This window comes from Argiope bruennichi, chromosome 10 (assembly GCF_947563725.1).
Source record: "Argiope bruennichi chromosome 10, qqArgBrue1.1, whole genome shotgun sequence".
Classification (NCBI taxonomy): Eukaryota; Metazoa; Arthropoda; class Arachnida; order Araneae; family Araneidae; genus Argiope; species Argiope bruennichi.
In genome coordinates this window covers 84,542,414-84,686,592 of record NC_079160.1, presented here as the reverse complement: position 1 = coordinate 84,686,592, position 144,179 = coordinate 84,542,414, and the positions used below count along the sequence as shown (strand labels likewise).

Sequence of the window (144,179 nt, the reverse complement as noted above, 5' to 3'; positions counted from 1 at the left end):
TTGCAATCGTTATTAAACAAAAACAATCGCAATATGTCAAAAATCATTAATAAAAATATTGAAGGATATGTAGTAGTCACTGTTCAAAAACGATTTTTTTTTTTTTTTTTTGCATTAATGTCAAAGAGGTTTAGATTCATAGTGTAATTTGAGTTGTATGCAAGTAATATTTGAATTTAAATATTACTTTTTTGTATATAAAATGTAAAAATATTTGCTATTTTTGCTATTTTTTAAATTAATTTTTAGTATTTTAACATATAATTTAGGTTAAGAAATATATATATAATACTTTTGGCATTGATATTTGTATATATTGCAACACAGTGTTTCAGTTAATTGATCAAACTCTAAAGAACATTGCATGTTAATTATGTAAAGGCCGCCATGTTTGTTTGAATAGAAAAGAGAAAGGAGAGTTGACCTCAGGTGAAGGTAAAAATGATTCATGCGATTTAATTGAAAGAACTATCGTTGAAGCATCCGCAGGTGAAGATCATTTCCACAAAAGCGAAAGAGAAGAGCGGATTTCGGAAAGGGAAATGACAAATTTTATCTTTTTTCCGCTTTACTCTGCTTTCCCCGGTATTTCCTTCCAAAAAGAAGAATTTCGCAATTGACGAATTCTCTATTGGCACAGTTAAAAATCAAGTGCTTTTAATTCGGATCTGAAAGTTTTTCATCGCTTAGAGGAACATGCTATTCTAATCTTTTGCCAGCTGTCTTTGTTGTTTCTGTGAACATCCCTCCCCCCTTATTCTCTGCGGTAAAGGACGATAATATCGTTTGCGCAATATGTATCAAAATTAAATACGTATATAACTTTTCTTTTCCTAAAAATGTAATATTTGTTTTTATTAATTTATGTAATTGGTTTCAAATCAAATAATATATGAAGTTTCCGTGATAAGAAAACAAACAAAAAAACATATATAAACGTAAAAAAACAGAATACGAAAGAATTGTTGGAATTTTGACTATTAAGAAATTCAAACGCAGAAATTGTCGTTTGCTATTCCTTTTTGAATTATTATTTTTGAACGTCTGTAATGTATATAAATGGGTTGCATAGAATTTCCGCTGCTTTAGAGTAAGAAAATATAGTAAAATTTTTGCGAACAACAAACAGAAACCCATGAGTAAAAAAAAAAAAAAAAAAAAAAAAGAATGAAAGACCTATTTTCTAACGATTTATGAAAATATTTTTAAAATTGTTTCAGAAATTCAGATTACTATAATAAAAAAATTTGACACTTTTTAAAATACAAAATTTAAAAACTAAGCAAAATCTTAATTTTATCTCTTATAAATATGATAGAACATTTAAATGCATTAAATAAAAAATATTTTTATCCAATTTTTGGAAATTTTAAATTTTTCTTCAAGGCTGATTAAAAAATAATACTTAAAACAATTTGCGAATAATATTGGCAGGTTAAAATACCAATTAAAACGAAGTTTTACGCTTTAATTGTAAATTTCTATGCATATTATTAAAGTAAATTTTATGTATTTTTTTTACTAGATATTTCTAGAAAATGAAGTGAAAATGAAGAAAGAATTTGAAAACGAATATTAAATGCTGTTTTTGTAATAAAATTATATCATAAAATTCGGAAGAAGAGATAAAAAAACAAAAACAAATTGCTTTCGGGCAGAAATGTCACAGTAAATGTGTGCTATAAGCCCGCACACACAAGAAAAAAAAAAAAAAAAAACTAAAGAAAGTAGCTTGATGTAGTAACTTGATGTAACTTTTCACTCGAATTGAAGCACAAAATGTTATTTATTTTGCTTTTCTTTTTTATACTTATAAAATATTTCTGTTATTTTTTTAAAAAATAAATAGGTGCTGAAAATATATTGTATTCTTGATTGTACAGGGTGAGCTATGTGTTATGCAATTTTGAAATTCATTATATAAGGAAATATTATAATATAAATAATATTAATATAGGCTTATTTATAATTTTTTTTTGTTCAATGTGTAATTCAAGAAAAAAAAATGAGAAAACTTTAAAAAAAATCTAAAAGATTTTTTGCTTCAGATTTTTTGTTTCATTTCAAACATCTGAGAAAATATATGCACAGAGCTTATAATCACAAAGAATTGTGAAATTTATTACATTCAGTTGAAAAAATCTTTTTTTTTCGGAAAAAAGAGGTAAAACTAATCAGAATAAAAAAAAAATGGAACATTATTCAGTCCACATTGGCTTCTTCAAATGGAACATCCTGTTTACAAAATTATAAGAATAAACAAAAATAATCGAATGAAGGAAGCCGATAAAGTTAGTTTACTTAATAAAAAAAGAAAATCGTTTACTTTAAGGACTATCAACAGGAAATTCTATTAACTATTTTCGTCACTATATTTAGAAAACTTTTAGAATGTTTCAGTTCTCTAGTTAATGAGAAATGTATAGTTATAATGATATTGAATATATATAATTATTTCTTTTAGTAATTTTTGTTATTGATAACTACGACTGTGTCATTTTATGTCATTTACGATTTATAAATACGATTCATAATATGTGGATAGCCAAAACTTAAATGAATTAATTATATGAACAAATTCATATTTAAATTAATATTTTGTTATTTTTGTAAGTTTAATTTTAATGTTATGAGATGCAATATAAAATAATCTCCAACGAAAGTCTATTTTTATATGCAAAAAGAATATTCTTGGACAACTGACATATTACGAGTAAATAAACGGTAAAGCAGAATTATTATTTTAGTATTTTGTTTTTGTCTTTTTCATAATAATTCTTTTGCCATAGAACTCGCTTTATAAAGGGAAAAGCTAGTGGAAAATAGCGCACAAACTAGTTTTAGAATAATTATTGTGCAATGTGGTAAATTTATTATAAATTTACTATCTCGTGTTATTCGTTAAATGCGCAGTGATATTAAATTTTGTAATCCGTTGCTCATATCGCACAATGAAAAGAATATGACGTCATAAGTAGCTTAAGACGACGTGCAATGAATGTTAAAGAAAGTTTATTTCCATTTGTCATATGACTGTGACTTTTTTCGAATTGCTTCGAAATATATTATTCTGATAATATATTATTCAGGAAAGTCATATTGGCAATACTTGTGATATTTGTGTTCTTAGATAATCTGTCCCTAAACTATTTTAATTTGATTATTAAAAAAATTGGTGGAAATAGATTATTCTAACTTAAATAAAGCTTTTACTGTATCTTTAACCAGCATAATTTATTATTTGAAAAGAAAAAATCTTTTATAAATAATGAAAATTTGAAAAAAATAAAAAAAGAATTTCTTTATTATAATATTTATTATAGAGATGTCACTAGTCATAACACTTATTGCGAATCTTATGCAAGAAACATATATAAGAAAATTGTTTTAAAGATCAAATACAAATACTCTTTTATCTTAGAAGAAATAATTGATTTAAATTTCAATAACACAGAAAATATAACTATACATTTTTTTCATTCATCTTTTCTTTTGTTTTGTTATTGAAAAATTGCATTCTTTTATTGTGTGCAATGGATTCCACAATGAAATCGGCAAGGAGTATATGAAATATACTAGGTGAGTATGAATAAGTGACATAGTAATTATAAAGTGTTATATAGTAGTGTTATACAAATATAAGTAATGAAAAACAAAATTCAATTGAAAAATATTGAAAATACTGTTTTATTTTATTTTTTTCCAAAAAAAAATCTTCCTGGGTATAAATTTGTTTACTTCGAACTTTTTAGATAATCGAGAAATCAAATTTGGTCTCGATTCAAAAGTATCTGCTCTTCGGTCACCCCACTGCTAAAACATGTTATAGCGCGCGTGTATATATATATATATATATATATATATATATATATATATATATATATATATATATATATATATATATATATATATATATATCCCAGGTCCCAGAGCTTGGCGACAAACTTGGCGATCATTTGGCGACTTTGGAGCCAAAATAGATTATACCCGAAACATCGAGAATTTTCCCGATCCGTCCAGTAGGAACAGAGATACGCCTCGAACGTTCCTGATTGGTTGAGAGGCTTTTAGCCCCGCCTCCTGAGACCTATAAAAGGAAGCACCCGCAGCTGCCGGGCAGTGGTGAATTGAGTAGTCGGAAGCGACAGAGAAGAGTGGTTGTGGACCAGTGGAGTCGTCGTTGTTGTGAACCGACGGTGAATTGAGTCGTGGACCAGTGGAGTCGAAGAGTAGTCGGAAGCGACGGTGAAGAACTCGTCTTCCAGGGACTAGCGGAGCAGCGAAGGAGTAGAGCTGCTGTGTATACTGTTGTATGCTGCACGTCTCGGCTGAAGATAATCGTCTTCTGTGCTATATATAGTTGTCGTCTTTGTGCTGTCCTGTGTTTCTTCGTGTAAATAAACGTCGTTGTTTCATTTTCTACTGCCGCTAGCTGATTGAGTGTTCTCCACACCATATAACTCCCACTATCCAAACGAACCCCCGGAAATTTCGTAACAATATATATCTTTGTATTTCAAACTGTATTCTCTCAACACGCTTGATAAATTTTCTCTTTAACAACCAAATTGCTATTTTCTGATATTGAATACTAATGACAGGAAGCGAGAAAAAACTCGGTATGTTAAACTACAGAATACTTACGTAACAAACTGTCAGTTTACTATTGTAAAATATCATTAACGCTTGACGAAAAGGCGGAAGACATTTCTACCTGTTGACCAGTGTCCTCTCTGTGCTAATGAGAGAAGGAAGATTAAATATCCGAAAGCGGGAAGTGTTGCGTCCCAGTTTTCATAAAAGCAAATAACAACTAGTTTATTTTGAGGGAATTAGAATAACAGTTGAAAGTGATTGCGACATCTTCGAACGTCTTAGTAACCCCTGTGACGTTTGTTAAATAAAACTGGATGTCAATGATAGGGTCAGTGGGAAGGGGTAAGGACGATGAAACTACAGAACATTTCACGTCGGATGATTTTCAACTTAATTTTTTTAAAAATCTGAATATACATAGATTTGACAATTTAAAGCAGAATTGTTTGCTTCTCGTCTAATTAAGCTTGTTGATCATTTGAGCCTATTTCATGGGTATTGTCATAAAGGAGAGCGAAATTATTTCATATAAGAAACGATTCGAATCTCATCACGAATATGAAATCTCTGTTTTGTTTTCAAATTTTATTTTATACGAAGAATATAAAGAGAAAGTACTGTAATTTTTAAAAATTTGAATTCGAAATTTTGACGAATCTTGAAGGTCGGAAGGTCACAAAGGCATTTTGATGACTCTGGAAGGTCAGAAAGCTTCACATTTCAGATCTTCTAGAGTACCCAAACACACATTTTTGAAATTATATCTATCTATTTGTGAACTCAATAATTCCAAAATTCTTTGAGTTACAAGAACGAACTTTGGTAGAGAGTCTTTATACTAAATCTGTCGATTTCTATCAAATTTTAAGCGAAATCCATTCAATGGAAATCTGTCTATCCGGCTGCCCATATATAAATAAACGTGAGAATTAAATTTTTAAAATTTGGAACACAAATTTATCACCATCTAAAATGTAGATATGTATCGCATTTGGAATGAAATCCATTAAGGGATTGACCGTATGTCGGTCTGTACTTTCACAAGCATGTAAGCGCAATAACTCAAAAATTCAAGGACTTAAATTGAATATGTGAAATTTATTACAGGATTTCGGGACTATAATTACTGAGAAATTTTAAACTTCATTGACGCTGGATCAAAGCGTTTTTAAGCTATCGCTGTTCATGTATATGAGAATACACAGACCAACAAATAGTTCCTCTTTTGACAGATTATATAAAAGAATGAATGCATATTTACATTTCTGATGATAAATCTCTACAACAAATTTCATCCATAGAGCTGTGGGTAATCATATTACGTATGGAAATGCGGAGACAGACTTCTCTTCCACGGAATTCGTCGAAAAGCTGGCAGAAATCTACAAAAATAGTGTTAAGAAGACATATCAAATTTCATTGTCCTAATTCTATGGATATTTCTTTATCGTATTCACAGATAGACAGACAGTCATAATTCTAGAAATTCAATCATGGCCAGGAATTTCTATTATCTATCTGATTTCTGATAAATTCTTAAAAGAGATAATTTTTTTTTCTTTTTCTTTTTTCTGTGCTTTTAAGAGATTGAACCTAGAAAGCAGAACATATCCTCACCAAAATTTTTTGAAAGGGATTCAAAAAATTTGTTAGAAACAATATTGGAATTTAAGATCGAATCTTGAAAGCAGGTGATATCTTCGCAAAATTGCGTTGAAATTAATTCACAAAATTTGCTAGAAACAATATTTGAATTTAAGATCGAATCTTGAAAGCAGATGATATCTCCGCAAAATTGCGTTGAAATTAATTCACAAAATTTGTTAGAAAAAATATTTGAATTTAAGATCGAATCTAGAAAGCAGAACGTATCTTCGCAGAATTTCGTTGTTGGAAACAATATTTGGATTTGAGATCTAACCTAGAAAAAAGAGCTTATCTTCTTAAAACTGCGTTGAAATTAATTCGCACAATTAGCTGGAAACAATATACAAATTAAGAAGTACCATGCTGAAAATTGCAACCGACCTTGGCAATAATGATTAAATATTACTCCTTTTCACCTTTATGAGTTTAAATTACACAATTACTTTTGACAAGTGCTGTTCTACATTTTAATAAGTTGAAAATCCCAAAGTAGACTCACCTCAACAGTCTGTGAAAGTCGTCTTTTGTTTTGCTTCCTCTCGAATTCCTCTCGGTTAGTGTGACATCCCCAGGGCGAATTGAGAAAGACAGAGCCGTAGGACGAGTTTTGAACGTTCAAGGTTGGGAAAAACCGCAATTGCTTTGACAATCGTAAAAAAAAAAAATAAGTGTCCCGTTCGAACACGGGTCAAGATCTTCCCTCCTAATTTACAGAAAAGGAACTTTTTAGTTTCTACTTGAGTCTCGTGAAATATGATTTTTCAAAATTAAACTTAAGAATTACTTAAGTATTTTTTCAAATAGAAGGCAAATGTTATTTACTATATCTATAACATTAATTGCAATTGTTAAGTAGCTGATTCCCAGTGACGTAGCGAGGATCAGGCTATATATATATATATATATATATATATATATATATATATATATACAAAGGAATTTAATTTATAAGGGCTGTGCATCAGAATTTATTAAAATGAAATCAAGTATTGATTAAATTTTGGAATATTTTTCTAACAGCATTCCTAATTAATTATCGTATGTAAGCTTTATATTCTGTTATTTGATAATTCTAGCAAGATATGTTATTACATAATTTAAAAGCTGTCCGATCGATGATTAAATAAGATTATATTAAAACTTTATCATTTTTTTTAAAAAAATTACTTTAAAAATTTAATTTAAGTTTTATAGTTAAGTACCGAAACTAACTTTCTTGAAAATAATCCGATATTAAATATTTTGTTTTTCCGTTTGTCAAAATCCAGTATTCAAAATTTTTTGTACAGAGAATGAAACCAATCGTAATAATAATAAAATAAATAAAAATCTGGTTTCAGAAGTAGGGGAGGGAAGTGCCGAACAGTTCTTAAGACTTAATCCAACCGTGGCGAAAATAAATGACTTAGACGCATGATATCATTTTTTGACCCCCTGTCTTTGTATTTCCTTCTAAATTGTTACATTAAAGTTTTTTGTTTTGTCTCTTTGATGCCTCTCTGAGGAAAGGGAAAAGGGGGTTCGGAGTATACCTTAAGTTTTTTATTTCCGCCCTTAGTCGCTAAGCCACTATTATAGCAAAATATTAATATATATTAAACAGAAATCGGACCAGTTTTGGAAATGGAAAAATTCGGAGAACTGGATAAAACTCAGAACTAATTGAAAAGACATCAGGCTTGATACAATAATAAAATACAGCCGTAAGAACTGTTTTTATCACTTCGATTTCTCACTAAATAATGACTGATTAGTACATTGCAGAACGCTTTATACAATCTCTATATTAATAAACTGACCAATTTAAGTTCACCTTTCAAGATGCTTTTAACTTAATCATGATAATCTTTTGTTTAGTTATTTTTTTTATTTTTATTTTTATTTTAGTAGTTTTTTCAATGAAGATGCTTGTATTTTAATTAATTTATTATGACTGCTTAACATTCACATTTGGACATAATTATCTTTATACAGACTTTTCGTATATATTTAATATGGTAAAAAAAATCAGTCTTGTTTTAATGACTTTCGTCGTTATACAAAGGAAATACAAAAAAGTATGTGTAATACAAATTAAAAAAATAATAATGAAATAAGAAAAAAAGAAAAAAAAATTGCATCGGTATAAAATTTTTATCTGGGAAACTAATTCTTTTCGATATTTTGGCTTCAAGTCCAAAATATTAAATAATATCTATTTATTTGTCTGTCATTATTTTATTTTTAAATTTTACTCTGAAATTATATATTTAGCGAATACATGTTTGTTAAATATAAATATTATATTTAATATTGTCATTAGGCACCTGTGTGTAAATGCAATAACTAAAGCATTGAAAAATAGTGTTGATATATGTGTCTAAAATTATTTTTAAAAATACATTAAAATTAAAGAAAATCGTAGGGAAATAAATTGATTTTATTGAAAAATTTGTTCTTCGAATTTTAAAGTGGTACAAGAATTGTTTTTTGAGCAATAATTTGTTCCGAAGTTATTGAAGAAAAATATTAAAATTTTAAAACCATCATAACTAAAAATCTCATTAAAATTTTGAAAAAAATCTTTAGTGGATATTTTTAACCCACCTTGCAAGTTTGGTAGCTGTGGCTTCAGCTATTAGCTCTGGAATACTTTGAATGATTTTTAGATAATTTATATCTCTCGTAATTTACAGGAAATATATTAATTTATAAACATCATCATGTTAAAAAAAAACTTAAATTTTATTCAAAAAATTTATTTTAGCAAACATAAAGTATAGAAAATTGTAAATATTATAACCTTTATTTCAAAAAAGGAACCACAGATTCAATTATCTGTAAAAATTCATTAGATACAGGATTACATGTTTTGCAGTTTCTCTTTCCAAAATTGATATTATCACTGTAGTTCTATTGTACTTCAAAAAGTATACCAAGCTAAGATAATTGCTCCACTGTATTTCAGGTAGTACACCAGGATAAGATAATTAATTTCTATAATTATTCAAATAGAAAATGGTTTTTGCACTATCTTAAAATAAAAAAAATAAATAAAAAACCCTTTCTAATTTTCCTAATTTTTTTCAGGGCATTTTTTTATAAATTTTTAATAATTTTTTAAAATTTTATTTCATACTATACTCCATCTGCACTCTTAATGTTATGATGGAATTTAAACTCATCAACACATTCGCTCACATGCTTTTGCCAGTGTTAAAGTTATGATTAAAACTTTGCTTTCTCTGGTCATTAACTCCAAATACGATTTTCACTTTCGCTTTTATTTCACTGTAAATCGCATTTTTTTTAAAATTTTTTTACCCATAGTAATTTGTAGCAGATTAATAAAATTCACGTTTTTCAGTCTTATCATGTAATAGGTCGAAATTTTTTTTAAAAAAATTGCATTCCATATGTATCGTTTGACTACCTAAAAAGTCAATAATCTAGGTGAAAAAGCTAGTTGCCAAAGGCAAATAGTTATAGATTGTGCGCACAAACATTCACAAAGTAATGCATTTTGTGCTTATTTATACGCATGTTTTTACAGTTTTCAAACTCCCAACAATCATTATTATGTGCATTAACACTTCCTTCCTTTGTCAATTGATATTCTTTATCTACAATATTTTATTTACGGAAGGTGTTAGCTAAAGTCAAAACGCCATCCTTTTTCTCTTGGTAAGAGCTCTTGTTCCAATATTATGCTATATGGATATTGCTTAGTCGTGTAATGGATTTAAATATCATAATAATATACTTTATCATTTGTTATATTCATGAATTCTCTTTAGTATTATTTACTTTTTAAATAACTACAAATGAAGTGATATAATGGACTTAGATCTGATGAAAACTTTCATTAGAAAAATGTTACGCATAGCAATTCGGTGTCTCTCATTTATTTTGATTCCACTGTTCTTAACTCAATACAATTTCTCTGTATTGATTGATTTTTAAATATTTTATAACTGTCAGCTGGCAATCGAATGCATTTCAGACAATTTATTTCTAAATTAATTTTTGGTCAGGTATACAGCCATTCATGAAAAGCGAAAATGACAATAACAAAAGTGTAAATAAGCAGATGATTTTTAAATTCATAAACGATCACTCAAATGAAAAATAAGATCTCTGTTTAATGAAAATATAAGAAAATTGAGAATAAAGTATTGTTACAAGCAGCTGAAATGTTGCTAATAGAAGAAGGATTAGACATCTATAAGCCATAATTATCGTTTGCATTTAGCAGTATAAATATTTTCTTTTCCCCCTTTTACGGATCATTAATTTCAGTTGTTGAATTTCTCTAATTTCCTTATTTATATTAAATGTTTTACAATTTCAATTTTTATCATTTGAGAACATGATGAGAACATAGGCAATGAATAAAGCATAAATGGCAATTTTCATCATCATCTTTTAATCGCATATATTTTTTTTACCTGCTTTTACTAGTATTGCATTATTATTAAGTATGCTTCTTTGACAGTAGATGCATTTTTAAAAGGTTGACGTAGAACTATGACATCATAGCTGCTATTTCATCTCAACTCTGAAACTTTGTTTGCCAGCGAGAAAAATTGAAAAGGAAAGTTTAATTGATCGTAGATTTCATTTTAATTTTTCTCCAGGTTTTTTTTTAAATTATTAAATTGAGCTCAGACAGCATTCACAATCCTATGAAATGGAAATTTGCCAAATTAGAAGCTGTTCTTTAAATAAAGTGACATAAAATATATAGAAATAAGAAAATAAAATAGAAGAAAAGATTAATTAAGAGAAAAAAATTATGTATTTTAAATTTTTTTTAAGCAGTAATATTACCACCTCATACAAAATAAGAATAAAAATATAAATTTAATCACACATCAATGCATATTTGTAATCCACAAACAATAATTTAAGATACTATCTCTCGAAGATGCAAATTTAGCTGCAAAGTTAATTTTGATTCAATTTCTTTCAGGTTTGTTTTAATCAAATTTTAGTCGAATTTTCATTTGCTTCTCGATATATTAGGATTACATTCTTCTTGATTACAGTTTTGAAGCAAATTGGCAAAATCAATCCAGTTGTTCAGGCTGGCGGCTTAGGCAAACTTTTATTTTGAGATCTCTTAAAAATGGAAAAGTTTTTCTAAATTGACATTTGAAAAAATAAATATCAGCAGATTTTGGTTGAAGAATTCTGTCGAAGTTTCCCCATTTAAATAATAATGTATAGGGAAGAAGAACTGAGATTTTTTTTCCCAAAATCGACGGTTATTGAAAGCTGGTGGCCATTAATCATATACTTAAAGGTATGAATAAAAATTAGCGAAATTGTATCAGGAGTTTTGATTGGAGGGCAGTTTCTTTGGTTTTAATGATTATTTTAAATGCATAAATAATAATCTTGAAACAGTCCATTTTGTGTTCATTAATCGTTTAATATTGAGATGGGAAAGTAATCTTTGTATTTGTTTATCTAAATATGTCATAAAAGTTATTAAACAAATTGGAAAATTTACTACATTATTTAATTGTTTTTTTGAAACTAAAATTGTGTTTACTATCTCAAATATGAAATTCGGTTTTTTCATCTCACCGATTATTTTAAATACATAAATAATAACCTTGGAATAACCTTTGTTGAGATCATTATTCATTTAATATTAAAGTGGAAGCATAATGCTTGTATTTGTTTATCTAAATATATAATAAAATGTATTAAACTAATTGAACATTTACGAAAATTTAACGAATATTTAAGTCACTTTTTTTAGACGAAAGTTATATTAACTGCGTCGTATGTGAAATTTCAATGTAATTAGAGGTTTTGAATGAATTATCAGTTCTTTGGATTTGCCAATTAGTTTAAATAAATAGATAATAATCTTGAAAAAGCTGTTATTGTGTTCGGTAGTCATTTAATATTGAGATGGAACTTTTGTTAGAGATTTTGTTGTTTCTGGTTATCTAAATGTATCATCAATACATAAATGTATCATTAATAATTTTTCATATCATATAATTTTTCATTCATATCATATTTTCATATCAGTTTCATGTCAAACAAATTGGAAAATTTATTGCAATATTTAAAAGCTTTTTTTTTTTTTTTTTTACCTAGATTATATTAAAAGTGTCGTATATGAAACTATCTAGATTGTTTGTTGGTTTTATATGTTGGTGTTTATATGGTGTGTATAATATGGTGTGTTTTATGTGTAGTTTCGACGTAAACTGAAGTGTGCATTTAGACATTTATTTATTGATCAACTGCATTTCAAGGCTAATAATTTTGATTTCAAAGCCACATAATTATTTCATTTATTTAACTTGTTGCTTTTTTTCAATGATAATATTTGTATGCATGATTATAGGTCAACCGATAGATTTTCTACCGACAGATTTCGTCCTAAACTGGATAATGAACTAATATTTCAACATAAAAACGATATACTGAATTTATTTTGTCTTGCTCGTTCCACTTTTCATTTATAATATTCACAGACAGACAGCCTTCTAAAAACAATTTTTCTGGCTCAGGAATGTCTGCAACGTGAAAATGCACCGAAATCATATGCGTCCATATTTTCTACTGCTGTGTCTGCATAACATTAGTTTTTCTGATACGTAAACTGCCCACTATCCATATTAATTTTGATTACAAATCTTCCAACAGTTTTTTAATTTTTCATTTTATGGAAATTCAAGGTTATCCAACAAAAAATCTATGCAATTCATGTGAAAAACAAGTTATGTCATAACATCATGCAATGAGGCAATTTAGTGAAATGTAGCACATTTCTTTTATCCCTAATGAAAATTTGTTTATTAGTTCTGCAGATGTAATTTAAATAGTCGATTTAAGGCTCCTTGATAACCAACTGGATATTTACAATTTTATTTAGAAATAGGGTAGAATCGCTGCTATTGTTTACTTTATAAAATAGCAATAATATATTCAACATGATAATGTTTATATTATGAAGTGCGATTTTCTTTATCCAATAATTGTTTAGTAAGTTCTATACAAAAAGTTTGTTTCTAGTTACCAAATTTTATTGGTATTTGATTCATGGTATACACATTCAAAAAAAAATTCCAAAATTCTATTATATTTTTAGTTGGAAAATCAACTGAAATTGTAGTATTTTTCTTAATAACTTGCAGGCGAAAAATTGCAAAAAAAAATTTGTTTACATCATTTTACAAGTTAAAAATAATTTTCAAGTAATATAAATTTTATTTTACTTGAAATAAAATTCATTTCTTTTAAGTTAATATTAAATTTTTTGCTTTAATTTTAATACATTTAAAAATACCATTAAATGAGTTTTCAACAATATTTTAGATAATGGCTACATTTACACAGCCGGGCTATATCACACAACCAATATTATATATATACAGTGTCTCACAAAAGTGATGGGACACTTGTGCTTTACAAAAGGAAATTGTAATAAAATAAATAAATAAACATGTACAAAAATTTTTTGGGTGTGTTTCATATTTAAAGTTAGTAACAACTATTACATAACGTACATTTTGTCAAAATATTAAAATATTAATTTAATAAAAATACAATTGTTTAGAACGGAGCAAAAAATGGCTCACATAAGTGATGGGACACTTACTTTTCCATCAAATATTTATCCAAAAATTTTACTTTTTAAAAGGTTTTAATATTTTGTTGGATTTCCTTTTACTTTTAAAACATGATTTAATCTTCTTGGGATGGATTCGACTCATTTTTTTGTGATTTCTGGAGTGATTTTACCCCATTCTTCTTGAAGCACCGATTTTAATTGTTATTTTGAAGAAATAGTATGTTTGCGAATTCTTGATTCCAATTCTTGCCAAATATTCTCTATGGGATTTAAGTCTGGAGATTGTGGTGGTTTTTTTTATTATTTCAGGACAGTTATACAGTAGCCAGAGTCTAACGTTCAAAGCAGTGTGCTTGGGGTCATTGTCCTGGTAGAATTTAAAATCGTTATGAAGGTTCAATTTTCGTGCTGAAGATTTCAAATTTTGCTTTAAAATATCAATATACTTGTACTGATCCATTATAATGTCAATAAAAACAAGATTACCAACTCCAGCGGACGACATACACCCCCATACCATAACTCCTCCTCCACCATGTTTTACTGTTGGCACCAAGTTCTGTTTGCGAAATTCTTCCCCGGGTTTTCTCCACACCAAGATTCTACCGTCAGAACCAAATATATTAAATTTATTCTCATCAGCAAATATAACTTTATTCCAGTAATCAGAATTCTTATTTATGTTGGATTTTGCGAAAGCTAGTCTGAGTTTTCTATTCTTTTCACTTACGAAGAATTTTTTCCTGGCTACTCTACCGTGATATCCAGCAGATCGAATTAAACTTCTAATAGTCTCAGGATTAACAATTATTCCATATAATGCTTGTAAATCAGCAGCAACTTTAGGAACACTCTTTCTTGGATTTTTTTTAATATTTCGAACGACAATTCGCTTTATTCCATTGGATAGCTTTGATGGTCGGCCAGGTCTTCTTTTATCCTGAATAATATGATTCTTTTTATATTGTTTAATGATATTGAAAACTGTTGAATGACTCCAGTTAACTGTTTCAGCAGTTTTTCTAATAGATTTTCCACGTTCAATATGTAAATTAATAACTAATTTTCGAATTTCAGGCGAAGTTTCTTTTCGTTTAGCATTTATGGCTGCACAGAGCTAAAAAACACAAAAATTCCAAAACAAACTGTGGAGAAATACTGCAGACGATTTTATAAATTATTGCCAATTGCTTTTGAGTAAAAATAATACCGCCAAAAATATTTTTATTGCTTATTTCAGACGATTTTTGTTGCATATCTAATGGTGTCCCATCAGTTTTGTTAGACATTGTATATATATATATATATATATATATATATATATATATATATATATATATATATATATATATATATATATATATATATATATATATATATATATATATATATATATATATTGTGTGTGTGATGTTACCACTGATATATAATTAATAGTTCATTTTAAAAATAAAATTAAGACAAGTGATTTAATCATAAAACATCATGTTATGATACTTTAAGTGAGAACTTATAATTTTCTTTTTTTCCCCCAGAAAAGAGTTTAGTTGTCAAAATTTTAGCTTTATTTTTGCAATATAATTTTTGAAATATGCTTCTTCTTTTTCTTCTTTTTTTGGCTGTAAATGTTTTTGTAAAAGTTTTCTTAAATTTAATTTGTTATTTACAGTTTTTTTTTATCATTTATTTGCTTTCAATTTTTTGTTTTAAATATGCATTATTTTCATTCATTGATTTTGTAAATATCTTGCAGTTTGTGGCAATATTTTTCTTTTTGTAGGCAGAAGGAAAATTGTTTTGAATAAAATCATAAACGATTCCTGAAGCTGATGAGGGTTAACGCTTTGTTGGAAGAGCAATCCTAACTTGGAAAAATTTAGTAATTCTTCGATTAATTTCTGACAAAAGAAATAAATGGAAATATGTGCTTCATTCTCTAGCATAAAGCATTAATAATATTACAACTTTAAAAAAAGAACAGAAGAAAATATTGGAAGGATTTCAATTCTGGACCGAAGTACGAAATAGAGATGAAATAATTTTTAATCTTTAAAAGACAGATGATAAGTTATTGGGAAAATGTAAAATTTTGTAATACACAAATTACTTTTATCGTTAGTTCTTGACAATTTTTGATAGTCTTTTAGTAAAGTTACTTTCGAAGCAATACTTTTCAGATTGATTTGATGTGATAAAAATCGTTTGATATCATTTAAAAATGTGTTCTTAAAATCACTATAGAAGAGATATTTGGGAGTCCTTTCTGAAGTGAGTGAGTTTAGTTTAGTTATATTAACGTCCCGTTTTAAAGCAGCATTAGAGCTATTTTGGGACGGACCTCGTAATTTTGAACCACAGTCGGAAGACGAGGGCGGCACCAGAGCTGCCCCCCTCTTCACTATGCGTCACACCAGCGGGGGACATATGGCCAGGGCGTTTAACATGCACCAGACCCGCTTACACGACGGTTCTTCGGTGGAATTGGGTCTCGAGCCTGAGGCCCTCCAGTTCCGAAGCTGGGACCTTACAATCAGGCCACCGCGGCCTGAGTGAGAAAAGTGAAATATGAGTTCAAATAATTTAGAGTTGTCAAGTAATGGAAATTATTAATGGCGCAAATGGACGCTGTATGCAAATTGTTACAAACTGTTTTTACCAGAAAATTATCAGTTACTGTAAAATCTAAAATAATTATGAAATCCATTTTTTAAATATAAAATTTGCAATGATTTTTTTACTTTGTTTAATTAATTAATGATTTTGTCAAAAATCAGAAATGGAATAAAAATGTGGAAATAACGAAAAACAACAGAAAATTAAGAATTTTTGACACCAAGAAATTTGGTAAAATTATGCGATAATATATATATATATATATATAATATTTTAAAATAAAAAAAAATGCTGAGAATTGTACTTATTGAGTGTATTTTAACAGAAAGAGTGAACATACAAAAAAAGATTTTAAAAAAATAGCAAATTTCAATTTTGCTTTTGTTACTAAATGAATTTCAGTTCTAATATATTTTTCATTAAACAGCATTTTATTTCGTCAATCTAATTGCTGAAAGAATGGGATTCTTTTAAAGTTAAAACTTTAAGAAAAAAGTAATAATAAATCTTTTCTTAAAAATTCAGTTAATATTAATGACTATGTGTACAAGAAGAGAACAAATTAAACACATGATAGCACAAATCGTTTGGCGAAATTGTTTTATTTGACAATTCCCTAAACTTTTCTTAATTTGGAAAGCAATATTATATTCATTTATATTCAATTATTTCAAATATTATATTCATTTTCCATAAAGAGAGTTTATTTCATTTCCAGAACATTGTATCAAAAAGAAACAATTCTAATCCTTAACCTTTCAAGGTAAATTCGCCAAACGATAAAACCTGAATGAAAAAAAATCAATTAAAGTGAAGAAGACAAAAGAGCTAAAAACAAAGAGAAAAACTGTTTTCGTTCCTGCCAATGAGGAAATATAATGGAAATGACGTAATTTGGAATCGAGGGACTCTATTGGTCGAAAGGGAAAGTTTTCAGAAGAGACACCGACTGTTCGGAAGAAAGGTAAGGCGAACTCTTGTTGGAGATCAACGTTGCGTGACAGAAACATCTTTGGAGGCAGTTAAGTTGTCTCATATTATCTTGGGTCTCAGATGATCTGTGAACGGAAGTTTTAATTGCTTTTCTCTGACCTTTTCCACCACCAAGATCATGTTGCTCTATTTGAGGTAAGTCTTTTTTTATAACTGCATATATTAATTTCATTTTTTTGGTCGTTTTTTTTATGCGCCATTTGAGATTGGGTGAAATTTGAGTTCTAAAAAAAGATAATTAAATCGCAAATGAAGTGTTTTTGCTGTGAAGTGTTTGCTAGCATATTTTTTTTTTAAAGCTTTTGTTGAAAAATCTTTTGCTAAGAATTCTTACAATAATATTAAGTTACGGTTACGTTTTTTTTAAAGAAATAATCTGAAATGACTAAATTTACATGTAAATTAAATTAACTGTTAATCAAAAAATTAATTTTTGATTATTTAAATGAAGATTTTATTTACATTTAAATAATCTCAAATGCTATAAGATAATATTATAGGCTTGATTCCTTCTGCTTTGTTTTTATTTGGCATGAATGCATTATCTTTGCATTCTGTGCGATTTTTATATCAAATGATAGAAAAAATATTCCGCAAACGATATTGAAAGAAGAACTTCGGCAAAAAGAGACTGAATGAAAATAATAATGAAGGAATGAATAAATGAATGAAATATAATGAAATGAATAATAATTTACATCAATAATTTTACATGCGTTGTTATTCAAATTTATTTTTATTAATATCCACATAGAAAACATGATTCACTGAAATAGATATTCGAAACTTAAGATTTTTCTTTTCTTTTTTTACATTTATTGTAATATTTAATTTGTTTAACAATTGTAATTTAATAAATTTTGAGTATGTTTTCAAAAACAAGGTAACTATACTAATGCCTTGTTTTAAAGCGAAATGAAAATTATTCGAGGACAGTCATCGTAATTATAAACCATCGTCAGAAGATAACACTTGGCAACCCACTATCTCACCACACTTGCGCGTCACACTATAATAGCAGGATGCTTGTCTTCGGTATCAGATACGCAACATATCTTCAGTGTTTCAAGTATCGAACCTAAAGCTCGATACCTTACCGCAAGACTATTGAGACATCGTGATTTTGTAAAATGCATATAAGATTAGTTTAAACTAAGACAAATCACTTACGGGGTTTCATACGATACAATATCTCATTTAAAACTTGGTAAAAAAAACTACTGATCTTTAGCAATTTCCATGATAAAAGTTTTGGTAAAATTTCCACTGCGAAAGTTCAAAGAAACATTAGTGGTTGATTGACACATTCTTTGGTCCTAAGCAATCAAATTTTGAGGTTAAAATTATGATTAAAACTATGCCTCTTAAACTGGTCCATTTCATTTCACATTTTATCATATTTTTAACTTATCAACATGCTAAAGATTTATTTGAGGTTAATTTTTACTTTCTAGAATACGTAGTAGAGAGAAAATATAGTAATGGACAAAAAATTCGAACTCAAGATTTTGACAAATGTCCACATTTTAGACTTTCCTAAGTTCGAAAAACAAGTTTTGGAAAATGTCCGTTTGTCTGTCTGTTTGTGACAAGGATGACTCAAAAACCTTTAAGAGTTAGACAAATGAAATTTGGTATTACAGAAAAATTGCAGAAAAGGTAAAGGTATTTACAGAAAAATTGCAGATTTCTATCAAATTTTGAGTGAAATGTGTTCAAAGGAAGTCTGTCTGTCCGGCTGTTCGAATATAAGTTAACATTATAACTACAAAACGAAAAGCGCTAGATACATAAAATTTAGTACATAAATTTAATATCTATAATTTAAAGACACCAATTAAATTTTGAAAAGAATTTGAAAAATCTAAGAAGAATTTGATTGTCTGTTGGTCATTAGTTTCAGAAAATGTGAATACGACGCTCAAAGAAGCACAGCTTAAATAATATCAAATTCTGTATGTGATTTTGCGATTACAAAGTAGATTTATGCTAAATTTTTGTTTCGATCGGTTGAGGAAAACGTATCTAAAACTCAAATTCGATTTTTGGCCATTATTAACCCATGCCAGGGATTAATCGCCAAATTACTCGCCAATAATGAGACAACAGATCAAACAAAAATGAAAATGCTAAAGTTTATTAAAGAGTATGCGAGACATTATTTTGGGGGGGGGGACCACTTTTGCTGATGTATTTTGTCATATCTCTGAAAAATGCAAATGTTTTTATTCATTTTATTAATGGATGCCTCGCAATGATTTACTTATTACGACGCGTTCTTGCAATACAATATTATTTAAGCAGATGCTCAGTGTGTTATAAATATTGTGATAAAGTAACCGGATGTTAATATAAGAATTTGACCAATTTGACTTACAAAAATGCTAGTGTTATCTTCATATTTTATAAATAACAGAATTTGTGCTTTATTTATTGATTAACTAAGTTAATAATTTTATTAAAAAAATCTACCTGCCTGTAGTTTCATTTATCTCAGTAAGTTTGGGAGATTGTTTAGATCCTTTATTGCATTACATTTATACATTTACATTTATAATTTTAAAAATTAAACATGTTAATATTTAAAATAATAAATTTGAAAAAAAATTAGTTAAACGTGAATAGTGTTGGGACTCTCACCCGCAAGGTTGTGTTTTAAGAATTATTCTTATGAAAGCCATAATTTTGGGACCATATAAGAACAACACCCTCTAACCTTGATCAATTATATACACCTAATATTGTACAAATGATTCCAAATGATAAATTATGTGTTACAAATGCTGTGCTAACAAGATAACGAAATTGAAACATTTAAGAATTTGACGAATTTTACTTATGAAATTGTTAGTGTTGCCCTAATATTTTATAAATCACAGAATTTGCACTTTATTTATTGACTAGCCGCCTTTGGCGACCAGCCGGTTCGCCAATCTTAATGTTCATTTAAATTTTAATAATTAAATAGGTTGAACCGGAGTTTAACCCCCTTCTTCGCCCAGTTGCGATAACGCGCCAAAGCTGACAATCTTTATTATGCACAATAATTGAATATCTGCTCCTTTGCTTTTGAACATTTCGCTAGACCGTTGTTGGCGATTTTTAAAAACTGCGCCACGCAGGGGGTTAAACTCCGGTCGTACCATTAAATATTTTACGCAATTCCAACTTTAATAGATTCTTCTTCAAAATATTTTAAAACTACAAATTTTGATAGTCATATAATTCACTCATAATATTATAAAGGCCTTCAGTCATAACGTAATATGTATCTCTCTAATTTTCTGTTACCTCTCGTAGAATTTATGTTTTAAATTAAAGTGTAAATGATTAATCTGCAATTAATATAATAATATTTTTTACTGAAACAAAGCAGTTTTTTTAATAATATGATTACTGATAACAGAATCACTGAGCATTTAAACTTTATGGGCACTAAAGAATATCTTTCTTAATTTATGTAATATCTCAAGAATTTGTCAACAAAATTATCTCAGATTCATCATGAACAGATCGATTCATTAACAATGTTTCATTTTAAATGCATCAAACACTAAGAAAATAAAATGAATCGTTTAAAATAATCGATCGCAAACAGGTTTAAAAAAACTTCTTAAAAATGAAAGCAGAATATACAAAAGATGTTTGTCCGTAAGTCCGGTGTTGACCAATACGTAGTCTGGTTAATTTGACATCTGCCCCTCTAACCGAGACACCAGGCAACTAGTTAACAGTCGGTTTAATAAAATGCAATTTATTTTGCATTTCTCCATCCCAGGATTCTTGCCAAACACAAAGTATGTACTTGTCATATGTGGAAAACAGATCAGAATGAGTGCATGATCGTGACAAAGTGTTGGGAGACTCACTATATTCACGAGTATTCGGTGTCTCGCACTTCGAGACATTGTTTGTATAATATAATTTTGGAAATTAGACACGCTAACAATTAAAATAATGAACTTGAAAAAAATTAATTTACTTAAATAGTACTGGGACACTCACCTGCGATTTTAAATGTTAAGAATTACTTTTATAAAGGCCATAATTTTGTGACGCACAACACCCTCTAACCTTGACCAATTATACACCTAAATATTGTACAAATGCTTCCAATTGCCATTTACATTATTGCTCAATGAATTGCAATCGTCATACACTGTACATTAATACGCCTGCGGGTAAGGTCTCACAGCACGTCCGCTTGCATGTTATGGTAAACAGCCTTTGCAATGTTTGACATGACTGCTGATGAGCGGTGAATTCGTGACCACCTTTTTTCTACGCCCCGCATGGCTTTCCACTTTTGTTTTTCATTCTTTCCCCCGAAAGAGGGTCGTGATTGACACTAATTGTCTCGTAAAAAAATGCTCGGAAAGCTTCTTGACCTTGACTCTAGATAAGTGAAAGAGATGAGATAAAAACTTGCTTTGATTGATGGAAAATACTACGAATCCCGGTATGTAACATAGGGAGTCGACGTCTAGGTGAATTCGTTTGACCTGTTTATTTATTGGAAGGAACCTCCCTTCGGGCAGCCAGCAAGATAAGTTGGTTGAAATGTCTTTTATCTCAAAATTTTTTTTGGGGCCTTGTGTCTATGATATCATATATTCATTTATTCCTGGATTCTTTTGTGATGGATTGTTGAGGGAAAATAAAATTCCTTGAAATAAGATAAAGCCACATTAAAATCAGTATGTTAAAGCACTTCCCAAGAAAAACATTTTAAATCATAACAGTATAACGAATTGGCGTAGCGTAAGTATTCGCTGCCAAAAGTATAATAGGATTTTTTTTCCATTTCCACCTACAATAGTACTTTAACAAGTACTGGTTTCTGGAGAATGACATTTTTGGCCTTTTCATATAATTTAATAAAAATATAACAATAAGATGGATTAGTCTCCACAAAACTTTCTCGAACACTCTGTAAAAAACTTGTCATTAAAGGAAACTTCTTACTTGGTTTTGGGGTGCAGTTATTACGAAATACTACTCTTTGATGCAAATTTAGCATTTTTACTGAAACTGTCGAGGTCAACCTTGGCTAGTATTTTTGGCGATTTCTCCCTGGCATGAGGTTAATTTGTGTTTTAGATGAATGTTTCCCAAACCGATTGAAGCAAAAATTTGTTCTAACATTAGACTTGTAGTCACAAAATCCCAAACCAAATTTGATATATTTAAGTCATTGAGTTTTTGAATTACCGTGTATACTTATTTCTGAAAATACAGACCGTCATACAATCAATTCTTTTTTTGGATTTGGCTCAAAATTTGGCAGTTGCCTACATTATAGATTTTAAATATGTGTACCGAATCTTTTCTTTCTAGGTCCCTCTCTTATGAATAAAATTGAAATGTCTAAAAATTATATTTTGGTATTTTGCATGAATAAGCATTTCACAGTAGGCAACCAAGCTATTTTAATTATAAAATTATCTGTCGTAATATGCAGCGTTATAATCAACGTTTATAACACTGCATATATTTTAATAATTAATATAATTTTCCGAATAATCAGAAAACAAACTCACTGTTGAATGAAAGAATAGAATCCTTAGTTGCCGTATATTAAATAATGATAGTAGGTGTTGAATTAACGATTAACAGATAAGCAGTTGTTAGACATAGAGTTAGAACGTAAATTCTTTACCGAAACGCAATACAACCTGTTAATAAGGAAAATAATTTTCTTTGCGGTAAAATTTATGCTGTATTATCAAGTGTTTAATCAGTCCTTGAAAAAACTCGCTTTCTTTCTTCAACTGCCAACCTTGGTATAAAGTACAAATTTTTCAACTGAATCTAATGTCGCAACGGCCATCTTCTTCAGATGTTTAGTTAATAAAAAAAATATAAAATTCTTTATTTGCAATTCTTAATAAAGGGGCATAAGTAAGGCTATTTCAACATAGTAAAAATTACCGCAATTCAACAAAAAATCATAATAAAAGAATTTATATGTATCTAAAACTCTAGAAATTTCAAAATAATTTAATAATTAATTAATAATTCACTTTTCAAAATAAAGTAAAGGGGAATTGTATTAAATTTTTTTAATCACATTTAATAGAAGGAACCATGAGAAAATGATATCTAATGGCATATATGAAATAAAGGCAATTTAAGTAAGGTACCAATTGGTTTTTAGGGTTTGAGATTCTTCTAAATTTTTTATTGATTTTTAAAAACAGCCTTTCTTATTTGATTCATATTTTTTACCCTCTCAACATTTATCTTCTTGAAATGGACAACAATCAATAAATATCACTTACCATCATCATATGTCATAATAATTAATTAAAATTAGTCAATACATTTAACTTGCTATTGTTTTCGGAGTAAATGGTTCCAAAGCCACATATATATAAATAAATTGACAAAATCATTTTTATCCGGTCTTTCAAAGACTAATTACTATAATATTTTCAACTTCATCTTCTGTTCCAGCCGAGTTGCGTGAGCTTCTTTAAAATATCGAATGAGCTTTTTGTAACATGTGTAGACATCTCTAAGTTAGAAAAACACAATTTTTGAAACATGTGCGTCTGTCTGCTTGTGACAAAGACCTCATAAAAGCTTTGAGCTAGATGGTTGACACCAAATTTGCATATTTCTATGAAATTTTGGGTAAAATCCATTTTAGAGGAAGTCCGTCTGACCGGCTGTTCGATAACTACAAAATGAGGAGAACTAGATGGATACACAGATAGATTCAGCACACAGTTTTAACATCCATAATGTAAACACCTGTCAAAGCTTGAGATAAAACCAATCAACGGGTTGACTATCTGTCGGTCTAAATATGGGATTTTATGACTAAAAGTGCAGTTTTGTGTCAAATCTTTGTTTCAATCGATTGTATAAAACGTCTCTAAAACACAAATTTAATTTTCTGATACTATTAAACCCATGCCAGGCATTAATCGCCAAATAATTCGCCAAGGATGACACGATTGATTCAGTAGAAATGCTTAATTCAGGCCAAAAAATATTTCTAAACAATTGTACGCCAGTGTCATGCAAGGCGTTTTCTGGCACGACAAGTTTATTATATAGTATGCGAGAGATATTTGGGTAGATCACTTCCGCTGTTTGAATTATCGTTTTCACTGTCATACAAACAGGCATAATTAATTTTTTTTATATAAGGTGGTCTAGTAAATGGAGATTCGTCAGGCGTTGAATCTTTTGACTCTTACAAAACTTTCTTTTGTATATATTGTACACGAGAAAGTATAAAAGGTTTATGGTATCGAAAAAATAACCTTTTTCTTAGATGTTTTATAATTGCAAAAGTGCTTCTCGTAAGTATTTATTCATTCAAATATTCCAATAACTTAGCTTCACTGAGAACGAAAATATTCTTTCTTTTGATTTAAACTTCATCTATTCTTAACTCACTTTAATTAAATCAATTATAAATTCAAAATTAAATGCATGTGTACAGTAATATTTCTAAGTACAGTGTATTCTGGAACATAACTCTGTAATGGAGTCCTTTTTGTTGCAATAACTAGATGTCTCTTGAAAGAAACTGAACAGATATATGGATTAATTATTATTATTTGCTTATGCTCTTATTTTGAGTTTGTAATAAGTCACGAATTATTCCATCACCATATTTTCAAAGGAAATTATACCATTTTTTTCAAATGTATTTTTTTATATGCAAGAAATTCTTCTGAAATGACTCATTGTATTTACATTTCAACTGATATGAGACCAAATTTAACCAAAGTTTACTATTCCTCTTCGATTATTCGTTTGTGATGAATTTTTTAAAATACTATTATTTTATAAATTTAAATTTTTAAATACTTTTTTTAAATAATCCATTTTGCACAAGCAACGCATAACAAATATAGTTATTGTATGTCCTTATTGCAAAAATTTAGATCAATATAGCAATTTAAATGCACACAAATCTGAACAAAATATCGTTTTGAAAAAAATTGCTGTTTAAAATATATTTTTAAAGTTACTATTAAGTTCTTCCTTCCAAAATGTTCCTTCTATTCAAGAATACACGATGAATGGCATTTTTTTTACATGAATTATATATTTTGATGCGATTACCATCCAAACTATTATTAAAAATTATCAGATATTATTAAAATAGTTCTAATCAAAACGTTTATTGCAAATCTGTGTTTAATGTAATGATAAAAAAATGTAAAAATGTGGGTTATCCTCAAAGATTAACAAAAAGGTAAAAGAGTTGGGGGAGGGGGAAAGCTGCTTCAATGAAAATAATGAGGAAATAACAACAAGGTTTCCACATTTTTTTTACAAGTTCCTGTATTTTCCACCTTTTGCGTGCATTTTTTTTTAATTCGGATTCGTTCTTTTTTTTCTCTCTCTCTTTTCATTGACTGTCAGTTTCAATTTACTGGAAAATCCTCAATGGTAAATCCTTTTCAATTGACACGGGCTGAAATGATTGTTAACTTCAATCAATTTTACGCCTCAGTCATTGAATTGCTTTTATATTAAACATAAACTTGTGGTATCTCCAGATTTCAGTATTATTTGGCTATTGCTGCCCCTGTATTTCCCATCTCAAATCACAGCAGATCTCTAAATATTCCTCATATAAATAAAAGGTTTAAAAACTGTTTACACAAATTTCGCATGAAAAGACTGAAATAACTTTTCGTGATCTGAATTTTATTCCTCGCCTGTTTTCATAGTTAATGGACAAAAACTTACGCGGAGGATAGATTTTAGCATTTCATCTCAACCATCTAACTATTGGATTATGATGTAAGTTTTATCTGGTGCACTTTTATTTATGAATTTTGTAAAAATGTAAATTATATTTTCCTAGCATTTTATCATTTATTTTATTTTTATCATTTAAAAAAGTAAATTACATATATATATATATATATATATAAAGATTTTCATGTCTCCAAAAATAAGAGAGATTAAAAAATTAATTATTTGTTAATGAAAAAAGGTTGGATTAAACGAAATATACTAAATAAAGTATTGTAATTCTTAAAAAAAATCGATTGCGAAATTTTAATAATTTTGATACAATTTGGGTTCGCAATTTTTTTTTTTTTTTTTTTTGGATTTGTCTTTTTGTCTGCGATTTAAAACCGGATTTTTTTTAATTTGTTTTTGTCTGGTTTACTGACATAAGAGTCAACCGGGTCGAACTAGACGGACAAAATGTAATATGTGATCTTTAAATCAAAATTGTAGATAAATATCGCTTTTATGTCTCATCCATGCATAAAATGACTGTCTCTTCTTTTTTCTTTTCCCGTATGAGTGAAGGATTTGTTTAGTAAATGCAATAAACTGGATCGATGAAATCTGGCATATGCTTTTATCATCAGCGCCGTATTAGTTTTTGAATTCATTCAATTAAAGAAATAACTGCCTTTTGACTTTTTAACGACAACAAAAAATTGGCACAGAAACTCTACTTATAGTCCAAAAATCACATACCAAATTTGACATATTTAAGTCATCGCGTCTTTGAGTTATCACGTTTATATGCTTCTAAAAGTACAGACCGACAGATGATCAATCTCTCTTCCCCGTCAAATGTAATTCGTCGAGCTCAAAGCGTTTTGAGTTATCGTTGTCACAGACGGGCATTGTGACATAACATAACGTCATCCTGTGCCCCGGTGCTTATAACACTAAGTTATCTAACCAGTTGGATGAGCACAAGATGGAAGAAAGAAAGAAAAACGTTAAAAGAAAGAAAGAGACGACAAACCATCCAGGGATCTCCAGAGAGAAACCCATCGGTGTCAAATCCTACACGACTGTATTTAATTTTTGCTGAATTAATAACTAAATGGAGAGGACAAAAATACTTAAACAAATGGTGACCATGGGTTGAACTTACAGGGAAATGAGATTACTAACTGATAAGGAAAAAATTGATAAATTACATTGTAAACATCTGTATGACACGTATAAGCATAAACAAACATTGTAGAGTCAGAAATCTGTAGCATCCGTCTTTGTCCTGTGTTTTTATTTCCTCAACGATACATAAAAACATCGTGACATAAAAATGTGTTTTCCGAACTAATGGAGGTCTAAAACGTGGAGATCCGTCAAAATCTCAAGTTCGAATTTTTTGAAAATTGCTATATGTCCTCTACACTACATATACTAGAAAGTAAAAAGGTAACTGTCTCTGAACTTATTTTTTATTGTATGCTTGCAAGCACGAAATTCAAAAGCTCAATAGGCTATAAAAATGAACACTGCGTATTTATTATGCTTAAATTTAAATTATATACATGGGTCTAATTTGGAGTTAAATCCACTCTTTGTTCGTGTTTATATGAACACAGTAACTCAAAAATGGGAAATGCTAGATTAATGAAATTTCGTACATAGATTTGGCATAAAAATATTAGATTCGTTCTAAATTTTAGATTCAATCCTTCGACAGGAAAAAGATGAAATGGCCTATTCGTTTTAATTTCTATATTATATAACTAATACAAAAGTCACCATATTTTCAACTTTTATTCTTACATTTCAATAGAAATGTATATATTTTTATTCTTACATTTCAATAGAAATGTAAGAAAAACATTCCCAATGATTTAATAATAAACCCAACTTTAGATCCTGACTTCCTGTTTTAGAAACTCAAAGCATTTCTGCGCAATAGAAAATTTTAATTGTTCACTTTCGTCTTATTGAAAAAATTTGTTTTAGATTTTTAAATCCTATTAAATTTTTATCTGCAAGTTTCGACATTTACCTTTTTTTATATATATATTCGATAAAACTACTTTTGTTATCCCTCCTTTCTCTTTTCTCTCAACAGAATATATTTATTAGTGTAAATCTTCATCACTAAATTGTAAAGCATTGAATGAAGCAAAGTTTTGTTGTTTATTAGCGTAGAATTTTTTTTATCAATTCAGACAAGTTTTTCTTTGTTCTTCAGCATTTTTTTTTTTTTTGCAAGTATTACAATATTTTGTTTTGTATAGGTTTTACAATTTTGAGAATTCCCTGACAATCGCTAATGATCAGATGTCACGCAGTTTTTCACGCCTATTCCCCCATCCGGGTTGTGTTGACCTCTTTTCATTTTTTGACTGATGAGCAAAAAGTCATTGAAATATGCATATACTTTAAAATCAACAGACATTAATATGTAGTTTCTTATGTTACTGTTTAATAAATTTAGCTGACAAAGGTATAAATTTATTAGAATGTCATCGAAAAAGTTGTATTTTTTGGAAATTATTTAACAAAGTTTGATTAACCCTTATTTGCGTGACGATGGAAATTTCCATCATAACATTTAGTGAACAAAAAACTGAACTCAAAACAGGTGTACTGTAAATGGGTTGTTGCTGGAACTTTTTTCACGACTATTGCGTAATAAGGAACGGGGCTGTTGAAAAAAAAAAAAAAAAAAAAAAAAAAAATGAAATGTCACAATCATTATAGCGGGTTTGAACTTGTCATTCCGCTGTTTGTTGTGATTGGAAGAAACGGACGATTTCTTGAATATTTTTGAGATTTGTTTACTAATAAAAGCGATAATGACTGGAGAAATTTAGAAGAGATTTTGTATGATTTTGTACTGAAGATTTTGTATTGACAGCCTAACATGTAAATTTGCATGATGATGAATATTTCCCACATACCGTTTTTTAAAAATTATTTTATTATATATTTATACTAGGGTTTTTTTAAAAAAAATATTTTTTCTTTAATCTAGAGCATGAATTATACCATCCTGATTTATTTCACAAAAAATGCAAAAATCATGTAAAGAAGGGTTAAGTGCTGTTCATATTAAAGAGTACATATAAAGTTTAGGACCTGTTTAAAGATCCATCAGACTTATTTAGAAAAGACAAACAAAATGTAGAATTTATTAAGAAACTGGTTTAAAAAGTATAGATTTTTTTTAATTAATAAATAAAAAATATAAATAAAACTTTTGAATACTTAAAACTTTTGAAACTTTTTAACACTTTGAATAACAAATGAAAAAAGAGTAAAAGAATGAATAAAAAAAAATAGAAACTATAAAAAAATAAAGAAAGAATTTTAAAAGAATGAAGACAAAGAATTTTTTTAGTAATATATATTTTACTAGTGTTCTAAAAAAAGTTTTCCTTCTTTTTGTGGTGGTGAAAATAATGATGCTGGCTTGAGCTTAAACATTTTTAATAGAATAGAAGTAGAGACCTTTTGAATCAAGATTCTAATAGACAGAAATTAAACTTAATTCAGAAGGAGTTTCCCGAAGCATATTTATATGGAACTACTCACATTTGTGTAATTCATGCGAAAAACCTTTGAATATTTAATCTAAATACATTGGAAGAAATCTGCTGGAGCACAAACTCACTTTCGAACTCGTAACTTTGACAGCAACGGAGAGTAACTTTATTTTTAATACCAATGTTTCCCAATAAATGGATTCTTAAGCTTTCACCATTTGTTAACTCAACTTTTTTATTTTCCTTTTGACTGTTAAAAATAATCCCGACACTAATCTAGCCTTAAAAATTTTTATTTCCAATTTTCACTTTGACTCAAAAATTTATTTCTTGGCACAAAATTTATTTTTTGATTCCCACCTTGACATAATGTTTATTTTTAAACTCCTACTTAGACACAAAGTTTATTTTCGCCATCCCAATTATGCATAAAATAAGAAGAATTAACGAATTATACGTGTACAGAAATTTAGTTAAATATACTTATTTGGAAAATTGTGACGAAATTATTCAAATCAAGCATGGTTTTCTTAATCACTTTTGTTTCATAATTTTGAAGAAATTGATATATACAATTAGTTAATGCCTGGGTTTTCAAAATTGATATGCCTGGCTCCATTTTGGTTGCTAGCCAATGAGGACTGAGTCCACGATTTCAGAAATCGTCTAGTACAACTTTTACATGGGATTTTTTTTAATTGTTTTTCATTCTAAAAAAAACACTGTAGCTGATTTTATAACGTGTGATAAATCAACATTTGCATACTGTGTAATATCAATATATTAAAAATTACTAACTAAAGAAACTATTCATTTAACTGTAATTTTTCCTATAATTTACAACCGGTAAAGCGATATTTAGCGTATATATCGTATATTTAGCGTATATAGAACCTTGAAATGTCAAAATCACCAGAAGAAATATTGAAGGTCAATTTTTACTTTTTCAAGAGTAATTTTCTCATCACTGAATGATCAATGAACCGTGTGAACAGAAGATTTGCAAGTTTGAAACGCTTTTCTCAAGGCTGAATCATGCATGGTACTAATAGTTTATTCTATTTATAGGAAAGATGTGATTTGATTGTTATGTAACATTGGAATGACAGACGATAGCACAGTTATTTAAAGTATACTATAATTTAATTTACGGTATGTATTAATTCTTCAGGACGGATAATTTTAAAAAAATAAAAAAATGAGACTACATTTTTAATGCTTCTAAAGATGAATTTATGCACTATGGTAGAACAGATGCATATATTTTTATGTGCATAAAGTTTTGGACGGGGACAAAAGTCTTAATTGGTCTATGTATGCCCTATTAACGTATAATCAAGGAAGTGAGGAAAGAAGGACTAGCAAGAAGGACCTAAATGCTCAAGGCATCAATTTTAAGAATTGTTCCGTAGAATAAAAAAAAATTAATCCATGTTACATATAGAAGTCAAATTAACCGACTTCGTCAATCGGTTGTTTGCCTAAAACATTATTAACATTCATTTTGACTTGTCAATCAACTTTGAAATAATACATTGTGTCACATCAAAATAAAATTTTACTTTAAATAATATTTTGTACAATAAACTTAAAGCATTCCGCCTGGTTTGTTGCGTTTTCAAAGTGGCGAAATTAATTGACGGATAAAATTGTTGATTTTTATCCGTCTAATCGTTGTCTGACAGTGTTTTTTTTTCGATATGTCTCTATACTAAAGAGAAGAGGATAGGCGACTGTTGATGACATATTTAGGGTTCATGCGAAATAAAAATGGGCGAAATAGGCTCAGTGGCATTGACCGAGGTATTTTCTAGTAGTTTTTCTCCGTAGAGAATATATAAAGAGGTAATATTTAATAAATTGTAATAACAGGAACAATTGATGATTTATCTAGAGATCATAAGCCTTCCAATGAAATAAAAATTGACAAAATTGGACCTTGGAAGAAATAGGGGACAGGTATTCGGTTTTTCTGGTTATTTTAAGTATATATATATATATATGGAACAGAGAAAAATAATGCCATACTCTGATTGCTATATACACCTACTAAGTTGCTGGTGACAACTGAAGGGGAAAAAAAATCACATTGCATTCCAAACACGTTATTTCTCTACATGCCATTATTTTATCCTCATTACTCCCCTTCTTACAATTTCATCATCATCATCATCAATGAGTTCAGTTTCTGGGCTGTCTATGTCGGTATCGCTATAATTTATACTATGCAATAAATTTTCACCAATACCAACAGAGATAGTTCGCCTTCGAAAGATGAAATTATATCATTAATGCAATTTGAAACTTCTCTTACATTTTGCGAGATGTTCTAAAGAAAATGTGTTTAAAATAATACGGAAAAACCCAAACATCATTTGCCTTGCTGATATATTGCACCAATTTTGCCAGTTTTTATTTCATATGAAAGCTTATTCTAGATACATCAAAGGTGATCAATTGTCTCCCACCACTTCTCATTTATCAGAGCAAAAATACTATTTCTCTAAAGTAGGAAAACCTTGATAGAGTTGTCCAGACCAAACCAAGCACCGGTTTCCTTTATTTCTATTTCAGATGAAAGCTTATGACTCATAGATACATTAACAGAAGTTACATACTTTATTTATCTCTTTATTGTAAATATATATCGCAAAATGAAGCTTTAATAGAGCCTTTTATGTCATACACTAAATCATTTTCACCTATTTGATTTACTAAACAATTTCAAACCTTAGCGATAAATGATCCTTAAAAGGTATAGAACTATTACGATGTATTTGCAATTGGATCATATACAGTGGTGACCAAAAGTGTAGACAGTTTTGAAAGTTTCATGTTTTTCAACTTTGCTTGCTTGTAGAATATATTACTTTTCACTTAAATACAAATGTTTATATATCAAATTAAAGGTAATTTAATGTAGAATTTAATAACAAAAATAGTATTACAATATCTGCATTACAAAAAAAGTTACGCTCATTTTAGTAAGATCTATCTTAAATTTGCATTTTTTAAAGTGATACTTACACAATCAATACTTAGAAGGATAACCCTTATTTTTTAAGACAGCTTCACAGCGCCTTTTCATCGAGTGAACGAGTGTTTGGAGTTCATCTTTCGTAATCACATGGTGCCAAAAATCAATTATAGATTCAATAAGTTGTCTTTTATTGGATGGATGTTTTTTTCGTACAAGAATTTTCAAACATCGCCGCAAATTTTCAATTGGTTTGAGATCAAGGCTGTTTCCTGGCCATGGTAATACATCTATGCCTTTATTTTAAAACTATGCTTTGCATACTTTTTTGTGTGGCATGGAGCTGAATCCTGCTGAAAAATAAATAGTGCTTTGTTGGGGAAGAAATCCCTGATGGAAGGTATCAATTTTGGTTCCAGGACAGTTTCGATGTATTTTTTGGCACTCAGGATGCCATCAATCACTTGAATTCGGCCCACACCATCTGCAGACATACATGCCAAAATCATGGCATTTGTTGTTTTCATAGTTGCTTCAATGCAATCAGGATGAAGCGCTTCACCTACTCTAGGTCTCACGTATTTTCTACCATCACTACCAAAGAGCGATATTTTAGTCTCATCGCTCCAGATTACTTGCTTCCATTCATTTTCTTACCATTTAATGTGTTCTTTTGCCCACTTAACTCGTTTTTCGCGTTGCTTTTGATTTAAATATGGTTTTTTCCTTGGAATTCTAGCTTGTAGTCCAAATCCTGACAACTTTCTTCTTATTGTTCTTTAACTTACTGCAATACCCGCTGCATTCATTTCACATCTAATGGCATCTGATGAAATTTTTCTATCTTGAAGGCATAGCCGTTTAATTTTTCTATTGGCAGTAGCACTTGTGCATTTTCTTCGGCCTGATTTGGCCTTATTTTCCACTGGTTTCGTTTTTTCATAACGTAAACAGAATTTTCGTACACCAGAACAAATCACTGAACCACCAACTTGTTTTGCAATTTCAGCATAAGAGAGGCCATTTTCTCTCAATATGACAATTCGGCTTCTTTTTGTAGATGTCACCAACAAGAAGAACTGATTGGACATTGTTTAAAATTAGTTTAATTAAAAAAAGGACTTAAAATATTCAAAAACAGCAATACTCTTTTTAATTGTACTAGTATGCATCATTCCGCAAAATATTTCCACAACAATAACTCTTTTATCATTCAAATAACCTAAACTATAGTTACAGACATTTGATGGGTCCTCAGAACAGTGTTTGTGATTGGCTAGTACGCTTTTATTACAAAACACGTCATTATTCAAAACGATTTGTGTTTGTTTGTTCTACTAAAATGAGCGTAACTTTTTTTGTAATACAAATATTGTAATACTGTTTTTGTTATTAAATTCTACATTAAATTACCTTCAATTTGATATATAAACATTTGTATTTAAGTGAAAATTAATATATTCTACAAGCCAGCAAATTTGAAAAACATGAAACTTTCAAAAAATGTCTACACTTTTGGCCACCACTGTATGTCTGAACTCTTTTTATAAGCACGGGACTAAGTAGTTTGAATTGCTAAACAGAACTATTCAAAAGAAAACCAATGAAATATGAGCTCAACAACAAGCCTACTTATTTTGGCATAAGCCCTAGCAACTTAAAAAAAAAATTCTACAAATGAGTCATGTCATGTAAATATTTGACACTTTACCTACTTTGGACGGCAAAAAATTCAAGGACATGTTTAATTTAATTCAATTTATTTTGTTTACATAGTCAAATACAGAAATGAAAAAAATGAACTCAAAAAATGAAATTTTTTTCGTATGCAGACAATAAATATCTATGTATTTAAATTAATTGACAAAAACCAAAGAATCATTTTCCAGCCTTAACCACTGCTCGATTTCGACAACTTTTATTTTATATGAATGCTCATAACTTTATAACGGCTATGGAATTCTATCATCAGTGTTAATATTGCCATCAAACATTGCCTCCCCCTCTACCCTTCCAATCACTCATCTATTTTCAAGAAAATTTTAAAAACACTTCTTCATTTTATATTTTCTGTGAGCAAAAGCAGAGCTCAGCGACTATATCGATTTCACCAATTTTTATTTCAATTGAAATTTCATCATCTCAAGGAGCATCATAAATGATCGCCTGTCTCCTTTCCTTTTCGCAAGATATTGTAAAACAAAAATATGTAAAAGCCCTCTTCTCAATTTAACAATTGGGCCAATTTCGTCAATTTTCGTCACGAATTATCTTGCTATTTTGCAAATGTAACTAACTATCCGTATGTTCTATGATTATTTTGCTAGTATAATTTAAAATAGTACTTTCTTTTGTTTTAATAAGATATATTTATTAAAAACTGGTCAATCTGAATACTAATACAATAGTTGATTAAAATGGCTGATCTCAAAAAAAAAAATAACTTGCTAATGTTTACACATGATAGTGACATTATGTCCTATTAATCTCTCTGTAAAATAAAAAAAAATATATAATTAAATTGCTGCTTAAAATCATGTAATGCAATTTGTTTAGGTTAGAATTGATTTAAGCATTTAATCTATTCGAGTTAGAGTTAAATCTTCTTTTAATTGCAACTACTTTTAAGGATGTGCATGAGTTTTGCTGCCTTTTAAAAATTTTCATTGATGAAAAATTTATTCATTTAAATTTTGAAGATTCTTTTGAGTATAATTGATTTTTTGTGCTTTTTTCTTTCTGTAAAATATTTTAATAAAAATTAAAACATCTTTCTTTTTTTAAAATTCGGTTTTAATATTTTGGAATGAAATAAAAAAAAAATTAACCAAGCAGATGGCGCGGATATAATTATAAGGTAAATTTTCTAATGAATGCATTAATGCTTTATAATAATCGCATTTCAGAGTTTTTTTATTTTCAGTATTGCAAATTATCTTCCAAATAGTGGTTTATGAATTCAATCAAATAATTGAATGTGAGAGGGAATGATTTGATCATGCTGCCATCTGTTGGTATGATATGTAGTTTTTATCTCAAATTTTTACAGTGGTTTCAATTTCTATTGTTTCTTTGTAAAGGCGGAGGAAGAAAGATAAGGGAGGAGGGGGGGGATCAAGTGTGTTCATTTTTTTTTTCTTTGTGAAATGTAGACTATTTTTATCATGTTATTCAGTGTTAATATTCGTTATGTTATAATTCGTTTTATATTATCAAAATCCTTTAATTCCGTTCCAACATATTCAAATGTAAGCAGAAATATTCGTTTAGAGTAATCATGTCACTGATTGGAGGATCAGATTCGTTTAGAGTTTAATGCTACGAGTTTTGGTGTAAATAATTTCCCAATACTTCATTTCAATCAGCTTTAACGATACACGTTCAAAGAATTTCTCGCTCCGTTTGCAAAGAAAAATCTGGGAATCATTTTCCCACCGGGACAGGAGTTCATATGTCGATACTACTTCCCTCAATGGTGACAGGGTTGGTCGGCTGTACACAAGAAGAGACAGGGCTTCAAGTTCTTCCATCTGAACGAAAGCGTTGTGGATTATTTAGTTTAACAGGTCGAACGTGAAATCTTTTGAATAACCACTATTGTTTGTTATTGAATTATGAAAAAAAAATGGATAAAAAAATAATTGAGTTGAATATTAAAGACGTAACAAATTTTTAACAGACATAAAAGTTTGTCTAAAGTTAATGAACGCAACTCTGCTGCGCAGTTGAAAATTTCACTACCTCTTCTTTGAAACTTTGAAAAATTGTGAGCCTTTTGTTATCGAGATTAAACAATAAACACTCGGGATTTCGACGGAGATGAAAATGCTAAAGAAAGTATTCAATTAATACCCAAATGAGTCAAACTCTTGATATTTTGACGCCCGGCGCACAGCATCGTTTAACAACTTTTAAAAATCCATAATGGATTCAGTGATTGTATGGAATGTCGGGTGAGACAGAACCCATCTCGTTCTCTTAATACCTATAACTTCAAGAGTTATCCTAACATTTTATTCGACAGCATGTCAAGGAAAGTAACAGAATTTATGTCATAATTGCTAAACAAAGAGAGAGAGAGAGATTACAGTTTCTTCTGAAAATTCTGCAAAGGAATCAGCGTTTTGTTCTAATTCTTAATCTAAATTAATCTTTAACCAGTGTTTTTTTATTCAAATATTTCAAAGCATCAAATATTTGTGAATCATTATGTTATCAAATATAAATTTTTTTATAAATATGTCTGTTTACAGCTTTGTGGTGGTTCATATGTGCTATTTATTGGTGACAATTCATGGCCAATTCAATCCCCTTCCATTGAATCAGCGTGGGAGGGAACCACCTGCCGTGGTAATGCCCAGAAGCTTCACGCCAAGGTCAGTGCAGGAGGCCTTTACTAGAGCTGGGACCATCATCAGTGAGAGGCGGAGCACCATAACTGCTAGAAGTAAGCACTAAGCTCTTTATATTCTTACACAAAATAGAAAATAAATAGACTCCTATCGTAGTCTATTGTCAAGAATTCTTCTAATCTTCTATTGAGGATCAGGCATTCCAAATTCCTTCATAAACATTTACTTTCATGATTTATTCATAAACATTTACTTTCAGGATTCATTCATAAACATTTACTTTCAGGATTCATTCATAAACATTTACTTCCTATAATAAGATAGTTTGTCAGTTGCCTATATTGATGCAGTCCTGTTCATGTTGATCCTGTTCAGTCAGTCATCAAAGTGCTCAATATTTGAAGACTTCTTCCATTTTTCTTATTGGCCATCTTTCTCAAACTTATTCTCTTTATGTTTCACTTTTTTTTTTTAAATATATCAATTCTTACTGTTTAATTTCAATGTTTCTCCATTCATTATTACTGAAATTTAAACTACCGGCATAGCTTGCCTAATTCCAGAATTGTTAGTGGTTTTTTTTCTCCCCATAAGTTTAATACATCAAAGCCAAAGGTGGTTTTAGAGTTATTAAACAGCATTTACCATTCCCCAATTTACATATTTTTGTTTGACATAGTTTGGCAGACTGATTTACAGAAGTTTTTACTAAGCTATTATAACTTAATTTATCACATAACTGATCTATAATGGCGTAACCTTGTGAAATTTGATTTTTATTCCTCAATACCAGATAACTCATTCTTAATCCATAAACTGTTTATTTCTCAGTAATAAGTCGTGTTTTAATTGAACTAGCTGTAATCAAATGAATAAAGTGAGTGTACATTCTGATTTCGAAAATTTAGTAAATCTCGCTTGGTGGTTTATTTTATTTCAGAAAAAAATATTGAAAAAATAAGTAAGGGCTATGCAGAAAATTTTGAGTACCTATGCGCAGTGATACTTTTTAGGTGATGGTGACGTTACCGGAATTGACACTGCTGTTAACAAAAACTACGCATAATCCCTTTGCCTTTTATTAATATTTCCTGTACGTGTCTTTCACAGCAATAGCTGCATCATTATCGACTCTAGTTACGAATGATTTCACTTTTAACTTTCCGGTATTGAGATAATAATACACTGTTACATAAATTTTCCGAAATCCGTGCAAGGGTTGTATGATCTAATCGACTCAATAACAAATGACAAGCTTTATTCTACACAAAAACATGAATGTCAGTTGTAACGTACACAAAAACAACACTTGCAGTTAATAGAAGCTAATCAGTAACAAATAACCACAATAGCATAAAGAACTCAGAGAAAGAGTGTTTTATGCTGTTGTGGACTACTTTCACTGACTCAATATTTGACTGACGTCAGCTGTGTCAAGACAAGGGAGTTTCTGTAAAGATCATAGAATTTCATGTTCGATTAAATATATAGACGAGATTCTAGTAATTTCTGGAATTTTCAACTTCTTCGCCAAATTCTCCGAAAGGTCATTGACTTTTTTTGATGATAATGCCATGTCCACTTTATCACGGAAAGAGGGCGCAGTAGTTTCTGAGGGTAAAGACCTCGAAACACCCGAGAGCAGAAGTCTGACATCTAGCTCATACGTAGAAGACACTCACGTATTCGATTCCACATCCCCATTTTCAAAGGGGGCTTTAAACACGTCTCATAGATAGAGCACAGGCCGCAGAACAACCATGCCCGAACTAGGACTCGAACCCGGGGAAGATTCCTAGGCCAGGACGTTGTCATTCAACATCTATCTGTAAGACTATATTCCTTATTATGGAATTAACTTGGCTGCGAAGTAATATTACAAATTCATAACAATATCATTTATGTCGAAGGATAACCTATCTCTTCCTTTAAAAGGACGAGAATAATATTCTTAATTCTTTTCGCTTTTTAACTGATACACTAATAGTTTCAAAAGCTTTTCCCCCTCTGTAGAGCTAATTTTGTCAATTGTTCATCAGGAGCTGTTCCACGGGATAAATTTTCTCTGCAGATTATTTCCTTGTCCACCGCCATTCTATATGGTTAAATTATTGCATGACTAAGGAATATGAATGAGATGCTTGTTGATGAGAATGCTATAAAGTCCTATCTTTGATTTCGCTGTTAACCAGGATTATTTAAAATTTAGTTTATCTATGTGCATTTTAGCAACAAACTGCTTATTTCTACGGATACATGACTGGAAGTTTCTCTAGATTTGTTCTAAACAAAATGCAAATGTGAGTCAGTTTACTTTGGGAAACTTCCAGGAAGTAAGCTTTAATCACGCCCCTATTAATAATGAAAATGTGCTAGTTGTATGTTGGCACTTAACAGGTTAGGTTACTTGGCACAATCTATATGTCCCCCTTGGAATCATTTTTTAAAATTTTAATCAACATTTAATATTAAGTGTTGCGTTTATCTGAATAATTTCCGAAAATATTATTGCAAAAAAAAAAAAAATACTTCGTTTCAAATTTTTTTAAAAAGTGTCTTTTTAATGATACTGATATAATAATCATGTAAATTTTTTAAAAAGTTAGGTAATTTAAGAAAAAAAAACATTTTTTACATAATTTTCAACGATAGTTTACTTTGTTGCTTTAAATTCAAACCATTTTTATTGTTTCATCAAATATTGAATCGCGTGCTTTTTCTCACTGTTAGAAGCTAAACAAGGACTCTGTTTACTATCTGTGTAGCTTACAATACGAATAGAAAATGAAGTTACAATACCACAAAATTTAGAAGATAACTGAACAGCAAATTTACATTTCTAACCGTGCCATGATGTCATGACACTAGTCCCCATTAGAAAAGTTCACATATACAACAAACAGAGCAGATATAAGGCAATTAAAATCACTCGTTTTTAATATCTGACAATTTGAAGGACTCATGGGCATGAAGTTATATTTAAACAATTTAATTAAAATTAAATGTGACTAATATCCCTAGCGAATCAGTTGATCGCCAAAAACATCTAGTGTTGTAATAATTATGACTTTTTTCGTAGATTCTATCCATTTCCGAACGTGGCTTTGAAATATAATAAATGCTTCACTACCTCTTTATCCTTATGCTTAACTAACGGACTTTGCTAGATCTAATAGAGTTAGCATCTCAACCATCTCTTTCTTATTGCATCGCCATATCCGTCATTATGAGAAAAGCCAGTAATATATAACACAAAATAATTATAGGTATAATTAATGAATTTCAGTGAATTATAAAGTAGAAAAAAGATATTCCTGTTTTTTTCTAAAAAGGAGAAACCACATTACAGCTTCCTTTGTGTGTGTGTTTTAATTACACCCTAGTCAATAATAAATGAAAGATGCTTTTACAAGGTTTTTAGAATCTAAAAGGTTAATAAACCAAACAGTTGGGAAATTTGATGACGTAATATCTGATTCAAATATGTAGAGTAATCGAAATTGTTGCTTCCTTTTCGTCTTTAGGATTATGGTTTAAGTTTTTTTTTTTTTGTCGTGTGACTATTTTAAGCCAAATTTCCGCGCAGTATCTTCTGAGGATAAAGACCCCTGAGCACCCGAGGGCAGAAGTCTGACTTCTAGCTCAAATGAAGATAGCACACACGCATTCGCTTGCACAACCCCTTTCTACAGGGGGGGGGGGCTCATTCACGCACCTCACAGAGAGAACGCAAGGAAGAAAAGAACCATGCCCGAGCTCGGAACTCGAACCCGGAACGCCTAGAACATGGGCAAGAGGCGCTACCCCTAGGCCAGGACGCCGGCGTCGTTTAGGGCAATTATTCAGAATCTCATGAATTGCTTGTTAAAAGCATTATCTTGATTCCTGAATCTATGAATCAGAAATACTGATTGTAGAAATATTATAGGTACAAAAAGTTAAAAATAGAAATTATTTCCCAATGTTTGACCTATTGCCTTGATCTTTTTTTAAAGTTAAATTTATCATTCCTCTGCAGACATCCTCCAGATGACTGCTGATAGTTAAAAATTAAAATTTAAAAAATACATTTTGGGTTGATTTTCTTACATTTTCAGCACCCATTGTATCCTTATAAGAATCTAATAATCGGAATTATCTTCATTTTTAACTAGCCTCTTTCATTCGTAAACTATACCAATGCAAACAGAATCCATCTTCCTTAGCTTTTAACAATGGAATTAAATCACACGATTTTATATTTGATGAAACAGTGGAAACAGCTTGAGTCTTCAGTTTAAAATGAATTCTATTGTTGGAAATTAAGTAAAAAATTATTCTATAATTGCCAAAATTCAGAAAAAATCTGCATGATTATTAAATTGGTATAATTAAAAAGATTTTTTTTTTTAAATTTCAAAACAGTGTAAAATTTATTTTTGAAATAATATTTTCGGAAATTATAGTGGAAAATATCAAAAGTTCAGCTTAATTTTTAATTAATTAAAATTTCAAAAACTTACACCGAAATGTACATTTCTATTCTCCAAGACTGACGTATGCCAAATTTGGTGATGTAGATACACTGGTTTGATCTGTAGAGGCCAAACGCAAGTGCACACACACACCCACACGCAAGCGCGCGCACACACACACACACACGCACGCGCGCGCACGCACACACCCACACCCACACACCCACACCCCCCCCACACACACACCCACACACACACACATCTTTATTATTAATAGAGATTAGAAAACATATAGTCATTATGGCATGCATATTTTTTACAGTTCTTCCATTAATTCTTAAATTAATTTTTAAGAAGGTAATCTACTTTTATCTGCATGATGTATTTCTGTTTTCTTCAGGAAGGCCACAAGATCCAATGAGCAATATACCGTCGGCGCGACATCAGCGATTCTTAGCCAGTAGACCGAGATCCAGAAGAATGGAAACCGTACAAGAACGGTTTGAAGAAGCCACCAGAGTTCTCCTCAATGAGTAAAATTGCATTTCTTTAACCATATATTTTTAACACCAACTGTTTGAATGGTGCCACATAATCCAAATCTACTTGATAAGAAACAAATTACCAACAAAATTTTCTATTCTTGAAAGGAAATATAAATTCTGAATTCTGAAAATTGAATTCATTTTAGTTTCTTAGCAAGGCTTTTGGCGAAAAAATTGGTCACAGGTTTGGTAGTTAGTTTTTATTGCTCTTGTATTGGAAATGTCACTGTCTTTTGCCAAATTACTGGAAATGTTGCCGAAGATGACGCCAAAAATCTTTCCAAGAAGCTAAAATAAGTCAAATTAACTGAATTCTCAACAACATTTTCCATTCTTAGAATTTCAAACTGTTAAACTTGTAGTGAGAAGATAGTTACTACTGAAGTAGAAATTTTAATAAAAGATTCTTTTTTATTAACAAATGATGAAATCAAATTGTTGATTGTTTTCTCACTGATGCTGCAGATTCTTTCTAATATTAAGAAATATTAACTGATAATGTGTATGCTAAATTAAATCAAATTCTCTGAAAACCATTAGAAATTTTAATAAATGTTTATAAGAATTTACTATATGTTGATCAAAATTACATGGCATTTGTTATTACTTAACAGCTATTATTTCAAGATAATGAATACAAATATTACAATTCTTCAGAATAAACGAACTTCAGAAGACGATACAAATATTATTTCAAAAGATTAAATCAGTTTAAACATAAAAGTGATAACGATAACATTAAAGAAGTTAAAAACGCTAGTATAAATTTTCTTTCTATGAATAAATGGTTGACTTTGCTATGAAAAAAAAATCAATAATAATTTTTTATTAGAATTTTAAACCTACATTATAACGAAAATTCCTTTTTGGAAAATGTAAGATAAAAAATACCAAAGTGTTGAATAAGCAGGAGGGATTTTTTTCCAATATACTATGGTAAAATTGCAAATTAGTTAGATAAAAAAGAAGGAATTAATATAAAATGTCTGATGATATCGTTTAGATGCATAATCTTCCTACAAGTTGTAAAGATGGCCGAAAATAAAATATTCATAAAATATTGCAGATTGCTTCTGCCATCAGATTATTCTCTGTAACGTGAAATTGAACCTTTAAAAAGATTTCGATTAAGATCATTTCTTATATTTATTTTTTACAACAATTAATAAATTGCTGTGATTTTGTTGCAGATTTAACCTGACTCCTCAGCAAATCCTTTTCGGGCTTTCCCAAGCGAATCTGTCGACGATGCTGGAGGGAAATGAAGTCCAGACCTGTCAGAACCAGTTTAATTTCACGTGCAACCGTAACGATAGGTACCGTACATTCGATGGGACGTGTAACAATCTTCGCCATCCTTCTTGGGGAATGGCCGCTTCTTGCTTCGAAAGATTGGTTGAGCCAGCCTATGCTGATGGTAAGCCCTGTTTCTTCATCTTAACACTTTTCTCTTATTTAATACCATAAAAAATTACACAATCAAACTTTATTAATGAGAAAGCATTAAAAAAATACCTAATAGCACAAAATTTCTTCAAATCAATTGCAGAAAATGACAACCGAATATAAGCAATCTTTTCAAAGATGTTGCAATCTGATTGGCTACATGCGAAGCGTTAATAGAATGGTACTCGAGAGTTTCTTTCGCCAAAGATTTGTCTTACATATCGGATTGAACTTGAGAACTTGTGATTCGAATCTTGTCTCAAATGTGTGAGTCATATGATTCGTCAGTTGCATAAACAAATGTTTTCTGCTAACAGTTGGGGTGAATATTGGATCCAATTAAACCTGATCCAATGGTTGACGTTGTAAGTGGGTCAAATGATTGTAGAAGAAATTATAGTTGCTGTCGCCGCAGGGATGGTATAGTCTTGTTCCAATTTGATTATTAAAAAAATACCAGTAACGGGATTAATAGTGAGAAAAGGGCTCAATACCTGCATAAAAGAAGAGTTTGCTACTGATGTTCGGGATTTCCTTTGATTCGGTTATGAAACACTGTACCCACCGGAGTATCTTCCTAAGTGAATATTCGACGCTTGACATTGGAAGCTCATAGATCGAAATCCCGCCACGCAGTGCTATAAGATATCTAACATTCAATGTTGGGAGGTGTTCATACAATGTATAGCGCGGGCTGTAATTAAACCTTTTAATAAGATTATTGAATGCCAGGCATCTAAATTGTCATCAGACATCCACTAAAATCTAAATGTCTGATTGTAGATCATAGGTCCTATAACCGAATTGATAGACGGTTGTATATGCGAGATTCGTTTACTTCGTCAAATACTTAAAAGTTATAAAAGCCCTCACGTTGATATGATGTAGACGATGAAGTTCCGGGCCGCTTCTTTGTACACTAGGGATTCTCAACATTATAAGATCTCCAATAAACTATATTGCTTCGAAACAGTATATTATCATATCAAACAACTGATAAATTCTTAATATCAAGAAATCATATTTATACTAGTTAGAAAAGTTTTTTCTGAGCTTCTACTGTTTCATTTCAAAATATCAATATGTACTTGACCTGCAACGTAAAATAATCAGGCTCGCTTGTTAATTAAAAACCCAAGAAAAATATTTCTAGTTTTCTAACTTTTCTAAAATTGTTTACAGGTACATCTCAGAAGAGGGTGGCAGTGTCTGGAAACCCTCTCCCACCGCCTCGACGTGTTTCATTAGAAATACACTCTCACATGGACAATCCGACAGATTACGTCACCCATATGTTCATGGCTTTCGGTCAGTTCTTGGATCACGATATCTCAATGAGCCCTCTCAGTCGAGGTAAGTGGATACGAAATCATTGATAAGCTGATTTAACCTTATTTATATTAGTAATGGAAGCGTGATGTATATATGGTGATGGTAGTAGTAACTGCTGTTCAACATCATCTTCCACATACTATCTAATCACTAGAACTCCATTTAGAGGGTAATTTGTATGGTGACCGTTATGGGAATAAAAATACTGGTTTAGAACATAATATTTGATAAAAGAACAATTAGATTAAATAATAGAAATTATATTAAACATGGCATATAACTATGCGTACAAATATGATGCATAACGAAAGTGTGAACATACAGGTGAAACACCGCCTTTAAATATTGCAGTGCTTCTTCGCTATTGGCCCATAAATAATATCGCCTTTAAGTATTACAGTCCTTCGCCTTTGTCCAAAAGATAACATCGCTTTTAAATATTGCAGTGTTTCTTCGCCACTGGCCAATAGATGATATCGCCTTTAAGTACTGCAGTACTTCTTCGCCATTGTCCAATAAATAACATCGCCTTTAAATATTGCAGTGCTTCTTCAATACTACCAATAGATGATATCCCTATAAGTATTAACAATACTTCTTCGCCACTGTGCAATAGTTAACCTCGCCTTTAAGCATTACAGTGCTTTTTCGTCATTGTATAATAGAAGTAATAAAAAAAAAGAGCGGAATAAGTATGAAAGTGAATACAATAAACCAAACACAGTTATCGATGAGGCAACAGACAAACACGCTCTTTATTTTTATTATTATTACTCTTTAAGCAAAAGAAGAAAACACAAATCAAAAGAACTTCGAGATATTGGGAATTGTGTAATTAGTTTGAGGCACTCAGAATATCAGATAATTGAACATAGCTTTATAAGACATAGCTAGTACGGAATAGATATTTGCTTTTAAAATCAAGTATAAATTGTTTTTGTAAATAGTATGTAAATTATTTCTTTGTTACAACTTAAATATTCATAAAAATGTAGGATCAATGTGATGTTTCTTTTCTCGTCAACTTCATACTGTATTCTATTTTGGCAAACAGAAAACTTTACACGAAATGTACTATGTAGTAGTTGTAGAGTTTTCATTTGTAAATTTACATATAACATTATCGTTCTTCCTCACTTGCTTTCATAATCATTGATATTAAATAACTACAAATAATTTTTTATTCCATTTTTTTCCCTGATATACAGTAGATTTCCTGTAGATGCATCTATAATCTACCGTAAGGCCGGGGTAGCCTGGTTGGTAGAGCGTCGGATTCGCGTCCCTTAGGTTGCGAGTTCGAACCCCACAGGCCGAAGATTCCCCGCGTGCTTGGTGATTGACGCGCGTTCAATCTGTCGTGGTCACAAAGTACTCCATGTCAAGAGTAATACCACTGGGGGTACTGGATCAGGGGTGATCGTTCTCTGATTCAGGTCTAAATTACGATCTGTGGTTGAGTGAATGAAATGCGAGAATGAAGTCCGCCCCGTAAAAAGGGTTGTGACATGTGTGTAGCTAAGTCGTTCTCTTGGCTCTAGATGACGCTACTATAAAAACAAGAGACGCTCCCCCCTCAGGCTTTAATCGGCTGTCTTCGAACAGCCGGCTTGTTCATGGCAAGTGCCATAAGAAACAACAACATAATATACCGTAATTTACGGCGGCAGGTCCTTCTAACTAGAAGAAAAGTATACTAAGTGTTTTATTGCTTAAAAATCGATTTTTTAGTAATATTTTTTATTGTTACTAAACAGACTTCCAGAATTGCATTGCTCTAATTCTTCTCGCAAATCTGGGAAAAAACATTTTTTTTTATTTTTTTCATTTTTATATATTTTTGTTTTTCACCACTATTTATGTAACTTTCATATTCCGTGTAGTAGTCTGCTACATCTCTTTATAAGTGCGAATGTTAAAAATCTGCTGTAAAGAAGTATTTATAACTAGTACAATATGGAAACAATTTGATTTCTGTTTCTTGTATTTCATTCACTTCTTATATTTCTACCTAAATGCATCCCTTGCATTTCCATTTAAAAAATGCCTATTGGCACCTCTATTTTCTTTTAAAATTTGTTTCACTAGTTCTAAATCATGCGTTTCATGTAGTTAGGGGAATAGTCGCATATTTTCTTTCTTAGTCTACAATAAAGTGTTTTATGACTCAAACAAAAGATTTTTTTAAAAAACTTTTAATAATTCTCCATTCGCTAATCGCATACGAAATATTTTTAACCGGAAATACTTTTGAATTTTGTATTTATTTGTGAATGGAAGAGTATGCTACCATAATTCAACAATTCTAAAGAACTTTGCTACTAATTAACATTGAAACTTGTATTACGGAAGGATCTTAAACTTACTATTGTTTTTCTGTTTTCTAGTGAATAATGAACTGATAGAATGTTGCCCAACGAACCCCGACGATCCACCTCAGTGCGATCCTATCCTTCTGGAAAGGGACGATCCTTTCTTCAGTGCATTCGGAATCGATTGTCTCAGCAATGTTCGGACAACCATTTGCTCAACTTGTTCATTGGGTAAGTTCAAAATATTTATATATATATAAAGTTTAACCCCATACATAGAATTTTCATTTGTCGAAAATCTTTATGAATCATCTTTCTTTCAAAACTCAGAATTCTCTTTCTGTTATATACCCCAAATCGTAATCGTTTATAAACCCAAAGAAATTTTCATATATAGGATAAAAATCTTTGCATGTGAAATTATGTAAAATTATGACACTTAAAAAATCATTTAGGAATTTCGTCCATAAGAGGAAATATGAATTAAATAAAACTATCTCGTCCATTCTTTCTGCAGTAGAAATTCGTGGAAAAGTGAAAGTTTATTCAAGAAAAGGTCATTTATATTTGCAGGTGAATTATACATTTTTGAAATGTTATTTCATACCAAACACTTTCTTAATTTAGAACGAAACTTTTACTTTAAATTAGATTTAGTTTTACATTTCTTATAATAGGCATGGTACCTAACTAAAATCTTGAAATGTTAGTGAAAAATTCAATTTTTTATCTGTTTATGAACTCGAAGAAATTTTAAAACATGGGAAGTTAGAAACATAAAATTATGTGAATGGACTTTCTATCAAAATTATAGGTTTCTCTCAAATTTTGGAGGAAATCCGGCATAAAATCCGTCCGTCATATCCATACAAAAATTATAACTCAAAAATAAATGCGTAAAATTAATTAGAGCTGTATGGATGAATTTCAATGTATCTCTACTAATAATAAAGATGAATGTGTATGTTGTATGTATCTTTGTATGTTGGCGCATTACAGATGAGACCGTTTGACCTAGAGTTGCCAAACTTAGAACAAGGGAACAATGTGCACTTTGTTGCTATTTTTCAGATTTTGCTTTTTTTCTTACTTTCAATTACTTTTTTTAATTTTAAATGTATTTTAAAACATTATATTTCATTGTTAAAGTGAAATTTTAGCAATGAAATTCTTTTCTTTGGAGTATCAGGAACATTCAGCTATCCATAAGATATTTAATTGAAAGTAAACCCGATATTCCTGGTAAAGAGGGCTAGTTTTAAATAAAAAAAAGTCGAATGATAGTTTTTAGAATGAGAATGAGACTCCTTAATATAAATAGAGTTTGAAGTCTTCTGGGCTTAAAATATCAAGTTTCGAAAATTTATCCCGTGCTCCTCCGAGTATTATAATTGCACTAACTTTGAAAATTTTAAACAAGCATTTTCTCTATCGCCTCCCCCTTTATAAGAAGAAATCATTCCAACATCTTATCTTTCATAAGAGTTAATCATATTAAATATAAAAGTATTGTTGTCTCTCAATCTGCTGTCAGTCTCATAGAAGACATCAGCATTCTCGTTGGAAATCTAAGCTCTAAAACAAACGGTGTGGTCTGTAGAATGAAAGCGCATATATATATATATAACTTGACGCATCATAACTTTTATGCAAAATATATTGAGTCATTTTCTTGCATTTCAGGTCCCAGACAGCAAACTAATCAATTGAGTTCTTATATTGATGCCTCCCACATCTATGGGTTGAGCAGGAATGATTCTAATGACCTCAGAAACAATGACGGAACTGGTATGTAATCCCTTAGTTTCTCTTATTCATTTTAAAATATGAAGAAGTATCCTTAAAAATTGTATTAAATAAAAATATTGCTCAATGTTTAATTTTTAAGAACATTAAAAAAATTTAGATCTCTTACATGACTGAGTGTCAACCTCAGATCATTCAAAAATCTATCTATGATGGTTAGATTGATCAAGATTCTCTTTCAGACTGAGATCGATAGTTGGTTTATAATTTAAATGGTATTCCAAATCTTTGCAGTAGGAAAATAATTTAAAATTAAAGACAGACAGTAATATGAAACAACCAGAAACAGTATAAAGGACAAACAATTATTTTTAAAACTTCATTAAGATATGCTCATATATTAACGTGAAACTAAATATTGATTTACTTATTTCGTACAACTACAGAATTTTGTTGCTTTTAGAAGAAGCTTCTATAACTGATTATACAGTTCAGAGACGTATTTTATATATGGTAGACGACAACTGCCTAAGGCCGCTTGGCTGATCAGGAGCCACAGGCAGATCGATTAAAAAAGAATGTTATGAGTCAAATTGCTAATTATATTTGTAAAAAAATATTTATTCTGTGAATTACGAAATATAAAGATACTACTATATAAAGATACTAAATTTTTTCAGATTTAATATCTCTGGTTCCTATCTAATTTATTATAGTATTTATAAAGACCAATTTAATGGTTATGCAACATAATCTGTCTAAATAAAGGACAGTGGTAGTTTAACGATTAAGTCTCGACTTCGGGTCCAAATGATTATAAATTTGAAGTGATTCGTTGAAGATCCATCATATCGTTAAGGGTCTGTCCTATGTTAAATTTGATAATGTCTACCAAATATCTCGTGTCATGTTTGCCAAATAAATATTTTGGGGAAGAGTGTTGCCGATTCCGGTGTCGTCTTCGTCATCTGACTACGGTTCAAAATTACCAAATCTATCTCAAAATATCTCTCGTGTTGTTTTAATATAACTAAATTGTTTAAATAAATTCTACATCTGGTTAAATAATATTGAGTAATACCGTGGGAATCACTTAGTCCTGTGTCACTTTAATTTGAATAAGAACATTTGTATTTTTACGAAGTTACTGAAATAAAAACAATTTTCTACAATGAACGATAAACATGTTGATTAAACTAAAATTTTGAAACTAAATTGATAAAAAAAGAGGGACTTTATATTATGCATTGCTTAGGCCTACAAATGATAAATCCACCGTTGTGTACACTGTTTAAAGAAATTGATCTGCAATCTCCTCACCTTTTAACGTATTAACTGCTGTATACTCGATTCTCGTTGTTTTCGAAAGCAAAACCTCGACAATAGTATATGGATCTAACAATTTTTTTATTACTTTTTTGAAGACAAAATATGGTGTCCCCATGAAAATAGTTCTTTCTTTATGGTAATGAATGGGTTGAAATAATAATGGATAACACGCATATTTATTTTCATCTTGTTTTCAGGTACATTACGCTTCGTTAACCGCCCAGAAGCTGGTGGAGAGCTTCCTCCAGGTAGCGCACGACCCGCCGAAGATCAGTGCAGTTTTCAAGATCCCAACTTTGATTGCTTTGAAACAGGTAAAATGAACACGAAGTACAGCAACTGATGCTGTGCATTTTTCAATTCCTACTATAAGTTCACACTCTCCCTATATATGTATCATGTTCAAATTTTCAATCGTTAATAAAATGCTTTTTATTCATCCACTCAAGTTCAAATATATTTTTTTAAACTTGTAGTGGATGACACTTGATGTTAATACAGTTTTTTCAAATATTAATTAATTAATTAAATTTGTCCAGTAATTTCTATTTGGTCTCCAAAGTCGCCAAGTCCATCGCCATGTCACCAAGCTCTGAGATTACTGACGCGACACCCAATCATAAATAATAAGTAGTAATTCAATTAAAAAAATTTTGCCACTTAATATTGTAATTCTGTCATACGTATATACATATTTATATTAATTGTAATTATTTAATAAAAAGTATCTAAAATAAAAAAAAATTGTTGATCTAAGTAGGAATTGACTTAATTTTATATATATATATATATATATATATTACTAGTTTATTAAACTCTTAACATTCCAAAAGCAATTATTTTTTATTTTGATTTTTAGGATATGAATGCCCTTAAATAGTTGTATAATTCGATTCTATTCAACAATTTTATCTAAAATAAAATATTTCTTTATAATAGCTAAGAAATTTTTGATTTCACATACTTTACTCGCCTGCATTGCAGGTTGAATGTAATTAATTAATTAATCGGGTAAAAATTTTAAGAACTGTTATTTTACTCTTGACAATTTATAAGCCGGAAATTTCGGTTAAAATATCGTTATATGACTGTGGTTACCACAGTGAATGTCATGGAGTTTGAAATATCTACTACCTCACAGAAGTGCTGCAAAATATTATATAATTTTTAAAAATTTAATTACGGTTTAAATTTAATTTTATATGTAGCGATATTTTTAAACCACAATTATTATTAATGCTTATGTTTAATTCGTTTCTTAATTTAAATCTGTTGGTGTCCACAGCAGTATACCACCCAAGATATGCCATGGGAAAGTGCTTTACCTAGAATTTTGTTGTAATATTATAGAACAGAAAAAGAGTATTAAAAACTTTTCCGTATTCTAAATTAAATTCCCGCCAGACATCAAAATTAATGTTTTAAAATTAAATATAAAAGATTTACAAAAAAGCATACAGCGTATTTTCATGAGATTAAATCTCTTTTGCATTCTTGAATAAAGATTCGACACACCAAAACTAATTTAACCAAATTAAATTCGTAAATAATAAAATTTCTGTTGTGTTCAAATCCAAAGCCATTAATAAGCAGATCTGTTTATAGTTATATGTGTAGTATTGCTTCACACACTTTAACGTATTTTTCTGAGGCGGGGATGAACTCTTTGGATGAACAGCGATGGAAAAGAAAAATCTTGACCTTGATTCCAGCTCTAAAATTATTTTTCCATTTTAGCTCTTTCATACTATTAAGGTTTTATTGTTTGAATGTTAAGTCGAATAAGACTTACTTTAAATATTTGTATTTTAATAATAATTTTTATAGTCAAGATATATGCTATTGTCATGAATGAATTAGTTATCATCATTCAAGACTGAAAAGCTGCAATATTCAAGTATAAAAGTTTGTGTTTTCCATTCTTTGATGAATTTTAATTGCAGACAGAGCCAATTCATATCAACAAATGAACGAAATTCCAATTATAATTCTGTGAGAAACAGCTAGATGTTTAAAATTTTCAGATTAGATACTCTCTTTATAAACTTTTGTTATTAAATATTAATTATCTAACTTATAGGCAACAAACGAAAAATAATTGCTATTCATCCATGCAAATAACGAAATAATAATATCAAAGCCTACCTGCAAAAAAATACTTTCATTAAAAAAAAACAAGGGAATTAGGAAATATTTTAAAGATTTTCTTGCCCAAGATTTATTATTTATATTTACTATTGTTGTCTGGAAAATAGGAAGTTCCCTTTGCCATCTCAGGAATAAAATATGATACATGCGTAACTGAAGAACATTATCCATTAAAATTATAAACATTTTCTGCCTCGAAATTAACCAACTGGCAAGAAACTAGTTTACTCAAGAATTTTAACTTAATGCTCATCTTTTATAGTATGAATTTCATTTATATATTTCTACACTGACAAACATTTTTAACGAGAAACTAAATCCCTTTTTAGGAGATCAAAGAGCCAATCAGCACCCAGCCTTGACATCTTTGCATGTCTTATTTTTGCGGGAGCACAACAGGATAGCCCGAAGACTCAGAGAGGTCAACAGGAACTGGGATGATGAAAGACTGTATCAGGAATCCAGGTGACTATAATTTTGATTGTTAATGGATTATTCGACCTTTCATATACACAAATCTTTCTTATTCAAACCTCTATATAATATCCATATTTTCACAGTAATTTCTGACAAATTGTTGCCAGTTAATTTGTTTATGCTATAAGAGAATAACAAAAAGTTTCTATTAGTACTGCTGTAATAAACTATTTTATTTACATGGGCGCACTGTCTCTTTTAATGTAGTCTTCCTGCACCAACCACAATATAACATTTCCAGCTTTCATATCTCTTCTGGAATGTGTCCTAGAAGATCATTACTCAAAGCCTGTAAAGAATTGACGGATTTCTCGTGGTCATCCAATATTTTTGAGTAGTCATAACATGTTTTCATATTCATTGCATCCTCTTTCTTAAAGAGTGCATGCTATTTAAACTTCTTTCACGATTCATAACAATATCGCTATTAAATTAATCATTCTCAAATTTGCCGAGTTTTATACAAAACTTCACATTTACTCTTTTTAACGTCTTGAAAGCGTAACCAGAAAACGTAATCAGTAACATAATCAGAAAAATTCGAATTTGCACACATTGCTAGATTCACACTGTCCAATTTCACTAAACACACTGACAAATGAATGCTGATGATGCCGGTCTGGTGATGTCACCCCCCTCCCCACACACACACTGACTGTGATTGCGGTTATTCTTGGTATCTGCTAACATATTAGAAAAGAATTATTTTGATATTAACTCAATATACCTTTTGATAGTATTTATGTTCAAAGAAACTCTATTCCTTTATTAATACAAAGTAACTATCTTACTTTTGTGCTGTTTATTTTCTTATCTAATAGTTTTATTAAAAGAACAATATTGAATAAAGTATTTACCAAAGAAATTAAAATAATTTTGAATTTTTTCAGGCGAATTGTCGGGGCGTTGATGCAAATGATCACCTACAACGAATTCCTACCCCTGGTCATCGGTCCAGAGAGAATGGAATGGTTCGATCTGTCCCTCCGTCGCAATGGATTCACGCAATATGACGAGACGGTGCCTGGCACGCTGGTAAACGAGTTCTCGACGGCCGCCTTCCGCTTCGGTCACTCCCTCATCAACAGTTTCTTCCCAGAGATCAGCAGAGGATCCAATTCAGGCGGAAGACTCAGGGACATGTTTCAGTACCCCTTTGGTATATACAGAGGTCAGGTAGATGGATTGGTAACTGGACTTACTCAGTCACCGGCGCAGAAGTATGACAGGTAACAACGAATATTATTTATATATGATTCTTATGCATAGAATTTGTGTATATTTCTGATTAATATGATTTTTTGTATTTATTTCAGGTACATGGTGAGAGATGTCACCAACCATTTGTATCAACCTCGTGGAAATGAGAGCGGTCTCGATTTAGCATCGCTAAACATCAATCGCGGCAGAGACCACGGCATTCCAGGTTACACCACTTTGGTGGAATTCTGTGGAGGACCGCAGATCAACACCTGGGGTCAAGTGGACAGACTTTTCCAGAGGGGACTCAGACAAGTCTTCCAAAGAGTCTATGAGTATGTTAATAAATTTCATGCTGTTAATAATTTTTTTTTTTTGGATAGCAACTTATTATTATTATTTCTTGCACTTTTGCTGTCATACACAATAGTAATGGTGTGCATACTTTCGTTTCTTAAATTAAACAAGTAATGTATAAAAAAAATATTTAAGTCAATTCCTAGATAGGTCAACAAATTTTTTTAGTTACTTTTTATTAAATAATTACAATTAATATAAATATGTATATATATATGACAGCATTACAATATTAAGTGGCAAAATAGAGGTTGGCGACAAAATTGGTGACCATTTGGCAACATGGCGAAGGATTTGGCGACTTTGGCGACCAAATAGAAATTGCTGGACAACTTTAATTAATTAATTAATATTTGAAAAAAAACTGTATTAATATCAAGTGTCATCCACTACAAGTTTTAAAAAATGTATTTGAACTTGAGTGGATGAATAAAAAGTATTTTATTAACGATTGAAAATTTGAACAAGATATATAAATATATATAGGGAGAGTGTGAACTAATAGCAGAAATTGAAAAAAGAGTCTTTTAATCATTTTTAGTATTTCTATAGAAGCCAAACAAAGCCAGATACAGACTTTTTAGACATCTAATATCTAATATTCTTACTTTTTCTAACAATACAATTTTACTGCAAATTATATATATTAATAGTCTTTCCAGCGAGGCTTTGCTTACTAACATTCCATTAAATTCATTCTTTATTTAAAAACAGAATACTTCTAGGCACCATTATGAGAAAATCTTTAATTTCTTCTAATTAAGAATATGTATATATTGAAACAATTGTTTAAGTAATGTATTTCTTAAATATGATTGAATCGCAATTTTTATGATGAATATTTTGTTACACTTCTTTGAGGCTTTCATCCATTTATTTTGTTTTTCTAAAATAGGGATGTCCGAGACATCGATTTATTCTCCGGCGGTTTAGCCGAGAGGCCCAACCAGGGTGCTGTGGTCGGCCCCACCTTCACATGCATCATCGGCATTCAGTTCTACCATCTTAAGTATGGAGATAGATTCTTTTTCGAGCACGGAGGACAAACTGGATCGTTCACAGCCGGTGAGTATGCAATATGAGCGGTACAAGAATTTGCGACTCGGATTTTTTCTTCTACTATCTCTAACTGATACTGACAAAAGAAAAAGTATTCAATTTTTATGCATTTTTATTTAAGTATACTTGTTTCAAGTTCTAAAAAAATGAAATTTTGAAATGGTTTTTCACTCTTTCTATGATGTGTTAGAATTCTGAAATTCTCTATATTTACGTTTTCTCCATTTTCATGTGCTTTCTGTTCATTATGTTGTATTAATATTTTTCAGAAATTATCTCTCTGTTAATCGATCATAAATTTAATTAAAATTTTGATTTGATTCATGTTTAAAATTTTCCGAAATTTTGATTCTGTGCCAGTAGCACAATCTAATAGTAAATTTAGACAGAAAAAAAAAATCTATTTCTAGTTTTTATAACATTTTTATAGTAGATTATCAATTAAAGATTTTAAAACTTAATCTAATTAAAATAAAAAATACTCCGCATATTAATATTCTTATAAAAGTGTTTTTAAAAAATAGTTTTCATTAAATTTTTCTTGAACTGAGTGTATTAATAACAAGCAATATATATTTATAAGGCATATTTGGGTATGAATATATCTAAATACACACAAATATAGATACTCAAACAAGAAAGAGAAGGATTAAGTGATTGTTTTAATTTTAAACGTACATTTGCGATAATAATTTTAATTATAAAATGTAAAAGCAATTTTTGTAATTTCATAATGATGACTTCCATTATCCATCCATGTTGAAAATTTATAACTTCACGAAATAACTTTAGTCTCACACAAATTTTATCTTATTTTAAAGACTTTTTTTTTAGCTATAAATAAGTTTTATGTTTTTAATATGATAATTTTAATTTTAGATCTTTGTAGAGAAATTTACAGATCTAAAAATAAAAGATAAAATGTGTGTTTAAAAAAAAAAATACTTTTTTTACTGCTTTTGAAAATAGGATGTAATATTTATCTATAAAAATATACGAAGGAAAGAGAAGTCAAAACAAAAGTATGATACCATGGACCGAAAATATAGAAAAACTTTTAAGTAAATTGGAATTTTAATCACATTCATCAACAATTTAATTTTTTTAATGAAAATTTAAAAAATTTCTCTCTTATATATCCATTGTGGTTTAATTTCTCTAATCTACTATTTTCACTTGTTTATGCTTTTGTTCTGATTCTCAGATTTTTGATAACATTTTGATTAACGAAAACAATCTAAAATTTTTTTATCTTTGGCTATCTTCTATTTTTTTATTTGTTAATATATTACGTAATACATTTGTCGGAATTTATAAATATTTTTTTTTTCTCTATCAGTAATGGCTCCTTTTTGAGCACAATCAAAATTTAATTAAAATTAATCGATTATTTGAAAATTAAGTTCCAGAAAACTAAAATATTATATAGTTATTAGGACCGGAAACGTATATTTTTTCAGAATTAGAAATCACCAAGAATGAAGGAAAAATTGATTGCAACATTCCATTTTTACAAACAGGAATAAATTAAATAGCATACAGCAAACAAATATATAGCAAGATTTATGGATAATTTTTTATGATTTTAATTTAATGATATTCATTTTCGAACTTTCAAAGAAAATGTTAACTTTCGAAAAACAGTTTAACTTATAAAATGCCTTGACAAATTTCATTATTTTAATATGATGATTTTCGTTCTTTTTCTTTGAAACGAAAGTAGGTGCCTTTTTGGCAATTAATTTTAAATATCTTTTTAATTAATAACATCTCACGAAAATAACAAAGAACATTGCACAAATCTTTAAAATTGTAGTTATTGTTAATTTGATACAAGTGTACTTTTAATATTAGATATTTGTACTTATCAATATTTTTTTTCTCTTGTCATTCCTAACAGCTCAATTGCGTGAAATCAAGAAAATGACTCTTGGAAAGTTGATTTGTCGGAATTCAGGTATAAATGAAATACAACCCAATGTAATGCTATATCCGAGTAGCAGGTAAGAATTCTATTTGGCAAACCTTTTATTTATTTATTTATTTTTACTTTTAAATACGACATTCAATAATGTTTCTAACTTAAATTATGTATTATATTCTTATATTTTGAAACTAATTGAAAATTAAATGCACAGAATCTTTTTCATTTATTTTCTATTATCTTCAAAATAATGTACTGTATTTTAAAGAAACACATTTTAAAGTAGTAAAAAAAAAGACATAAAGAAATTTTGTGATTGGTTCAACTAAAGAAATAACTTTCTAAAATTGAACTATTAATTTTTTAAAAAAGGTAATTAAATCAAAAATATGTTTTTAAGTTTGAAATTTACAACTCTAAACGCTGCACTGTGACATTTTATGCATTCTATAGTTTCTTCCTTCTTGTTTCCTCTTATAGGATTAAAAAAAAGATGCCTTAGTTTTCGTTCTTTTTTTAATCAACTTTTGATATCTTTTATATTCCTTTATTACAATTATTATTATTTTGGTTGTACTGGATCAAATTTTAATTCACGAGAACTTCTAATTATTATGAATATTTTGTAGACCTAATTCGACCAATCCAATTTAGGTAAAGGTTTTTAGTTCAATCTGAGCAACTTCTGTAACTGTACAAAATCAATCTTTGCCTTTACCATAAAACCCTTTTAATAAAACTATTTTAGTAAATTATTTTCAAACAAGCTTTGAGCTATAATAAAATATTGTGTCACGTACTTAAAAACGATATAATGAATGTTTATCTTTTATTCAAGTAAGAATATTTAAGTCTAAACATCTGTTCACTATCTACAATCAAGTAAAACTTTCTATAAAAAAATGATTTCACAAACAATATTTACATAGTGGAACATAGACTGTCTATTTTACAGCCTAAAATATTTAATCGAATTGATATTACAATAAAGATCCAATCTAGCTGATGATCCAAATACAGACAACTCTATGCTACATTAAATTATTACCAAAATGAGAAATTAGTCAGGAACACGATTTTATTTTAATAATTCAATTCAACAATTTCTGTAAAAATGCAAACGATAATTTTAAAAAAGAGGTAGGAATTCTTCTTGTAAATATTAGTTTAATTAAAAATTCAAATAATGATTTCTGTAAAAACGCAAACGATAATTAAAAAAACATATACGAATTCTTCTTGTTTAGTTTAATTAAAAATTCTTTTCTAGCATTATTAAACAAATTTTGAACATTATTTTGTCATAAAATCAAATTTCTCTTGTTCCATATCAAATTTTTATGATTTAAAACAATCTGATGTTACAGAATTTTGGTAATTTTAAATGATTTATTTATTTATTAAATGCCAAAACAAAACAAAATAAATAAATATTTAACTCTTTTGTTCTTACATCTTGATTTCTGTTCTTATAATGAAATAAAATATGTAAACATTTTGTGTACGTTTGAACATAAGCATACGACTTTGCAATGATTGTGCGCATGTATTTCCCACAATTATTTTCCTTATGGTTAACAAGTCTCTTTTCACTGGTAAATAATATTTCTGAGATAAATATCAATGGCGCCAAAATATGCTCATGTGATATACGTACTATGCAAAACTCGCCAGTTTAATTTTGAAATAAACCTACAGAGAAAAAAATTAGTATCACAATAAACACAAATATTTATATTTTATATGTTCAGGGGCATGCACAAATCCATCTGTCATTTAATTTTGCTGTTAGATGAATGAATTCTATCGAATTACATAAAAAGTCTTTTTCACATCAGGAAATTATATAAAAAAAATTATTTACTTTTTTCCTCAAGAGAATTTGTTAGAAAGGGAAAATGCATTTATTATCCTTTATACAAATCCATTATTTTAAATTAAAATTTTTATGATGCATTATAGTAAATGGTTAAGAAAGAGATTTTTTAAAGCATGCTGACTCATTAATGTGGGATTATTTTTTTATAGAAATCCAATGACAAGGTGTGATGAATTACCTGAAATGGATTTCAATGCATGGAGGCAATCATGTAAGTGCAATTATATTAGTACCATTCTCTTATATGTGACATTTTGTGAAATCATCTTAACAAGCATACGTACAAATATTGCCGAATTTAAATGATATCACAAAATTGAAGACCACATACTTTTTTATGTATAAAAAAGCTGAACCTAAGCGATATTAGAGAAGCTGAACCTGTATAGTTAAAGTTATAATTATAATAAGACTTTCATATAGCATTTAAATAAAAATGAATTTTTTATTCGATTTCAAGTTTATTCACCATAATACTTTATATAATATATTCAGGCATCTTTTGACAAAATTTTTAATCATAATTTTTAATAATATAGTTAATAATGTATATATATAATATATTTTTGTATTAAGCCCAAGATATTTCACTAGTTATTCTAATTACAACTGTATCGCAAACTAATGAAAACTTATTTTTTTAACTAGTTTTGAACAAAACAAACTACAAAATTTAAATTAGTTGAAATCTGAATTTTTTTCACAATTTACCAAAATGTCTCTTCACTATATTGATAGAAATTGATTTTGCCAATCATATCGGCTGCATCCACATACTTTATCTATATTTAACCAGGAGTGTCTCCCTAAAATTTTCTCTCATATTTTATAATAAAGGCGTTACCTCCTTCACCCGCATGAAATTATGGACTTTGAAAAAGCCGAGAAGGCCAGAGAGCTCAAATTTTAATCACTCATGAGAATTATGTGCTTTGTAGTACAATAAAGAAAACCAGTATTTGGGCATTAATTTCTTGACATTGGCGAAAAATAGTTACGACATTTTAATCTTTGGCGATCTTTTTTTTGGCCGGTTAATTGCTGGGGTTAATGCATAAACACACCCGAAAAAAATGAATATGTATTTTGGAAAACTTTTTTCTCTTACAGACTGGAATTAAAATTTGGCTTAGAACCAATATTGTTGGCACGAAATCACATTTTATAAATTTCATTTACTTCATTGTCTAAACCATCGTTAGTTTTTATAGTTATCGCATTTACATGCATATGATAGTGTAGACTGACAGACGTCCTATGACAAAAAAAAAAAAAAAAAAAAAATAGGTCAACCAATGACAAATTTGGTCCGAAATTTGATAAGAATCTGTTGTTGTTTTTTATGGCACTTACCATGGACAAGCCCGCTGTTACGAAGACAGCGATTTAAGCCGGTGGGGGAGCGTCTCTTGTTTTTATAGTAACGCCAACTAGGGACGAGAGTACGACTTTGCTACTCATGCAGCACTCACTTGCTTGCACAACCCCTTTTTACAGGAGGGCACATTCACACATCTCACAGATAGAACAATGGAAGAATAACCATGCCCAAACTGGGACTCGAACCCAGGGCGCCCAGATCGCGGAGAAAACGCGCTACCCCTATGCCAGGACGCCGGCTGATAAGAATCTATAATTAATGAGCTATAATTGTAAACCAAATTTCATTCGCCAATGTTCTTGCGTTTTTAAACTATTACGTTTATATTCACTCAAAAGTACAATCCAACAGACGATTAATCCTTTGACAGATTTGTTTCCAAATTCCAATTGGAATCTACATTTTAGACGTTTAACCCATGCACCAACATTTATATATCTTGCTCTTTACGTCATTAGTGTTAAATTCATATACTAAATTTCATCTGTTTAGCTCCAAATCGTTTTTGAATTATCGCAGACAGGCATAGTCCCAAAAATGTGTTTTTCGAACTTAAAAAGGTCTGAAACGTGGAGATGCGTCAAAATCTCTGGTCCGAATTTTTTGATGGTTACAATACGTTCTCTTTTGCGTATATGAGAAAGTAGAAAAGATGTGTTTATGTGTGCGATGTCTAGACAAACATATTGCAGTTATAAACATGAAATTTGGAATGCCGGTAGGCTTAATGGTTTTTTAAAACACGGCAGCTATAATTTTAAAATTTATTATACAAATTTTTAATTCAAACTTTTGTATTGTTTCAGATGATTTTTCTCATATTTTTGCCTGTAGAATCATTTTTAAAGATTGCAGAAAAAAAATCAAAGCAACGGCATAGAGAATAAACAATTATTGTTCTAAATTTCTTCCACACTTTTGATGCAATTTAGTGAATTTTCAAATAATCACTTTTGTTTTAAGAGTTTTATTGTAAGAGCTTAAACATTTAGAACTCATTTTAAGAATTTAAACATTTTAAGAGTTTTTATCTAAAATCCCTACATTGGACTTCTAATTTCGTTATTGTTTTCAATTTTTTTTACATTGCTATTCGAATATTTCCCTCTAACTTAAAAAAAAAGATGTTTCATGCATTTTTCATTGATTTTTAATCAATTGTTTTCCTGATGAATCCAACGATTTTTTTATCGCTGTTCAGCGGCAGGAAATGTAGAGCTACAACCGCTGATGAGCGACAAGCTTTACGTCTTCAAGAAAAACTACTTTTTTTACCAATTTAGCAAAAAGCCAAAGTGGGAAATCAAAAATCATGAAAAATATTAAATTCTAAAGCCATCGTTTTCAGAGAATTTTTTTTGTCTCTCATGTACTCTTTTTAGCGCAACTTATTTTCGGCGATTTTTTTATATTTTTGTCCTCTATTGCTCAGTAGATGATATTACTGTTATAATTATTCTTAATCTAAAATATTATACATGAAAAGATTTTAATACAGAGAAACTCCGGATGTATCACTAGCAAATGTATAACATTTTTTAAAAAATTGCTTTTGTCAGTATAATAAAAAAAAAAAAAAAATTCATCGAAAATCTGGAAATAAAAAAACATAGGTACAAAAAAATGTTATAAGATACATATACATATAATAAGAAACAAAAAAAGAATCCTAATAATTCATTATAATAAAACTGAAATACGTTAAAAATGCAATTTCAATTCTAATTAATTTAAAACTTTTTTATGTATGCCTTAAGCTTTTACAGTTTTTTTTTTTTTGACCACCAGATTTTTATTACAAAAATTACCTTCTTTTTTTATTAAATTGATAAAATCTTTAACGTTTTTTTAAAAAGATTAATATATTCAATGTATATTGTCATACAATAATGTATATTAATTCCAAAAATGAATGCTAAAAGATATACATACAAGTATATTCTGCGTAGAATCTGCTAACTACTAATCTAATTTCATTACTTAAATGAAAGATGGATTGTGGACTAATTTCTGACGAATTTGATTAGTCATGTTTTACAGAATAAATACCTCTTAGTTTATAGTATTAAATATTTGATTGCAATTATACGCATATGAAATAATAAAAATATATTTATATGTTAATATCTTTTTTTTTCTTCTTTTAGAATTGTAACCAGCTGTATTTACTGAAAATGATGCTCAAAAAATGAAGACTTCAGACAAAGCGGATATCTTCTTTTATTTTTCAACATGTGAAATTTTCCTGCAACATCTGAAGTCACTGCAGATAATTTCATTATATGATTACTGTTCATTCATATAATTCATGTATCGAACGTAATTGTTGTGGATAATGCACTGCTTTTTTTTTCTGAAAATGTCATATATCATGAAGATTTACAGAACTGTTTATCTGCTTCATCAGCGTGTATTTGTGATTGTGGAAAGATTTTTATGCATGCCAATCCTGCATGTTCATTAAAGATTTAAAAATTATTTTGTGCTTTGATTGAATTTGCAACAAAAATAATTAAATAAAATTAAAATTAAATCTACAATCGCAGATTTCAAGTTATTATGTGAGAACATTATTATTTTTAAGTCATTATTTGTCTTAATTAATTTAAGTCATTAACCAGTTTAAACCGGTTTGAAACAATTACGAGACGTCTCTATCGGTCTCTCTCTATATATATGTATATATAATGATAATTTTTTAAAACTTTCATTTTTAATTTTTCTGACTGACAAACATTTTGGAGTTTGACCGATTTTGAGATGAAATAACAGCTATGATATCATAGTTCTACGTCAACTTTTTAAAAACGCTTCTGCATTCAAAGAAGCATACGTAATAATAAAGCAATACTGGTAAAAGCAGATCAACCTTTTAAAAAAGCATCTGCTTTCAAAGAAGCACGCATAATAATAATGCAATGCCCTTAAAAGAAGTGATTTCGAGCTTTAAAACCCCCTAACCAAAACAACATCATGTTCTCACATGATAATAAAATAAGTCAGAAAAAGTTCTAAAAATGAAAAAAAGAAATTCATTTCATTTTCTCCCATTCATATTTTAAAATAAGAAAATCAGAATTGTATCCCTGCAACATTTTCATTATGCCTTCCCTGTTTTATGCCTAAATATTCGGTATTTATAATGCTTTAAAAATATTTAGGAAATTTGTATTCCAATAATCTTTTTAGAAATTTTAAATTATTTTTATTTATAATGCAGACAGCATTTAACATTTAAATATAACACTATTGAATGAGAAATTATTCAAAAATGCATATTTTGTTAGCTATTAAAGATCCGCACAAAAAAAAAACAATTTTTAGCAGCAATTTTTATATAAACTTGAATAAGAATTTAATGAAAATAAATCATCTACAGTTTTTTTGAATCTAAAAACTGTTTAAAAGAACCAAGGGCAACGCAAAAACAAACAATGTTACTAAAAAGTTGGAAAAAACACGAATTTGAGATTTATTTCTAGATATTTTCATAAATGTGGATTTGCTTTTTGCTTACTTTTCTTAGAAACCAGAAGGTATTAATTAATATCATATATAATTTGTAAATGTTTTAAATAATTTTCGACTTCCTCCTTCTTTAAATCAGTGATATAGTTTGTGATTGACGGTCTGGTCTTTTTTTTAAAGATATGGATGCTTTAAGGAAAATCCCTTTTAAATATAACAGAAAAAATTCCATACATCTATAAAATTTACAAAATATTCTTTACGAAAGCACTTTTTTTGTACTGAATAATACCATGCACCAATTTTCATGCTGCGTGGAAATACGTCACTCAGAATTTGTTCACTTAACAAATCTTATTTTGGTTTAAAATAGATAAATCGGCAAAAAATAGCCTATTCTATTAGAAAATGCCAAATCTGGCATCATTTGCAGACAAGTTTTTATTGCTTTGAAATAGAATTTTACCTTAAAACCTGGAGGCCTGAAAATTCGATTTCTTTTAATATCCAATAATTCTCTTATAACCAGAGGCGGTGGTCCCTAAGAAACTTTCTCGCACGTTCTCTAATAAAATTCTCATCCCCCTTCCATCGGATGAGATTGTGGACCTTAGGTAAAGATTCGAAATGACTTGCATGATATTGGGGAATGATATTTACAAAATATAGATCTTTAGAGTAAATATAATATTTTTGCTGAATCTATAGTTATTATATGTATTTTTGACATCTTTTTTCCGGCCTATTGAAACCAACATTTAACACAAAACTACAATTATAGTCATACCATATACAGCATACGGAATTTCATTAATTTAAGTCATAACATTTATGAGTTATTGCATTGCAAATCAACAGACGGTCACCCGTTTTACGGATATGACTCAAAAATTTTAATAAGTATCTCTATCTTAGAATGTTTAATTTGTGTAGCAAATTTTATCTGCCTAGCTATTTGTGTTTTGTAATTATTGATTTCCTTTGTACCCGAACACCAGGCAGAAAGAATTTCCGCAAATGGATTTCGATCAAAATCTTAAAAAAAAAAAAAAAAAAAAAAAAATCTACAAATTTGGCTTTAATTCTATATACTAAATTTCAGTTGTCTAGCTTAAAGCATGTTTGAATTATCATGTTCACAGACAGGCAGGTGTAATTCCAAAAATGTGTTTTTTACGTGCGCTGGAAGGTATGAAAAGGGCAGATTCATATCATGTGCTGTTTCATGCTCCGTCAATCCTACAGGACAGAATACAGGACACTTTACGCTATATAATAGAAAACACAGAATGGAATAATGGAGGGTTCATTCAGAATGCTTAGTGCTGTTTTTCTTTGTTTCTTCGCTGCCGAGCTGCATGTATTTTTATTGACGCAAATTGCATCACATGAAAATTATTGTCTTTTCTCTACAGGGTGCGGCACAAAAACTCGAACAAAGTTTTTACATCGTAGAATAGGAGTTAATTCATTTCTTTTTAATTTTCGTTCATTTCTTTTTGTCTACCACTTCAATTATGACATATTTTATAATGCGTCTTTTAGAATATGTACTGAATTTTGACCTTTTTACATGCCAAGCAAAAGGTATGCTATTTTAAAGTTGGAAAACGAACAGTATGAAGTCGTTCGTTTGCTTAATGTGTCTCGGAAAACAATGTCTGATGAAATATATCGTTCCAAACAGCTTGGCAATGATGGTCAAAGTCCAGGAAGTGAACTAAAACGCATGATGAACTCTTTCAGTATCCGTAAGGTTATCAAAAAGCGAGTTCAATGAAATTCAAAGGTTTCCATGAGAAAGATGACTGGTGAACTGGAAATAAAAGACCGATCAGTGCAACGAATGGTAAAATCAGAGTTTGGACCGAAGCCTTACAAGATCCAGAAATTTCAGCTTCTCACTGAAAAAAAAACAAACTCGTGCGGCTCCAAAGACACCGAAAACTTTTGAAAGGGCCACATGTCGACACTGAGAGAGATTCCTTTTCATTAATGACAATCTCTTTATCGTCCAAAAGCTTGTAACTCCTAGAACTATAGGTTATGGTCTGTAGACGCACTAAATACTTCAGCAAATGTTGAATATCGCAAAAATCGAAAGTCGGTCAGGGTCTGGGGTGGAAAGCTGCACAACCTCTCTGGTTTTTGTGGATGAGGAAGCTAAAATAATTCAAAACGTGTACTAGTGAGACATTCTAGAAATTTTTAAATTTCCGTGGGCCGAAACGCATTTCGGCAATGTAAAGTGGGATTTTCAACAAGACTCTGAATCAGTTCACAAGGCTAAAAAGACGGAAGAGTGGTAGAAGGAACATTTTCTGGACGTGATATCATTTGGAGAATGGGCACAAAACTCGCCGAATCTCAATTCCATGATTAAAGTGTATGGTCCATTTTGGAATCTTGCTCTTAACGACATAACGGTTTGGATTCTCTAAAGCAATAGCTTATGCGGGAATGGGATAGATTAAAGAAAGAAGACTTGGGGCCAATGCTGAAAATTTCAATAAGCGTTTGTGCCTCTGCATTGCTGCAAAAGCCAGATAAAGAAAAATAAAAGAGGTACTTCGATTGACACTCAGACTTAGACCTCAAAGACACGAACCAGATTAATTTCGACCGACATTCATTTTTAAAATAAAAGATTTAACTAATGATAACAAACTTTTGAAAACATTAAGTTAGGCCAGCTGGATATATTAATCTGCTTGGCATGGAAATTACTGCATTTCCAACACTGCCTTAAGAAAAAGGTGCGATTTCGTTCTAGATTTAGTTTTCATACATGGGCAAGTGATCAATCTCAGAATCTATACTTGAATTCCATCACCGGAAAGCGGTTATTTTGCAGACAAGAATTCTATATTTATCAGTTTGCACCTGTTTTTCAAGGTGACCTAGTCAATTTTAAGTGCAAAATGCATTTTTTCAGATTCTTTTTTCTGATGAATCATTTATAGAAATTATCGTGAATATATAAATGTCTCTATTTTTCACTTTAAAGTAAAAAAAATAATAAGCAATAAAAAGAAAAGCAGTGTTTATTTTAAAAAAAATAATTGCCGAAGAAATTTCCTTTTGTCATCAAAATTCAGGTTAATTTCTTTTCTTGTGTTTTTGAAATGTCCCATTTATGTGCGTATAATGTAAATTTACACATTTATTGCATAATTATGTCTGCATAAATTGACAGACAATTAGCTTGTTATAGGATTTGGTCCACATTGAAATAGATATACAAAGTATCCCCCAAAATGGCAAAAGCTTTTATTTTACTAAATATTTCACTTAGGCAAATGCTTCTAATTACAAAGCTTCATTAAATAAGGTGGAAAATTGTATGAAAATTCTTTTTTGATTCTGTGGAGATTGATAGAAATATATTTAAAAAATTAATTTTTTTGTAAACCTTTCTCAGTGTAAAATTATCTTCTGTAAAAATAAAATGTTTCTTTTACATTCATCTATTGACAAAAAAGTGTTACGTTTCTATTCACAAAATTTGCAGAAATATACTTATTTTTAAATTTAGAGGAACTTATTATAAATTTAAATGAAACATTTATTTTGGAAACGTTATTCAATAAAGAGTGCCATATGTGAATATTTACTTATTAGTACATCATCTAATCACCATAATGTTGTTCGCTTTGATTGGTCGACATTTGGAAATTCGATTACAGGTAGAGAAAAGAAATTTGAGGAATTAAACATTTAAGATGTTTCAGTACTGGATTACCGAACAAAGAAATAAAATTCTTTGCTCTGATTTGTACGTTTCAGTAACAAGGAAAGTTTTGAAATGCTAATGCAAGTAATCGTAATGCTAACCTACTTATAAAAGAATATTACCGTCGTTTGCTGAATAACCGTCATTCTTTTAGGAAATGTGTTTGCGGAACGATTTAACGATGACAAACTATGGGATTCTAACTTAGATGAGGGAGAACTGAAAATACAAATGACACAAAAACTGATATTTTTATTTATTTTTCAAGCACACTTTTTTTAGTGTACGAACCATTCGATCAGAATTCACAATTCCGAAACTAATACTAGAGATAACAGTTCAGCGTAATAACTGCCATTCATACCGTATTTTCTATTCTAGAATTTTTCCAATTAACAAAATCACCTCAAATGAAATCAAATCCTTTTTTCTGAGATAAACGAATTTTAAATTTTTTTGGGGGGGATGGAGGTAAACGAATATCTCTTTGATCGAGAAAGAAGCAATGATATTGAAAGCTACCTTTCTGAAATTGTAAAAATCTTTCTTTTCTGAAAAACGTAATTTGGACAAACGAATATCCCTTTAATCGTGAAAGAAACAATGATCTTCAAAGCGAACTTTCTGAAATGGTAAAGATCCATTCTTTGTGCAAAAGTTTCATCATTAATGGCATTTTTTTTAAAAAAATATGTGGCATAGTATTGTTAGAAATTCGTTAATTCCCTTTTCTATTTCAGTATGCAAAATGTTATCAATACATTCATTTAGTTAACTATCGAATCTTTATTACTATAACTATTGTTATCGAACTGCTGGTCACCGAAGGTGCTTAGTTATTTAATTGCCTAGATAAATCTAAATAGTGCAAATAAATTTTTTATTTAAAATTTTTCAGTAAAAACTTGTATCTTTCAAGTTGAAAAAAGTAGTTTATATAGCTTAGCTTGTGTAATGAGTAGTCCGGACAGTTGCAGAACCGTTCGATATCAGATATTAAGAACTAGCCGCCTATGGCAATGAGCTGGTTCGTCAGGATTAATGTTCTGTGAAATTTCCAATGAAATATTTTATATCTCCAAATAACTTCTCCAGAAGAATATTTTTAATCTTCAAATTTGCTCATATTGTAAAGACTTGATCCTGTCCGATCAAATAAAGGGTAGCGTTTATATGCAATTTTCTTTATTTATAGCCTTATTTACATAAAAACATCTCTTTCTCATCTAGGTTAAATGAATGATGCTATTTACAACACAAAAATTAAACAAGAATAGTTCATTGAACAATTTCGGAGAAAACAACTTCACAAGAACTACTACAGGAGTAGCTCTCGGAATCTACCGAATTTCCTTCGGCTGGAATTTTACTCAGAAGTCCGATTCACACGAAGCCGCTCTGACCTTTTTCCCTCTCTTCTCTTTTTCTACCGAAAAATCTCTCATTTTATTTTTCTCTCAGACTCCACCTCTCATGTCCACATTGGTACACTTGAGCACCCTGATACCCAATCACCGTTCAGAACAAACCTGAATGGTCTCCGGTCGACCGTGGGAATGTCTGTTGATGATCCACCAACCACAATGGGAAAAATGAAGATTGACATCTGGAGGGTTTGACACTCTCCCCTTTCGAAGACACGATTTATTTCCCTGGGAAACACACGTGTGATTCCTTATCTGGACTCACAGTAATTGGCCAGATGACCGTACTTAAAAGGAGGTCCCCCATCTGGTAATCTGGAGACATTTAACACTGTGGGTGATGATACAGCTGGCCAGAAATGCTAATTATCGAGTGTGGGAAAAAAGGACGTCACGGTGGTCACCAGGATTTCAGGGCGATTGATCTGGGTCTTTACAATACTATTATGGAAGCCTCACAATATTCTGTTCATTGTACCATGTATCCTCTCTAATTTTCTTTCAGTCCCCGTAAAACTTGAATTTTAAATTGAAGAGGAAGTTATAATACTTCATTAAATAGTTTTTTTCCCCTGAAGCCATGTAAGGAGTTTCCATGTCTTACCCAAGGTCCGCAATTTTTTGCGGAGAGGAGTGGAGAATAACACCTTTATTAGAGAGTTTAAGAAAAAGTTTTGGAGAAATCACTCCCGCTGGTTTATCTATACTTATAAATAAAGCTCAATGTGTGTATGTGTGTGTGCGCGTGTTGGCGCTCTACAGGCCAAGTCATTTGACCTACAACTAAAAATTTGGTACATGTATATCTTAGAGGTCGGGAATGTGCACCTGGGGTCCCTTTTTTGAATTTTTAATTAGGATTTTAATTATTAATTAAAAACTAACTTTCCCTCCAAAAAAATCTTCCATTTTCCCCACCGCATTTGCGTTACCGAAAAACTCACGCATTTGCGTTACCGTAACTCGCGTTGAATATTCACGCATGCGCATTGTGTTCTGATTGTTGACATGACAACCATTGTGAACGGATGATTTAAATTATTTTTAGGTTAGTTGCATGCTTTTGTAATTAAATTGTATTTATGTTAGTTATATATTTTTTGTATATGCTTATAGTTTTAAGTACATCGTTTTTTAAGTAGTTTTATTTAAACCTGTTTTCGACCGATTATTTTAAACGATTCATTTTATTTTCTTAGTGTTTGATGCATTTAAAATTAAACATTGTTAATGAATCGATCTGTTCATGATGAATCTGAGAAAATTTTGTTGACAAACCCTTGAGATATTACATAAATTAAGATATATATTCTTTAGTGCCCATAAAGTTTAAAGGCTCAGTGACTCTGTTTTCAGTAATCATATTATAAAAATAATGCTTTGTTTCAGTAAAAAATATTATATTAATTGTAGATTAACTCTTTCCACTTTAATTTAAAGCATAAATTCTACGAGGGGTAACAGAAAATTAGAAAGATACATATTACGTTATGACTGAAGGCCTTTATAATATTATGAGTGAATTATATGACTATCAAAATTTGAAGTTTTAAGATATTTTGATGAAGAATCTATTAAAGTTGGAATTGCGTAAAATATTGAATTATTAAAATTTAAACGAACATTAAGATTGGCGAACCGGCTGGTCACCAAAGGCGGCTAGTATCAATTAAATTTCCATGCGTGGTTTTGTTTCGGTTTATTTGTTATGAGAAATTCAAATTAATTTTATTGGTCTATCAAAGCATTCAAACCTCGTGTTTTTTTCTAATGTTTATATTAATATATATGACTAAATTCATTCGGGATGAATTTTTTTGTAAAACTTTTTTAAATAGTTATATTTTTAAATATTTACTAAAAAAAGACTGAAAAAAACATCTATGAAACCAAAATATACCAGTTAAAAAGCAAAAGTTTTATATAAACTAAGAAAAAGAGCCTTTTTTAGGCTAAAAAGATATATAAAGTAAAAATCTTCTAGTTTAGAAGTTTATCAAATGATTTGCTTAAAATATGGCAGATAGCTTAAGAAATGTATTATCTAGTTCCAGAAATAAAAAAAGCTGTAATTCTATCCATTCTTCAAATATTGGGGTTGAGCTGATAAGTAACACAAACATTTCAAGGTTTTTTTCAGGAAGAACTAAAACAACTATTAAAGATTTCTAAATAATTAGATTACATATTTTCTAGTTCAATAATGTGAGAATATGTAATCTATTTAATTGAGAAATTATTACACCAAATTTGAAAAAATAAATATGCATTAGATTTTAATTTATGAGGTTTTTTTGTAAGAAAATTCTAATAAAGATTGGAATTTGAGAAAATAGATTTTAAAGATATAAAATAGCATTAGAAAGTATGTAAATTCAAATATAAAAATCTGTATAACTTCTCAAAACGAATTCTAACAGTTTTATAAAGAAATCTGTTCAAACCTTAAGAGTATTAAATAAAAAATATTCAGAATTTCGCAATAAATCGACTTTTCAATATAGTTGCCTACCTAAAATACTTTCTTTGGAATTACTTTATAACTTAATGTTTCTTACTTTCACCCAAATAGGATTACCTAATTTCGTAATACACATAACGCTTAGTTCACAGGTGCAGTAATTTCGCATTCATATTTTCAATCTTACCACATAACAGAAAGAAATTTGAAATAAACAATTTCATAATAATAGTTAAACAGCCAGGAAAGTCAATATTCCGGCTTAAATTATGGTTTTTAAAGGTGGCAAGTATGAAGGTAAACATTCTGCGTCCTTGGAAATGATGAAACTGAAGTAATTTCAATAAAGCAAGCAGCTGCAATAATCCTTCCACTAAAATGTGTTAATCGGGTCGTTATATCCGACTTAAATTCTTGGGCATCTATGAATATCTGTTGAATTAATATTGGGAAAGAATTTCAAGATGTTCAAATACAAAACATTTAAATGCCCAATCTTCCAAAAGAATAAAAATAGAGTTCTTGTTGTACCTCATTTCTTTTCTCGATTGACTGAGAAGTAGTACTTCCTTTCAACATTATTTCATTTCTTCGTTGGTTTGATGACATGGCATCAATATGGTAAGTTTCAAATTTTCTATATTTTAATGCAATTATCAGTTTTCAATGACAGAATAAATTATCTTTTTTACTTTCTTATATAGGTCGTATTGAGAAAATATTGTAATCGTCAAAAAATTCGAACTCGAAATTTTGACGAATTTCAAACTTTTCTGAGTTCGAAAAGCATATTTTTGGAAAATGTCCGTCTGTCTGTCTGGGACAAAGATAACTCAAAAACGCTCTGAACTAAACAGTTAAGATTTGGTTTTACCAAATTTGCAGATTTCTATCAGATTTTGTGTAAAATCTATTCAGAGAAAGTACATCTGTCCGGCTGTTCGAATATATTAACATGATAATGATAAAGCGAAGAAAATACGGTAGATAAATTCGGTTCGCAGATTTAGCATCTATTTAGGATGACATGACAGATTCAGTAAAAATTCACTCAAAAGTTATTAGTTCATAATTAATGATACCAATGCCATGTTAGGTGCTCTCTGTCTTGACAAGTTTATCAGAGAATATGCGAGGACTTTTTGGCAAGATCACTTCCACTAGTTGCAATATGAAATTGTTATTATTTTATCTATCTGTATTTTTCACATAAGATATTGTGTGCGTTTTTTAAGAAAATGCATTTATTTGCGTGTGCTTTGATATGCAATCTATTGTTATTATATCATATATATATTTTCCAATAACAATGGATCTAATATGATAATAGTAGCTTTTATTGGGTTACAAATTCTTAAAATTATTCTTACTAATACGGGTTCAGTTCAGTTATATTAACGTCCCGTTTAAAGCAACACTAGGGCTATTTTGGGACGGACCTCGTAATTTTGAACCTCGGTCAGATGATGAGGACGACACCTGAGCTGGCAACCCCCTCTCCACACCAGCGGGAGGACGTTTGGTCGTGACGAATTTAACGTGCAACAGACCCTCTTACACGACGGTTCTTCGGTGGAATCGGGACACGAACTTGAAACCCTCCGGTTCCGAAGCCGAGACCTTACCACCAGGCCACTGCGGCTCTTACTAATACGGGATTATTTCGAATATGAGTTAACACGATAATTGTAAAACGAAGAGAGCTAGCTAGATGAAATTCAGTACATGGATTTTAACATCTATAGTGTAGATACCTGTCAAATTTTGAGCCAAATCCAGCCACGGGTTGACAGTCTGTTGGTCTGTACTTCCAGAAACGTATTCATTCAAAAACGCAATGACTTAAATATGTTAAATTTGATATGGGATTTTGTGACTACGACTGCAGTTCTGTGTCAAATTTTGGTATCAATCGCTTCAGAAAAACGTGTCTCAAACACTAATTCGATTTTTGGATACTATTAACGCATACCAGTGATTAATTGCTAAAAAAATGGCCAAGGATAACATAATAGATTCAGTAAAAGAAAAATGCTAAATTCACGTCAAAATTTAATATTTAGTAACTATTACATGCTAATACTATGTAAAATATCCTCTGTCACGAAACGTTTATTAGAGAGTATGCGCGAAAGTTTTGGGAAGACCACTTCCACTGATTTCCTACTCAAGTATAGAAAGAGAAAATATTCTGATTGTTAAAAAAAATTGAGATTTTAAAGAATCTTTAAGGATTAGACCTCCTTTTAACCGAAAATTTGGCATTGTGTCCATTTCTTTGTTTGTGAGCCCGATTTCTCAAAAACACATTGAGGACATTTGTTTAGTAACCTTTATATGAAATTAGATTTCTATCAAATTTTGAACGAAATTAGTTCTCAGGAAGTCTTTATATAGCTGACTATTCGAGTACCATTGAACACAATTACTGTAAAATAGAAAGAACTAGGAAAATAAGATTTGACGGACAGATTTAAAGAGTAGTATCTTATCAGATTTGCAATCAAATCTATAAAAGGGTTTACAGTATGTCGGGGCGTACGTTCACATGCATGTAATCGTGATAACTGAAAACAACGCAAGCACTTTTTTTAGAATGAATATCTAATTCAAGTTTTGGGGGCGCAATGGCCTGGTGGTAAAGTCTCGGCTTATGAGCCGTAGGGTTTCAGGTTCGAGACCCGCTTCCACCGAAGAACCGTCATGTAAGGGAGTCTGTTACACTTTAAATCCCTCAGGGCCAAACGCCCTATAGCTGGTGTTGCGCGATGTGAAAAGAGGGATGCTAGATCAAGTGTCGTCCTCGTCATGTGACTGAGGTTCAAAATTACGAGATCCGTCCCAAAGTAGCCCAAGTGCTGCTTCACAACGGGGCGTTAATATAAAAAAAAATAATTAAAGTTTTAAACTAAATCTGTGAAAGGATTCACTGTCCGTCGGTCTATTCATTCACATGTGTGTAAATGCAATGATTTGAAAACTTAACTATTCAAATAAATTAGATTTAGCACCCGAGGCCGGGATAGCCTGGTTGGTAGAGCGTTGGATTCGCGTCCCTTAGGTTGTGAGTTCGAACCCTGCCGGCCGAAGATTCCCCGCGTGCTTGGTGGCTGATGCGCGCATAAATCTGTCGTGGTCACAAAGTCCTCCTTGTCGAGAGTAATACCACTGGGATCAGGCGTGATCGTACTCTGATTCAGGTCTAAATTACGATCTGTGGATGAAATGCGTGAATGAAGTCCGCCCCGTAAAAAGGATTGTGATGTGTGTGTAGCTAAGTCGTTCTCTAGCCCTAGATGGCGCTACTATAAAAACAAGAGAAGTTCCCCCAACGGCTTAAAATCGCTGTCTTCGTAACAGCGGGTTTGTCCAGGGTAAGTGCCATAAGAAACAACAACAGAATTGACACGTGATTTTATTAACAAAATTGTAGTTTTATGACAAAGTTTGGATTTTAATTGGTAGAAAAAAAAATGCATCCAAAATGCACATTTGATCTTCTTTATTTTAATTCAAAACACTCATGCGAGGGATTCTGAAAATTTATAGCGTCCACACCCTTTTTTAAGATACACAATTTTTATATGCAGGAGATGGAATAGCATCCTTTTTTTTAACAGTGTGCTATAAAGCTCTGGGCAACCATTTCCATTGATCTTTGTTATGCAAATACGAATTTTCGAAGGGAAAAAAAAATCGAAACAAATCATTGAATTGTTTCTTTGCTATTGAAGAAGAATGTTGATTGATCATCATTCAATATTTACATAGTAGCATGCAAAGAGGAAAATGTTCCAATCGTAAAAGATTTTGACCTGACGTCTCCTTGCTCAAGATCTCCTTTAGAAAAAAAAATTGAGATGCATTGTTCTACCTATATGCAAATGCGAAAGCTCAAAATATAAACTGAGCTACCCAAATAAATTTTGATATGTGGGCGTTGTACCTGGAGAATATATATATATATATATATATATATATATATATATATATATATATATATATATTTCAATTTTTAATGAAACACCTCTTTTCTGTCCTTCCTTGGGATTTGAATCGCTGTGATTTGCAGAAATATTTATACATGTCTATAATTCCAGTATAAAAAACACATGAACATTTCATTCGTATATTTGTTCCATTTTTACTTTCTCGAATACGAAATATAGAAAAAATTTTCTAATCATTAAAAATTTCGAAGTCGATACTTTGTGGAATCGCCACATTTCAGACCTATCTGAGTCAAAAAAAAAAAAAAAAAAAAAAACACACATTTTTGGCATTATGCCTATCTGTCTGTGAGACGATAACTTAAAAATACTTTCAGCTAATCGGATGAATTTTGAGAGATGAATTTAAGAACAGATGTAAAAATTTCTAACAAATTTTGAACGGAATCTATTTACAAAAAATCTGCCAGGCTGGCTGTTCAAGTAAAGTGAGTTCGATAAGTGCATATAAAAAGGTTGACAAAAATTTATGTACAGGTATAGCGTTTAAAATATAGATTTTTATCAAGTTTTGCATAAAAACTGTCAAAGGATTGACTGTCTGTCGGTTGGTACTTTCGAATACATGTATATACGCAATAACGCAAATGACTTAAAGGAAGTTTGGTATGTACTTTTGGGATTACAATAGCAGTGAGGAAACAGCATGTAAACGCAAATGACTTAACTGAACTTCTGTATGTGCTTTTGCGATTACAACAGTTGTTAAGTTAAGTAACGTGCAAACGCAATAACTCATAAACGCAAATCATTTAAATAAATAAATTCGGCCTGTGCTTTTCTGATTACAATAGTTGTTAAGTTAAGTAACGTTCAAACGCAATAACACATAAACGCAAATCATTGAAATAACTAAAATTCGGCCTGTGCTTTTCTGATTACAATAGTTGTTAAGTTAAGTACCGTGCAAACGCAATAACTCATAAACGCAAATTATATAAATAACGAAAATTCGGAATGTGCTTTTGCGGTTATATCAGTAGTTAGGTGCCAAATTTTGATTTCAATCGTTTAGAAACAAGGCACCCAACATAATATTCTTCTTCATCAGATTCAGAAAAAAAAATTCTAGATTTCCGAAGAAACTATATTTCGTAACTATATTTCGCCAAACTTATACCAGGTATTCGATGTCTTACCGAAATCCAAAATTGTACGTGGGGAGAAAAAGATAAGAGTTTTATTGTAGAGTATTCGAGAAAGTTTCGAATAGACCACTCTCTCTTGTTAAGTTATAGAATTCGCATACATGCGGAGAAAGTGACATTGAAATACGCTGACACAGTTTCAACCAGAAATTTAAACTGAACAAGAACATTAAATCACGTATATGGCGGGATTTTTTTATGGAACCGCCAAAGTTTGGAAGAATAAATACATGTAAGAAAAAAAAATGAATTTTTTTATTGATAGTATTCAATTACACTCAGTTTTTATGCGTATGTATAGAGATAAAATATGTGTAGCTATGACATTACATACAGCACATTAATATCGTTTAATGTATTATATTGTACTGTACTGTGCAGTTAATGTAGCTATGACATAACATACAGCACATTAATATCTTTTAATGTCTTGTATTGTACTGTACTGTGCAGTTAATGTAGCTATGGCATTACATACAGCGCATTAATATCTTTTAATGTCTTGTATTGTACTGTACTGTGCAGTTAATGTAGCTATGACATAACATACAGCACATTAATATCTTTTAATGTATTGTATTGTACTGTACTGTGCAGTTAATGTAGCTATGGCATTACATATAGTTGTATTAATATCAAACAGTTCCTAACATTATCTATATATATTTATACTAAAGAACATTTGCCGGTATTTAAATTATTTCATTACATGATTTTTTTTTCATCATTTATTTGCAGGATTTATATATATACGATTCATTTACAGATATTTTTTAAATACTTTAAATTAACTTTATTTTTTGTCTTGTTTCTTATTTTGTATTTAGCTTTATATTCACTTTCTGATTTGATAGAATTTTGAGATATTTTAAACTTTTGAATTCTGGATGATAGAACAGTGTTATAATATTTCATAACTTAATTAATCGGTTAATTGGTCAATTTTAATTTTGCATCAGAGGCTCCATCTAATGGAGAATTTGTGAGAAATTAATTTCAAGATTTCAAAATATTCTAGAGGAGAAAAATTTCAAAATATACTGTGGTTTATTTTAAAAGTTGAAGTAAAGATAGTACAAGATACGCCCACAGTTTTATTTTAAAGATTATAATGAAAATATAATCATGGAAACTAAATTTTGTAATTTTCAAAAGCTGATTATTTTGCATAATATTGCCAAAAATCTTTCTACTTTTTTATTTTTATTTAAGTATTTTTCCTTAAGCTATTAAACTTTTATACAGCTAGCATCTAAATAATTTCAAAGCGTGGAAAGAACATAATCATAAAGATTTAATTTTTTTAGATATGACATTAAATTAATTTATAATTATTATTTAAATTTTTAATTTATAATTAATTATTGATTAAAAATATTATATACAAAACTAATTAAAATAATAAAAAATTTAGAATACACTAAGAAAAGTGTGGTTTTAAAAACTATTTTTGTGATTTTTTTCAGGTTCTGCATTTTTATTATCTTGATTAAACTGGAGTTTCTTAAAGGGCTTTCTGTAAAGGGTTTTAATCCTGGTAGTGGCGTGAACTTTTATGGAAAAGCCCAGAAAAATAGTGAGTATGAAAACTATATTTAAATTTTACTCAACCGTAGCATGGCAACTCAAAACGCATAGCAGCATTTTATTTCTTGTAAACAATGTATACAAAGAGAAAATATTGTAATCGTCAAAAAATTCGAACTCAAGATTTTGACGAATATTCAGGTTGCAGATTTTCTGAAAAATTCATTTTTGGAACCTATCTCTGTTCTTAAACATGGTGGCAAAAAATGTTTTGAGGAAGATGGATGAAATTTGGTATGTGGACATAACACAAAATTTGTATTCTTCTGTCAAATTGTGATGTTCTATATGATAGACTTTTTGGATCTAGAGCAACCAAATTTGGCACAGATATACTTTAGAGAATAAGAGTGTGAATCTTTTTGGAAAGTTTATTTTGGCATTTTTCGTCGATAATTCATGAAATTTTTACTTCAAATGACATATTTCTAAATTATTTTAAAATTTTAAAAATAATTTTTAATAATGCCAATTTAATTAACACAAAATTTATATACTTCTGTCAAATTGTGATGTTCTATATGATAGACTTTTTGGATCTAGAGCAACCAAATTTGGCACAGATATACTTTAGAGAATAAAAATGTGAATCTTTTTGGAAAGTTTATTTTTGCATTTTTCATCGATAATTCATGAAATTTTTACTTCAAAAGACATATTTCTAAATCATTTTAAAATTTTAAAAATAGTTTTTTTTTAATAATGCCAATTTAATTACAGTGCAATGCTTTCCTGAGTTATTACAATTTTTAAAGTCACTTTTTTGCATGATTTTCAACAATATATTTCAATGTTCCAATGAAATTCAAACCGTTTTCGTTGGCTTATCAAATATTAAAATGCTTGATTTCGTTCCGTTGTTGAAATCTAGAGAATAGAGTTTGCTAACCATACACGAAGAATACTTGAAGAATCAGATGGTCAAATTACAATACTGTAAAAGACAAGAAGAATTTGAAATAGATTACTAAGGCCTGGGAGTTTCTTTAGGGGACTATGATGTCATGGGATTCGAATCCAGTAAGAAAGCATATATATGCAATAAACGAAATTGTTGTGCAATTATTAAAATAAAGCGGCTCTAATGACTACCCCAATTTGATGCTTAAAAATAATTTGTTGAGGGAATCATTGACATCAAGTCATTTTTCTGAAATTAAATCCAACCAACATTCCCGGCGAACCGGTTGACCAAAGTCAGTTATTAAATGCCATTTTCGTCCGTTTTGTATAAAGGCTTTTTTTTTTTTAATATTTGTTTTCTCATTGTTTATTTCTAAAGTCTTTTCCTGTCTCTCGGATCATCTGCTACTTTTCCTTATTAATGATAAGTAATGCAATCATTTGGCCTAATTTACACTAACATAACAAATGTAACTACGCATGTCATGGTATGTCTAATTTTAAACTTTCTGTGTAACATGATCGTCATGTTATCATGGCACCATGTCTGTTTTCTTACATTATGCATAGTGAAATTCTTCATTTGTCTATTCACAGTCTTTTTCCACCTGAGATTAAGCCTACTGAAACCTTCAAAAAGGTTTCAAAAATAAAAAGGAAGAAGAAGCGTCAAAATATTATTTCCAAAATTGACTAATTTTTGCTCATAAAGAAATCATCTTTCCCAAACAAATTTGTGAATGCCTTTTGAAACCAATTATTTTTATTTCTGGAACCAATTATTTACTAACTTTGGCTCATAAGGATATCATCTTTTCAAGACAAATTTTTGAATGCCTTCTGAAACCAATTATACCATGCATTGAATGCTTCTGCGATTAAACTAGTAGCTGTTTACCATTTACTATTCCAACAACTTTTATTTTTATTTAAATAAAAGCAGACCAAGGAAATAACGGTTGATAATTTGAAATTATTTTAGCATTTATTAATATCAGCCACAACAAATCCTGTCGATATTGCTACGTTCAGTGGTGGTGGAGTGGCCGGTTGAGCACTAGAAGAAGAAATATTCATGAATATTTTAGTATGGTACCAGTTTCATCATGGAAAGCTCTTTTAAATGGGACTTAAATGATTTTTCTTTTATGTACAGGTCTTTTGACTCCTGCGAAGGATTTTATTATCAGCCTAGAGCCACGGGATTGCTCAAAGTTAGTATAAATTTCTTTTCCTTTTTAATTTTCTGAAAATTATAAGATTTAAGATTTTATAAAGTTTTATAATATATACAGGGTGAATAACAGGACGTGTTCGAAGTCCTGTAGCGTGTTATGTACTGGACGAACTGTAACAAAATTTGGCCACCATATACATTAAAGTATGTGGTTTCGATTTATAAAGAAAAAAAATTAGTACCAAAAAATGCCGATAGGGAAAATTCTGGCGCTGCAAGCGCATAGTATGTGAAAGAAAAAATACATAACTACCAATGGAAAAATAGCAAAACACCAAATACCAATGAAAAACGTTTATTATAGCAACTTACAAATTTTGTTCAAGGTAACCACCAACAAGATGTTCCAATAATTGCATGCGGTACACGAGGTTTTCGACGGTGGCTGGCAACGTATCGGCATTTATTCGTCTGACATGTAAAGTTATTTGATCTTTTAAAGTAGGAATGTCATGAACATGTCCTTGATACACAACGCCTTTCAAGTGAACCAGAAGCGCCCCAAAACCGGAAGTTACCAGGATTCAGATCAGTGTCATCAGTTAATGGGTGTTATCTTATATGGATAAAGTTGTAGGATCTTACGCAATATCTTCTGCATCGTCGAGAACGGGGTATCTGTTTGTCGTGATATTGAACGTGCACTGCTGATAACCTGCTTATTACCTATCGCCTGATCCATAATGGCAGTTGCAATTTCTTCAACTTGTTCCTGTTTGATACCTTTACGTTCTTTGATACCTTTGCATTTTCATCACGCTCTTCATTCTTGACAGATTCTCTTATAACTTTAAGATATATATATTATAATTGAGGTAATAATATAATAAGGAAAAATCATTAACATAATTAATAAGTATATAATTAAGATTATATAATTATATAATTAAGATTAATAATTAAACTTTTGAAATTTTAATTCCGATATATTTTATCCCAGGAGGTATAATTTGCGCATGGTAGATGCGACGATAACAGGACATCGGTTCACATTGAGATATAAGAACAAATAGCCAGAATTTTTCCCTTTAATGGTTTTACAACGAGATTCCGATAGGGATTTTGTTGATACGTGTCAACTTAGGAAAGGGGGATTTAGGTATATTTGAAAAACCTGCATAGGCGCCAGAGATTTTTATCTCTTCTCTCGTGGCGTGGGGAAAAAAAAAAAAAGGAATCTTCAGAGCTCGTGTTGGCAATAATTAAACAAAAAAGTGGGATTTGGATCAGGAAAGAAAAATTTTAGAATAAAGTAACATGGACTAATTTAAGATAAAAAAGTTAAGAAATTAATTAAGAATGATATATCTTTAATTTAATTTAATTCTGTGGAATTTAACCAGTTGTGATACTTAATATTGTCCTTCAAATCATAAATCTTTTGACACGGTTCTTCAAAACTAACCCAAGGCCAAAAATCGTAGGTTTTAGATCACCAATTATAATGAACAAGTTTTTCACAAAATGGAGTTGTAAAACAATTTGAACTGAGCTAATAGTGTGAAGCAATGCTAAGTCTTGCATTAAAAAAAATTAAAAAAAATAATTTGATGGAAAAAAGACTTTACGTTTAGAACTGAGTTTCGGCAGATTTTAGTAGCTTAAAATAAAAGGAATCCTCAAATAAATTTATTTAATTTTACATCAGTAATAAAAACAAGTGTGTGTAAAGTGTATTTGACATTAGCGCAAATATTAGCAAAAATTATATATTTTTTAAATTTATTTTTATCATGTGAGAACATGATGTTGTTTGCGTTAAGGGGTTTTGAATAATTGATGGCAACGAATAATTGAAGCTCGAAATCACGTAGGCAATGTATAAAGCATAAATGGCAATTTTCATCATCATCTTTTAATCGCATATATTTTTTTACCTGCTTTTACCAGTATTGCATTATTATTACGTATGCTTCTTTGACAGCAGATGCGTTTTTAAAAGGTTGACCTACTTTTACCATTATTGCTTTATTATTACGTATGCTTCTTTGACAGCAGAAGTGTTTTTAAAAGGTTGACGTAGAACTATGATGTCATAGTTCTACGTCAACCTTTTAAAAACACTTCTGCTGTGTGTGTTAGCTGTTATTTTATCTCAAAATCGGTAGAGATCCAAAATTTTGTTTGCCAACTAGAAAAATCGAAAAGGAAAGTTTTAAAAAATTATATATATATATATATATATATATATATATATATATATATATATATATACAGTGGCTCAAAAAATTGAGAGTACACTATTTTACTTGATAAATCCGACTTTCAATATAAATAACACATTACGGGAAGTGCAAATATGTTTTTATTTTTACACATAACAAATGGTTTAATTTAGAGTAAAAATAAAGAAAAATCAACGAAAAACTTCTAAATTGAAAAGTTTTAGAAGCATTTTAAATAAACATACGTAGAATTTTGCCTCAAATATACCAATGAGAATCTTGTAATATCTCACATAGACAGAACGTGTCAGTATTTAGTTGCATGTCTTTTGGCTTTTATAATGGCCTCTAAACGTCGTGGCACCGATTCAACCCATTTTTGGTGGTATCTGAAGATATTTTACCCCATTCTTCTTGCACAATTTGTTTTAAATGGGTTTTCTTTCTAATTTTGTGTTTTTGGACCACTGCTTCGAGTGTGGACCACATATATTCAATGGTATTGATGTTAAGGTAATGTGGTGGTGTGTGTAACTGCTGTTTACAATGAAAAAGACACCATATTTTGACGTTACATGCATTCTGTTTGGGGTCGTTGTCCAACTGGAAAATGAAATTTCCATCTAAACTCAGATTTTAGCCCTTTCCTTTAGATTGCTGCGAAGTATATCCAACTAAACCATATCGTTTATAATGCCATCTATAAAAATTAAATTTTCTACCCCGGATGAAGCTATGCAACCTCAAATCATGACGGAGTCACCATCATGTTTAATTGTAGGAGGTAAATTTTTTAGATCCAAAGCTGTATTAGGCTTTCTCCATACAGTATGATGATTGTCACGGCCAAAAATGTTGAGTTTTCTTTCATTACTAAATATAGCTTTCTTCCAAACGTTATCGGTCTTCAATAGATGAGTTTTTGCAAACTTCAGATATTTCTTCTGAATTTGCAAGCTGATGAAAAGTTTTTCTCTAACAATGCTACTTTTATATCCAGCTTGTCTAATGGCATTTCGCACAGTTTCAGCCCTTACACTTCTGTCTATGATTTGAAAAGTTTCTGCAACAAGTTGGATGAACCATATGGTCACAGCAATCTAAAGGAAAGTGTAAAAATTTGGCTTTAGATGGAAATTCCCTTTTCCAGCAGGACAACGATCCCAAACTGAATGCACGTAACGTCAAAATATGGTGCCTTTTTTCATTGTAAACAGGAGTTACACACACCGCCACAGTACCCCGACATCATAGCCATTGAATATCTGTGGGCCACACTCGAAAAAGTGGTTGAAAAACACAAAATTAGAAACAAAATCCATTTAAAACAAGTGGTGCAAGAAGAATGGGGTAAAATATCATCAGATACCATTAAATGGTTGAATCGGTACCATGACGTTTAGAGGCTATTTTAAGAGCCAAAAGACATGCAACTTAATAGTGACACTTAGTTTCTATGCGTGATATTGCAAAAATTTCATTGGTGTATTCTCAATTTTTTGAGGCAAAATTCTGCGTATGTTTATTTAAAATGATTCTGAAACTTTTCAATTTAGAAATTTTTCGTTGATTTTTCTTTATTTTTACTCTAAATTAAACCATTTGTTATGTGTAAAATTAAAAACATGTTTGCACTTCCCGGTAATGTGTTATTTATATTGAAAGTCGGATTTATCAAGTGAAAGTAAAGTGTACTCTCAATTTTTTGAGCCACTGTATATAGGGATAGAGACTGACAGAGAAGTCTCAAACCGGTTTAAAATAGTTAATGACTTAAATTAATTAAGACAAATAATGATTTAAAAATAATGATGTTCTCACATGATAACTTGAAATTGGCGATCGTAGATTTCATTGTAATTTTTCTCTAGTTTTGTATATTTTTTATTATTTGTTTATTTTTTTGTACTGTTATTATTTTTATTATTTTATTTTATTTATTTATTTATTTTTGCTTATTACAAAATATACTCTTACTATATAGTAACGAAATTTTGATTCGTTTAGAGCCATACAACCGGGTTCATAGTTTTCTAAATAAGCAAATTTTAATTAAAACGTTTCTGTATATATATATAAATTAAAATGAATGGATAGTTTGTTAATTATAGTTATCCAATTTATCAGATTTTTTTACAAATTAGTTCAGAAATACTGCGAAGGATAAGGAAGGCTTTATTGAAGACTTTGTATCAGTTAATGAAATATTAATTTCTTTATTAAATAAAAACTTTTTTTCATAAATAGGAAATATTTTTTAATCATCAGTATAGCCATTTCTAATGCATTACAATATTACAAATATTCTAAATCATTTCATTTATTTTTAATTAAATTATGTTCTGTAACATTCTTTAAAAACTCCAGGAATTTAGACAAAATGCACTTTATTTTTTATTTAAATATTAATATAAAATACAATCGTATTTTAAAAATTCACTTTTAAATGTCAGCGAATCAAAATATCTCCCAAAATTAATTAGTCATCTTTAGAAAACCGATAAATTCTCGACTATTTAAAATATTTCAAACTACTTCGTTTTTAATAAGGTTAATTGCACATTTTACTTATTTCTGAATCAATTTCATCTTAACATTTGAATTAATTCCTGCATTTTCAGATTAAATGCATAGTAGCCAAAAGTACTAATAAACGTCGTACTAACTTAGAAAAAGATAAAGAAGGTGATCAAATTTGGAGACTTATCGCCAACAAAGAGTTACAACTTGGTTCGAATCCTCGTAATTTACCCAATTCTCCTGTCTGGCCAATAAAGCTCAGGGTCGTAATATATATATATATATATATATATAATGATTTTGAGATGCAAAAAACAAAAAATACATCGCTTTCTAAATATCTACGCATGCGTAATCTGATAGTCACATGATTGTTTCAAACCGGTTTAAACTGGTTAATGACTTAAATTAATTAAGAGAAACAATGTCTTAAAAATTGTAATGTTCTCCATGATAACATGAAATTTGCGATAGCAAATTTCATTATTATTATTTTTTTGCATTAGTTTTTTTAAGGTCTAATTTCAAAGTATTTGATTTTGCAGACACATTAATTAAAGAATAAAGTGACATTAAATCTAATTTCTCTTCAACAGAGCCCCTAAGAACTCCTCGTGTATCGAAGATTTTTTAGCCAATGATCCAAATTTACTGTGCCAAGCTCTGGAGCCTGTCCTTTGTGACCCTTTTTACCCTTATAGACATTTCGACGGGAAGTGCAACCACCTGAGCGCCGGGAAATTTGGCATGTCAAGAAATTGCTACCTGAGATTCATAGCACCTGAATTCGATGGTAATGTATAGTTATTAACCCAACTGTTGTGTATATCTTTCTGCAATTTTTATATATATATATATATATATATATATATATATATATATATATATATATATATATATATATATATATATATATATATATATATATATATATATATATATATATATATATATATATATATATATATATATATATATAACCAATCTAAAGTAAGAAAAAGTTTGAAAACGAAACTAAAATGAAAACGAAACAAAAGTTTCGAAATCGCAACTAAAATTTATTACCTATTTAAACTAAAACCAAAAAGGAACTTCATAGTATTTAGAGAGCGCAATTGCAGCTACTTCTAAAACACAGATGAATTGATACAAAAGTATTAGAATCAAGTTAATAGGAAAAACAAAAATCAAAGAAAAATTAAACCAAAAAAATTATTAAAAAATATTAAAAAAGAATCCGGCCTGAAGACTTTTTCAAGGGTCACCCTCAGGCAGGGATTCAAATAAAGGGATTTTTTCTGTGAGGACATACAGACATTAAGTCTAATAATGATTCCTCGTGACCCGAAAATCCCCCGAAATTATGCTCAAGAGATATACCATTTTAACAGAAAGGAAATACCAAATAACAAATTAGAAAAAAAACCACAAAGTAAAAATACAATAAAAACAATAACAATAAAAACAAAAACAGCATTAAAATTAAAATTAAAATTAAAAACGAAAAGCCAGAACATACCATCCAACAGTGAAGTAAACTTTAAACAATCGATTGTGATTTCCTGTTTTTGAAAGTTAACGGTAAATTATGTAAACAGAGGTAGGCACCCAGCGCCATCTATTGAGTGATCCAATATGCAAGTAAATTTCTATTTTTATTTAAGCCAAAAGATTAATCCCAAACCATACCTTGTTTAATTAAAAAATTGACATTACAGTAATTTCTAGGAAAATCATTTTTAATTAAATTTTTAAGGAGGTTATTTGATGCTTCAATATAAGAATTTTTATTATTGCAAACCCTTTTGATCCTGTTAACTTGTGAGAAAATTAGATTTTTGAAAATTTTAGAGTTTAGATTGGAATGGTAGTTACATAGTTTTGTTATTTTAAAGTTGAAATCATCCCTTTTATCGTATATACCAACTATTGTTTTATCATTAGCAATTTCGATTTTTAAATCCAGAAAGGTAGCCTCAAGTTGATTTATATTTGTATCTTTTAGAATTAAATCTTTTGGATAGCAATTAGTAATAATATTAGTATTGTCGAAGTTAATCAAAAGTAGGTCATCAATATATCTCCACCCGTTTATTAAATTATATTTAATTATTTTTTTCTCATAGTAATGCAGGAAAATATTAGCTAAAGCACTTGAGAAAGCTGTCCCCATTGGAATGCCCTTGACTTGTTTATAAAAATTAATACCATTAAACACGTAATTTTCAGTAATATTAAAATTACATAACTCAAGCCAGTTATTTTTAGGAATGATATTTTCATTTAAATATTCGTCATATATAAAAGTGCAGACCTTTATTAATTTTTCATGAGGTAGATTAGTGTACAAATTTTCGAAATCAAAAGTATTAAGTTTATTAATGTTGTTATCTTTAAGAAAATCCAATACTTCTTTGTTACTAGAAATAATAAAGTTGTCTTCATTTTTTATTTTGTCCAGGATAATTTTTAAGTATTTAAAGAAATGTTTACCCGTATAGTAATTATAACTACCAGTGCTACAGTTTACGAATCTGAAGTTTAATGGATTTTTATGAAATTTAACTGTTGGGAATAAATAAGGATAGTTAAGAGAGCAAGTCTTAGTTTTGGTTTTTTTTGCGAAAGCTAGCATTCTTTTATCTAATTCCTTTTTCCCGGTGTGAAAAATGACTCGCATAATTTCAGGGGATTTTCGGGTCACGAGGAATCATTTTTAGACAATGTCTGTTTTTCCTCACAGAAAAAATCCCTTTCTTTGAATCCCTGCCTGAGGGTGACCCTTGAAAAAGTCTTCAGGCCGGATTCTTTTTTTATATTTTTTATAATTTTTTTGGTTTAATTTTTTTTGAATTTTTGTTTTTCCTATTAACTTTTAATTCTTCTAATTCTAATACTTTTGTATATATATATATATATATATATATACTAAACAACTAGCAGCTAGCTCCGCCCAAGGAGATCACGTGGTTAACTGAATTCTTAAAATCTCTTCTCTTACTTGCCTTAACCCTACGTACCTTCCCTTTTCCCACTTGCCTCCAAAATTTGACACTGATCTACAATTTTTGTGTCAATGCCATGTATTTTCCCTATTCTCAATTTCCTCCAAAATTTGATAATCTACAATTTTTGTTACAATGCCACGTATTTTCCCTTTTCTCACTTATCTCAAAAATTTTATACTTATTTACAATTTTTGTGTCAATGCCACGTATTGAATTTTATTAATATTTAAATCGCAATCATATATATTTTGCCAATGGAAAAGGAAATCTTAGTATACACATAGATTCTACAGTCGTTTGGAGCTGAAAATAAATGGTCAGTGACATAAAAAATTAAATTGCTCAATTAATCGGAAGTTTAAGAATTAAATTCCATCAATTATATCAAAAGGAGGATATATATTATATCCAGAAGAGAGAAGAATTATGTCTAAAAGCGAATACACGCTGATAGACAAACTTACAAACGCCCCATCATTCGGCAAATTTGATTCAGATTTGACATATTCTAAAAGCCTAATATTTGAATCTTATGCCGATTTTCACCCATATAGTTGATTGCTTTTTACTTTCCCAAATACGTAGTATAGAGAAAGTATTTGTAATCGTCAAAAAATTCGAAGTCGATATTTTGACGATTCTCCACGTTTTAGACTTCTTTGAGTTCGAAAAACAAACTTTTGAAAAATGGCCATCTGTCGAAATGTCTGTCTGTGACAAAGATAACTCAAAAACGCTTAAAGCTAGACGGTTTGAATTTGGTATAAAGATTATACACCAAATTTTCAGATGTCTGCCAACTTTTGAGTAAAATCTGTTCAGAGGAAGTCTGTCTGTCCGCTGTTTGAACATAAGTTACAACAATAATTACAAAACGAAGAGAGTTAGAAAGATAAAATTCAGTACACAGATTTAAAATCTACAGTCTAGACACTTGTCGAAATTTGAGCCAATTCGAACAATGGGTTGACTGTCCATCGGTCTGTACTTTTAGAAATATGTAAAATCAATAATTTAAAAACAGAATGACTTAATTATATCAAATTTGGTATGAGATTTTGTGACTGCAAGTGCAGTTTTGTGTCAAACGTTTGTTTTGATCTGGTGAGAAAAACGTGTCCAATACACAAATTTGTTGTTCAGATTTCAAATTTGATATTAACGGCATGCCAGGGCTTAATCGCCAAATAACTCGTCAAGTCTGACCTGATAGATTCTGTAAAAATGCTAAATTCTCGCCAAAAATTAATATTTGGTAACTATTGTACGCTAATGCTATGTAAGGCATTCTCTGGCATGACAAGTTTATTATAAAGTATGCGAGAAAGTTTTGGGAGACTGCTCAAGTGGTTTGAGTTATAGTATTCAGATAGTCTACTAGTGGTAGAATTAAATTTCCATTCATTGACGGATTTAATAAGAAATCTCATTCAAACATAAGATTTTTATCTAAAAGGAAACAGGCACATGAATATATAAATAATCAATCCATTGACGGACTTAGTCCAACTTTCAAAATATATTTTCAGCTGTAGTGATAATACTTTATCCAAATTCCATCTATCATTGCATTTCTAAGATGTCGTGTTAACATGTACACGAACAGTTAGACAGAAATACTTTGTTTAAAATTTGATTTAAAAATATATCTTTTTTCAAGAATTCATGAAATCTCGAAATAGAAGTTTTTGACAATTATTATACTTTTTTTGTGCAGTTCGTATTTAATGACAAGAACAAAAAAGTGTCAACTTAGGATTATAGTTAATGGCTGTAACTTTCAAGCGATTTTTAAAATGTCAGTTTTAAATGAGTAGATAATAAAATTTAAGTAAAAAGTATACATACTAAAACTGTTACAAGATAGGATTGGATGTTTGAATTTGGATTTCAAGTGGTAGCAATCATAAAATGAGGAACATATTCCAAAATCTCATTTCAAGATAAAGTTCTTTTCAAAAGCTTTAGAGAGAAAATTTCTGTCGCTGGGTATTTCAAAATAATTTTAGCATTAAAAATAATCCTTATACAATGGATTACGATTGTATGGATTCTAGACTTAAAATTACATAAAAATTAAATTAGAATGGCATAGTGAAGGAGAAGACCAAGAGCAGTACAGGTGCCATGATATAGCTTAGAAGAGCATTGCGAAGAAATGAAAACTTTAAAGTTGGATTTACACTCAGCCAGTTTTAAGATTCCAGTAAGTCACGCATGCGCAGAAGGGAGATTGCGCATTCGCTGAGAGAACGGACAATAGCAAGTTCTTGTCTCGACGGAACAAATACTTGCTACTGTACAGTTTTTGCGCATGCGTGGTTTTACTGAATGGATTGTAGCTATCTGAATGTAAACCTTACTTAAAATCAATAATCACCAGTGAGTTTTGTTATCGCCAAAAATTAACAACAACGTAGCAATATAGTGTAAATATTAACCAAACGTAGTAATCAAATAATGGCTCTAGATCTTGGCGAGTTTGAGCTGATTCCATACTGACGGCAATATAGGTGCCAGGGACTAGCCTGGAAAGGCACTGCATAGTAATGCAAACTTTAAAAGCAATAAACACCAGAGTTTATGTTATCGTCAAATATTGACGAAAACGAGCAATATAGTATGAATATTAGCCAAGCATAGTAATCAAATAATGGCCCTAGACCTTGGTGAATTAGTGCTGTTTTCGGGCTGAGAAAAGGTTCAAAATACACTGACAGAAAAAAAAATCCCAACACTAAGAAGGACTTGTGCTACATAAACAAAATTTGGTAGGCATGTTTATACATCTGAAAGATGACATCAATTCAGATTTCGCACTTCCCACATAAGTGTGACGCTAGTAGCGCCACTTAGAATTTACTTTAAATGCGTGCGGTAACATATCAGGTTTGCTTTAATGGTTAACATATCAGGTTTGCTTTAATGGTTAACATATCAGGTTTGCTTTAAATACGTGCTGTAAAGTTCGTGGGTGTTATTTTATCTTTGAAATCTGACGTATTGATGTTAGCCAAGAATGCCTTTAAGAAGATGAAAAAGCCATTATCAACACCTCTCCGAGTTTGAATGAAGTCATGTAAGAGGGCTACGAGAAGGTGGATTTTCTTCCCGTGATATTGCAGAAAGACTTGGCCGGAATGTATTCATTGTGAATGATTGTTGGGAGCAGTGGTCAAGGGATTGTACTGCCTCAAGAAGACCGGGTTCTGGGCGGCCAAGTGGCACTACTGAGAGGGGAGACCGCCATCTTACTGTGCATGCGGTAGAAGTTCGAGCTGCAGTTGGTACGACAGAGACACAACAAACTGTTAGAAATCGGTTACTTCAAGGACAGCTCCGAGCCAGGCACCCTGTAGAGTGCATTCCATTGACTAAGCCATTGCTGTTTGCGACGCCAGTGGTGTCAAGCCAGAGCTTATTGGAGGACGCAGTGGTGATCTGTTGTGTTTTCTGATGAAAGCATGTTCTGCCTTGGCTCCAGTGATAGCCGTGTGTTGGTCAGGAGGAGGCCAGGGGAACACTGCAATCAAAATGTCTGTAGCCTGCAACCTGGACCTACACCTGGAGTCATGGTCTGGGGAGCAATTTTCTATGACAGCAGGAGCACTCTCGTGGTTATACCAAACATACTGGCTGCAAATTTTTACGTCAGTCTGGTAATTCAACCTGTTGAGCTACCATTTAAGAACAGCATTCAAGAGGGAGTCTTCCAACAAAATACGCTCACCCTCATACCGCTGTTGTAATGCATCATCCACAGCCAACACTGACCGTCCTAGTATTGACAGAACAAGTAAAACAAGCATAGAATTCCATACCAAAAAGTGACATTAGGCACCTGTATGACACAATGCAGGAACTTTTGCAGGCTTGCGTTCAAAATTCTAGAGGGTACACTGGTTATTAATGTAACAGCATTTCACATTTGAAATTTACTTGAGCATAAATTATTCTGTGATCTTGAAAATGTAATCAATTATACATGTTAACTAGACAAATAGATTATTCAAATTTCATTACTTTACAATAATTTTTTCTTGGTGTTGGGATTTTTTTTTCCGTCAGTCTAAATAATCCTTTGAAATACGCCGATATGAATGATACGCATTTGTTTTTGCAGTGAAAGCAAATCTGACTTATTTGCAGATGTGATTTGATAGAAATGTCTTCCATGACTGTAGTATAAAATAAACATAATATGTTTATTTATCCTTCTAGGTTATGGGGATGTACGAAAGTCTTCCTCGGGGGGCTCCTTACCTGAGCCTAGATTCATCTCTTTGCAGATATTCAAAAATGATAGCAAGCTCTCTTCAAAGGTGACTTTCTTATTTGTGCTGTTTGGGCAGTTGATAGCGCACGATTTGGCTCGGGCTGTGAGGCCTTTCAGTGAGTACTCATTAGAAATATAAATAAAAGTGTCTGTACTGATTGATTTGTATAATGATTTTTTACGTCATTGTGGTGAATAGCATATAAGCCAGTTAACAGCCCTGCTACCCGAGCAATTATTTTGGTATCATGGTTATGTTACTGGATTGCTAACCACAAGGTCCCAGGTTCTATCCTCGCGCATCTCAATTCGCCAAATTGGCGACCTCGGACAATGAACCTTCAACCTTCGTAAGCTGTTGAGGTGCCCTCTACCCGCAACCAAAGTCGTCAGATTCACTTGACGCAGCAACCCCTCACCCACACACACTCGCCATAACGCTTGGCGCTTCTCAAATGGGTACAGGCGCATTAAAATCAACAGCTAACACATCACCACTCAACAGCCATATCGTTCGTCTCACCTCCGATTGATTGGAGGGAGAATCTGTAGTGAAAAGCTTATAAGCCAGTTAACAACTACGCTACATGAGCAATTGCTTTTGTATCGGGGTCATGTTACTCGGCTGCGAACCACAACGTCCCAGGTTTTATCCTCGCTCATACCATTCCCCCATGGTCGCTCTGCACTTTTAGAAGCACGTGAAAGCGATAAATCAAAGACGCTGTGCACTTATAGAAGCACGTGCAAGGGATAAGAAAGACTTGATAATAACTTGATATATTTAAGTTTGTTATGTCATTTTATGACTATCGTAGATTTGTGTCAAGTTTTTGTTTAAAGTAGTTGAGGAAAACGCGTTCTAAAGCACAAATTCGATTTTCGGATCTATTAAATGCATACCGGCGATTAATCGCCGGAAATCTCTCCAAGGATGATACAGTAAATTCAGTAAACATGCTAAATTCAAACATAAGTTAATATTTTGTTGCTATAATACAAGGCGTTCTCTAGGTTAACACCTTTATTAGAGAGTATGCGAGAAAGTTTTGAGGAAACCACTTCCACAGATTCTAGATTTTAAAATTCTTTTAATAATGTCAGCGAATGGATACTTACATTGAGTGCATCCGTATACATCGAAATTCTTTTCAAATGAAGGAAGTTAGAAATGTAGAAATTGCATTTAACTATTGTAAAGTAAGAATGCAGTCTTATCTAAATTTGGTAACAGTGTTTGAGGTTAATCTTAATTTTAATGATTTTATTTAAAAATTTTGACACAACTAAAAATTGTCAGTCGTTAAAATTAATGCCACTGAAAATAATTCACTACCTATTTATTGATATCTCAATTAGAAATCTTTCAACAACCAGCATAAGTAAATCTCAAAACGAATGAAGAATTAGGATACTTTTAGAAGGTCACAAATTAAGTAATGAAACAAAAATTTTAGTGAAGAATTTGTGAAACAATCAGAAATCATAAAAAATTACAATACGTGTGAGATACATGAACTCCCTGAGCAAAGGTTTTCATTTAGAAGGCAAAAATAAGAAGCTTCCATAGCAGAATTACAATTACCATCGGATAGTCAAAGATATGTTCTTAGTCGGGGGGCCCAAGCTTAGTGTAGGAGATACCGAGACGCCGCATGCCAGTTTGGCCTGTATCAGTTTTTGAGCGCTTGTTTGAAGATAAACTTAATATCTCTACAAGAAAGAAGTTTAGGTCGGGTAGTGTTGTCAAACGCGTTTCCCAGGGATTTGAGCAAATACCGATAGAGCCTTAATCGAGGAGATTTTGGGGCTACCAGTGGGTAGCAACGACATCGATGAGCTGGCAAAAATGCATAGCCGCAACTTTTGGTTAGGAGAGGAAGAAATAATAAATGCAACAGAGCTACAACCTTCCAGTAGAATAAGACAGATACTGAAAACTAGGAAATCATTAAATCGTTTGTTAAAAAGCATCACTCTGATAAAGCAATAGATGTCCGTGCTACAAACTTATTTGACGATAAGGATGTGTTTCATTTTCGTCGAATTTTGAAGCGTAGCAAAAGACAAATGACTTACGACAAATTACTTGTAAAAACAAACATGCATAATGAATAATAAATTCCATTATTATAAATATGTTTGAATATATGTTTTGGAATGGAACGCATTACCCTATTTTACATTTATTCCTATGAAAAATGGTTTTGCATTATGAGTCGGATTTGGAAACGAATTATGTTCGTTAAGCAAAGTTTCATTGAATATAAGAAATTTTAGTTTTGTTCGAAAGCGCTTTATCCCATCATTTATGAGCATATTATTAATAAATCTATTGATTATTAGTCTGGGTTGGCATCACCTTAAGTTACACACTGTTGACATGGGTATCAAAATATCTCAATTAACCTGTACTTACTGGTACTCCTACTAATGGGTTTATTTTCAATCTTCGTCTTTATTATTTTTATTATTTCATTTTCGTTGTTCATTTAATTCTTAATAAACGTTTTTAAGTAAGATTGAAAATAATATAAATTTCAGTAATGCAAAATTTGATTTTTAAAAACTTACTTTAAAGCAGGTAGCAGCTATATAGCCTTAATGGACGAGCAGTTACTAATAATGTATGCTATATTATGTATTTTATTATAATAGATTAATATGTTATAAAAAGAACAAAATTTATACACTGAGTGGCCAAATTATTTGGCCATCTCTTCAATACAATACTGGACTCTCTTTTGCCCTTCATACTGAATAGATTCTTCTTTACATGGATTCTTTGAGATATTGGTAAATGATATGAGGAATCTGAGATCATATCCGGTGAATTGCAATTTTCAATTTTCAGAAGTGATGGTGCTAGATCCAGCCATCTGATGATCTCATGCTACATACTAATTGGATTGTTATTCGTTAATTCTGCAAGCCAACTAAGCAAAGTAAAGTCTCCGTCGTTCTCTTCGAAAGATCTGAGCACAATACTAGGTTTATGACAGGAAGCATTGTTCTGCTGAAAGTATCCATCCCAAACAAGATATACCATTATTATAACAGGATGCATTTTATTTGCGATAAAACTTATATACTCCTGGGCAATCAGACATTGTTTCACAGAAATTGAAGGATCCATACACTTTCAAGAAAAAAAAAATCCTCAAACCATAATATTACCTCCACCAGCTTGAAATGTTGCCTCAGTGCAATTGGCGTCATGCTTTAGTACTGTTTTCTCTATATTCGCACATTGTTATCTGTGCAGTGTGGTTGAAAATACGAATCATTGAACAATATGACCTTTTCCAATCATCTACTGTGCAATTCTCGTGCACCTTTGCGAACTAGAAACATCTGTTCTTGTTCAAGGCAATTAGTAGAGGTTCTCGGGCAGGTCGGTGGCTTCCATCGCATGCATGGTGTAATATGTAGCGAACAATTCCTTCAGATATCTTTTCGATTGCTCCTTGATTAAGGTTGCCCTCAATTTGATGTACTGTATTCTCATTTTGGATTGGGCAATTATTGGCAATTCTCTTTTCCGATCACGCATTCTGTAGACGTACATGAAGGCGGACAGTTAAGAGCATATTTTGTGCTTAATACTCCACTCTCTATAAATATTAACTGCTGTTGCTCTCGAACACTTCACAAGTGCAGCTGTTTTTAAGATCCGGCGTTTCAAGCGCCTGAAAACATCTCCCTTCAAACTCGGTTAAATTACTTTTTTTTTTTTTTTTGCTAATTTCTTTGCAATTAACACAATGTAATTGAGGTTCACTTGTCATGTATTCTCTTTTTGTAGCTATCTCTCCGTTTAGCTGCAACAACATGAAGTTAAGGTGGATTTGCACTCGGGCAGTTATAAGACAGCCAGTAGGGAGCGCATGCGCAGAAAAGAACTGATTTATGTTTGCCACAATTTCATAAGATAGATTCAGGCATTCCATGCTTGACTATAAATTGCCATTCTGGCGTCCCTGAATTTTTGTTTTTCTGCATATCGTATTTAGTAGTCAGTTCAGTTTTCACGAGTTTTAAGATGGCATCTCCAATTATTCACATATTTTTAATCTTCAGAACATTTGAAAATGTGGCAATTATTCTATGATAAATTATCAATTTTTTTCACGCCCTCCCCACACCAAATTCTACATACGCATGCGCAGTAAGAAAAAAATACAATACAGCGGCATGTTATTGTCCCATCTGAACAAGTACTTGCCATGGACCAAACAGCATTTTTCAACCTTTCAACGCATGCGTTGCCTACTGGCAGTCTTAGAATTGGCTGAATGTAAACCCACCTTTATAGCCGATCTGCGTATAAGAGTCAAATGATCGTAATAATTTAGCTATTCAGTGTGTATTTAACCATAATTCTTTATCTTGTAAATGAAATAATATCTATTTACAATGCTTTAATTTGACAGAAACAAAATGCTGTGATCCCAAGAACTCAAATAACCCAGAATGTATGCCAATAAAAGTTAGCCCAGATGATCCCTTTTATTCAAAGTACAACAAGACGTGCATAGATTTTCATCGCTCGGAAGAATGCAAGTACTGTGTACAAGGTGAACTTTTTCAAACTATTTATCAGAAAGTGTGAAAAGATTTTAAAATTTATGAAAATATTTATTTCAAATATTAAAGCAAATCTTCTGGTAATTGCTGATTCTAACGGCGACCAAAATGAGCAAGAAAAAATTTCGCCTATTTGGCGATTTTAATCATCAAACTATATAGCATATAATTGATGCACTTTAATGTATTTTTATAATTTGGCGAAATTTTTTCTTGGCGCTTTTTGGCCGTCGTTAAAAACGAATTGTACTAGCCTATTTAATCCCAATTAGTGAGAATTATTCTTAATTTTTATATCATTTTCTTTTATTCTTCTTGCACAACTTTCAATTATTTTAAATTCCAATAAATCATACTTGGATCTATCGTTCCAATTTTCAAGAGATTTAAAAAGTTTAGGATAACTTTTTTTATCTGTATATCTCCTGTTTAAAATATATTGAACAAAACTGAAAGAAAATATGTTGATGTTCTCCTACTTAAATTTTTCAAACTGTACAGTAAAATCTGCATTAGTTTCGATTATTTGAATTTAAAATAATATTAATGAAACAGAAAACCAATTAGAAGCAGGAAATCATAGGGTTATAAGTAAGATAACACAAATTATAAAGTTAACACAAATTAGAAAAGAGCAAAGATTTGTTTATTAATAAAATAACACGAACATAAATTTATATAATTTCATTATAAAGACTAAAAGTAACAAAATAGTAGTAGTGGAATAGAAATCTAATTAGGAATAAGAAAAGAAAAATTTATTAATGTGATAACACAAGCAAAGGGCATGAATTAACAAAAAATATAATATTAGCATCATTAAATTATAACTTAACATTATTAAAAACTAATAATTTATTTATGAATGTGGTAATATGAAATAAACTCCCAATCGTTTTAAAGCCAAAACTAGCAAAGTAAAATCTATCTATACTTATAATAAAGCTCAATGTGTGTGTGTGTGCTGGCGCTCTACAGGCCAGGTCATTTGACATACAGCTATCAAATTTGGTACATGTATACCTTAGAGGTCGGGAATGTGCACCTGGGGTCCCTTTTTTTGAAATTTTAATTATTAATTAAAAACTAACTTTCCCGCCAAAAAAATCTTCCATTTTCCCCACCGCCAAATTTTCAGCCAAAATAATCTTCTATTTTCCCCACCGCCAAATGAGTAAGGCTTCAGGTTTTTTTTCTCCCAACAGTAATGAGGCTAGGGTTAATATTTTTCGGCGGATTATTTCAAACGATTCTGTTTATTTTCTTAGTGTTTGATGCATTTAAAATTAAACATTGTTAATGAATCGATCTGTTCATGATGAATCTGAGAAATTTTTTTGACAAATTCTTGAGATATTACATAAATTAAGAAAGATATTCTTTAGTGCTCATAAAGTTTAAACGCTCAGTGACTCTATTATCAGTAATCATATTATTAAAAAAATGTTTTGTTTCAGTAAAAAATATTATTATATTAATTGCAGATTAATCATTTACACTTTAATTTAAAGCATAAATTCTACGAGGGGTAACAGAAAATTAGAGAGATACATATCACGTTATGACTGAAGGCCTTTATAATATTATGAGTGAATTATATGACTATCAAAATTTGAAGTTTTAAAATATTTTGCTGAAGAATCTATTAAAGTTGGAATTGCATAAAATATTTAATTATTAAAACTTTAACGGACATTAAAATTGGCGAACCGGCTGGTCGCCAAAGGCGGCTAGTACTTATATAAAGCTCAATGTGTATGTGTGTGTTGGCGCCCTACAGGCCAGACCATTTGACCTACAGCTACCAAATTTGGTACATGTATACCTTGGAGCACCTGCACCTTTTTTGAATTTTTAATTAGAATTTTGATTATTAATTAAAAATTAACTTTCCCGCCAAAAAAAATCTTTTCATTTTCCCCACCGCCAAATGAGTAAGGCTTTAATTTTTTTTTCCTACACTAATGAGGCTAGGGTTAACATTTTTCGGCCTATTATTTCAAGCGATTCTGTTTATTTTCTTAACGTTTGATGCATTTAAAATTAAACATTATTAATTATCGATCTTTCAGAGTCATTCTGAAGTACTTTTGAATTAAAATAAAACAGAATAGAGGAAATTAAAAATTTCTAATCTGCATAGCGTTACCCCAACTACCGTAGAAAAATTCATGCATTTGCGTTAACGTAACTGGCTTTGAAAATTCACGCATGCGCATTGTGTTCTGATTGTTGACTTATTACGGATTCAACGGATTTTCAACGGATTCGGGCTTGATTTAAATTATTTTTAGGTTAGTTGTATGCTTTTGTAATTAAATTGTATTTATGTTAGTTATATATTTTTTGTATATGCTTATAGTTTTAAGTATATCGTTTTTTAAATAGTTTATTTTAACCTGTTTTCGACCGATTATTTTAAACGATTCTGTTTATTTTCTTAGTGTTTGATTTAAAGCATAAATTCTACGGGAGATAACAGAAACTTGGAGAGATACATATTACGTTATGACTGAAGGCCTTTATAGTATTATGAGTAAATTATATGACTATCAAAATTTGAAGTTTTAAAATATTTTGATGAAGAAGTTATTCAAGGAGGAATTGCATAAAATATTTAATTATTAAAATTTTAACGAACATTTGGATTGGCGAACCGGCTGGTCGCCAAAAGGGGGCTAGTTATAGAATAAAATTAAGCCAAAGATTTTCATCAGTCGAGTTTTAAAGCTTATAACAAATTTTGCTTCTATGTTTAGAATAAACGAAGTTCAACGCTTTTTCCAAAGTAAAAACGGCGCCGCTTTCTAGAATTATCAAGCGATGTTATCATGATTAATCGTTAAATACATCTCTATTTTAAGTACGACGTACTTTTTTCCCCCTTATGTATGATACACAAAGGAATCCAAAAATCAATTTAGAGTATATCTAATTCACACACGAAGGTGATTGGATAGTTTAATAATCGAAAGATTGGCTTAAAAAAATTATCTTTAAAAAAAAATATCCTAAATTTATATTTGATAGCGCTTTGCTTTGATAAAATAATTACCATTTTGATTTAAAAGCATAAGGCATCGAAATTTAGTCTATTTGACAACTATTTAAGCTTCAAATTGTATGAAGCAAAAATCATTTAAAATGTTCTAAAGAATAAAACATTGGATTTAAAGTAGCTCGTAATAACATCTCGAGTAGAAGGAACACGGTAACAAAGGATTCATTTAAATTTTAATTTAATTTTCAACTCTTTTCCCACTTAATAAATCAAATAAAATATATCAATATATTATTGTACAAAAGCTATTTTAAGAAATTAGTTTTTCTGTGATACCTATTTTATTATGTGCATCTTTCACATATTTAATTCTTAAAAAATATTTTTAATTAAAATAATACTTTTTCTTGGTTTAGTAATATATTGACATTGATATGAAATACATATCTTAGTCAATATATTACTAACAAAGATAGATGCAAGTTAACCTTGCTATAATTAAGAGTAAATTTTAAAAATTACATAAAAATAGACGAATCAGTTTAAAACATCATGCAATGGGGTTTTGAATTAAAGATGCGAGTCGATTTGAAACTTTCAGCATTTTACGTCTCATATTAATTTACCATCAGCTTCTAATGTCATTTTTACATAGTTAGAAAAGTTTTTGCATAAAATAGCCTCATTTAAAAAGGAAAATTTTTCTTAATTAATTAAAATATTTCGATAATTTAATTAATAACTGTTTTTTTTCCTTCTGCTACCGCTGCCATCTATTGTTTGATATCGGAATTATTTTTTTCGTTTTTGAGCATTCTATTAGAAAATACAAGCACTTCTAGATACCAACTGGATATAAAGCATTAATTTTCCGTAACAGCATCTAATGATTTTTTATTTAATCGACATGTATTTCTAGCACTATGGTATTTAGCTTAGTGTATAATAATGATGAAATATGAGATTAGTGACATGCTTATGTGTATTCTAGCGACTAGAGCGCAAACAAATGGAGCAACTGCCGCCATGGATGCATCGTGGTTGTATGGAGAGAATGAAGAAAAGGCGAAGGAGTTAAGATTCTTTAATGGAAAAGGCAAATATTTATTTTATATATTTACAATTTTTTACATAAATAAACCTCAAAACCTTACTTCCCTTTTTGTCCGTAAATAGTAAAAATAATTCAAAGAAAGAAAAAAAAGAGAGAAATTTATAAAAAATTGTCCAATTTATTCGACGATGACAGAGATACAAAAAATATTTTAATGTCTAACATCTTTAAACATTATTTTTGTGTATAATATTATGACCCGCTAAACCGTACTTCCTTTTTTTTTTTATCAGCAAATAATAAAAATAATTCATAGAAAAAAATGTGAGTGTTATTACAAATTGGCTAATATACTCGACGTCGACATGGATAAAAAAAACTTTAATGTCTAATATATTAAAAAAAAATTTTTTTTGTGCATAATAATATCTTCAAAATCTTCTGATCGCCTGCAGTTTTTTTTTTTCAAATTGAAATCAGCAATAATAATAAAAATAATAATAATTAATGAAAAATACCAAATAATAATATCAACACTTCTGTGCTAAAAATATTCGATGCGTTGTCAATGATGCTCATTTAATAATAAATTATTAGAAACGTATTATCAAATTTAAAAAGTAATTTATTATATTTATAAACTTCACATGACTTTTATAATCTAAGAATTATTCTTAAAATAAATCAACAAGTAAAATTCCTTATAATGAAAAGAATAAAAATGAAAGCCAACTGAAGTAAAACTTCTAGGTTCTTCCGAGAATAACCTAAGTTCTTTCTTAGAAGTCGAGTTCTTTTAAAAAACAGCAAAGACAATTCAAAGTGTATCTTGACACATTAATTATTTCAAAAGTTAATGTAAATAAACTACTTAATTATTAACCTTAAATATCAACCCGAAATCTTTATTAAAATCGTTCTTGTACTTCATAGTATTTGCGAGCAAAATTTGACAAATTCTTATTGAGAAGTGTGAATTTTTTTAATTAGATTTAAATAACATTAAATTCTTTTCCTTTTGTTGGAGAATCAAATCTGAATTAATATGAGAAAACCGTAATATTTTGGATACATCAGATATGAAGCGGATTTAAAAATTTCTGTATTATTTCAGGCCAACTGAAATTCGAGGAAGGAGACCTCCCGATTGTCGGAGTGGACAAAGAAGACGAATTTTGTTATGAAGGGCAAGAGTCGAAATGCATTTTAAATGGTAAGCTTTAAACGTTTCATAAACAAACGATATCTATCATAAGTTACAACGGTATAAATTTACAGATGTTTCACCACATTTTCTCTGCAAGGTAGATTATTTTCATGTATTTGTATTTCTTGTATGTATTTGTTTTCCTTCATTGTAAATGTAAATAGATATTTTACATAAATTTAATAAAAATTGAGTCGCTTCATAATGTTATTTATCTATGGTTAAGCATGATACAGCACGCTAATGTTAAACAGATTTAAAATTTCTATCCTTACTTGAATAAAGCTGAAGGAATGACATCACAACGCAACGGAAGACAAGGATTATTGGCTTACACAGTGATTTTTAATATGTAACTGCATTGTTCCATTTTTATTGTTAAAGTAGTATGTTGACACAATTTTAAAATAATGTACAGAAATTTTTCAAAATAATGAATAATTCCGTCTTATTCTTTCTGACGTTTCATACAAAGGATATACAGGGTGGTCCAAAAAAAACTTCCCCTATATATGAAATCCTAGCGGCCTATCCGCTCAACCAATCGAACCAAAATTTGAGACATGGTTGTTTGAAGGTATGCGCTGGAGATTGTGATGATTCTAAACAACGCAGAACTCACGGTTACGGTTACAGTGAGAGAATTTCGAAATTTTCGAATGGCAACACCCACTTTTTCCTTGCTCAAATTGATCCGCGTATTGAAAAACCACAGATGGCGTTGGAACGATTAGCGAGTGACGAAAATTGCCGCCGTAAAGCATATGCAAAGAAGAGCATTATAAAGGAATAATGACAACACAGAGAGGAAAGAGAAAAAAAAGTTTTTATTGGAATGGAAAGTTATAATTACAGGTTTTAAATGTGTTCATCTTCGCAGGCGACAACGCATTGCATTCGGGAGATTGTGGACAACAATGCCGAACGTAACATGAAAGGAGGAATCTGCATAACTTTACGTGTTATCGCATCTTGCAATTCAGACACAGTTGCAGAATTCCGCTATTCCTGAATTGCAGCAATGAAAGGTCATTAGGGACATTGTATGAATGCAAGATGAGGCTCCTCCACACTTCGCCCAATGTGTTCGACCAGTTCTGCAACAACACTTTGGTGATAGTGTCATCTCTAATAACTTTGCAGTTTCGTGGCTACCGCGATCCCCCGACTCACTCCTGTGGATTTCTGGTTCTAGGGCTATCTGAAATCTAAGATGTATACGCCTGGTCCACGAGATGTGTTAGATTTGCAAGATGTCATAACACGTGGAGTTATGCAGATTCCTCCTTTCATGTTACGTTCGGCATTGTTGTCCACAATCTCCCGAATGCAATGCGTTGTCGCCTGCGAAGATGAACACATTGAAAACCTGTAATTATAACTTTCCATTCCAATAAAACTTTTTTTTCTCTTTCCTCTCTGTGTTGTCATTATTCCTTTATAATGCTCTTCTTTACATATGCTTTACGGCGGCAATTTTCGTCACTCGCTAATCGTTCCAACGCCATCTGTGTTTTTCAATACGCGGATCAATTTGAGCAAGGAAAAAGTGGGTGTTGCCATTCGAAAATTTCGAAATTCTCTCACTGTAACCGTAACCGTGAGTTCTGCGTTGTTTAGAATCATCACAATCTCCAGCGCATACCTTCAAACAACCATGTCTCAAATTTTGGTTCGATTGGTTGAGCCGATAGGCCGCTAGGGTTTCATATATAGGGGAAGTTTTTTTTGGACCACCCTGTATATATATATGTATGTATGTGTGTGTGTGTGTGTAATGATATTTTAAACTCTTAACTTAATCCAGATTAATTTCCAAAACTTTATCTTAATTTAGACCATAGTAAAATATTCTCTTATTTCCTGATCTAATTTCGCTTTCGGTTTAATTAATTCCTTTGTAAAAATAAAGCGCCATCAGTACTACGTATCAAATGAAAGTGATACTTCCGTTGCCCTTGTCAAAGGGAACACATGTATTCCATCGGCACGTTGAATAGAACTAGAATTTTAAATAAACATAAATTTTCAAATTTTGCATGTCACTACTTTGATGACATAATAGTTTTCTCTAACTCATTAGAGGAACATTATGATCATTTAAAACAGATTTTTCAAATGTGTGAAAAAGAAAACATTAAATTAAAATTTTCTAAATGAGCGTTTGCTCAAGATAAAATTAATTTCTTAAGGTATGAAGTCAAAGAAGGGTGCATTTCTCCTGATAATCATAATATTAAAAGTATTAAAAAATTACAACCTCCAAAGAATATTAAACTACTTCACGGTTTTCTTGGCTCGGTAAATGTTTATAATATTATTGATTCTTATGTTAATATTAGAGGACCCTTAAATAATCTTCTTAAAAAAGATACACCATGGCAATGGACAGAAAACTGTCAAAAAGCTTTTGAAATATTTAAAATTAAATTGATAACTAAACCAGTGTTGAAACTATATAACCCTAATTTACCTCTTCATGTTTTTTGTGCTGCATTTCAGGTAGCCATTGGAGCTGTTCTAAAACAGCCTGACTGTTCTGGTAAATTACATCCTGCATCCTATCATACAAGAACTTTACGTTCTTATGGAAAAAGTTATTGTATAACTGAGTTGGAATGTTTAGCAATAGTAGATGCTCTTGATAAATTTTATTACTATTTACATGGGAAAGAATTCATAATTCATACTGATCATGCTGCTCTTGTTTGACTTAAGAATGTAAAAAAAATTAAGGGGGGGGGGGTGTTTCGTTGGTCTTTAAAATTAAGCATGTTTCATTATGAAGTTAAATATTTAAAGGGAACAGCTAATGTTGAAGCTGATATGTTATCAATGCGTCCTACTGCTCAGTATGTCCAACATTCTGTGCATTTATTGGAATTAGATGAGATAAAACACTATCAAAATTTAGACAATTTAGATAATACTAAATATAAAAATATTAATGATGTATTTGTAGTTAAAAAGAAAAATTTGTTTAAAATAGTTGTACCTTTTTCTCTTAGGAGAAAAGTTTTGCAAAAGGCTCATGAACAATTCGGGAACCCAGGCACTCAAAAAATGATAAATTTAATTACTCCTCAGTATTATTGGCCTCATATTACTCAAGATATTGCACTTTTTGTTAAACATTGTGATGTTTGTCAATTAAATAAAAAAGAAAAAGAAAAAAAGATTTGGCCTTTTACAGGCTGTGCCCCCCACAGACCGTCCTTTTTAATGTCTTTCTATCGATACTGTTGGTGGATTTAACTATTACAATTCATCTGAAAAATTTCTTCACATAGTAATTGATCATGCCACTAGATATGATTGTGCTTTTCCTTCCAAATATGAAATTCTGAAACTTATATCAATATATTAAAGCAAGTTTTCCAAATTCAGGTTCCAAGTTATTAACTGATAGAAACGGTGCTTTTACCTCATCTAAATTCAAACATTTCCTCAGAAATTACAGAGTCAAGCATCTGTTAACATCTTCACATCATCCACAAATTAATGGGAAATGTGAAAGAGTTAACCAGTCAATAGTAACTAAATTAAAGTGTAAAGTCAATTTTTCTCCTACCAAAATTCCTTGGACTGAACTTTTAGAAAAAGTAATCAATGAATATAATTTAACACCCCATTCAGTTACAAAATGTCCAACCTGCCTTTTGCTGCAAACAAAATAATGTTACATATTATTTAGTCGACAGAATTCGAAATCCTTCTTCCACATAATCCCTAACATAGGTTGGCCCGTTGTTCCCACTTTTAAGAGTTAGTTTCCCCCCCCCCCTTCATGATGATGATGATGTTGCGATAGACGCTGTCACAGCATAAATTCAAATACTGCAATCTTATTTAGATGTGAGTATAGGGTCAACCTCACATTTAATTTCTATCTCTTTCTATTTTTATCCCGGATATGTTGTTCTCCACTTTGGAAACAAATGCTCCTGGGTGAGAGTAGAAAGAAAATAAGAATTACGTCCCCCTTCTTGATGTCCTAATTTTGGGTCATTAAGTTTCACCCACTACTAGAAATTGGTGGATAAGGTTGAACTAGTCACCACTAATTGTGTTACGAGCGCCTTTGGCTAAAAACTAATTTTAACTTTAATCATACTAGAGCTATAACTTGCTTTTACAACTCTAAAATCAGAATTAACTGCGCGCGAAACCAATGTATGTTTTTGTATATGGCAACTAAATATAAATATAGCATGTAAATAGAATTGTAATTTAGATAGATAATAAAATGGAGTCGGATTAATAACGAGTGGATTATTTCACATTACGATCCCACATCTTTGAATCTTATTAGCGGAGAAACGACTGAATGAAATGAAATTCAGGTAGAGTCTCAACATTGTGGTGAACCCGGACGTGATTGCTAAAAATACGGTACGTCTGTTTTTATTTGCAATAAGAATTAAGTAGTGAAATAAAAATGGAGATGTCCGTTAAGAAGCGATCACCTATTAGATCTAACTTTACGAAAACGTATAATGTTTTAATTGAAAGATTAAAGGTCGATGAACCTAAGGAAAAAGAAATTAAATCACTTTTCGGCAATTTGGAACGAATTTATTCGGATTTGGCCAAATTAGATAATGAAATATGTAGTTTTCTTCTGGAAAATTCTGATACCGAAAAGTATGAAGATGAGTATATGAAAATCGAAGAATACAGCACAAAAATGATTGAAGCGAAAGTAAATGTGGACATATATTTGACTAAACTTTCTTACGCTGAAAAGGAAAGCGTTGGTTCTGTTTCTCCTAGAATTAAACGAAAACTTAAGTTACCTAAAATAGAACTCGTTAAATTTAACGGTGAAATTAAGAATTGGCTGGCTTTCTGGAGTCAATTTAAGCGTATTCATGATGATGATAAATTAGAAAATGAAGACAAATTTCAATATTTGATCCAATGTGTAAGTGAAGGAACTAGAGCTCGGGAAATTATAGACAGTTATCCTCCAACAAATGCGAATTATTGCAAGGCAATAGAAAGTTTAAAATCGCGTTTCGGAAAGGATGAGTTGCTTATTGAATACTACGTTCGTGAGCTATTAAAATTAGTTATAATAAATGCTTCAGAAGCTAAAAGGAAATTAAGCACGTCGCAAATTTATGATAAATTAGAAACTTACTTAAGAGCTCTAGAATCAATTGGTTTAACATCAGACAAGTATTCAGCAATGCTTTTCCCCCTGGTGGAATCCTGCATACCTGAAGATATATTCAGGGTATGGCTGCGTAATCCAATTATAATAGCAAATCATGACCCGGAAAGCAATGCTTATTCAGAAAAACTGAAAAACTTATTACTCTTTCTGAAAACAGAAATAGAAGGTGAGGAAAGAATTCGCTTAGCGAGATCAGGATTTGCGCCTAAGGTGTGTAAGGAGAGGAATTCTGATTCTGTGGCTACTGCTACAGATTTGTTTTCAGGAGGTACAGAAAAAAGAAAACATAATACCATCTGCGTTTTTTGTGAAAAACCTCACGAAAGCAAAGAATGTTACTATGCCAAAAAATTTGATTTTGAAAAGAAACAAAAGATTTTGAAAAATAAAAAATGCTGCTTCACTTGTTTAAAGCCTGGCCATAGGTCAAGAATTTGCAAGTCAAATGTACAGTGCCTGCTTTGTAATAAGAGGCATTGGACTTTGATGTGTCCAGATCTGCCAACAAACAAACCAAAAGTCAAAACACCTGAGGTGGAAGAGAATCTAAATGTCAATTTATCCAATCAGTGTGCTGCTGAAGAAGTTCTCCTTCAAACATTGCAAGTTAATATTAAAGCAGAAGGAAAAACACGCAGAGTACGAGCTCTTATTGACAGTGGTTCGCAGCGATCATACTTATTAGAGAAAACAATTAAAGAAATGAATCTGAGGCCCATTGAAGTTAAAAATATCATACATTCGGTATTTGGTGGATCTACGTTAGAAAAACAAGATCATGGACTATATGAAATAACCCTTCAGAATTTGAATACGGGATTCACTTACGATATGCAAGTCCTCGATCAACCAATTATATGCGGAAAAATACCTCGGATCCACAAAGGAAATTGGCAAAAGGAGTTGAAGAAAAAGAATATAATACTCTCTGATCAAGGCAAAGATTGTCCGGACATTGAATTGCTGATAGGAGCTGACTTTTGCGGACAGTTATTCTCAGGAAATATATATGCTCTGAAATGTGGATTAGTAGCATATGAAACAAAATTAGGCTGGCTGATCATGGGTAAAGTTTTTGGAGGAAAAGAGGAAAATACTTCCGCTCAACTGGTGACTTCAATGCTAATACAAAATAGCTCTATCTCTGATCTTTGGAAATTAGAAACTTTAGGTATTATGGATCCAGTTGAAACTAAATCTAAAGAAGAAATGAAAAGAAACGCAATGGATCATTTTATGAAAGCAGTGGATAGAGATGAAAATGGCAGATACATAGTTAAGCTACCTTGGATAGAAGCAAAAGAAATTCTACAAGACAATAGATCCACAGCTGAACAACGTTGTATCCGTACTTCACAAAAGTTAAAAGATGAAAAGAAATATGCAGAATATGAGGCTGTTTTTGAAGAATGGCTTGAGGAAAATATAATAGAGAAAGTGCCCAAAATGGAGGAGGGAAATCCAAGTTATTATTTGCCGCACCGAGGTGTTTTTAAGGAAAACTCATCAACCAAAGTACGTCCAGTGTTTGACGCTTCTTGTCGAGTTAAGAAAGTTCCGTCCTTAAATGACTGTCTGGAAAAGGGACCAAATTTAATAGAGCAAATTCCACCCATTTTAAGAAAATTCAGACAAAATAACATTGGGGTAATTTCTGATATTAAAAAAGCCTTTCTTCAAATCTCAATTGCAAAAGAGGATCAAGATGTTTTGCGATTTCTTTGGTGGAAAGATTACGAAACAAGAAAATTTGAGATACTTCGTCACCGCCGTCTTGTTTTTGGCCTCACTTGTAGTCCTTTCCTCTTGGCAGCGGTTTTGATGAATCATCTAGAGGAAAGTAAAGAGTGCTTTCCTGAAACCTCCGAAATATTGAAGAATTCCTTTTATGTAGATAACTGTGTGACATCCGTGCGCAATGAAGATGATCTTACCCGATTCATTCAAGAAGCAAAGCTGTTGCTTTCCAAGGCTTGTTTTGATCTTCGAGGTTGGGAATATACAAGGGACCTAAGTCGGGACGAGCCAACTGTTCCAACCTCAGTACTTGGACTGTTATGGAATACAAATGAAGATTTCCTTTTCTGTGATTTACAAAATACAGAATTTAATTTTGATGTTTGCAGTAAAAGAAATATTCTGTCAACGTCTCAAAAGATATTTGATCCACTTGGATTTTTATGTCCTGTGACAATATGTTTAAAACTCTTAGTGCAAAATATTTGGAAAAGAAACTTAGGGTGGGATGAAATTCTACCAGATGACATTCAGAAAAAATTCAAAACTTTGATTGTTGATTTGAAATTGCTGTCTGAAGTTAAGATCCCTAGATGTGTAAAGATCAATGGCTGCACCGAAGGACTAAGTCTTCATACCTTTTGTGATGCCAGCAAAGTTGCATACAGTACTGTCGTATTTTTGAGAAATACCTTGGGAGAGGAAGTCAAAATATATTTTATAGAGGCAAAAAGTAGAGTAGCACCTTTAAAGGTTATTACAATACCTCGTCTAGAATTACTAGCATGCTGCATTGGAGCTAGGTTAACTTCAGATATTAAAAATTCTATGTCTTTGAGAGACGTACCTACTTTTTATTGGACAGATTCTTCTGTTGCTCTTCATTGGATTCAAAAAGAAGATCATTGGGGTACGTTCGTGAATAACAGAGTAGAAGAAATAAGAAGTCTTTCTTCAAAGGATGCTTGGAAGCATCTCCCAGGCACTTGCAATCCTGCTGATCTCCCTTCCCGTGGTTGTTCAATCCAAGGATTTTTGAAATCGAGATGGTGGGAGGGCCCACAGTGGTTGAAACTTCCAGAAGAAGAATGGCCAGCGACAGACTCTGAATACAATTTTGAAGAGGTTTTCCGGGAAAGGAAAAAGAGGGTCGTAACTTTAGTCAACTCTACAGATCTGAATAAATCCTGGTATTTGTACAAGTTCTCAAGATATTCCAAAATTGTGCGAATGATAGCATGGATGCTACGATTTGTACAAAATTGCCGAAATCCAATTAACAAGATGAAAGATCTTTTAACTGTTGCAGAACTAGATGCCGCCGAAAGAAAGGTGATACAAATCGTGCAACAAGAAACCTTTAATAACGAAGATGCAAGATCAAAACTTAAATCACTCTGTGTGTTTAATGATTCTGATGGACTAATTAGATTGAAAACTAAAATTACTAGACGAGATGATGAAGAAAATTTTAGATACCCTCTAGTATTGCCTTGTAAGCACCCATTAGTGGAGAGATTGATTTTCGAACATTATTTGATCTCTTCCCATGCTGGAGTTCAAGTTGTCCTAACAGATATCCGTCAAAAATTTTGGATTCTGCAGGGCCGAAAAACTGTCCAGAAAGTGCTCTCAAGGTGTATAAGATGCAAAAGATATACGAGCAAGAAAATTGAATCAATTCCTGCGCCACTACCGGAAGATCGTGTACGGGAAGCCTTGATATTCGAAGTCACTGGAGTGGATTTAGCAGGGCCGCTTCATTTAAAGGATGGGAAAAAGGCCTGGATCTTGCTTTTTACTTGCGCTGTATATAGGGCCATTCATTTGGAATTAATACAGAGTCTTTCAACTAATGGATTCCTTCTAGGTTTTAGAAGATTCGTCGCAAGACGAGGGCGACCTAGGACTATATACAGCGATAACGGAACAAATTTTACTGGAACAAATAATTTGATGGGTTCTCTTGATTGGGACAAGATTGTCAATGAAGCCTCCGTCTTAAGAATTCAGTGGAAATTTAACCCCCCAACAGCTGCTTGGTGGGGCGGATTTTTTGAGAGCATGATTAAGATGGTGAAGAAGCTTTTAAGAAGAGTTTTAGGAAAGGCATCGCTTCATTACGAAGAAATGTTCACTATTCTTTGTGACGTAGAAGCCAACATCAATTCAAGACCTCTGAATTATCTATCGGAAGATCCGAATGATTTAATTCCACTGACTCCCTCAATGTTCATTCAAGAGACTACAAAGGTAGGAGTTCCCGATTTGGATACTTTGGATAAAGTCAATATCTCCAAACGATATCAGTATCAACAAAAATTACGAGAGGACTTGAGGAAAAGATTTCGAAAAGAATATCTAAGCTTGTTAATCCAGAAGAAGCCAAAAGGAAAGGAATCTAGACAAGTGCAAGTGGGAGATATTGTTATAATTGAAAGTGATATCAAAAAGCGACTAGACTGGCCTTTGGGATTGGTAATCGAAGTGTTTCCTGGGAAAGATGGCTGCATCCGAGTAGTGAAGCTAAAAACAGCGATTGGGGAACTTGTGCGTCCAGTGCAACGTTTATACCCCTTGGAATTAGACCATGACGATCCTGTGGGTGCGAGAAAAAACGAACCGGTTGCTTCGTATGAAGAAATCGAAATCCCGAGCTCGGAAAATAACGACTATGAAACAAAAACTAGAAGTGGAAGAAAAGTGGTTAAACCTTCACGTTTTAACTAACTTTTAAACTTTATTATGTACTTTTCAAATATGTGCATTTCATGTTTTGATTTCTAAATATTTTGAATGCAATATTTTGTTAATTTTGATTTTGTAACCTCCTAATTTAAAAATCAAAAGGTGGGAGGATGTTACGAGCGCCTTTGGCTAAAAACTAATTTTAACTTTAATCATACTAGAGCTATAACTTGCTTTTACAACTCTAAAATCAGAATTAACTGCGCGCGAAACCAATGTATGTTTTTGTATATGGCAACTAAATATAAATATAGCATGTAAATAGAATTGTAATTTAGATAGATAATAAAATGGAGTCGGATTAATAACGAGTGGATTATTTCACATTACGATCCCACATCTTTGAATCTTATTAGCGGAGAAACGACTGAATGAAATGAAATTCAGGTAGAGTCTCAGCAAATTGGCTAACTAGTGGGTTTTCTTTTAAAGTTACACATTTTTATGTCATTTGTTTTAAGTATTAATGCAGAGAGTATTAATAAGAGTATTTTGAATCTCATATTATTATTTTCAGATTCAAGTGTTACATAAAATCAGAACTATGTTGATATATTATTATTTTATAAGTTCAATTTGTTATTCCCTTATTTTACATACAATTTGATAATTTTGGTGAGCCATCTACTATTTAAAGGACACTGTGGGCAAGCATTCTTTAGAAACATTCCTCACTAAATAGAGACAATCTTACAGACTGAGAGACAATAGACCGAGTTTCTGCAGAAAATCATTTTTATATTATACATTTTAATATTATTATTTTGGTGTTCTTGAATATTTAAATTTATCTAATATATTCACACATATCAATTTATCTTTTTTATGTTCTAAATAATCTTGTTCAAAATGATATCTGTGTATTAATGTAAAGGCAAGGGAAACTGAGGTGTCACTTTCAATATACTTTTAAATTTTTCTTACTTGAACACCACTGTAAGGTATGGCTGTGTGTCGAGGGTCCCGATGCACTTCCACGTCTTGCGGTGGGGGGAAGTTGAAATTATATTTTAACTTGTGGCGATCCTGCTTCCATCAAAATGACTGTATTCGAAAAACTATTTTCCTAACTGCGCACCGGAAGTACGAAGCAGTTATCTACGATCAAGCGCGCAAGCTGTGCGAATTAAAAAGATCAATTTCCGGTCTTTCAAAAAAAATCTGTTGTCTGTCGATGTGTTAGCGTTAAAAATTAAAAGATGTTTATTTTTATATAAAAAAGTCGTCGCTCATTCTTTATGTGTGGATGTAACTTAACTATCCCAATTTGCAACCTTCTCCACTAAAACATCCCACATTTGGTGACTCGAAAAGTGAAAGGATAACTTTCCCAGTTTTCTTTATGCATTAAATGGCGCCATAGCGCATTTCTTCCTAATGGCGGTAAGCGTATCGTTGAATATTGTTTCTATTTTCACAGCCTAAATAATTTCCATCGGAACTTCTGTTAAATAATTTGGATTAGCATTTTCATATTATTTACTCTGATTATCAGTATATTATTTGTATTTTCGTATTTCAAAGCAGTTTTGTGAAATTATATTTATAACGTGCCTTTGATTTCTTGAATAAAACATGCCAGGAGATACTCCAAATTCCGCCAACAACGACGCAACAGTTTCTCGTGTTGGCGTCAAACTTCCGCCTTTCTGGAAAGCTAACCCTGCATTATGGTTTGTTCAACTTGAGGCGCAATTCGCCTTGGCGGGAATTACTGCTGACGATACAAAATTTAATCATGTTATTTCTGCCGTTGATTCCGATATTTTGAATTGTGTAAGCGATATAATATTGAAACCTCCTGATACTGATAAATATCCACCATTAAAAAAACGTTTAATTGAGTTGCATTCTGAAAGTGAAGCTTCGAAAATACGTACGCTGCTACAAGGCCTAGAACTTGGCGACCAACGACCATCTCAGTTATTAGCTCGTATGAAAACATTGGCGGGCGATACTGTTGGCGAGCCACTCTTAAAATCTCTTTGGCTCGGAAGACTGCCAAACAGCACACAAACTATTTTAACTGCTTTGAATGAAGATTTAGCTGGTTTAGCATCAGTTGCAGATAAAATAAATGATTTGGCTGGCCATTCAAACATTAATTCCGTTACTCCTCAATCTTCGAATAATCAAATAGCCCAACTTGAAAAACAAGTCGCCCATTTGACGACTTTAGTTGGCGAGCTTACTACAACAATACGCCAATCACGCTCTCAAAGCAGAAATAGAAATCGACCTTTTAAAAACAGTCGTAGTTGCTCTCGTGATCGCTTAAAAAAATATAAAGAACCTGCTGATGGCATTTGTTTTTATCATACAAATTTTGGCACAAAAGCAAAAAATGTAGTTTGCCTTGCTCTTTCAAGAATTCGGGAAACTAAATCGGCGGTCGTCCACTGGCCTTGGCCCCGATCGCAAAATTAATAGAATTATGCTGGCCGATAAAGTTAGTAAATGGAAATTTTTAGTGGATACAGGCGCAGACGTATCTGTTTTACCACACAATTATGCTCCTAAAGCTGATTCCTCTAATGAATTACTCCTCTTAGCTGCTAATGGCACAAAAATAGCTACTTTTGGTAAAAAACGCCTTACGCTAGACTTAAATTTACGGCGAAATTTTACTTGGTCTTTCATAATTGCAAATGTGAACCAACCAATTATAGGTGTTGATTTTTTAAAACACTATAATCTTTTGGTTGATGTTAAAAGTGGTTGTTTGATTGATGGCATAACTAAATTAACCACTCAAGGCAAATATACAAACACAGATTCATTAACTTCTGGTATATCCATTTTGCTTGGTGATTCAGAATTCTATGACATTTTATCGCAATTCCAAGACCTCACTAATCCATCTCAACCAACAAAAAGCAAAGTATCAACTAAAATACATCACTTTATTGAAACAACTGGTCAACCAGTATTTTCGAGACCTCGTCGCTTATCTCCCGAGTTGCTAAAAATTGCACGTCAGGAATTTGAATTTTTAATGTCTCAAGGTATTATCCGTCCTTCTAGTAGCCCATGGGCAAGTCCTCTACACATGGTGAAAAAGTCTAATGGAGAATGGAGACCGTGTGGCGACTACCGTCGTTTAAATTCAATTACCGTTCCTGATAGATACCCAGTTCCTCATATTCAAGATTGCACTCAAATGTTTTTCAATAAAACCATTTTCTCCACCCTGGATTTGATCCGAGCTTATCATCAAATTCCTATTAACCCAGCGGACATTCCAAAAACAGCAATCACAACCCCATTTGGTCTTTTTGAATATGTTTATATGCCCTTTGGTTTAAGAAACGCGGGACAAACCTTTCAACGTTATATACATCAAGTTTTGTCAAATTTAGATTTCTGCATTCCTTATTTTGATGACATACTGATTGCATCAAATAATGTAGAACAGCACAAACAACATTTAAAAACAGTATTTGAACGATTATCTCAGCACGGATTGAAACTAAACCCTTCAAAATGCGTCCTTGGGAAGCAATCGGTAAAGTTTCTAGGTTGTCTAATTACATCTGAAGGCGTGAAACCTTTACCGGAAAAAGTTCAAGCCATTTCTGATTTTCCCAAACCTCAAAATATATCTGAGCTAAAGCGTTTCTTGGCCATGCTCAATTTTTACCGTCGATTTTTGCCTCATGCCGCTCAGACTCAAGCTAGCCTACACGAACTTTTAAAAAACTCTAAAAAGAATGATAAGCAACTTGTTCCTTGGACTGACCTCACTACAGAAGCTTTCGAAAAATGCAAATCTGATATTGCAAATGCAGCTACTTTGAACTTCCATTCACCTAACCAGCAATTATCTATCATGGTTGATGCTTCAGACTCAGCCATCGGATCTGTCCTCCATACAACTACGTCTAATGGTCAACAACCTCTAGCATTTTATTCCCGAAAACTTACGCCCTCAGAACGTAAATACAGTACGTATGATAGGGAACTTTTGGCGATATATGCAACTATCAAACATTTTCGACACTTGTTGGAAGGTCAAAATTTCATAATATTTACAGATCATCGACCTCTTACTTTTGCTTTCACCAAAAAATCTGACTCTTCTTCTCCAAGACAACTAAGATACCTTGATTTCATTGCACAATTCAGCACCGACATCAGGCACGTATCGGGCTCAAAAAACGTTGTAGCTGATACCTTATCTCGTATTAATGAAATACAGTTACCAAAAATAGACTTTTCTGCCATGGCGGAAGCACAAGCATCTGATGAAGAACTTCAGACTATTTTGGCAAAGAATGAACTGTCACTTTGTTTAAAACCTCTCTCAACCGACCCCAATTCATCTAAACTTTACTGTGATGTCAAGCAAAACAAAATTAGACCTTACGTCCCAGAAATTTTCCGAAAGAAAGTTTTTCTATTTTTGCACAATATTTCCCACCCAGGTATCCGTGCCACTAAACATTTGATTTCAGAGAGATTCTTTTGGCCGTCCATGCAAAAGGACATTTCAAATTTCACCCGTTCATGTCTAGATTGCCAAAAATCTAAAATAGCTAGACACACCAATAGTCCTCTTAAATCTTTTCAATTACCTGCAGCCAGATTCGATCATGTTCATCTAGATCTCGTAGGACCTCTTCCACCTTCAAACAATTGCGGATACCTACTTACCTGCATAGATCGTTTCACACGATGGCCTGAGGCAATTCCCATTCCTGATATTTCTGCTGAAACTATTGCGCGTGCATTCATAACTCATTGGATCTCACGCTTCGGTTTGCCTTCAATAATCACGACAGATCAAGGACGACAATTCCAAAGCAACTTGTTTTCTTTGCTCAGCAAACTCTTGGGTGTCCAAAAGATCCGAACGACCCCATACCACCCAAAAAGCAATGGAATAGTCGAGCGATTCCATCGATCTCTTAAACAAAGCCTCCGATGTCATGCATCTACGAAATGGACCGAATCAATTCCTTTGGTTTTGCTCGGACTCCGAACCGCATTAAAAGAAGATCTACAGTGCACATCGGCCGAACTAGTTTATGGCTCAACCCTTAAACTACCATCAGAATTTTTTGAATCCCCTTCAATTAACGTCGAGCCTCATGAGTTCCTAATAAATTTACGGACCTTGATGGATCAACTTAAACCTGTTGCTACTGCACCTCATGACACCAAGAAAGTATTCGTTCATCCAGCTCTGGACACTTGCTCACATGTGTTCGTGCGCCACGATGCTGTTAAAAAACCTTTACAAGCGCCATACGATGGACCATACCTCGTACTCAAACGAACTGATAAAATGTTCACAATTGAAAAGAACGGCAAACAGTCCACGATCAACATTGATCGCTTAAAGCCTGCGTTCTTCGAGAACTCTCACCAGTCCTCTGCACCAGCAATATCACCACCAGTTGCAGTTCCGACTTCACCAAAACCAGTACCTGAACTGTCTCCATCGAGTCCTGTGTCACCTACAAATTCTACTCCAGTACCTTATGTGACCAGATCTGGCCGACGAGTTCGCTTCAACACTCGTTACCTCTAACTTCAGTGCCTGCTGCACTACTAGAGGGGGGAGTACTGTGGCGATCCTGCTTCCATCAAAATGACTGTATTCGAAAAACTATTTTCCTAACTGCGCACCGGAAGTACGAAGCAGTTATCTACGATCAAGCGCGCAAGCTGTGCGAATTAAAAAGATCAATTTCCGGTCTTTCAAAAAAAATCTGTTGTCTGTCGATGTGTTAGCGTTAAAAATTAAAAGATGTTTATTTTTATATAAAAAAGTCGTCGCTCATTCTTTATGTGTGGATGTAACTTAACTATCCCAATTTGCAACCTTCTCCACTAAAACATCCCACAAACTCTTAATTTAATCCAAATTAATTTCTAATACTTTATATTAATTTAGGCCATAGTAAAATATTCTTTTATTTCCTGATCTAATTCCATTTTCGGTTTAATTCATTCTTTTGTAAAAATAAAGCGCCATCAGTACTACGTATCAAATGAAAGTGACACTTCCGTTGCCCTTCTCAACGGTCAACATATGTATTCCATCGGCACGTGGCCGGAAATCCTATTTTATATAAGACTAGTGATCAGTTGTTTCGCTCTCTTTCTTAATTCTGCTTTTGTGCCGTCTTCTTGTAAATAAATCATGACTGTCTGCCAAGAGAGAATAAAACGAAATTATATATATATATATATATATATATATATATATATATATATATATATATATATATATATATATATATATATATATATATATATATATATATATATATATATATATATATATATATAAGCTTATTTTGTTGAAGCGGAATACAGGTTCGGAGACACTGAAGAGACAATTTACATTTTTAAATTAATAAATGAATTTTAATATCCATTCCAGGAAAGCAATTTATTTACAGGCGTGTCCACAACAGTGTGCAACAAAGGCAGAAGTAAGAAAAAGGGGACGAAACAAATGATCACTGGTCTTATATAACATGGGATTTCCGGCCACGTGGCGATTGAATACACATGTTGAACTTTGACAAGGGCAACGGAGGGATCATTTTCACTTGATACGTAGAATTGATTGCACAGTAATTTTTTACACAGCTTCAGTTGAATTAATTAAACCGAAAGTGAAATTGGATCAGGAAATAAAAGAATGAAGTTACTATGGGCTAAATTAAGATAAAGCTTTGGATATTAATTTGGATTAAAGTAAGAGTTTAATATATATATATATATATATATATATATATATATATATATATATATATATATATATATATATATATATATATAATTAAAAAATTAATTCTGAACTATTCTAATATATAAATTGGTCCTACTTCTCAGATATTAAATTATAACATATTAGTTGAGTATTTACTTATATATTTAAGTAATTTATTTTAATTAAATCTATATAGAATTTTAATTTATTTTTCTATCTCAATATTAATAATGTATAATGAGAATATTAAACCAAAGTAGGGAGCAGAGAAAACGAATATTTCTGGCACATTAAAAGCGGCATTCACTGTTTTTTATCGGTTCATCACTGAGTTTTAGAAATTCTTTTTTATACTATTAACCAGAAGGCTTTTGGACTTGAATTACTTGCATTTTCCATCCAAATTCATCATCTATAACATTTTTTTTTCAATTTAATACTCATGTTTTGTCTTTTCCATCACTAGCAATGCCATTTTTATGCAGTCCAAATTGGTCCACTATATATCTTCATAAATGCGTGAGCTACATATTGGAAAATAAACAATAATTGAAAATGTAGCAGAATTAATTTAAGTCTTTCTCTTATATTAAAAATGCATCGTAATATTGGTTTTTTTCATTGATATCAACAGGAGATCCACGAGTGAATCAGCATTCCTCTTTGACGAGCTCTATGACGGTATGGTTGAGAGAACATAACAGAGTCGCCAGGGAACTAAAAATACTGAATCCAGACTGGGAGGAGGAAAAACTCTTTCAGGAAGCCAGGTGTGAATCTGAATTTGGAAGCTCATATTAGTCAGTCACTTAAAGTATCCTGCAATTTATGTTTATACAAGAAATAGAAAATTATATCTCTGTGATAGTATGTATTGTAGAACACTTTGCACATAAAAATGTACCGAACGCTATTGGTTTTAAAATGAAATCAACGAAAGTGCCCCCCCCCAAAAAAAAAACAAATTTTTTTTTTCTTGCATACGCTCTAATAAATATCCCTGAGAACGCCTTGCATGGCACTGGCATATAAAAGTTACGAAATATTAAGCTTTGGCGTGAATTTAGCATTTTTACTGAATCTATGGTGGGGTTTGGCGAGTTTTTTTGGCTCCCAATCTCTGGCATGCTGTTAAAAGTATCCGAAAATCGAACTTGATTTTTAGGTCCAACGGACTGAAATAAAAATTTGGCACTTGTAGTCACAAAATCCCATACCAAATTTGGTATATCTATGCCTTACGTTTACATGTTTCTGAAAGTACAGATTGAAAGATGGTCAACTCTTTGTTGAATTTGGCACAAAATTTGTTTGGTTCCTGCATTATAGACGTTAAATCCGCATACCAAATTTTATTTATCGAGCTCTCTTCGTTTTGTAGTTATCATGCTAACTTATAATCGAACAGTTAGACAGAGAGACTTCTTCTGAACGGATACTTCTGAAAATGTGATTAAAATTTATAAATTTGGTGTAAAGACAGTATACCAAATTTCATCCGCCAGTTAAAATATTTTTGAGTCATCTTTGTCAGAGACAGTCGGATGAGCAGACAGACAAACATATGTTTTTCGATCTCCGGGAGGTCTAAAACATGGAGATTCGTTCAAATTTTTCATTAATTACAGTATTTTCTCTATACTACTTATATTAGAAAGTAAAAAGTTAGTAAATCTCACAACGTATGAACTCATTTCTTATACGAATGCGTTTGCTTTCGTTTTCCGTCCTAAATATTCGGCAAAATCACAGAAATCAAATTGATTCATATTTGGCCTTTTATTAAAAGAGGCCAATTGAAAACACTATTTTAGACTATATATGTACAATAAACATAAAACATTCTTATTTGTTAATAATGCACACAAAATGGCAAAATCAGTCCAATTGTTGAGGTTAGGGATATTTCAAACTTTTAATTGGAGATATCTTTCAAAGTCTGTGAATAGTTAGTAAAGTATCTTGATGTCATGAGCTTTAATTGAAATTAAAAGGAGCTATACGTCACTGGCGTAGCTGAAGAATTCTGTCGAGATTTTGTTCATATAGAGAATATATAAGAAGTAATGCATCTCAGATTTTTCTCGAATGTAGGGTGTGTTGTGCGGATAACAACCATTGATGATATATCTAGAAGTTATTGTTACAAAAAATTTTCTACAACAAAATACCGTCGATCAATCATAATAACGTAACGCATTTAATCACTATAGTTAAGCAGCTTTCTTGCTGTCTAATTCTCCAATTTCTCTACGTGTCGGCGACTCCGACTACTCTCACACACCATTTCTGACGATACACACACTTCTTCACTGCAGCTTCAGAGTGCCCGTCTTTTATAGTTCCGGGAGGCGGGGCTAGAATCTTCAGACCAATCAGAGCGTATCTGTGTGTATCTCAGTTCCTACTGGATGGATCGTGAAACTTCTCGAACTTTCCAGTATGATCCATTTAGTCGCCAAATGGCCGCCAAACTCTCGGGTCATTCACGCACGGGATAGATCTTACAAAGGTTTTAACGGTTTTTCCCAGGATGACACTATTAGTGCCGGGTAGCAAAATTACAGATTTGTAACATTATGAACATTCATAAGAAATAAACATTTATGAATATGGATCAATGCTTGAGGATTAAAGGATTAGTTTTATACTTTTGTCAATTTTTTTTAAATATTTATTTTATTAAGTAAATAAAATTAAGTTAGAATGCCAAAGGTAAATTTTCAATTATAAGAAGTCTAGCTTTCATTGTATTAAATATTATGGGCAGATGAATTTGTGCCTAAGAAATATTATAAAAGACTATTACAATTTAAAGAAATGAACGACAAATGTATGTGATATGATATCTTCATCTGAACCTTTGAAAGGAAACTATCGTAATTGTCACTCTTTTAGTCACTGTTTCCAGGGAGTTTTTTGGACCTCTATGAAAATCCTAATCGAAGATTTCTTGTTTAATGCATTCCAAATTAAAGATGTTCTCCGTTTCCAAGTTACGTTCTCTTTATAAGATTTGTAGCTTCTCAGAAATGAGGATGAAAAGTTTCCGGCTTGGTGGTTGGTTCTCGCCTCCCGGGCGGGTACAGAAATTGTGGAGGATGGCTTCCTCCCTATGATGCTTCCCACTAGAATCGTTTGTGGTGAATAGCTTATAAGCCAGTTAACAACTACGCTGCACGAGCAATTGCTTTTGTATCGTGGTCATGTTACTGGACTGTGAACCATAAGGTCTCAGGTTCTATCCTCGCTCATCACAATCTTCCATAGGTTGTACCGCGACCGTTGATGGCCCTAAGAATTCAATCTTAGTTCCAGGTCAAAGTTGTTGCGGCGGTTCGGTCATTCAAATATAAAATGCCATGTGATTAGACGGGGCTAAGTAGCTTTGCTGTGTCATACAATTTGTAGCTCAAAGCAGATGTGTGCAACTTTGCGCTCAACATACCAAAATTGTCTTGAATTGCCAACAGGTAAATCACAGAACTAAAACTTTGTTACAATATATTTTATAAGTGAAAATTATCTAATTCTTTTTAAAAACTTTAATGCTTATTCAATGACTGCTTCTTTTCAAAAAATCCTAATATCTTCTACATTATATGCACATAAACAAATGGTGAGAAGGAAAGAAAAACTCAGAAAACATTTACATTCGCTTTCTATCCACCTTTGGGGATCGGTCTAGAATACTGATTTTGTTCAATTTTCGTTACATTTCTTATACTTAAGTTTGATACTCAAGATTGCCTCAGAAATATATTTTGAAGCAACAAATTGTGATACATGTATTAAGTATTATTTAGTAACTTTAAATTATTTATTTTGAAAATAAGCCTTCTTAATAGAATCGTGTTCTCTGATATCATATCGTCAATAAAAACTTAAATGCCCGTGTAATCTAGTTTCTAATTGCACATACTCTTTAGGGGTGCTGTAACTTCACTTTCTTATTCCTCATGTAAATTACACAAATATTGAGACTCTTCTTTCCTTTGATTTCAACAGAAAAAATGAAATTCATTTGATTAAATATTTATCGAAGCAATGAGAATGGTTTGAATTTCATTGCAAAAATATAAATTCTTTCTGAAACTGAGCAAAAAATATTTTTAGCATTTTGCCAAAATTCAAAATAAAAATTTATGAAGCAATTTAATTAGCATCATTGAAAAGGCAATTTTTTCGATAGTGCAGAAATTAGCTTCGTAAAATAATATTTCTGGAAGTTAATGCGAAAAAAAATGCTAAAATCTAGATAAATTTTGATTAATTAAAATTTCAAAAACAAACACACACACACACTACCTTAAATAGGCTTACCTAAATAATATCTAAGCGAAATTTAATGCTCAGAGTCAAACGGTCAGTCTTGCAGTGCTCCAGTGTACACAGACATGCATCAAAGGAATTCTCTCAATCTCGTTTTATTATTAGTAGTGATATGGAGCTCCAATGTAAGGTCTAAATCGTATTCTATCCATGTTTTGTTCTATGAAGCAGATTTTTAATACTATATAAATCATTCTATTGTTTAATTTAATCTTATTGCTATTATTTGCAGCCTTTCATTTATCCATATTACTTAATTCATTGATATATATATATATATATATTTCCCCTTTACAGAAAAATAGTCATTGCAGAATTCCAATGCATCGCCTATAAAGACTTCTTACCAACTCTCTTGGGTGCTCGTGTGATGAAACAATTCGGTACTTACATAGAAAACGGCTCGGTTGGCACAAATTATGATCCAACGGTCGTTATAGGTGTTTGGAACGAATTCTCAATTGCAGCTTTCAGACTTCACAGTTTAATACCTTCTGACATTGGTTATGGCAATATGACATTTAAGGATACATTTTCGAATCCGGATCTTGTTCGGAAAGGCCATGCTTCAGATTTGCTGCGAGGTTCATTTGGCGTGAGTTTGGAGAATTATGATCATTATATGGTTGATGATGTGACCAAATATTTGTATTTGTAAGTATATTTAGTATTTTTTAATGGGCATTATGCCTTTCCTACCAATTTTATTTGCTTTACTTATTCGATATCCATATTATATGTTTTTTTTTCTTTCCTCCCCTCCCCCCGTTTCCTCAGGAAGTACCAAGATTTGGCTTCTATCAATATTCAGCGAGGAAGAGACCATGGACTGCCACCCTATGTGAAGGCTATAAAATTTTGTTCTGCAGGTTCTGTGAAAGTCCAAAACTTTGATGATCTACGGAAGCTCGGTTTGATGACAAGAACAAATGCAAGACTTTTGAATCAAACATATGAGTAAGAGACTCTTATTTCCTTATTTTTATTTTTATTCTTATTTTTCTTCATTTTGAGGTATTTAATGTCAATAAATATCTATACAGTAGCTATTTAGCAGTGCTTTAGTACAGAATGAATGGTACGACAAATTTATGGTACAATATCATTTGTGACGAGAACCAGTTGGTCAATGTCCCTGATTAATACATCAAGGACAGAAGCAACTCAGCTTCATATTTGCATTTTTCAATTGCGTCATTTTCTTTTCCAGCCTTTTCATATTGACTGTGATGGAAACATAGTGACTGTAATTGTAGCATGTTTTTTTTTGTTTTTTTTTTATCAAGTGAAAACATGATGTTATTTTGATTTGAGGTCTTTGAATTCACAAAATGTATGGGCAGAAAATTGGAGATTTATCAATTGGCGATCAATTTTTCGCTTTTAGAGTTATTAGAAAACGATTGCCAAGATTGTCACATTTGGCGACTTATCGCCAACAAAAAGTTACGAATTGGCGCGAATGCCCGCGGCGTATCCAATTCTCCTATCTCTCTCTCTATCTCTCTCTCTCTCTCTCTCACTCACTCACTCACTATATATATATATAGCAAAAAACATTTTGAAGCTCGAACGATTTTGATAGGAAAAAAAAAAAAAACCCATCGTTTTCTAAATATCGAATCTGATAATGATCTACAAATGAAGGATGGTACACGGCGCAACAATACATATGTGAACTTAACCGAAAACTGCAACATGCTAGATCAGAATATCAAGCTCAAATGGCGGTAAAGGCCAAATAAACAAAATCTAAATTTATATGGACTGGAAAGGGGAAAAATATCTTTTCAATTATTATGAAAATGTATGCTGTTTTTGAAAATGGAATGTAAAAAGAATAAAAGTAACAATAAGTTTAATGTTTTATTTTTGTATTCTATAAAATATCATTCTTTGGCAACTTTTCTTCGATCCAACTCTTTGCTTGAATTCAAGTTCTCCGCTCACCCTCCAGCAAATCGACAATGTTTTATTTTGCAGATGCTTGGCATTTCTCTCGCTTACCATCTTTCCTACTTGGAAGGATATTTTGTTCGCAGCGATTTATTTCAAGATTGATCTAAAGTGGAATGTTAGCAATTCTGGATTTAACTCGAAATAAATTAGATTTTATAAGAGAAAATAAAGTGATAACACCGAAATAAGTTCAAAAATAATATTACCGATTATCAATGAATTAATAACACCAGTAAGTACTTCTAAATTTGTTTCTCCGGGGTTAATGGTTGCTAAAAATTTTAATTGAACATTGTATTTAACTTGACCATAATGGCTTCTTCAGTAAAGTTTTCGACACAAAATGTTTCAAAGTTCTATAATATAAGATAAATCTAACAGTTAAAGAACTTAAACGGCGATATTGAGAGATAAATTATTGCTTTCGTACATTAAAACGTATTAAGAAGTAAAGCAAACACGAAACTGTTCAAGAAAAAAAGCTTAACTTTACATTGGAAAAAGGTACGAAAGTAAGAGATGTGATAAAGCAGTAAAATAGACTTACGTTACTATTTCAACAGAAATCTACGGGAGTGGTCCTCCCAAAACTTTTTCGCCTACTCTCTTAATAAAGGTATTATCCCATAGAATGCTCTGGATGGCATGGGCGTACAATAGGTCATGAAATGTCAACCTTTGGTGCGAATTTAGAATTTTTACTCAATCTATCGTTTCATCCTTGGCGAGTTTTTTTGGCAATTAATTCCTGGCATGCAGTTAATGGTATTCGAAAATCGAATTTTTATTATAGACACGTTTTTTCCCGCCGATTGAAAGAAAAATTTGACACAAATATAAACTTGTAATCATAAAATGCCATGCCGTATTTCATATATGTAAGTCATTGGCGTATATATGTTTTCGCATTTATATGTTTCTGAAAATACAGACCGACACACGTTCAAGCTCTTATCGGGTATGGCTCAAATTTTGATATGTATCTGCACTATAGACGTTAAATCTGGTGCCGAATTTTGTTTATTTAACTCTCTTCATTTTGTAATTAACATGTTAAATTATATTCGAAAGGCCGAACAGAAAAAATTCCTCTGAACTAAGTTAGCTCAAAATTTGACAGAAATTTTTAAAAAAAAAAAATTATATAAAGACTATATACTAAATTTCATCCGCCTAGCTCAAAGTGTTTTTGAGTTATCTTTTTCACAAACACACAGACAGACGAACATTTTCCAAAGATATGTTTCTCGAACTAGGAGAGGTCTCAAACGTGGAGATTCGTCAAAATGTTGAGTCGAATTTTTTAAGGCTCACAATACCGTGACTATACAAGAAAGTGAAAAGACATTGTTATAAATTGTATTTAAATTAATTTTGAAAAATAGATAAAAATTAGAAAAATGGTTGTATAGAAATCAAATTTATGTCACTGAACAACTAATTTTTTAAATTGTAAGGTATAAAAACATTTTTTGTCGCTCCAAAGCTAATGAGGGAAAGTGTCGAATTATTCTACGGCCATTTCATTCCCTTTAAGAGACAACAGAAATTTTTTAAGGAATGTGATTACTTTTGCCCTGAATTTTTTGAAAAACACTGCAAAATTATAATTTTTTTTAATTTTTTTATTTAAAACAAATCGAAAAAGCATCAGATAAGTTATTGAAACATATTATCATTTATATGATAAATTTAAAAAAACTCTGGAAAATGTGGATTTTTGGCTAAATAGAGGTATAAAGCAAAGACCTTCTAATTTAAAAGTTTATCAAATGATTTTCTCAAAATAAAGAAGCGAGATTAAAATATATATTTCCTGGTTTCTGAACTAGAAAAGAAGCTCTTCTTTTATATAATCTTTAAATATCAGAATCCGACTGATAAATAACATAAAATTATTATTTCGTTTTGTGAAACATTAAAGCAACAATAGAATATTTTTAAATGGATAGATTATGCACTCTTTAGTTCAGCAGCCCCAGAACATATCGAGAAATTATTATACCAAATTTGAGCTAAAAATATATATTAGATTTTAATCCGCGATATTTTTCGTAAGAAAATTCTACCAAAATTTAGAATTTGAGGAAATTGCACCTAAAGATATAAAATAGTGTTAAAACATCTATTATAAGCAAATATAAAAATCAATCTAACTTTCCAAAGGACCACTTTAACTTTCAAATCTATCTTTCCTTTAACAAACAAAATTCAAAATGTAGAAAAGATTTTTTTTTTAAATTCAAACAGTTTTTTTGAATAAAACTCTTTTAAAATCAATAATATTGAATAAATTTTTTTAAATAGAATTTTCAACGTAGTTACCTAATTTAATAAAGCAATTATTTCCTTGTAAGTGCTAAGGAATGATACAAGGTTTTTAAAAAAAAACAAATTTACATTAAATTTTATAAATAATGATTGTTTATTTTATCATTGCTTTTCTTTTAGGAATGTGAACGATATAGATATGTGGGTTGGAATGCAAATGGAAAAACATATGAGTGGATCCATGTTGGGCCCAACTGCCGTCTGTATTATTGCTAAGCAGACCTTCTTTACTATGCATGGCGATCGATTTTTCTTCAATCACGAGGGACCGATACCTGCCTTCACGGAAGGTAATATTTTTCGTAGTAGATGCCTGTTGTACATGAGATTAGAATTTATATTACAGCATTTCATCAGTTTGTTAGCTAATTTCCGTTCATTTTTTAATTTCGTAATATGAATCAGTTGAGACTGCCAAACGAGCGTTTCACCTCCAATACAGAATATATGCAGACCGTGGCAAACATCATACGTTGGTTTCATCAGTTTAATGAAAAGGTATGTTTTGTAAAGGAAATTTCTGTCGGGTCTTATCAGTAAAGGTTTGTTTCTAATTCAAGTACATCAATTGGATAAGATAATCGAGAGTTGCAAATAAGTGATATTATAATTATAACTTCATCATTAATATTGGATAAAAGTGAATTATAGTGTGCCCCCTGCTGCGCCAACAATGCCAAGCCGCCAATAAAGATGGCGGACAAAATAAACAAATACTTCCGCGGAACAGTTACGGTTACCATTTCCCGCCATGTAAATAGGACTTTTTACTGATAAGTATTGCTTTTTGTTTTGTTTTTTCATACTGCCAGGTGCCTTCTACAGATGTCTTCGGCATCTGTAGAAGGCACCGGGCCGAATTTTTTTTTAACTTAAAAAAAAACATCCTACGGCTTCGTTAGCAGCGGGAGCGGGAACCTAGTAGCTTCGCTAGCACATTGAACATAAGGACTGTGTGGATAATAGAAACAGAAGAAAAGAAAGAACGGAGAAAGAAGCAATCGGAACATTCTCCATACAAAATTTCAAACAAACATCCTTTTCCCAACTTCATCAATTCGTAAAAAAATATATTCCACTCACCCTTCACCCATTCTGCCTGTTCGATATCAAAACATTCTCAATAAAAAATTTCAAACAAAACATTCTTTCCTAACTTTATCAACTCGTACAAATATATATATATATATACATATTTAACTCACCCTTCATCCATTCTACAGGTTCGAAATACTGCTGACATAACAAATTAAGAAGGGAACCAACCGTTAGAACACCAAAGATTTACGAGAACTGCGAAAAATTGCACTGCAGCTGTCTTTTAAAGTGAGAATGCAGACGATTTTTTAAACCGCATACTGACAATTAAAAATTGCAAAGGAATAAATATTTTCTGTTCGTATTCACATTAAAAAAAGAAAGAAGAAAATAACTTTTAATTATAAGCTTAACTTTATTTAATAAACTTCTAATTATAATAAAGAATATAACTTTATTATAATAAAGTTAGAATTATAATAAAGAATATAACTTTAATCGATATTTTTTTAATATTTTCAATTTAACATTTTTCGTAATATAGTTGTACTTTATGTACAACTCAATCATTGCAAAAAGTAGTAAACAAAACAGCATTAGGGTTGCTAGAAGAGTGTTCCGATGGGTTGCAATATTGACGAAAAACTCGGGGGCACACTATTCTTCACTTTATCCTAACATTGATATTAACTTATCAGGACATATTCGATATACCTGTTTACACACAATTTTTTTTAAAGCATTTTATTTGTATAGGGATTCGTTTTTGCTTTTTTTTAAAAAAAATTTCTTTGTTAATCTGAATTTATCAATACACCTGATCATTTCACTATGAAATTCATTTCCTTAATTTTCTTAGCTTAATTATCCTCAAAATAATGCATTAAAAATTGTAACCGTTATAGAAATGAATTGAATAAGACGTTAATGTACGAAAAGCTTTGTACCAGGCTGTAATATTTTAGATTTAAATCACTAATTAATGTTTCCTGATGTTTCTACACTTTAAATTTTAAAGGAAGAATGAATATTAATTAAGATAATTAGTTCATGTCATTAACCATATTCTGTTATATCACAACATAAATACACACGACGATGTTGCAAGTGCGGAGAAAGCAGTTGTTTTGCAAGCATAGCAAATTACAGTTGTTACAAACATTGTATGAATCACAGGAAGTCTTGAAAAGAGGATACTTACTTTAAGTCCATAGGAATTTATATTTGTAACTCTTAGATTGACTCATACTAACTCCCTCACAACTTGATGTCCCACCGCGCCAATCTGACTCTATGAATTTGCCGATACATTTCGTTAAATTAACTTGTTAACTGTTTCAACCTCTTCTGAAAATACGTATCTAAATTGTGTCGCAAAAAGAATGTGTTGTGCGTTTCTGAATTAAAATGCAATTTGATTTCAATATTTGAAGCAACAGAAAACAGAAGCCAGAGTTATTGAATCTGAGAGAACTGTACTAATGTTGCGAGCGTCGGAATATATTTACCCAACATATCCTGATCCGCCTTAAATATTTGCATGATAAAGTAGTGTTTGTTAGCTATTCAAACTACTTATAACTCTTTTCAAACTTCGATCCATGTAAACACAACAAATCCGATTCCATTTGATTTCTAACTTCCACACTGTTGCCACTACAGAAAAAGGAAAAACGGCAACTGACAAATAATAATACATGGAGACATCACACCTAATGACAGCAATTCGCAAGGAAGATATATATTACATAAACCAAAAGTCGAAACGATGGTAACCGTCACCAAATTCTAAAAGTGACTAATATTCAAAAAGTCTGTTAATATTCAATAATCTGTTAACATTAATGTCGGCCATCTAAACGAAAGTGATCTCAAGAAATCAAAAACTAAAAGAATGATGCGAGGATTAAATTTCAATACTAAAGATTCCATAAAGGAATCTTTAATATTGAAATCTGTAGAATCTGTAGAATCAACATCCATTCAAAACACACTGTTAATTCTTTTTCAAATAAATATAAAAGCAAAGAACTTTAACAACTTCTGCAATCTGACGTCTGTGGATCTATGCCATCACTTGAAGGTTTATACTATTTTGTTACTTTCATTGGTGATAAATCAAGATATGTCGTAATAAATTTCCTGAAAACCAAAGATGAAGTAAAGAAAGTCTTCATAAATTACAAAGCTTTAGTGGAAAACCAAATCTGAAAGAAAATAAAAACACTTCGAACTGATAACGGATAAGAATACTGCGGTACAGACTTTAAATATTTTCTTCTAGAACAAGGAATAAAAAGAGAAAAATCAGCTGTTCTAACCCTACAGCAAAACGGCATAGCCGAACGATTGAATTGTACAGTGTTTGAAATTGTTAGATTCTTTTTAAATTCAATCTGCACTACCTCATCTTTGGGCAGAAGCAATAAATTGCGCTATTTACATCCGCAATCGTTCCCCTTTCGAAAGCATATTGGAAAATAATATCCCACATGAAATCTTTTTTGGAAGCAAGCCAAGTGTGTCATACCTCAAAATCTTCGGACAAAAAACGTATGTTCTGAACAAGCCTAAAAAAAGAACATTCGATACAAGGTCACACACCTTCATTGGATATGCTAAGCCTATCACCTAAGCCTCCGATAAAAAAAACGGAGAAAGTAGTAACAAGCCACGATGTTCGTTTTATTGATGAGTTTGAAAACCAAATGCCATCCAATGAAGTAGAATTTATGATTCATATTGAAAATCAAAATAATCCTTCTCCAAAAGTAATAAATCTTTCTCCAAGTTCTGAAAGCACGGAAGATATACTTCATCTAATCTTGATGAATCAGCTAGGATTAAAGAAGAAATAATATCCACTTCTGAATTCGTATATGATGAAACACTGAACATTTCAAGAATGCATTAAAAATCTATAATTTTTTAAAAAATGCGAAAATTTTGTTGATTTTGCATTTAGAAATTTTTAAGCATGTTAATATTACTTTTAAATGAAAAATAGCATGGGAAATGGATAGAATCCTTACGTAATTAAATAACATAAAAATATGCAAATAAATACAAGCGATTTAAAAAAAATAATAAAACAATGGCATAAGATAACTAAACATTTTACGAGAGTGATTAAATTATCTCCAATTATATAAATAGTTTTATTTTAATATCAGAGAATCAAAAAATATTTAAGAAGCGATAAAAAAAAGAATATTTTAATATCAAGGAATGGTTTATTGTTTTAAATTTTTTATAATATAAATAACACAAAAGAAAGACCAAAAATAAAAAATGTTGAACTTTGCAATAAATTTTTAGAGCAATTTCGAAATTTGGCAATCAATGAAAATAGATGTTACTGCTGATATAGAAAATAGAAATTGTTAAATAATTTGTATTTCATTCACTATTTGTAGGAATACCCAGCGTTGTTCGGGGTGAAATAATTGTTCATATTTCTTGCTAATGAAAAATTTACATTTTTATAATTGTCAAAAAATTTATTGCTTTTATTTCAATATTTGTGAGAAAAATTTAAGTTATACTTCGTATATGAAAAAGGAAAAATCACTTACGGTGCAACAATAAACAAGTGCTTTTTCAATAATATATTTTTAATGCAAAAACTAATTTTATATGAAATTGTAGCTGCGTTTGGCGATTGGTTGTGTGCTGATAAATTGGTTTGGTTTTTGTTGTGTTTAATTTGGATTAAATTTCTTATGCATAATTTAAAATTCCACAAGAAAATATTTTTAAGCATCAAATTGTGACAGAAATTAAAATCGCGTTAGTTTAATAGATTAACATCTTTTCATAATGTATATAATTCATCCTAATCAGTTCCATATTACCATAGCGTTTAAACATATAATTCTTCGGTGCATTCATCTTCTAACTTTCGCATAACAACTTTAGTTTCTTATTCATCATTATAGTTCAAGATAATAAAATAGAACAATAAAATTCAACGAGAATCAAGCATCCAAAGATAAACCGAATCCTTTTTCCTGAGCTTTCAACATCGGAAGTAAACAATTGCATAAATGGAAATGGAATGATAAATGGAAATTACATATTTAATGAAGCAAAAAATAGTTCGAATTTCATTGCAGCAATATGATGTCTATTAAAAGTTAATCAAAAAAATATTTTTAAAAATCTATAATATTATAAAAATTTAAGAAAAATTTGCACTAATATTAAATTGCTTTCATTATATAGATAATCTTTATAAATTTAAGACATTCTAAAAATAATTTTTATGCTGTAATAATTTTACTAAATATCGTTGAAAAATGTCCAAAACTTGCTTAATTTTCAATTAATTAAAATTCCGAATTAGATTTTTTTAAAATTGCTCCAAAGTGCATATTCTCACTCTTCAAAATATATATGTGCGAAATTTGGTAGATCTAGGTCAAATGGTCTGACCTGTCGAGCCCCGAAACAAACACATTCTCTTTATTATTATTAAAGTTTAACCGATATGCTTGGCATTGCTTAGTTATATATAATAAAAGTATTTTTTGCCGAATATTTTAATAGCTACATTTATGCAAAATATTATAATACATAAAATCTTTTTATCATCTGAAACATTTTTAAATTAAAATGAAAATATAAATTAAATCGGAAGATTTTTTAAAAACATCGGTAGCTAATTTTCACCAATTTTATTAATATTTGTCATATATTATAAATTTTATTCATAAATACTGTTGTATAAGATAAATAATAATTATTTTGAGACAGTAAATTAAATGATTACTTTTCATTAATAAGTAAAACATTAAATTACATTGATAAATAAAGAAAATCAATAGTTGCTCCTGATATAATTAATCATCTGCTTTTAAGCTTTTCTTTTAATATTCTTCCAGAATTGTTCTAATATGTTACAAAAAAAATAATTTTTAATCAAAACATTCGAGTTTTTATGAAATCAATAAAAAACGCTGCCAAAAAATTTAAAGATGAAACAAAAATATTAAAAAATAAATGTAGAGTAGTTCAAATGTTTAACAGATGCTTATCTATAAATTTCCTTATTTCAAAATCGTCTGCATCCATCCAATTAATTGTTAATTTATGAAAAATTAATAAAAAAGATTGAAGAAAAAATTGCCCAGAAATGAAGCTGGTATAATTAAAAAGCTAAAATTTTGATTTTAATGTAATATAACAATATATCTTGGGGAATAATTGGCCCCGAAATACTTGTGAGAAAGCGGTTTATTCCTAAATAAGCATTTAGTTAGCTTTTGCATTTTAAAAATTGACAGTATTTTTTTCTCTTTCTTTAAATCATAAGTTTGAAAAATTTGATTGTTTCCCAGCTGTTTAAAAATTGTTAAATATAAATGCATACATAGCCAAAATGACCTTTATTTGTATCAAAATATAAACTGTACCTTGTAGAATTTTTAGATCCACAATCCTTGGGAATAATTCATATTTATTGATATTGATAGAAATTTAAACTAATTTCTTTCCTTTGATATTTTTTATATTATTATAAGTTCATCTCTATAATCAGATGCATTCAGTTGCTATCCAAATTTCGTTTAATCTGCGACTACTACAAAACAGGGGCTTTAATATTCTTCTCTGCCGGGTCCCGGGTCATGTGGATATGTCTGGTAATGAAACGGCTGATGTTGCAGCTAAATCTGCATTAACAGATTTGCCTCAGACACTGCCATATCGTGACGTTAAAACGTCATTTCTTTGTCGAATCTTTACTATTCGGCAAGAATAATGGGATCTGCAGATCCAGAACAAACTACATTCAATAAAACCCACAATTGGTTTGTGGTCTATTCTACCTATACGAAAGGTTGATGCCAAATTGACTCTCCTACATATAGGCCATACTCGTTTCTCTCATCGTCATTTAATTTTTGGTGATAGAGCACTAAATTTTCACGCGTGTCATGTGAATTTTAGTGTGAAACACATCTTTGTTGAAAAACCTTCTTTTAATCATTATTGTCATTATCATTTTAATTCAACTCTTAACTTAAAAGACTTGATTGGTGAGAAACACCATCCAAATGTTTTTAACTTAATCCAATTAATTTTTTTTATATTTAACATTTTATCATTTTTTTTTTCAGATTTGCATCATATGTGTTTTAGTGTTTTAAAAATCTGTATCGTTTTTAATTTAAATTGTTTATACATTTTTATTTTAATTTAACCGAAGTTTGGCGCAGTTTAGCCAAGAATACTCTTGCGCCAATAAAACACCAAAACCATATTATTATTAGATGAACGATGTCAAAGTAAAGTTCTGTTCAACTATTCTAAATTTAAATACTTCACGGATGACTTGATCCGAACTTGCCGCTGGTAACAGTAACCAAGTAGATTTGATGATTTTTTCAATCAACATTGCTATGCTCTAAACTAGAATTGCTATATATATATATAAAAAAAAAATATTAGTTTACAATAAACTTGAATATTTTCTTTTTATTTATTTTATTTTATTTATTTATTTGCAGATCAAAGAATCGAACTCAAGAAATGCTCACTTGCTCGCGTTTTATGCGACAACACAAACATTACGGAAATCACTAAGAATCCTTTTTTTCTTCCTAAGAATCGGTAAGTACTAAGAAATGTTATCTTTTCAATTCTCGAGAAAATAACAATCGTTTCCAATCAAGAATCTGCAAGTTTCGCTTTATTTGAAAATCCAATTTCTTAAAATTTTGCTCACTATCACAATAAAAGTTTATACCATAATTCATTGAAATCTTCCTATCATCAAATTCTTTTCTAAAAAAAAATTACCTGTAATTTCAAATAAGTGCAAAAATGTTCTATTTCATTCACAATTGTCAAATTAATTATTTTGCAATTTTAGAATAGAAATTTTTTCAACGCTTCAATCTTTTTTCAATTACTTTTGCTAAAGTTCTTTTCAACTAATTTTCTCTTCCTTGAAATATAAAAAATATTAAAAATTATGTTCCTAATTTTTTAGATTTTATAATTAATCGATAATACCCAGCTCTGGCCATTATGTGATGTATGTCAGGGAAATCAAAATACCCCACAATAACAAAAATTAAAATAAAATTTTATATGAAACTGAAATCAAAATAGTTGTATTGATTTTGTTAGCAATCTTCTTCCAGAAAATGATATCGCGTGCTGAATTGCAAAGATAGAATTTGGAATAAATAACTGAAAATAAAAGCAAATTAAAAAAAATGGAAACAATGAAATCAAAATGTTTGTTATAAATTTGCTATTAATTAATTAATTAATTAATAATATAATAATTTTTAATAATTTAAATTGTGTAAAAATGATTTTCATGATTCTTGGAACTTGATTCTTATTTGACTCCTTGCCAAATCATTAATGAAGTAAACCCTCCCCTCTCTTCGCCTCACTGATCTGCAGAGAAAGTATTTTAGATCTATCTGATAAACAATTAGAAGAGTTAAAATAATAGTGGTGTAAATCATTTTAGAAAAAAAAAAGATGCGTTTAAAATTTTAGCCATTGTACTAATTCAATTTCTTTATTAATTATGGATCCACGTAAGCCATAAAAATATAAAATACAACATTTTGTTCCCGTTGCATATAATACATTTTGTAATATATTAATTTCTGGAAAACAAAAAATATATATATAATTTACTCCATATTAGATTCAACCGTATAATTAATTAAAAATAAATGAAAAATATACTTTTATTGTTCGTTGTTTAAATTAGGAGAAATGTTCGAGCTATGATTCACCCCCTCTACAGAGAAATCTAGTAAAAAAAGATATCAAATTTAAAATACCTGATTCTGGAAATTTAGTTTTATTTCTTAAAATATTTCGGTAAAACTTACTATGCTTAAAAATTTCTTAGAATTCAGTAAATTTTGTTATATTTTATTAGGATGGCAAATATGGAAATTTTTATGTGTTAGATAGTATATATATATATATATATATATATATATATTCTGCCATCATTAAAAAGGATATAATAGATAATGTAAGCAAGACGTGAAGGACGACCTAAAACAATATAGAAAAATTAAACACAGTTTTTCTATATTAAATAACTTTAATTTGTTCTTTGAAGTATCGTGGGCACGACTTGTATACCAAATTTTATATTATATTAATTTTAACTATGTATCAAATCTGTGAATTTGAATATATCACTGAATATATCTGTAAATTTATCTGAATATCACAAATGCGTAAATATTTTCACATATAAGCATAGATATTTCTTTTATAAACTATGAGGTTTCTGTACAACGTATTGAAATACAGAAAATTTTTCAATTGCTCGGATTTGAAATATTTTTTTAATAATTAAATATTTTTAATTTAGTATTTTAATTTTTTTAATTTTCATTTTTTTACTTTTCAGAAATCCTAAAGTATCATGCGAGGAAATTCCAAAAATAAATCTTACTCTCTGGAAAGAATCTAGTGGCATTTTAGGCTTAAAATTTCCTAAAATTGCTCTGCCCGATTCAGATAATCCAAACCTACCTTTTGGACTTTCTTTATAATGGTTACATTCGTGATGATGAACTTCTGCATCAGAAAAAAAGAAGGCAATGGTTATCGCTGATATTAGCACAACAATGCATTAATACTGGTTAAGAAGAACATTCTATTCTTCCACTTTGATATTGAAGTCGTGATGTAAAATTGGAAATCTGGGAATTCTTTGAAAGCTAGGGTGAATCAAAAGAATTTTGGCCATCCTATATAGACTATTTTACGAATACTGTACTTCTAGAATGAAATAAATTCTTCTAGAATTCTTTTTCTTGTGAATGAAAGTCAAAATTCAGATATTGCTTGTCTTACTAAGTTTACTAACTCTCACTTTTTTTTTTTATTTTCTCGTATACGTAGTCTAAAGAAAATATTGCAATCTCACCGCTTTTTTCACTAGCAGTGGCAGAGTGAGTCTGAAAATATTTATTGCCACAAAACAATGGGGTTCAAAACATACATACAATGTCATCTTTAATTTTGATGCAAATTTTATAACATTTTCAAAATGCATGAATTAAAGCCACAAGTTATAAATTTATAGTTTTTGCAATATTAAATAGTTATTATTTTATATATCACTATTTTTCAAACCAGTGGGGGTGGTCTCCCCCCCCCAAACATTCTTGCATACTCTCTAAAAAATTTGTCAAGCCAGAGAACTCTTCAAATGGCACTGGTGTACAATAATGAAATATTAAGTATTGGCGTGAATTTAACATTTTTGGTGAATCTATTGTGTGATACTTGGCGAGTAATTTAACGTCTAATTTCTGCCCTGCTTTAATAATATCCAAAAGAAGAATTTGTATTTTAGACACGTTTGAAATAAAAATTTGGCTCTAAACTGCGCTTGTAATCACAAATTTGATATATTTAAGTCATCGTGTTTTTGAAGTATTGTGTTTACATATTTCTGAGCATACAGAACGACAGACAGTCAACTCATTGTTGGATTTGGATCACAATTTGACAGGTGTCTACACAATAGATGTTAAGTTTGTGTATCAAATTTCATCTATCTAGCTCTCTTCGTTTTGTAGTTATCATGTAAACTTATATTCGAACAGACAGATTTCCTCTGAACAGAATTGTGCAAATTTGGTGTAAAGACTTTATACCAAATTTCCACCGCATAGTTCAAGGTATTTTTGGGTTATCTTTGTCATAGACAGGCGGATATTTCTCAAAAATGGGTTTTGGGAATTTGGGAAGTTCTAAAACGTAGACATTCGTCAAAATCTAATGTTCGAATATAATTTTCGACTATACTTTGTCTATACTACATATAGGAGAAAGCAAAAAATTTTTAAAAATGAATGAATTAAAACCAGGAATTTCAAATACATAGTTTGCAATATTATATTGTCATTATTTTTTATATCCATTTTGGTTTTCACATAAAAATATTAGGCATGTTCTTAAAGAAAATGCATTCATTTGCGTGTGCGTTAATATTCACTCTAATGTTGTTATTTCATATATTATCCAATAACAGCTGACCTAATATAATAAATGTAACTTTTATCATGTAATAAATCCTTCAAATTTTGCTTACTAATACGGAAGAAGATAAAAGTGTGAATGAATGTTTATACTTTTATCTTTAATATTTTAATGAATTTAAAATTTATTAAAATATTAATATTTTAATAAATTTTAATAAATAATCTTTATTATTTTAATAGATTTAAAATTCTTACTTTTATATTTAATAAATTTAATATTTTAATATTTTAGCGTACTATTTATTTTAATATTTTAGCGTATTTTAATATTTTAGTTTCTTTAATATTTTAATAAATTTAAAATTTTGCTTACTAATACGGAAGAATAAGAAAAGTATAAATGAATGTTTCGAGACAGTTCCATCTTTAATATTTTAATAATGAAAAACAAAGATTTTTCATCGCGATTAATATTATATGTATGAAGTAGCAAGTAAATATAAAAAATAAACATCAATAAATTGAAATTATTTATTTGTAATCTGAAAATATTTTATATAGATTACTAATTACAGTGCACACATACTATATATATCCCAAATAGCACAGAATGTTGCACAATATTGTACTTTATTGTGCGATATCATACTTTATTATTCAATATTCAACAATATTATACAATATTTTGAATATTGTTTAATATCATTCAATATTGCACAATATATGTGGGAATATGCTACTGGGGATGATTGGAAATTTTAAAAAGTATAAGCATAATTTTTATGACTGGAGCTGCTGAAAGTTTTTGGCAATTATATAGCGTACTATTATTTTGAAAATTTTTGATCAAACTGTCTGCGAATTTCTTCAATAATTTTAAAGAAAATTTCATAACCAACTATGAAGAATTCAACTGTGCAGAAGTGCATTTCGTATTCTTCAGAAGATAGAGGAGTTCAAACAAAAATCAACGTACGTAACTAAACAAATATTAAATTGTATAATAAATGCAAAATGACCGAGATTGAAGATCCAGGTTGTATAGCCTGTTGCATAATATCGTGTGATATTATATGATATTAATATTCCACAATATTAAACAATATTCCACAATATTAAACAATATTGCGAATTTTGATCAATGCCATACATTATTGTACAATATTTATGTGCTACTACGAGAGATAGAATCAGAAAATTTAACAACTGGTAGTACATCATTAAAAAATTTAACTTTATTCATAAGTCTTTACACCTCAAAAATTGATTTAATTTTTTGTGACAAAGTTTTTATTTTTTCATTTTGATATTCTTAATCGATCCAGGACGTTTTAGTATCCACAAAAATTGAAAACTGAAAATTTTCAGTCAAAAAACAGAAGCAATCATAGTTGTTGAAAGCAAGATTATGAAAAGCAAGCAAGATTGTTAGAAGCAAGCATTATGAAAAAAATATCTCAAGCATGTTTAGGATTGTTTGGATTAGTTCCCTTTTTTAATTACAGATGGCAGCGCTTTGCCATTGTCTTGAAAGTTATGCAGAAAAGATTTCTTGACTGCCAAGCAAACAAGAAGTCTTTTCTTCATAACTGTTAAGACAACGGGAATGCGCTGCCATCTGATGGTTAGGAAATGGAACTAATCCCAAGAAAGACTATTAACTAAATTAAATCTAAATAAATGTGAGGAGACTACTTATCCATTATCAGAACAATTAAATGCCTGTTACATTGTTATCATATAATTGATATCATATAACTATTACATATATCATAGCATTCTCCCCCAACATATGGGGAAAAGCTTCAAAATTCATTAAATTTATGAATGAATACAACAGTTAGAAACTTTTAAGATATAAGAATGGGTGACTGTATTTTATAATACTAAATCCATTCGAGGGCAGTTTCATTAAAATGATCTGTCAGCTTATTTCCTAAATTTTCAAAAGGCACTCCTACGCAAGTGAGATTTTCAAGACTTGATTCATTGCTTTATAAATGACCTTTTGATCTAATACAAATTTGATTACAGCGCTTTTTAGTATTCATATAGAAGACAAATAGTCTGTGAAGAGTTTTGTCACCGTTCACCGATGCTCAGTCTGAAGCAACACTAATTTCGAATATTTCATCCCGAAGATATCTTGAGTCAACATTCACAGCCCGCAGCCCACGTTGTCTTAAATTAAGTGTCTTAAGTTTTTATTTTGTAATCCGTTCACCAATGTTGAATTGATGCAATACTAATATTTCAACCAAAGAAATGTTGAGTCAACATTCACAGCCCAGGGTCCATGTTTTCTTAAGTTAAGTGCCATCGGACAAGCTGGAATTCGTCCTAGTTTACCTTGCTTACTAATACAGAAAACCCAACTCATTGTTTCTATATTTGAAATATATTATCCGAGATTTAGAATATCGAAACATCTTGGGAAATATTGTACAATATTTTGGACTAATACGGCTATTTGTTTCAGTCTGATAAACTGCTCTCTTTCGGCATGTGCCAGTTCAGTGGATGTTATAATTATAGCTCAAGAATAATTTTTAAATTATTATAAAGAACACACTTTATTCTTTCTTTTCAAAAGTATGTCATGTTATTTTTTGTTATAATAAGATAAATGTGAGCATAATGTTATGTGTGTGACAAGATGTTATTTACATTATAGATATATTTAAAAGAACCAAAAATGCATTCATAAGATTTATTAAATAATTTTTTACTGTTTTGTTCTTCAGAAAAATTTTAGGGTTCCAGAATACTTAAAAAATGCTCAATAAGATTTTGATGGAATATGCATTCACACCCCCTTAAACCATTATCTCTGCATTACCATAAATCTTTATCTTATCTTGAGGAATCATTTTTATTTCTAAGTAGCTGTAGTTAATGAACATGTGTTTACTTTTACATCAATTCAATGATAATTCATCAATTCAAGAGATGTTACATCAATTCAATATTTTAATAAAAGATTAATATATTTCAGATGCTGATTTAAAATATGTATTTTAAATATGTGAAACGGAAAAATCATTTTCTTCTTCATGAGCACAATAGCCCCTTGCAGACCTTTGCTGCCTCAACTACGCGTACTTTAAACTTATTTAGATACCGTTTATTTTAATAATTTTATTGATATAGTTTTTAATGTAAAATGAAGATGAAAATTTTTACTCTTTTTCTTCTCTAAAAACTGTTTAGAGCGGATCACAAAATGTTTCCTGCATTGGACATGTTATATCAAGGGCGAATGATTATATAACTCAAAAATAGTCCGAAAATCTCTTACAATAATTACTTATTTTCATAAACTTAAAGTAGCACAAGGCAAAATTTTAAATATATAAAGAAACACCATAAAAAATATTCTAGACACCGAATCTTCGTCGAAAAGAATAAAAAGTAAAACCACGTTTTTGTACCATATATGAGAAAGCCAAGAATGAAGAAATGCTGCAAGGTGTAATATGCTGTTTTGTTTTATACAGGCTATATTGATGCTGATGTGAATTTGACAAAAAAAAATATGCTTTCTGTAATTTTGCTTAATGGAAATGCTAGCCCAGTTTTGGATCACTATCCAGATTACACTATTTTAATAATCCAATTTTATATTCATTAAAATGTATTTTTAACATCATTTGAAAAAATTAATTTAGTGTAAAAAACTGTTACTTTTTTGAATTAAAATTAGTTATGTATCATTAAACATTGAAAAAAGTGTTTAAATGGTCCACATGGGAAGCTTTCTTCTGCATTCAAATGTATCACTTGCCATCTGATTGCGATTCAAAATCCCAACATTAGACAAACATCTCTGATATAACTTCGAAACAGGACGTTAATCTAATGAATCAAATAAAACATTTAACATTTTTCAATATTTAAAATAAATGCTTTATGTTAACCAAGACCTCTTAAAAACAATTTGAATGATTTTAGCTATTCAATACCCTAAATATCCTGAGAAAAATATTTTATGAACTTCCTTTTTTAATTATCATCTTTAAGGTAAGAATATCAAATGACTGCTGTGAATTGGCAAGCAGATCTAAAATTATTAGATTTAACTTAGATTAAGCCTATTAGAATTTTTGACATAAAATGTCATGATGGACCCCTATATATTTAAAGTGCTTTAATTTTTAGTGCTATTTTCTATCTTATTATGATGAACCTATGACCACTAAAGTCAGTGGTAACCCAAACTTGGCATAGATTGCACATGTTAATACAGGTTTCTGAGCTTCCCAATATTATAAAAAAGACATCTGTCAAATTAAAGAAGCTTTCGTCTGAAATATAAAATTATAATATACAGAATATTGTCATTTTAAATTATTTTTTAAATTCGAAAGATTTTTAAATTTATTCAGATTGTATTTTTGGGTTATCAAATTGATGCTCATTTTATGCTTTTTCGTAGTTTTTATATCTATTTTTATTCTAAATATTACAAAAATGTGAATATAACAGTCAATGGACATTGAACTGTAATCTAAAGAATAGTGTTATATTATTATATATAGCGTTGAACATAAAAGTCAGTATTTATTAAAAGTAAAATTTCTCTTCAAATCTTTTATCGATAGGAATATGATTATTCCGGTGATAACATCAAAATTTTATTTCTAGCTGTTTTATTTTTGATAAATCTCTATCTGTATCTCTAATTTTTAAACGTATTTACTCTTTTTTTGGGGGGGGGGCTGCCCTTTTGGTAGAAATTTGCATATAGTAAGAAATTTGCATTTTTGTATTTAGATGCGCGTGCAGTTAAAATGCAAAACTCCATACAACAAAGAATAGAGAAAAAAAATTTAGCATGAAATATTCGGTTTTAATCATGAAATATGCTTCTTGTGTTATGGTCTATTTTTTCATTTAAAAATTATATAGCACCAAAATTTTCTTTTTTAATTTTCGGAAATCATTTATTTTTTCTAAAAGTGCTTGAAATGTTTGACTGTTTTTGCAAACCTTTAAAAGAATTAAATAGAATAAAGAATTAATTTATTTCAAATATTTAGTTTCTATTTAAAAAGATTTCACAATTTCATTGGAATTCATTCTTTAATAGCAAATTTTTGATTTCACTTAGTAAAATATACGAAATAAAAAAAAAAAAGGATAAATGATTGGGCAAAAATAAAACTTTATTTATGCCTACTAATATAGTTTAAAAGATTGGAGCGAAGTTTCGCAAAGTCAAAAGATCTATCTACATTTCTGAGTCTCCCCTAAAGTCCTGCATTGCTGCATCATCACGGCGGGGAAGTGTTCCTGGACGGAAAGGGCGAAGTACGTCGGGAGAGTATTCTCCTGGTAGGGTCACCCAAGGCGTGAAGACCATTATGCTCAGCTAAATGCAATGCTGGCATGAGGCAAAGTCAAACTTCAGCCTTTGGTGCTTCTAGGCCCTTGACCTCTTGAAGCTGCATTTTAAGCCCTTTTATCTTGACTCATCAATTAGGAAACAATGAGCTGTTCTCGAGTTCTTAGGCTGTGCTATGTTCGGGCTCATGCACCTGGTTTGATGTTACTTTGGACTAGGTAGGATAAGCCACAACAACATTTTTGAGTTCTAGTATATAAAAAAAGCATCTTTTTCGAATTCCTACTGTTAGCTCACTCTCTCTTTCTCTCTCTATATATATATCTTTTTCAAATTTTCAATCGTTAATAAAATACTTTTTATTTAACCACTCAAGTTCAAATACATTTTTTAAAACTTGTAGTGGATGACACTTGATGTTAATGCA

General features: G+C 30.6%; 2 protein-coding genes across 2 annotated transcripts; both read left to right on the top strand.

Moving 5' to 3' along the window:
* The first annotated feature begins 17,374 nt into the window (after window positions 1-17,374).
* LOC129987833 (chorion peroxidase-like) lies at window positions 17,375-63,063 on the top strand. Its single transcript, XM_056095800.1, has 15 exons — window positions 17,375-17,563; window positions 36,898-37,091; window positions 41,851-41,983; window positions 43,186-43,412; window positions 44,624-44,794; window positions 47,161-47,316; window positions 48,769-48,873; window positions 50,358-50,474; window positions 52,638-52,773; window positions 53,676-54,014; window positions 54,102-54,320; window positions 55,238-55,407; window positions 57,302-57,404; window positions 59,354-59,415; window positions 62,733-63,063. Coding segments are annotated over exons 1-15 (2,151 nt in total). The 5' UTR covers window positions 17,375-17,546; the 3' UTR covers window positions 62,735-63,063.
* A 9,109-nt stretch (window positions 63,064-72,172) lies between these two features.
* Window positions 72,173-137,231, top strand: LOC129987834 (peroxidase-like). The gene is made up of 14 exons (XM_056095801.1): window positions 72,173-72,292; window positions 78,296-78,405; window positions 80,476-80,533; window positions 85,838-86,034; window positions 92,471-92,641; window positions 96,959-97,102; window positions 101,105-101,209; window positions 102,282-102,380; window positions 119,400-119,535; window positions 123,395-123,751; window positions 123,875-124,054; window positions 127,508-127,677; window positions 134,935-135,037; window positions 136,824-137,231. The coding sequence occupies exons 1-14, from the start codon at window positions 72,279-72,281 to the stop codon at window positions 136,966-136,968; spliced, it is 1,989 nt and encodes a 662-aa protein (XP_055951776.1). The 5' UTR covers window positions 72,173-72,278; the 3' UTR covers window positions 136,969-137,231.
* Window positions 137,232-144,179: the final 6,948 nt, after the last annotated feature.

Coding starts and splice junctions, on each gene's coding strand:
- LOC129987833 (XM_056095800.1), top strand. Junction 48,874..50,357: donor CAGAAACAATGACGGAACTG/GTATGTAATCCC, acceptor TCTTGTTTTCAG/GTACATTACGCTTCGTTAAC. Junction 50,475..52,637: donor CTTTGATTGCTTTGAAACAG/GTAAAATGAACA, acceptor ATCCCTTTTTAG/GAGATCAAAGAGCCAATCAG.
- LOC129987834 (XM_056095801.1), top strand. Junction 123,752..123,874: donor GTGACCAAATATTTGTATTT/GTAAGTATATTT, acceptor CCGTTTCCTCAG/GAAGTACCAAGATTTGGCTT. Junction 135,038..136,823: donor TTTTTTCTTCCTAAGAATCG/GTAAGTACTAAG, acceptor TTTACTTTTCAG/AAATCCTAAAGTATCATGCG.